Genomic DNA, 144,179 nt, shown 5'->3' with positions numbered 1-144,179 from the left:
GAAAAGGCTTATGGAATTTTGGTCTGCACAGTGTGGAGAAAAGGACCCAGGAAGGTGTTCTAGCAACTGTCTTCAACTAACTAGTTATGGAGAATACTGATGTAGGATTTTCACAGACATGCACAGTAAAAGGACAAAAGATATTGCACACATGGTATCACAGAGGGGAGACTGATCAAATGAGGAGAAAATTCTCCCCAGTGAGGACAATAGTACATATGTCAAAGCTTCCCAAAGGTATGGTGGAATCATCATCCCTGGACATCTTCAGAACTTTACTGCCAAGGCCCTGTGCAACTTGATCTCAAATTTGGAGGTGGCCCTGATCTGAACTGGAAAAAATCCATGTACTGAAAAACAAAGAATGGCTGTTGCGGTACAAGCTTTCTATTGATTTCAAGCTTACATTCTATGTAAATTTATGGAACCAATATGTAAGGCTAAATTAATCCCCAACATTTAAACATCTCCATCCGGACAACTATGTTGTCGCTTTTCATAGGTATTCAATACCATGACATCATTCAGAAAACCATCTGAGTTGGGATGGCTGCTGAGGAGCTGCAGTTCCTAGCAACTACAGTTCCCAGCAGGACCAGTCATGCTTACGTAGTTTCCAGGAATGAAGGAGGTGATGTAACCATGGCCTTACTGCTGGCCACACCACCATTCACTGCACAGAAAGACATCTCTCCCTCTTCCCTCTGTTTATTACCCTTGATTCCTTTTATATTCAATTATCTCACATTTCTTTACAATTTCTAGTAAATTAGCTTCTCTTTATCTCAATTGAGCTGTAATCCTTCCTTTTCACTTCTCTGCCTTCTTCCTGCAGGGGAAGAGGTAGGGGGAAGGGAGCCCACCCTTCTGTGGGACAAAAGATCTTTTAACTTGCAACAGACTAGAGTGCAAAATTAGTATTTATAGATAAGAGGTTTTACACAGCTACAAACTACTGAGTTACCTGACTGAGTTGTAAACAGCCAGTGGGGTTTGGTCCTTTTCCTTGGCCACCCTCATCATATCCAGAACAGCCATTCCAAGGCATTCTTCCTGTGTTTCATGAGTAACAGGCATCTGTATCCATCCACCCAAAAAATCATCTCGCCACTGTAGAAAAATGCAAGTAAACAACTTATAATACTTGTTCATGAACTGCAGTGATACAGTTTTATTTCGTTGGTTTTGCTACTTATTTTATAGATAACACTCTTTTAAGTGAACCTTTTCATCCCCACAGAACAACAAATGCTCATACTGGACACCAGATACAATTGTGACTAGAAGCTGCTCTCAAAATGTGCCTGATTAAAATCTTGACTAGGTCCATATGTCACAGAATATCCTCAACTGGTAGGGACTCTGGTAGATATCAAGTTCACCCCTCCTGGCTCCACGCAGGATTATCCAAAATCAGACAATATTTCTGAGAGCACTGTCCAAATGCAAGCTTGATGCAATGACCATTGCTTTGGAGACCCTGTTTCAGTGACAAATCAACTGCTGATGAAGAACCTGCTCCTAATCCCCAGGCTGACCCAGCACTGTATAATTCCTCAAGGGTTACTGCTGGCAGTATAGGGATCAGCACTGACCTTTTGCTCCCCTTAGAAGAGCTGTAGGCCACTGTGAGGGCTCCCCCACCCCAGCTTCCTCTTTTCTAGCCTAAGCAAACTAAGGGAACTCTAATGCTCCTCATACATCTTGGCCCCTAGACCCTTTACCATCTTTGCAGGCCCCCTTTGGACACTAATAGTTTTATACCCTTATACTGTGTCACCCAAAACTGCACTCAGTGCTTGAGGTGAGGCTGTACCAGTACAGAGCAGAGTGGGACAGTCCATTCCTTTGACTGGTTGGCAGTGCTGTACCTGATACACATGAGGGTTCGTTTAGCCCTACTGAGCATAGTGCTGTCTTCTGTTCAACTTGCCATCAACTAGAACACAGAGATCTCTTTCTGTGGTGCTGCTCTCTAGACTCTTGAACCTCCCAGTCTACACATATACATAGGATTACAGAATTTGGTACTTACTCTTCTTATACTTCATATGGTTGGTTATTATCCATCTCTTTCTCTCAAGATCTCTTTGCAAGGCCTTTCTACCCTTACGTGAGTCTACACCTCCTAATTTAGTCTTGGCTGCAAACTTGGTTAAAGGCTTGATGGTTTACTAAGCAAGTCACTGATGAAAACATTAAGAACAGGCCCTAAAAGTGGAAGCTTCCAGAACCCCACACTAGTGACTGGTCACCAGTCTGATCTCTAGACCTCTGTTCATTTCAAAAGTATTTTTAAAAAGCTATTAACCCTTTTGTTGGTCAGTTTCAATTCTAATTGACCTTTTTTTTCTGTATAAATTTTCTCCCCAGGAAGGGAACAGCACCTTTGTACACCTCCAATATTGCCTAACCTCACTTTCAGTGGCCACACGCTTTCTTTTTTTCTACCTAATCTCTAAGTGAAGATCACTGTTGAGCCAAACCAGCTCTCTGCCCTGCTTTGTTGACTTCTGACACTTTGGAATTGCTTGCTCCTGGGCTTTTAAGCAATGGTACTCAAAAACAGACCAGCGCTGATGAACCCCACCACTTTCAAAGTAGTTTCTCAGCAGACTCTCCTAACTAGTTTCCTGGGCAGCCTTAAATCTTTTCTCTTTGTATCCAGGGCTGAAATTTTAGTGGATGTTTTCACCTGTCACCAAAGATTATATGCTACCCAGTAATACAGTCCTTATAGACAAGACAGCCACTAATTGCCTCTTCACTCATAAGACCTTCTCTGTTTACAAGTGGCAAATCTAGTAGGGCACCTTTCCTCATTGGCTCCATTGGTACTTATACCAGGCAGTTATAATATGGTGTATCAGGAATATTCTGAATCTGTCTGTATCCGCTGTGTGTTATTCCCAGTTACAAACAGAAGTCACAAGCACAGTTGATTAGGAGGTCTCTTATTTCCTTCAATAATTATTCATTGATGTTATCATCCCATCTGGAAGGCATATAATAGACCTTCAAATGACATCCACTATATTCGCTTGTCCCTTAATCCCTATTCCGAGGCTCTTAACCATCTCATTGCCAACTGCAAGCTTCATACAGTGCAGGCCTTCCCTCACACCCAGCACCACATTTCCACTTCATATGCCCTGCCTATCTCACTGTTCATGAGTCTATAACTGTTCCTCACCATACAGCAGTCACAGGACTCTTCCCACCAGGTTTCACTTATGCCAATGATGCTGTAGCTCTGGAACTGAGCCAAGACTTCCAGCTTTTCCTGCCTGTCTATCGCACTGTGTGCACCAGTATAAAAACACTTCCAACATGCTTTATTGTACCTAGCATCTTGTGGAGCAGGCTGAAGGATCTCACTAGCACACATACCCTCAAATTTTGGTATGTCATTCCACAGTTTATCACTGGTGAGCCTGGTTTTATGCTTTCCCCCTTCAAAACTAGTTTAAAGCTCTATCAGTCAGTTCCAATAGCTCAAGCACTGAAGTCCTCTTCCCGCCCTCTGAGAAAGGTGCATGTCATTGGGCAACAGTAGGTCTCATCTTGAAAAAGATGAAAGAAACAAAATTCTGCAACTATCTGTTGAATGGATACCAGAACGAGAGCTGTTGCAAATGGCGGACAGACAGCAACTTATCACACAAATTGCAATGCTAACATTTGTGGAACATGTTGTTCCACACTGTAACAGTACAAAATGAAAGTCACAGTGAAAGATTTTCACATGGTGGCACTAGATGGAAACTGCACAATCTCTCTGCTCTCCCCACAACCACCATTTGAACTTCACCTTCGCAGAAATACAATGTGATAAGAGCTTTAATTTTTCTGTTTCAAAGCTTCAAGCTATCAAAAGAACTTGCATAACTATGATTAGAAGTGAAAGAGAAAAATATCAACAACCTTTATAAGTCTGCATTTTAAAGAAATAATCAAGCAAATCATACCTGTGCAAATAGGTAAGACATTACAAGATCATCAAGAACAGGGCTTTCTGAACCCCGAATAATGCCATAGCGATATGCTCTGCTTGTGCCATTGCAATACCAGTGAGGAAAATAAAACCTGTTAGGAAATATTTAAGTAAATGACAGTGAAAATACACTCTTGCTTACCAACACCAGAAATTATTTATTTTGTATATCCAAAGTAAGTGCTGGCTGTTCTGAAAAGCCAATATTAAGCTCCCACAAAGTCAACAGAAGGATCTGGATCTAACTCTTGGCATGTAATACAGCACTTATAGGGTGAGAAGCTGCACTGGTAAAAACACTGAGCTCTGCAAATCCAACCTCACTAATCAGAATACAGAGGATTTTGTGTTACTCTTCCAGTTTCCTCTAAGACAATTCCTGAAGAAACAATCAAGTTATCAGGTTACATTATGCAATTTAAAGAAAAAGCAATGGTCTCCCTAAGGAAAATGAAGACTAGACTTAGAAGCCCACATTCAAAAATCAGGGTAGACAAGAATATGTCTATTACAGACACCCTCCTGACGAAAATAATTATTCTGCTTTTCAGAACTCCTACCGACTCCAAATGGGCAAGTAAGAGGGAGATCAGATGTAGTACTCTTAAGAACAAGATTATTTTGATTCCTGATACATTTGAATTGTTTCTTTCTCCAGTCAGAAATGGCATACATATAATATGTATACAACTTAAACCTACTTGATTTTTATTCTCATATATCTTTCATCTAGATCTTACCAACAATATATGTAACAGAGAAATTACATTTCATCTAAATACCTTATTGACCATATTTTCCTCACACATTTCTGTATTACCATGAAAAGAGTGTAAAATTTGCTTTGGATTACCTTATCCGGTACAGCAGCATTAGTCTGGTTGCTTCATCTACGTGGAAAATGTGATTTGGAGGATACCAGACTCTCTCTGTTTCACTCATGAGTGCAAACATATTATGATACACTGGCATGATACCTAAATAAAGTACAGAGAAGAAAGTATTTTTAAGAAATTATTTTCATAGAGAATCAATCTCACCATTAAAAATACACTGTTAAAAGCTATAGATAGGCATATGTTCTCCAGCTATTCATTATACTGCTCTAACACTGTCAACGGCATTGCAGAGATCAACTTAAAACCTGCAGACTTTTTCCTGGTTTGTTTTTTCATTCTCTAACAAGATCGTACCTCCTTGTTACTCTATACTTAATGTTTAAGTTATAAGATTTTATCTGAATGGCATTTAGTACAATGGATTATTAGTCTTTTAGTTTAATTAAGAAGTAACAGTCAACAACAGTACATTTTCCTTCTCCAAAAATCAAATCTAGATATTGATTTCACTGTTTCAGGCTGATGAAAAATCAGAAGCCATCATTACTAGAACAACCTGCCATCCACACTTCAGTAGCTTAGTTAAGAACAAAACCAAATGTACACAAAAATGGATTCCCCCCCCCCCCAAAAAAAAAAAAAGTTTGAGAACTCTTTCAATGAAAACAGAGAATCAATTCTACTTAATCACAAACTATGTAAATACGTGAAGCAAAAACTTCAGAAGCACAAAATTATAATTTGCCTTTGAGGCTGCTAACTACATAGTACAGCCTAACTTGAAAGACAGATGACAAAGTACCATACTATTGAGTGTCTAAGGGATGCCAATGCTATGACTTGGAAAACTGGCTAGGTATCTGAGACTTTGCGGCATTAAATAAAGAAATTCAACCACTGACAAATTTTCAAGACATAATGGGATATGGGTATACAGATTATCCTACAGAGCAGGATATAATGCAGGATATATGCCTGTATAAGAAATAGTTTAGTCAGCTAGACCAGGGAGGTGACAGTCCCCTTATATTCAGCTCTAGTGAGGCCGCAACTCAAGTACAGTGTTCAGTTTTGGGGCCTTCACTACAAGAAAGACACTGAGGCCCTGGAGCAGGTCTAAAGGTCACGGAAGCAGGCGAGGGATCTGAAGCACAAATCTTATGAGGAGTGGCTGAAGGAACTGAAATTGCTCAGTCTGCAGAAGAAGAGGCTCAGGGGAGACCACTATAGCTCTCTACAGCCACCTGAAGGGAGTTAGTGGTGAAGTGGGGGCCAGTGTCTTCTCCCACATAATTTGCAATAGGACTGGAAGGAACTGCTTCAAGTTGCACTGGTGGAGGATATTAGGAAATACTTCTTCTCTGAAAGAGTGGTCAAGTGCTGGAAAGGGCTGCTAAGTGAGCTGGTTGAGTCACCATCCCCTGTAAGCATTCAGAAAAACATTTAGATATGGTACTAAGGGACATGGTTTATTGTGAAAATATTGCTAGTAGGAGGACAGTTGGACTAGATGGTCTTAAAAGTCTTTTCCAGCCTTGGTGATTCTGACTCTATTCTATGAAATAAACACAAATATTTTAAATTCCTAACAGATAGTGAGAAAAAAATGCAATTGCAAATAATGTCTCTTAAGAGACAAGAATTCTGGGAAGAGGCAAAACACTAAAAACCAATTCCATCCTGAAGACTCGGAAGGAAATCACAGAAATTCACACAGAAAAACAGGAGAAAAAGAAGTTTTTCTTATATACTTCACAGAATCACAGACCAACTTGGGTTCAAGGGATACCAAAGACCATAGAGCCCCAACACTCTGGCCACAGGCAGGGTTACCAACTACTAGGTCAAGTACTAGATCAGACTGCCCAGGGCTCCATCTAAACTGGCCTTAAACACCTTCAAGAACAGGGTATCCACAGCCTCTCTGGGCAACATGTTCCAGCACCTCACCACTCTCTCAATAAAAAACTTCCCCCTAAAATCTAATCTAAATCTTCCCTCTTTCAGTTTAAAATAATTCCCCCTTCTCCTATTGCTATCTACCCATGTAAAAAGTTGAGACCACAATGCGGTGTCCCTACAGCCTTCTCTCTTCCAGTTTGAACAAGCCCAGTTGATTCAGCCTGTCATAATAGGAGAGGTGCTAGGGGGTACTAGAGGAGGTTGGTGGCCATGCCTGTGGCGGGGGTGTTGGACTTTTATGATCCTTGAGGTCCCTTCCAATCTGAGCCATTCTGGGATTCTGTGCGATTCTGTTAACAATGTATAGGTACAAGTAATTATTGAAGGAGGCAGGACCTGTATTTCTTTCATCACATCTAAAGCATTTAATCAGTTAGAAACAAACTAATCAACTCTAAGTATAAAATTGCATGAGCACTTAGAACAAAAAGTAATTCACACCTAAAGAACAAGCTTAAACTTCTTATAAATTGAGTATGCTGCTGCAGGGAGCTAGCAACAAGGCTAAGAACAAGAGCTCTTGTGCAGCTGCCAGATTAAGTCATTGAAATCTACAGGCTAATCAGAGATAGCTCACCAAAACATACCAGACCTACAGATACTAACACATGATTTTCAATGGAATAGAAGAAACTACATAAAGTAACGAAGAGAAATAAATTTAAAAAAAAAAAAAATGCACACGAATAACCCTGAATAGATTAGTAAATGAGGGACTGGGTATAAATTAGGATCTAGCAAGTTCATGGTACAGTAAGAAATATTTGACCTGGGATTTAAAAAAAATACTCAACTAACTATATTTTCTGGAGTTAAGGATAAGTTTATCCTCCTGTGCAAGAGAACACAGTTGTGAAATTGTATCGACTCATATTACAGATTACTAGCCTTCAAAGCAATGATAACTGACGTTAGTTCTGAGTCTGTGTGGTATCCTGACACCAAATTATCACAGAATATTTTACAGAATAATGCAAGTAAATTACCAACCTATTTGAGATTCTAGCCAGATGCTAGACACCACTCAAGACAGTGTTGAATATTTATGTAGTTTCACTTAGATATTACCCCATTAACATCTGAAATAAGCTCACTGAAAAATTACAATTAATTTTTAAATTCAAATGCTATGGTATTGTGTTTCACCAAGTGCATTAAGAAAAAATAAAAGGGAAAAACACACACATTTCACACACAACAATTCAATACTTCAGCCCACATCATATCATTGTCATTCTCAACAGAAACTAATTGATTTCTTAAGTGAGGAACAGGACTTTGAAATTCTCCCTAAAAAGAGAAATGTTGTTATTAACAAAACAAAAAGAAATCCACCTTTACTTCCCTCCTATGCTTAAGAAGCAATTTATACACTCATCCATCCTTCATACTTTATAATTTGTAATGCTATATGGTAACTGCTATCTTTCAGTGCAAGTGCTCGGGGACATGTGTTCATCAAGAAAGGGTGCTAAATTTCTTAATTCCTAAGGTAGAAAGAAAATGTGGGGGAGGAGAAAATTATATATCTATGCATCAGCATCGAAACATTTCCAGACTTGAAAAAAATTCAACCATTATGAATTTAGAGAAAACCCATTAATTGGGGTCTTGAAAATTGTCCATTAAGGTCTGATGAAGGCACAGTTCAAACACTTCCCTTTTCTTGTAAATTTTGGCAGCATTACTAATTACAGGGATTTTTGAAACAACTAACAATGTCAAGATTTAAGTGTTTTCTCCAGAAACAATGAAAATCAAGGAGGGGAGAAAGTGGGAGGAGGTAGAGTGTGTCTGTGCATCTAAATCTCATGATGAAACCTAGATGATAAACCAATGGTGAAAATTTCTGAGAAATATATTTTCAGTACAAGTAAAATCAGAAAAGCTGTTCCAAGAGGTATTAAAAGCCTCCTCTGGTTTTCCACACTGCACTAATCACATTAGCAAATAAAACAATGAATAGTTAGAAGAGGCAGCAGTGACTCAGACATATTAAAGCAGAATTACTCTCCACTTTTCATTCCTAGCAAGGGCTATTAAACAGATTGTCTGGACTACCGCAAACACAAAACCAGTGCTGTCTCTTGTCAAGTATTTTGTTTAGTAGACAAGGCTAAATAGAACAGCCACAACACTCTATGCCATTTGTCAAGCGACATCATGAAAGTCTTTAACGCAGCAAAGTTTTAATCCTCTAACTTCCATCTCAAGCCTAAAAATAAAGAAAAAAAAACAACCAAAAACATATGCACAGAGCTCCTTTCTTCCCTCACTGTGCTTTTATAGCTCCACATCTACACTGGTCATGCCTCTTGTTTGGTTTATTTTATAAATAAACAATATACATACTGAATAGTATTAAAAAGTGTAATTTCATTTTAGATTAATCTGAAAGAGAAAGGGAAAGGATTTAAAAAGATGATTTCCAAAAACCAATCTCAGATACTGAATTTAGAAAATGAATCTAACACAACGATGCTATAACGTCTAAAATAATTCTTTGTATCTCATTTTGATAGTCAGTAACTTGTTCTAATACCATTTTCTCCCTTTGTTTAAAACCAAAGGCCTCCCTTGGTTTTGGTGCAACTATTCTAGAGCTGTCTTACATGGCAGATAACGTTGATAAAGCTGACTGCTGAAAACAACTCATCAACTTAAAAAACAAAAAACCCCAAACCAAACAACAACAACAACAACAAAAAACACACTTCCAGTTAGAAAATTTGATTCCTGGTTTTACATTCTGACAGTTTTTCATATAAAAAATCCAAAACAACCTACAAAAAGTTTCTTATTTATTATATCTTTCCCAAAATTGAATGCTGTTTTTTTAAATAAAGAGGAAAAACCTAGCTATAACATGAGTGTCTCAAACTGGCATTCAATTACAGAATATTTACACAGACAAAAATTTATATAGCTAATATATGGCACATACAATGGATTTCCAGCATAGACTGGAAAACCTTCAACTGTTTGACCTGTCTCAAAGGTACACAACAACGCTGCTTGCCACAGACAGCAGTCATGCTTTGATGTAACCAGCTCTGCTACCAAAGGATCCAGCAATTGCTCAAATCACGGAAAAGTTCAGTGTTTTCCAGTTTACTGCATCTCAGAGATTCCTACTACCTAAACCACTCTCCTCTTTATGAAGTACACTGATTCATATAAAATTCCTGAAAATTCTTGCCAGCTTAATCATTTTTGGAGTACATATGCTATGCATAACTACACGTTGTATCTTACAAGCATAAGATCTCATAAAAAAAAGTGAAAATGTTTAGAAGTGATAGTTTGTGATATAAGAACTGATGACTATTATGAAAAAGAGAATGAAGCCCAACATACAAAAACCATTTCAGTCTTTTCCACCAATTCAGAAGGTAACAAAGTTATAAATTCCATTGAGAATCTGGCAGGAAAATATTGCCGTGGTAGCTGTCAGGAAGCTACCACTCTTCAGAACATTTTCTCTACCTTAGCTCTACAAGAATGAAGCTTCAACATAACAAAAATATTTTCATTTATAGAAGCAAGTACAATGTCACTGCAAATATGAATTACAAACTGATACAGAATGATGTAAAAATAGCTAAAAAGATAAAATCCCCTCAATAAGGAATTCTCTTCCTACAAAATCATTTCTTAAAATAGTCAATTGCAGAAGGATGCATCTGGGAGCTAGAAACCAGTGATACCCACAAAACAGAAGCTAGTACATGAGGATACTAGAAGCCTTGAGAAAGACTGGTGGAGTCTGAGAAAAAAAAAAAAAGCACTGGAATAGGCTCCCCAGGGAGGTGGTTGATTCACCATCCCTGGATGTGTCTAAAAACCATTTGGATGTGGTATTCAGGGACACAGTTTGGCAGAGAGATGTCAGTCAGATATGGCTAGGTTGTAATTGGACTCAATGAACTTTAAGGTCTTTTCCAAACTAAACAATTCTGTGAATTCTGTGATTCTAATTCAAATTAGAGAAGAGGGAATGAAAATAAAAAGTAGACAAGAAATAACAGTAGAAACAGCTAATTAAGCTATCAAGATAGTTATTATTCCAGTAAATTCAGACTAGGTTGCCTGCTTATCTAAAAGCTGAGTTTCAAATACCTGATTTGTTATTAGAGTTAGAGGAATTTATCTTCTCTTATTTCTAACAAAAATAACCAGTCAGTTAGCAAAAGAAGGAAGTTACCTGATGTCGTGGCTGATGACACAATATATTCTAATTCTAATATATTCTAATAGTTAGACTCTGCTACTCTAACACAGACATACATCAAACGTACTAAGTTTGATGTACACAGGACCTCATTACTTTAATATTCTGGCAAGTTGTTAGGAGAAGATCAAGCTTAAAAAAAGAGCATTCTATTTCTCCGCTTTCTAGTGAAATCATTCTCTAGTTCATTCCTTCAGGACTGGTCCTTCACTAAAGTAGTAGTTAAATACTTTATGGGAATAAATAAAATCCAATGTAAAAAATTCAACACCACTTTAGCATTCAAAAAGCAAAGAACCTCCTCCCCTATGCCACCTAGACTTACATACTTATAAATACTGTACCCAAGAGACTTACAGCTGTGTGAGATTTAAAAGTTCAAAAAAGCCCACAGAAAATGCTGGCAAGAATGCTAAGTAATGTACTCTTACTAAAGAATTCACAACAATCAATAAGCCACTAAGGAGATGTTTTCCAAAGTGGGTAGACATCCGTGACTCATTGGAAAGCAAGTATTTGAAATTATTATCCCCTCTTTTAAATACATTTGTACTTGAATTGTAGCATTTGGAGATCTAAAAGACAGCCTTGTACCATGGACAGTCCCCAGAAGAGAGAGATACCAAGTACAAGTGCACACATGGATAATAGAGTCCTTTCAGTATCTGGATATGAGATTAATTTTTTTTTTTTCCTTTCCAAACTGCTCACATTCAGAAATTGAAGCTATTGATGCAATGAAAGGAAAAATCCTTGTAGAAAACATGTCTAGATTAATTTACTATAGATCTCAGCACCTACCCATGGTCTGAGTAAATATAACAATTCAAAGATATTAACTAGACATATTCTAAAATTGATTACATACCTACTGACTTTACTTTGTAAATGAGTCAGAAATGAAAAAGCCACAGTCATGCTATACCTAATATCAGTTTCCATGAAAAAAGTAATTCAACCACTTACAGTAAATAATATAAATAAATACAAAAATATGCATTATACATTAATATTACATGCTTGTATTTACATAAATATATAAACACATATTTTACAAATATAAATGAATATAGTAGACATAGCAACCTGATTACAGTTTCAGCTTCACCACCTTTCTGACAGCAAGAGAAGCCTTGCGCTAATCACTGCTGATAATGATTACTTGAAAAACATCACAGATTAGCATTTCTGTTAAAACACCAGTATTATGATAAGCTTTGGTTATTTAAAAGCTCTCTTGCATCAAGTGCAATTACACCATCAAGAAAAACACTGCATGTGTACTTACCACATGCTTTACAGGCAACAGTGCAAATCTCTTCCGCAACATATTCTCCAGCTGGAAACTGAAGATAATCTCCTCCTGTCTTCCCAGGTGAATAATAAAGGTACACTTGAAGCAATGGCTCCGTCTGCTTGGGTGCACTAGTATTCCCAAGGATGTCACCATTCTGGTGGACAGTGGCAGTTGCTGTGCCTTCCATATTTGCCATTGTAAGACAGGCCATCGTTTTCATTTTATTTCTGTTCAGAACATTTGCCTAAAAGAAACATAAAGAGGACTCTTTGAATAACTGCATACTGTCTTACTTGTAATACTCTTATCTAACAATAACTGCATCCTGACACAAGGAACTTAAAACATTACTGAGAATAAGAGAACAGCTTAGAAGGCCTACTGAAAGTTGAGTTTCAGTTCAATTAAAGAATCACAGAATGGCTTTGGCTGGAAGGGTACTCAAACACCATTTCCAAACCCCTTGTCACCATGGGCAGGGTTGCCAGCTACTTGAACAGACTGCCCACGAACCCACCAAGCCCGGCCTTCAATGCCCCCAAGGATGGGGTGTCCACAACTTCTCTGGGCAACCTGCTTCAGTGCCTCAATGCCCTCTAAGTAAAAAATTTCTTCCTAACATTTAACTGAAATCTCCCCTCTTTCAGTTTAAATCCACGCCCCCTTGCCCTAGTCCTGTTGTTTTCTACCTGTGTAAAAAGTTGGTCCTCCTTCTGCTTGTAAGCTCCTTTCAAGTACTGGAAGATTGCAATGAGATCTCCCCAGAGCCTTCTCCTCTCCAAGAGAAACAATTCCAACTCCCTCAACATTTCTTCATAGGAGTGGTGCTTCAGACCTCTGACCATCTTTGTGGGACTTCTCTGGACTTGCTCCAACAGCTCTATATCCTTCTCGACCACGCCTAGGGTCCCAGTACATGGTACTCCAGGGGTTCCTCACCAGAGTAGAGAAGAGGGGGACAATCACTCCCCTCTCTCTGCTGGCCCCCGCTCTTCAGATGCCATCCAGGATACCAATGGCCTTCCAGGCTGTGAGAACACACCACTGGCTCCCATCCAGCTTTTCATCAAACAGAATTTCTAGTCCTTCTCTGGAGAGCTGATAGTAGTAAGGTCTCCCTCTTCTGCCTCTGGATGGTATCCCTCCCTTCTATTGTACCGACTGCACCACTCAGTGTTATCAGCAAACTTGTTGAGCATACATTCATCAATCTCACATCTGTTGATAAAGATGTTGAAGAACACCGGTCTCAAGATGTACCCCTGAGGCATACTGCTTCTGACTGTTCTCCACTTGTATGTAGAGGTACTGACAACTCTTTGGCTATGACCATCCAGCTAAGTCTTCATCCGTCCTTCAAATCCATATTTCTCCAATTCATAGGAAAGGATATGGTGTGGGACCATGTCAAAGGCCTGGGATTACTATCTAGCCCTAATTCTGGAAATTATCAAACACCAGAAGAGGAAAAAACTAAGGTAAAAACTTGGAGTCCCACTACAAGATTTATCTCTACTCACTACATTTTATAACATGTGCTTACTTCTGCATCTGAAACATGCTACTTAAACCTGATGGTCAAAATAATGCTTTTAATGACACTTGTGAATCTTATGATAATCTCAGTTTCAACCCAAAGATTGTGCTGAATATTTACAAAACAACTAGCCAGGTCACAAACTGACACAGAGGAAGAGTAGGAATACTTTCAAGCTGAGTTTTAATCTTCCACACTTAAAACAAAACATGTCCCAACTGAGGTGAGAATCAATGAGTAAGCAGCTGCTATTTGTAGGTATAAAGCAAGGCTGCCCTTCAGACTTAATCAGGTAACTCTTTTTCTTTTGAATGCAAACAAGAAATCTGTAGTGATATAAACGGAAGACAGGAAGACAAGTAACTCAACACACAAGCACAGAAATACTTTAAAATGAAAAAAAAAAAAAGTTAAAAAATAAAAGTGAGATTGACAGAGAATTCTAAAAGGTAGTTAAAGAACGGCTTTGCTCTGTTGACTTCAGTTTTAGTCAGTGAAAGCCATGCTTAAAAAAACAAACAACTCTGGCCATAGTCTGCAAAGCTTGCTATTATGAAGGGTTATAAGGGTTCTTCTGCAAGTAATGCTTCCTATTTTACAAGGATTACAAGGGCTTCTCTGAAATTAATGCCTCTTATTACCTTATGTCAGCCTATGACATCAGAAGCAGATGTTGGTAATACAGAATTTGAACCTTCCCACCAAAATTCTCTTAACATTTAGTACTTAGATGACACATGGCACCAGAGGGGCTGTTTGACATACTTAGATGACACATGGCACCAGAGGGGCTGTTTGACAAAGCAGCGTCTGCCACAGACACATGTATGAAGCAAAGGTGTGCTACTGAATTACTCCATGTGGAAAAAATTGCTCCCTTTGACATTCATTGATGCTTGCTGAATGTTTATGGAGACCAAAGAGTGGATATGAGCACAGTAAAACAGTCGAGTGGTGCATTATAGCAGTGGCAAAGCTGACGTTAAAGACAAGACATGTTTCAGACTGCCATGCAGATCTTTACAATTGGAATTGGAATTCAGGCTCCTGTTTACGACTTCCAAAAATTTATAGCTCATGGTGGTAACTATGTTAAAAAAATAGTGTTTTATAGCTGAGAATATGCTCTGACAAACATGATTTCTGTGCTCTTGGTATTTATTGTAATTTCCATGGAAATAAATAAGAGGCATTATGTTTGCAGAAACCGACATATACTGCTTTACCATAAAATACCTGCTTGGATAATAACCCATGGTTTTGTAATTTTTGCTATTGGTGTTCCACATCATAACATCATGCGGAGCAGAGAAGAACTACATGCCCCAGAGGACCTCACAGTCGGAGAGGGAAACACATAATGGAAGTGATGCTGGCTCTCTCTCTCTCACTGCCTGGCAGCAGGTGTGGGTGTGCTTCCAAGCCATGGCACCTTCAGTTTCAAAGTAGGCTTCTTGGTCTTTGGAAACCTTCTCTTATTTTACTTGATTTACTATCCTCAACTTCAAATAGACTGTATTATATTGTGTTATCTCATATTCCAATATCATAGTTAGTAAAATAAGTTTTCCTCCTTAAACCATTGTCGCTGCTCTGTTTGTTTCCTTGAGCCCAACTCCCACCTCCCTACCCCTTTCCCTTTTCCCTTCCCATTTCTGGGGCCAGGGGGCCCACAGGCCTACTTCCCCCATCACAGACAGATTGATCTAGGTAACTCCATGACACTAACTTCTAATTTTTTTTCCCAAATCTACAAATACTAAGGAAAAGATGCTATGATTTATGTAGGTTTACATTTATATGGGTTAAAGATGACCTGTTCTACTAAAAATAGAAATTAAAAATAGCTATGTCAGCAGGAGAAAGGCTTTACACAACAGGGGAAGAAAGTATTCACTTCATAACCTATGTAGCAGATTAAAATACTCAATTTACATACACAAGAGGACAAAACTATGCTAACTTGATGGTATATAAAAAAAAGAAAGTCAACAAGACAAAGCAGAAAATAAAATACCCATCATGGCATCATCAGTATAAAAATACATCATTTTAATTTCCAAACTGAAGTAACATGGAACCAGTATATCACAGAATCATACACCTACACTTCTAAGTACAAGTGTATTTGGGCTCTGGGCCTCAGTCATATATTGCCACCTTAAAATGAAGGTCTTTCAGCTGCAAAGACCACAGCGAGGCAATTAGTGTTCAATGAAAAGTATAAATACGCAATTCTATTAAGCCATCCAGAAACATGTTCTGCTGAAGAAAAAAAACATTGCATCAAAGATTTATTATACTCAGAATGGGACTCTGTAGGTAAGTTACTCGCAGAACCCACATGGGTATTCGCTGCCCAAACAGATGCAATGTACAAGGCCCATGATATCTGGAAGTTGACATCCAACATGCAACCAGAACTCAGTGAAAGTCAAAAATTACCAGACCACTTATAGACATTTTTGCTATAAGTAACAAAATCTTCAATGAATACATTTTGATTTGGTGATCAAAGCAGCTATCTGTAAGAGATCTGATTCTGGAACTAAGGAACAATAACTTTGATCCAGTAGGGTTATTTTTATATTTTCAGCCTTGATCATATTTCAAGTCTGAATTTTTAAAGGATAAATTATTACTTATGCTGCTCTAAAAACAACCAGCATTTACAATGCAACATGTTTATATGCACTTTTCTATCCCTGGCTGCAATTCCACTGCACCTGAGGATTGATTTTACCTGCCATGCTGTCCTGTGCTGATTTAAAATAATAATATAACTTCAACCAGAAAGGAGAATTAACAGACTGAAAAATCACTGTAGGAAAATACATTAAAATTCAGTGGGCATAAAAACCCCCTCATGATTTAATAGTATTCAGCATTCACAGCCCAGTTCATAATAAAATTGTTTTTCTTCTTACAGACTATTACAGCTATAGTTTGCACTAGCTTTTTTCAATCTAAACTCTTCTCTAGAAAGTAATCACTCTCCTCCTTTCAGCTTTATTTTTTTTTTTTTTTTTGAGAAAGAGCATTATCCCACTACAGGTAAATCACCTGTCGACTACTTTTCATCACTTGAGAAAGCTCTGTATAAAACATACGAATGATGAAACCTTCTAAATGAGCGTATCAAAAGTCACCCACTTGCTGTTGGTATCCACAGGAGGTCAGACAAAGCAGGAACACAGGCAATGGTAGAACATAATGTATCTGCAATAGAAACATACTTAACATTAAAAAAAAGTTTAGGGCCCTGAGAAAATATATCATTACTTAAGAACCCAGGTGTTAAGTTTCAGACAGCGTGATTCATTCCTTTTTCATCTGCTTGAATTCCTACTGTCTTCTTCACAAAGAACTTTTCAAAACCATATTTTTGGTTCTGTTAGACCTTGATCCTCAGTCACAACAAGAAGCCAGCACACTAAATGAACACTTGTTGTTTTTAAGCACTTACTGTGTTTTCTTTTTCTTTTGAAAATACAGAATTGGTTTAAGAAAACTGTTGATGGCATTAGAAGAGAAATGAAAAGAATAAAAGAAAGATACAGCAGATTCACTTCAGGTAGTAACTCTCCATTTTGCTAAAACACTTCAGCGAAAAACCGGTAACACCCTCTCCATACAATTCATGTGTAAGTTAGGGTCAAACGTTTTGCAGCAGGAAGGACAAGGGCATGCCTACTTTCACTCTCTTTGCATACTTCTGTGGTTGCAAGACACAGCATTTGAAAACATTTAAGCAAAACAGTAGGTCTCTCCATTAGTGAAAGAAATGGAAATACCCTGCTGTGATCCTTCAACAAGAAAAGGTTGGAGAGAAACAAAAGCGCATTTTAAGAATGACTAGAAGAGGGAAAAACAAAAAACACCACAATAGTAGGTAGTTGAAAGTGGAAGAAACTCAGAACACTGCAAGGTTTAGATTTGATGACTTTTCAGATAAATCTTCCTGGGCAGAAGGAAAAAGAAGGAAAATAAATTTCTCAGCACCACTTGCTGCTTCTACCAAGTTTACCATCCATGGACCTGAAAAACAGAACCTATCTCACACAGCTGTAGATTCAGCTTCTGCCTCCACGTAAATCAGACTTATGAAAACAGCATTTCTCCCTCTTGTGAATCTGGCTTTAGAGATAAGCAATTACACCTTGTTTGGACAGCTGTGCTTTTTCTATGCACCTCTAAGGGTGCTCCTTAAAATGCTGTCTAGTCAGCCAATTAAGATCTGATATAAAGTCCACTAGAGTTAATTCAAGTTTTCGAGACCTGTGTTAAGGGATGGAGTAAGTTGCTTGGGGACAGAACAGCGTATCATTCACCTTCGGAGCACATGCTTTTTAATCTGATGGCACCAATACCAACAAAGCACAGAACCATATCTCCTGCTCATGCAAGTTGCAGACCTCTGGGCATTGCTGGGTAATTCTAAATTACCTTCTGCTTTAAGACTACCATTTCATGCTTCTTACTCCCAGCCTGGCTTTTGAATGAGGAAAACCACATGAAGATTTACCTGACTGTAATTGGTTGTGGCCCTTCCCCCAAAACTCCAGATCAGCTGCACAACATTTTAAGTTATATGAAGCAAATGGCAATGAACTGATGGTATAAACCACACTGAGATAGTCACACAAGTCACTTCCACTCTGGCTACAGCAGTGCCCATTGGAACAAGGGTTGTAATACTTTGAGTAAGCTCAGTAACATCGCAGCTTGCATTTTAAGTGCAACAATTGGGTAAAGCAACCTAACATGAAGTGTATGCCACTTCACTTAACAAATAGGAAAATGACTGCTTGCTTAAGATAGAACAGCTCACAGCTCTGGACAAAAAGCATGAAACCCATGGAGAAAGACTTAATACTGAATAGGCTCACAGTGGCTACTGTAACATCTCCCTCTTCTAGTCAACCTCTGATCCTCCTGCCTATAGACTTATCTATTTATAGGATCTTCATCAAGGCCTTACAAAATTATTTACTCCATCTACACACTTTTTAGGCTGAGTAAGTCTTGTCTAATACAGCTTGTTCTTTCAGCAGCAAACTTTCAAAGAATGTCACCTATATTACAGTTTGGACTGACCTGACAGTGCACCATCTTGCCAGAAATTCAGCTCTCTCACTTCCTCCAATTTGTTTACATTTACACCAGACCACATTGCTGGCAGTTGCAAGGATTTAAATCCCCAGTTGCAAAACAAAGTCCAGAATCTAATGAATCAGTTAACTATGTCCATCATCTCCCTGCAGCTATTTGTGAAGAACATGGTAAAGACGCAGTGAAGATTCTGCTAGCTAAAACAGGCCCTTCTCAGCAAGCTTTTAGAATTCCCATAATTGCAATTAATGTTTACTGTGTCTGATACTAAGCACCCTGAATACTCAATTTACAAGCAAATGAGGAGAAATATAAGAATAGCATTTTCTGTTATCTGATATAAATAAGGCCCTGAAGACATATCTCCCAACACCTCTATTAGTTTATTGGTAGTAAAGTAGGACACCTTCTTTAAGATTGAAAACAACAAAAACACACACTTTCCACCTTATACACACATCCTTCTTTCAAGAAATTTGAAATAATACTATAAACAGCAATTCAGAACACCTTCTCAAACTGATGGTAAGGAGGCCGTAGCGGGGTAGGTATGAATGCAGAAATGTCTCACAAAGTTCTAGCAAAATTAATAATTCTAAAGACTATTATGGTTCTTGTTACAAGAACACTGAAAGAAGTTGTGCTTATTTTCATACGATGAGAGTAAGATGAAAAGTCTGTCAGTTCCCAACTTCAGACAGCTTTGGGTAGCTTGTTTGCTTATATCCATTAGTTAAACTTGACATTTATACTCAGAATATCTTCACAGTTCAGTTTGGTTATACAGGCAGATGGAACACAAATAAGCCTGTCCACAGCATGCATCCAGCAAGGCCTGTTACACTATCAAAACTTTAAGTCTTAAAAATCTAACAGTATTCATATTCTGCATATAACGTGCAGTAACCTTGATATGATTTGCTTTGTGGACTGCTCTTTTGCTTTGGACAGAAGTACATCTTAAAGGACCCAAGCATACACCATTATTTAACAACTAGTAAAACACATAATCAAAATATTAGTGTATGCAGAGGTACCACTACTCCTTAAGGGATCAACAACAGATTCTTAAATTTTTGCTCAGCCAGAACACAGTAGAACAGTGTCTGGTATTTCACCAAAAAAAAGAAAAATCATTACAACAGATCCCTATCTTTCCAGCACGTATATTCACAAGAAATCAGTCTTCTCACTAACTTTATCAAACTCACGGTACTCGCAACAAAAATGCTTTAACAATCTCGAGAATCTGAGAATCTTCTCCACAGCTTAAACAACAGAAGCCAGTTCAATCAGACAGTTGATCCATACTTTAATTGTATCATATTCTGTACTAAGAGAACTCCGCTGTCCCTCCCCTGTGTAACATGCTCTGACTTCAAAAACAGGTTTCACAAAAATCTGAAAATCTTCCCTTAAGCATATTTAAAGATATACTGTAGAGAAATAATATGCCTTCTGTTCCCACTGTCTCTTGTTCACATGCTCCACTTGTTGCCCTGCTGCAAGCTAGATACATAGACACAAGGAAAACGATGGCTCATACAAGAAACAACTGCAAAAAGTTAGGTAAAATTCCTTTGGAATAATCTATTTAATCAGCTACATACTAATATCATGCAATGATTTTTAATATATCAGGAATTTGAATGCAAATGTTAACAAGCAGATGCAGAAGGAAGATGACATATCAACAACAAAACATGTGGTAAAAAAAAACCTGGAGAAAAAAAAAGATAACATTTGCTTACTGTTTTACTTTGGCAAACCACTGGTTTTTATCAGCAATTCAGCAAGAGTCCATGAACTTTTGCACAAGGAAAGAGTAATGATCCTGGTCTGATCTGCTTGCATGACAGAAGAACTAACTGGACAGAAACTGCTAGCATGAGGCTTTTAATCTGTTCCTCTGATAAGAAACAAAAATTAGGAATCTTAAGTGAACTGAGTGAAGCCATTATTCTAGCTTTTCTCAGGAAGAAAGCAGCCAAGAGATGTTATCAGAGCAGCAGAATGAAAAATACTTTATAGAAGACTGACCATCATAGTAATCTGCCAGGTTGGTGAGCTACCAGACTAAATAAATAAACAAACAAATAATGGGATCAAATCAAAGGTTGTCCACTGACAACAGCTCTGGTTGGGTTCCATCAGAACTCTGGCAAATGCTGGTTTCTATCTGCAAAACATTTGACTTTCACCATGTTGATAAACTTCAGCAAAATACTATTTCATCAGAAAGTTTCCAAGCAATTCAAGTGGTTACCCAACTGTTCTGGCAAAGAACATCTCCCAAGACAGTGACATCTGAGAATCCTTAGTCCATCAGAGCCCACTGTCATCTGCATAGCCTTACATGCACAGAGGATGCAGGAAGGGTAACCACAATAGATCGAAAAGACCTCTCACATGAGGTATGTGGAAAAAAAAACAACATTAATTTCCCTAACACCTATCTCAAATTTCTTATGAATTGAAGCAATGAAGAATAACATCAAAACTAGGACACTATACAGCAGGTCAATCTGTATGTACTTGCTTGAAACTGAAGTGGATTCAGAAGAGATCTCAAGAACATCCTCACTATGAGTTTATTTCTCTAGCTAGCTGCCTGCTAGCTGTGGAGACTAAGTGTATTTCCATACACAATATCATGCTGGTTTTTATGTGTCATATGCAATACTGAAAATGGAATTCCATTTACTAGATCAGGAAGTAAAACAGGGGTTAATTAGTAGAAAACAGATAATCCCAAATTGTTTCTTTAATTTCTTCCAAAAAAGTTAAAAATAAAAAAGAGAATGTTGATGTTCTTGTGTGCTGGGAACAAATTAAATCAAAGCAAAAATATTTCTGAATGTTGCTGACTGGTATTTTCATTCTCCCTGGTGGATTTTGGTTGCAGAAAATGCTGAACCACTTTCCTACACCAAAGTACTGGCTTAAGAGTAAAACAAATACTAATAAATTACCAAGGAATTAAGAAGCATTAAAGGTTACAAAAAAAAAAAAAAAAAAAAATTTTTTAAAACCCATTTCAAAGTGGAAAAATATTCTGATTCACCACTGGAAACAGAAAGCAGTATTTTTCTCTTAAATGGCATTTTTGTCATAAACAATGTTTAGGGGAAAAACCCTCCAGTCCAGTGTATGCAGGTGACATTTATAGCTACATTCGTGAGTTAAAACTAAGCACCGAAAGCACAAAAGTGAAAAGCACAACACAGCAACAAACGACACCTGTCTAACTGCTTGGATTTCTTAAGCAGCACAAGTGTGCAAGTGACCCTGCACTGGTCACATCAGATAGCAGGGAAGTGATACTTTTGAAGAAATCAAGTTAGCCTTTTCAAAAAACAATGCAATTCCCTATGCCACAAGGGATAAGGAAGAAGGATTTGTCAAAACATGATCCAACAACTGTTTCTACAGTTCTGCGTTGCTGAAGAACACCAGTTACAAACCAAATGCCAGTTTAGCAGATGCTGTCAAGAACCAAGCAGGTGACACTAAGCTACTAGAAGCCACATGTATTTCATACAGCAGTCTGAGAATGTACAACAGTGACAGCAGAAAACAACCCCTGTATCCACAAATGAAATAGTCTCAAGGACTGTCCCTCTTCTCAGATCCTCCAAACACCTGTCCTCTCCCTTTGGGAGGCAGAGATTTCTCAACATATGTCTGCTTTCAACAGCTTAACACAGATGAAACAGAACAGTCGTGATCCATCACTTGCTGCAGCTTCTGAAGAGCACCAGAATCTGAACCAAGTTACTTATCCCCTCCAGCAACAGAAGTGCTGTGAAGCTTCAAGTCTATGCAAATGGTGTCTTCTAGGCAAATAACAGCACAAATCATCACACAGTTACAACCTGGTAGCAAACACAACGTTCTCTTCCTTCACAGAAGATAAAGGGTTTCTCACAGCAAACATTTCTGTGAGCAAAATCAGGCAACTCTTTCTAGCTACCATTGAAAACTAGGATAAATTGCCCAGTTTGTAGTTGTTCAGCGAGCTTTTCCAAGAACTGGATATTAAAAAGTTGAAGTCTTTGGGGCATTCCTTTTCAATTCTGTTATCTCCCTTTTCTTGTCCCCTTATCTCACTTCCCCAGTTTGGCAACTTCCCTCCTCAGAAGTTACTACAACTACTGCCTCTGAAGAAACTGTCATACATGTTTACATAGTGTGCAGAAATTCACGCAAGTTGAGAAGCTAGAGTTTTCTTCCTAGAAAGGAGGAGCAGAAGTAACACTGCTAAATTCTTATAGGTTCAGTCGTATAAGTGGGAGGCATGAAGAAGGAGAAAGTAACAAAAGCAAAGATTAAAGGTATCAGAACAAGGCTTTTAGACCCTACTCCCTCACCATGAGTCAAGACACTTTTCTTCTACTGTTTATTCTCCTCTAACACAACCTGAATTTATAAGCATTTAAAAAAAAAAAAAAAAATAGGGGTAGAAAATGAACCAAACATGGACAGATCCTGACTACATTGGAACAGTTTAAGAATTGCTAACCAACATCAAGAATAATTAAAGAGATTTTCAGTCACCATATATGCAGTGAGGAACCACTGCAAAGAATTGTATTGCTACACCTCCTTGCTATACTGCCCAAGACAAATAGGTGCCTGTAGGTTTCAGTAGCCAGGATATCATACCTGAGACTATATTCTTCTGTCACACTTCTAACCCTCTAACTATAGACACTAACAGCATACCTTCACATTTCACCATACAGGATAAGTATTTTCTATCATGGAAAATATCCTCACAACCTTAGTCACCTTTTCTGCCTATAAAAAGAGAAAATAAAAACATATGAACCATGTTTTTCACCAATTATTTTTATGAGACACCCATCCAGCTGTTCTCAATTTTGTGTTTTTTGGTTTCTTTCCTCTTCCAGTTTTCACAACTGGACTAAGCAGTGAATTAAGTTGACTTGGACAAGAACATTGCATAATATGCTGCTTGAAGAACACAACTGACCTCAACTTCTCTAACATTTTTCATTAAAAACTGGGGGAACAAAGGCAGGAAGACAAGTAAAACCAAGATAGTCACCAACAGTGTGAAACAGCTAGGTGAATGAAGTCACCCTGTACTTCTATCCCACGTTTTACAACAGCTGAAGAGCTGAAAACACGCTTTTCACCAAATCAGCACTTTGACAAGGGAACTCTCAGAACGTAAACAGGATAACATTTAAGTCAGAGTGAATCAGCAGTCTCTACAGAAGAGCCAAAAGGTATAGATTCCACTGTCTCCTCATCTTCAGCCCACCCTGCTTTTACAGCTTATCTTAATTGCCTCAGTTTCGAAATTACATTTCAACAGATGAGACCTGATGCAAATTTCATGTACAAATTCCTTAAAGTGTGAGTGGGTGTTGGTTTTTGGTTTTTTTATCTTTTGTTTGGATGTGTTGCTTTTTTCTTTTTTTTAAATAAATGCTTAAAATTATTTAGACAAAACAAAGCTAAGCCTTTACACATCAGCTCCACTAACTTGAATACAGATTTTTTTTTTATTTCAGAAAATTTAGTCCCAATACAATCTATGCAAGATGTTGTACATTTGTATTTAACTTTTCTATAGTACTGCACTAGCAAGTAAAAACCTACTGAAGACAACACCTGTCCTAGAAAACAAAACCAAAAGAAAACCACAGCAACACTTTCCAACTTGTAACCTCCTTGATCCTAGGTGAATTCAACCAGGCTACAAACAGCCATGGAGCACAAACTAGATCACATAAATTAGAGAATTGTGGTCTGGTTACTTAATGTGATAAAGAACACACACAAAAATGACCCTATAAGAAATCTAAGAAGCAATATCATACAAGACAATGCCATAGAAATACTTGAAAAGGACTGATTTTTGTAAATGGCAGTTTAACTAGTGCTAAAACTCCCAAGACCATACCAATACATTCAAAAACTTCTAAAATAGTGACTTAAGAGTTCAACTACTACATACATAAATATGTATGCTATTCTCTTATAGAAGGGTTCCAGCATGTTAAAAACAGTGTTCTTTTTTTTAAACCACATTTATTGCTTTATAATGTTGAATCATTTATGATAACAACGCTGACATCTTGTAATTCAGGAAAATGTACTTGCACGATAGTTTACTTAATGCTTTTTAAATCATCAGTGGCCTGAGCGTCCTCCACTCATTCCCTATCTGAAACACCAGCCAGCTTTTGCAAAGATACAGTGCTACAAGCTTTGCCAAGATCACGTTATCTCTATAAACACAGATTGTCAGGAAAAAAAAAAAGAAGTTAGAAGCCAAAAAAGAAAAAACAAAAACAACCCAGGACTCTGAGAGTAAACAAAGGCTCATCATGAAGTGAGCCACTAGCGAGTATTCCACAAAGATGATGAAAAGGAGCAACTTGTTTGAAAGAAAGGGTAATAACAAATCTAATGAAGACAACCACATTTTACCAATGTAATGTATCAAATACTCCCTGTTCTCTTGTGGAATATAAAAGTAGTAAACTTTTCCATTTGTTCTACAGAAGAAACCAATGCTTACAATATTCATCTGTCTTTTTTTGTTTTGTTTTTTAAACAGAACTTATAGTAAGTTTACTCCAATTTAACTGTTTACTTCTAAAGGAAGAAATAAGTATTTCTGAATAAGATAAACACAGGGAGCTACTTACACAAGTATCTTTGTGTGCTTTCCTCAGCTCTGAAGCTACTGACAGAACTATCATGATTTTTGAATCCTGACAAAAGCATTAAGGAAATAACAGAAAGCAAGAGCATGAGAATCGTGCCCCACTAATTCAAAAACTAATTCAAAATTCAAAAAGCAATAGCGGGCTACCTGACAAATTCACAAAAATAATATAATGAAAAGCAAATAAGGATTCAAATGCAGTAGCTTAAGATTAAAATCATAAGAAGATGTTAGAAATACATTTTCCTCTCTCTTTCAGAAATAAGACTAACTGCTGACAAACAGTCAAGAAAGCTGTAGATTCTTTACTTCTAAAATAGAAGTTGATACAAAGTAGATCTTTGATAAACACATATTACTGGACTGTGTGCAGAAGGAAATCCAAGATATAACCAACGCCGATAACAGAAGATTAGATAAGAAGATAAAGTGTTCTCTTCTGGATTTCAAAATGTGTCTCTATAGATTTTGCTATTATCAGTTCCTTTACAAGAAGACATTACAAAGTAAGAAGAAGCATCTGTAGTGTAAGTATATTTTTATACCAATAAATTGTTTAGGACAAGTTACATTATAAAAATCCCCACTGAACAAATACTAAGCTTCCTAAAAGTCTATCTGGTGACAAAATAAGTAAGTAAATAGTAAAACCTAACAAAGTATCTCAGTACATGTTGAACTCCAACCCTAACCTCAGTTCTTAACACTGGGGGTTCCACTCATGTGTCCGTCATGGATGAGCTCAAACTACTCCAAGGGAACTTCTCTGGGTGTACTCACTCAGTACTGCCAGAGCACGAGTTCCTCCTGCTAAACTCCAATTGCATTCAGAAACCATGCAGGATAAATAACTGCCTAAATAACAGAACAATACATAACTTTCCCTGGACCAGTCTTATATCCATTAATATCTTCTATTTTCTGTGGAACTTTTCAGCATCATACACATACGCAATTGCAGTTCTAACTCAGTTCTGCCAGGCTACAAATTCCAGACTTAGCTGAAAGGGTCAAGGAGGAGCTGCTGCAAGGGAGCAGACATTTATGGACTTCAAGAATCACATCCCAAGGCAAAACAACAACAACAAATAATTAATCTCTGGCTAATGAACAGGTGACAAAAAGTAAGCCATAATCATGACAAAATGATAAACCCTGCTAAGCTTTCCCCAAAAGCCTGCCAAAAGTACTGCAGGCTCACTTTGATAAATTTTTATTGAAATTTTAATTAGATGAACTGGATCTAAATCTAAAAACAAATCACACATTACAGTCAAAGTGATAATGTGTTGGTTTTTGGAAAACTGCATGAAGCAAGACCTGCCTCCAGCTGAAGTCAGGGGGACTAATTGCCAAGAACTCCTGAAGTCAATAGGGAGTTCTACAACCAGCTGTAGTGTCTCTTACCTTTATGCATGCTTTGGACTCCTGAACGTCCACCTTTAACATGCAACAAACTACAAATTACTATAAACACTATTAGTTGCAATATTTGTTAAATGTATATTCTAATCATCAAGCAGACTGCAACTGAAATCCCAAGCAGGAATTAAAATTGTCTGAATGGACCACTTCTGACAAGGCTTTTCAGTTGCTATAAATGGATATTCTGCTATTCTCTCCTACCCTGAAGTGTTTGTCACATCTGGTCACCTACCAATAAATGATCTTTTAAATGGATTTTTTCTCTTTCTTAATTGGCACACAGTAAGGACTTTGACCGCCAGTACATGTAAGAAACACTACACCCACACCTAGTTCCAAACCAAATATCTACATACCCATCTGCCAATTTCATCAAATAATACCTGAATTGAGTTTCATTTTATTAAATCAAAACAAGAAGGTCACAGTGGAATTACATCCCTCTGTCTGGTACACAGATAAATGAAAAAATGTACAAAAAAAAACCCCACAAGATAGGAGAAGCCAAACAATGCCCCTGTTTTGTACATTATTGATAATATGTACGTGGTATTAAATTTATTTAAAAACAAATCCTACAATGCAGTTTTATTGCAGATAAAGAACATGTTTCTGCGAGTCACAAATAGCCACCAGATTGTCTAGAGTTATTAGAGACAATCTTTACCAACTGGCAGGAGCACTTAAGTGCACACAGTTATTCTCATGCTCTTTTCTGAACTCCACTTTGGTACTAGGGCACTTTAAATAAAACACCATCACCCTTCTTATTTCCCAAACTCAGAAGAAATACAGGGAGTGACTATTATTTGCCTAATTTCACACTGTGAGCCACTGATAGATCAGATATAAATACAATTACTGGTTTCACAGTATAGTTAACTGAATGGATTTCTATTGTAAAAAAGGAAATCCCTCACGAATCATTTCAAAGAAGGTGAATAGTTGCAATGAAGCACCAGCTGTTGAAATCCCCAAACTACTTAAAACTGAAGAAAATCCATTAAGTTAAATTCTTAGTGTAATTCTCCTCATACACAGCATCTCAGTTTAAGTTTTCAGTCTTAGTATACAGAAGAAACCCCAAGCAAGGGAATGAGAAACAATTTTACCTGGAACCCACAAAGTTCAATATAAAGTTAATATATGTTAAAAATAAATAAATAAATCCACAAAACTAAACTATGCCAAGAAAAGTAAAGCCTTACAAGTGAAAGACATAGGAAAGAGATAAAGACATAGGAAAGAGATATTTAATGCACCTCAGTGCAAAGAATACAATGATTCCATAAGCTGTTTTCAGAACTTCTGTTCAAATACTTTTTAGAGTTCCAAAAAAGGTGAATTATACAACGCAACACTACATTAACATCTCTATCAAGGGCTGTGGGTGTATTGTCGAGAGCCTAATAAGTGACTAAGATACTCTTCAGACATTCAGCAGAAGCAGGATTCTTAGTGGATCAGAAACACTAAATGCCATCACTATGCAGAATTGCATTAAATAAAACAAAAATCACAAAAATGGCTTCTTGTTATTCTTCCTTCCCCATGTATGACTGATGAATTCCAGAAGAGAAGCTTATCTCCTTCACTAGACAGGTGTATCTGTTTCCTTCAAACAGCTTCCTGTTTCATGTACCACTACTTAAACACTTGACTTCATCAAGCTACCACTACAGTACAAGCAACATACATCACTACAAACTCACATAAGGATAGTATAATCTGGGACAGATCCTGACAGTCACTTCTGACAGGCATGACAGATTAGTTTCTTCTTAAGAAAAGTAGCTCGATTATTCTCATAATTCATATGGGATATTAGTGACCCCTCAAGAAGCAAAGTAAAAAAGAAAGTGGCAGAGCTTAACTGTCTTCCTTTGTGCTTTTGTTGACAGCAAGACAGCATAATGGAAGGATTCATCCTCTGATGAACAATTTCATCTCACCTGATGCAGAATTTTCCTAAAGCCAAATTATCCATTTCTCAGACTATCACCTGCGAAGCAGTACAAGTGCAGCATCTGACTCACACCCAGGAACTTCAGCTTGTGCTGTCTGCTCACTTCCAGAAAAAAAGAGTGTGCAACAAGAAAATGTTGCAAAAAAGAGATGGGCAAAAACGAGAGAATTAGGAGAGCAAGGAAGATCAGATGACAGATTAGAAGACTTAGCAATTACAGCAAGATGCGGAATTTTCTCCTAAAAAAATCTGAGAATCCCTAGCTCTAAGTGCAGATCAGAACACAAGAGTCTGAGCCCGAAGCTCTCAGAATAAAGCAGTTCTTCTGCTTCTCCTATCCCTATATTTCTTACCCAATGAGCTTTTCCAAGAAAGAAAGGCATCTCACACTGCGCTCTCACCTCATCTTCAGCTAGGTAAAGAACCAGGTTCTGAATTTTAATCGGAGTCTACTCAGTCACTCAGTAGTTACCTCGCCTTACTTAAAACTAATTATGTTACAGTGGATTGCTATACAGGCATAACCTTAATACACACAAAGTGAAAACCAGATGATTATCATGCATGAAGAGATGCAAAAACTGGCAAGTTAGAACCTGCTTCACTCCAGAAGGTAGAAGAAAATACAGAGTAATGATTTAATAAGTGTGACCAACAGTCCAGACTCAGATTCCTTTAAAAAATAAAAACAATCAAACAAAAAACCAACAACTATTCCTGAGAAGATACTTTTTCATGGTGATTATTTGCTGTAAGGCTGTAACAAACACTCTAGAGATGACATGCTCCATGACAGGGAAAAAAGTAACAATAATAAGAGCTTTGGTTCGATTGGAAGATGGAAATATCACACTGAGTCACAGGTAGTACAGGAAACAAGAAACCTTGGGAAAGGGTAGGTATCTGCACTAATTCATTTTCTGCACCTCTATATTCTTGTCTTACACAAAAGACTATGTAGGGTTTTACCATGCCTTCCCAGCACAATACGGTCCCAGGCTTACCCAAGTGAACAAGTACTGTTAGATTCCAGTTTCCTCAGATTATCTGAAGCTACTAAGAATCCCCAGACCATTAAAACAAATACTGCAAAAGCACATAATAAAGATTACACTTAATACCCCAGGGTAACAAACCAATGAATTTTCCATTTCCATGGCATCATTTCATTTTATCAGTCATTTCTTCTCGTCTAAACGCAGGGAGTAAATGGAAGACATCTCCACAACAGTTAAGCTAAGTATAACACCACAAGTCCTCTACTGTTGAAATTTGCAGCCATTTTTTGCCTGATGTCAAGATAAATAAAACTTACAAAATCACATTTTAAACAGACAGAAAATGAGAAGCGGTAAGGGAAGAGATTTATGAGAAAAGCAGACTACCAGGGTGGTCCACAGAGAAAGGCATAAGGGAGTCTTTCAGTAGAAGACTTGAACAAGACTAAGCCAACACAGGCTTTGAAATTACTTCTTAAATATTTTTATTGTTTTGTGCAGAGTAAAAGTAACAGTGAAGGTGACTTGCTCCCCAGTAAACTTGAGACAGATTGGCACAAGAAGATATGATATGTATATTCCAAACGAGAGAACAAAATGTTTGGAGAATCAACTACTGACAAAAATTGCTGTCAGAGGGTCAACTGGTCTTACTGAAATAAATCAGAGCAGGCAATATATGCAATAACATACTCCAAAAGAGCAAATCAGCTCTAATCCCGACGGTTCCAACAATAGTTTCTTATCTGCCACTCTCAAACAGATTGATTTATGCTCTGGACAAACAGTCACATGGTACTATGAGTTCTTGCAGGACCTCAGTGCTGATGGTATTCTTAACATATATAGTCAGCAGATCTCAAACAGCTTTTGGAAGCACGTCACTTGCTGGTTTCCTGCCACAGGTCCTCCACTCTCACTCCAACCTCGTTTTTGTTACATGACTCTGGAAGTTTAGGTACCACACAGAAGTTAAAGAGGTCCAAGCATAAAAATCTGGATGTTCAGAAGAACTAAAGGAAACTACCTGATCCTCACTCGCTGATAAATTAACATTAGTATTTCTACATACAGTATGACTCCTCAGCCATGTGGTTCATTTAGGTTTAAGAAAGATTTTATGATAATTGTGAACAAACAACCCTCCCACACTCAATGGTGCACACCTTCTGTCTTCTGCATCCACTGAAGAGACTGACAAAGTTGCATTTGTGGTATGTCTCCTTTCCTGAGTTGCTTTAGACAACATTAGCACAATATAATGATAAATCTGTGGAAAAGCAGATAGAGGTACCAGCTTTCCAAGAAGCTGGAGTTTATTTTAGCCTTTGAAAAAAAAATCAAATGAGAGCTGAGAACTGATGTCTTACACCCAACACCTAAGTACACAGCAAGACTAGTGCAGGGTTTTTAAAAATAATAATAAATAGCTTTCACAGTCAGTAAGTAACACAGCACGAGACAGTTCATTACAAATTATTTTGTGATTATTAACCCTTTTCCCAGACCACCAATGTGATGAACCTGAAATCTAACTTCCCTCCAATCTACTGTATGTGATGTGAAATTCTTAATGATTACTGGATTGATTCAACTGTCTACTGTGCAGATAGAAATGAGCACACTGGTATCAAATAAATTCCTCATTAACACTTACCTGGATGTTGCTCATAGTGGGTAGTAGAAGACTAGTGGCTACTGTAATCGTATCAAACAAAAAACACTGTAGTGGTTCAACAACTAAAGGACAGTTAAACTTCACCACGATGTTCACTCACTCCCCATTGTAAGAAAGATGAGGGAGAAAATCTCATGGGTTGGGATAATTAACAATTTAACTGGCAGAAAATGTTAAGACCATGCAAAAGCAAAAGGAGAAAAAAGGAATACTTGCTACTTTCTATCAGCAAATGACACTTGCTCAGGAAAGTAGGGCCTCAATATGTGCCACAGTTAATTGGGAAGACAAATATTTTGATAAGAAGAGTACCCCCATCTCGCACCTGTACTGACAGGTGACTAGTTTACTGCTAGGCACAACACTACATGGCATTCCATATCTCTTTCATTGGTTTTTATCAGTTGACCTGGCAATATTAACTCCTACCCATCTTGGCCTACTGGTTTTTATGGTGGCTGGAGAGGCAGTCTTGATGCCATGCCAACACTGCTTAATAAAAGTCAAAACACTGGCGTATTTAATACAGCATTGACACTATAAGTGTAGAGAAGAGGCTACTGTTAGAAAAGTTAATACCTCAGCCAGATCCAGCACAATCAGCTTTGGATAAATAATAAATTAGTATTGTGATAGCAAGCATTTCCCTTGGTGTGTCTGAAGCTACTACAAGCACAGACAGTTCAGAATAAATTAATTAGCTCTCATGGCCACACCATTTTCAAACACATGAACTTGGCAGCAAAGACAACAAATGTGGACCACTTTTTTTTTTTTTAAAGTTATAACAGAAAGTGATTTTGTTGCCTGCATTCTGCACTACAGCAATTGCCTATCTGCCTGCTTTCCACTCATTTTGATGGAAGACTAAGAACAGACTTGTTTCTTGTTTCTGAAATTGAACTCCTAGATGTTTGCTCCCTACCAGCTAAGTCCCCTTTTCTTCTTTCAGACCTTCTGACCTCTACAGTTAATGGTGCTACATTTCATTCTACAGTGGAAGAACATCATTACGGATTTCTAGAAGATCTATACTCCATGATAACGAACAAATAATGAAAGAAAAGCTCAATTCTTCACATTCACTACTTACAAAGCAGATGGTTCCATTCGTTTCAGCTATATGAAGTATTAATTCTTTGTTTTTCTAAGGACTGCTATATAGCAGCCATTCTGACATTAGTAAAATTAAGTACTGTATTGAAAAAATCTCTAGAGAATTTGCTACAGCTGCTGAAGCTTTTACAACTTTCCAAAGACAAATTTAAAGCATTTTAAAACAGTTTTGACTGTTTCCACTGTTTAGATTCCATGCTCTCAGTCATTCTTGGTTTTCCAGATAATTCTGCTCTTAACACACCTTTTGCTTACTGACAGAGATGCAGACTGTTCCAGAACTACCTGCAAGACCAAAGGTAGATGCCTTCCCTCAAACAGCCTTCATGTTTTGCATATCATATGATTTCAGACTAGTTTTGTTCAGTTCTCGGTTATAAAACAAATCTGTTACTTGTATTTTTTCATCACCTAAAGAACATGATTTTCAGAGTTAATTCTCAGTACAGTATCTCCAAGCCATGTGCTTTCCTACTCACCCACCAGGATCAGACCTAAGGCTTACAAAGATCTTCATTCCAAAAGCAGTCAAGAATAAATCTCCATGAAAAGGTACGAGAACAAAACAAGCGTGCATTGGTGCTTTACCTTTACACTGTTGCTTTCCACTGTCCATTTAGAATCACAGAGTAGAAGCACAGAATGATTTTGTTTAGAAAAGATTCTTAAGGTCATCAGTCCAACATTTCAACTAACACCACTAAGCCATGCCCCTAAACACCACATCCATGCACCCCTTGCAGTCCTCACATAACGTTGCTTGTCACCTGAGAAAAGCAGCTGACTTCAACTGGAACCTCCTTTCAGATAGCTGTAGTGAGTGGTATCTCCCCTCAGCTTCTTCTTCTCCTGACTAAACAAGCCTACTTTCCTCACCCACTACTCACATCTGTCTTTTTAACACTTCTGTCAGCTTAGCTGCTCTGCTCATACTTGAGCAACTCAGCGTCTTTCTGATAGGAAGGAGACCAAAACTGAACAGAGAAGTCAAGGTGCAGTCACACTAGTGCCTTGTAAAAGAGAACACTCACTTCACTAGTTCTGCTAACCACACTATTTCCAATCCAGCCAGGATGCTGTAGGCCTTTTTGGGCACCTGGGCACATTGCTGGCTCTTGTTCAGTCAGCACCTCTATGTCCTTTCCTGACAGGCAGCTTTCCAGCTAGTCCTCTCAAAGCCTCTACCACTGCATCAGCCTGCTGCAAAACAAGTGCAGCACTCAATGTGTAACCTTGTTGATGGACAAAGCCTACCAGCAAACAAAAAACCAACAAACATGGATACTGACCTACCAGCCTTCTCTACCTAAGCCTCTCGTTAAATTAATTGCCAAAGATCCTTGCAGTACTCAGAACCCCACACTGCAGGGCCCTCCAGGTATAACTGCCGCAGCACGGCATTACGTATTTGTCAGCTCCTTTACATCACAGAATGTATCATGTTCCAAAACTTAGAAGTTTTGGAGAATTCTGAAAAAATAATTTAAAGAATTCCCTCTCTTCTCAATGCCTTCTGCTTCAGTAGCTCATTCTTTCTGTTTTATTAGGCTTCTCTATAGGAATGTTGGTTACACTGGCACTAAACTTCCACAACCCTTTTGATGGCAGCCTTGTCATCCCTTACTCCCATTACTCTACTGCCTACTCCACCTTACCAGCAATTATATGAAACAATAAATATTTGTGCTGGTTTTCTCCTTTATACTCTGCTTTTTTGACTTTCTGAATGACTGACACATTGAAAGAACAATTCCACAACATTATTTACATAAGAAAAACAGTTAGGCGGTCATAGGCCTGAAGCATCAGTGCCTCAGTCCTGGTGAACATATTCTGAGAAACAGCTAAACAGCTGAAATGTCATCACATGTTTCTCTCTTCATAAATCCAAACCTGACCCATACACAGTCTAACAGTCCTCCTTGGATTGCATTTACTTTCAAGTCTGTATTTCTGTACTCTACTGCTGAGGAACCCCTTTACTTACAAGTTAGATGTTCAGTGAGTTGTTCCAATGCAGTGGCATGACTTTGACAAAAGTGATTTAATTATACCTTCCTTTACCACCAAACTACAAATGCATTGTCTATATTGGGAGTACAAAGCCACGAAATACTTCTCAAGCTGAGCCTTCAGTGCACCAGTACTATAATTATATATTGGTAGCTAGATCCTCTTCAACCCTTTCTTCAGTTTTATATTCTTTCCTTCTCTTCAGTACAAGACAATCCACTCTCTGTCCCAAAAAACAATACGAAGTTCTCCACTTGAAATGTCTTTTCTATTGTTTATTTTGGGCGTCCTCCTTTTCTCATTAACCCTCTCTTTTTACCCTCAAAGGGTATTATTCCTTTATTCCTCAAAGGAGCCCATTCTACTCTATGGAAGATTTTTTTCAGCACTCTGCAGAAGAAAAAAAAGAAAAGCCAGTTTTCTCTAGTATTCTGTATCTTTATCATTCCAGAGCACACAAGTTACTTTTGGAGTTGATAGTCATTAATGTCTTCTTGCATAACAGTTTCAGGTCAGTAATTAGAAGTTTTCAGTTGAAAGTATAAAATATTTATTAGACTACTTATGTGTGATCACAGAAATTCAGAAGATTAAAAATAAGTGCAGGCAGGCTGCAGTCAAAAACTGACCTAATAGGAAAATAAACTTACATACACTCTAGGAGTATATTGAGAAAAATATTCCAGAAAAAAAATTTTTTTGCAATTGTTAGGAATAGTGTTGTTAAATTTTCCTGTTACTGCACTACCAATCATTTCTTTCTATCAAACCATTATCTAATTTAAATCAGCATTATTTCTGTTACACCAATTTTAGTGAGCTAAAAAACACACAATTTTTTTCCACCTGCTACTTTCACACTGCAGAACTTAAATGATATGTTACTGTATACCGTGCATTTATTCAAAAAAGAAAAAAAAACCAAAAACCAGACTAATTATCTTAGCTGTCTTGACAGTCACTAGCATTCTTCTCTATTCAGCCACAACTTCCAGGTTACAAAGGCAAAAACAAAGATAGATAAAAGAAGAAATTGACATTCCCACACAGATTGTGTAATCCACAGTCAATCTGCCACTTCTTTCTTTACTTGTAGACACCATTTAACACTTTAAATATGCCTGTAATCATATAATGAGATTTGCTAAAACCAGACTCAGTGTGATCTAGTCCAACAACAGTACCTTAACAGTCTACTTGCTAAACACCACTAATTCAGATGTTTCAGCAGAAGCTGTAACATTAGTAATAACATGTTTTCAATATTCTATTCATATTTTGAAAGCACGTGAAACTTTCTAACTCCGATGCAGACTACTCCCAAGCTCCATGAAGTAACAGTATGTGATTAATTCAAGTATGGAGTAGAAAAAATGCTTATTTGTGCATGCAGTGACAATCCACTCAAGGTTCTCTCTCAAATAACCAAATTACACAGTATTCTGCTGTAAATATTGTATGTGTAATCACATATTTATGACTATGAAACTGCTTCAGTAACTTAAGTTCTAGTTTTTTGTGCCAACTTAATACCCATCTTTCGTGCTCTGATCTGATATTTAAGCCTCCAAAAGGACCTCACCCATTACAAAGATAAAAGAAAAGGAAATAAAAGTGTGTAGGAACAAACAGGAAAGAAGAGATCACAAATTATGATTGCAAAACTAATCCTATACACCATCTGTGACAGTAAAACAGATGCGATAAAACAAAAAGTCTTGCTAAACTGCTACTTTATTCTACCACGTGGTCTAAATAAGAAAGGACTATAATCTGAGATAAATGTTTCTGCTCGTTCCACAGTTAAAAACAAAAAGTTACGAGAAGAAAATAAGCAAGAGATTTATGGATGTATGTGTGTTAGAAGTTCCTTTAAGATAAAAAAAAAAAATTATTTCAATTCTGATTTCATATTGCTCACATATAACCAGAGAACCTTGCTCTCAACCATGGTCATTTGGAAGTGAGCGTGACGCTCAAATAAAGAGTGAACAGCCGCCCAAATTAAAAGCAACATCCACATTCTTCTGGATCAGTTTTCCTTTCTGAAGTTACAAAAGAACAATTCCAAACTCCTATCACAACACAACTCCGCAATGTATCAGCCTCATTAAAATTTGAACTAACATAACAGTATTTCCAACAGCTATAATAACAAGTAGAATAATTAAATGTCATGTCCTTTTGTTATCCATAACACACACCTTCCTTTCATCACTCCTCCATTTCAGACTAAATGCAAGTTTCCATCCAGTCGACTACCAAGCCACCTGCCAGTCTACCTTCCTTTCAGACAAACATTGATTCCTCTGACCCTCCACTTCAAATTCTAATCACAATACCACACCCTTCCCCACTGATACAAATAGAATTGACTCTACTTGCAATCTCTCTTTCACAAGCAAATGTTTATTCTAATAACAAATCAAAACTATCTCCTTCTGCAAAACCATCAACAATTCTGCTCCCACTGAAAATCAATTTTCCAGATTCCTACCAATTTTAATAGTTATACTACAAGCTGTTCTAGAATACATCTAGCACATAGTTTCTGATCTTAACATTTCTTTTTCATAACTGTTTATTTTCTTCCTATTTTCTTATTTTGTGTGCACTCACAATTAATTGTGAAGTTTTACTTAGGAAGCAAGGGTCTTTTGTCCCAAATGGTAAACTACAAACCTGAAGATGCTGAAGTCTGAAGAAAGACAAGAAGTTTTTTCATGAATGTAAACTGAAAGCCTAAATATCTGGCCCTGAAGTGTGGTTCCAAGTAGCTCAGAACTAGGCTACTATAGAGATCAGAGAACTGCCTTAAAAAGTATTTAGTTCTCTTATTACAAGAGGAAGAGGAGAAAGGAAAGATCAACAAGAAGCAACAAACAGTAGGAAAGAAAGGGGAAAAAGTACAGATAAGGTAAGAAGGCAAAGAAACAGTCAGGCATTTGGATGGATAAGGGGACAAAGCTGTTTACATACTTGCTCCCTTCTTACTGTAAGCCATTTTGTTTCCAGAATCCTACTGAGTCTTTACCTCTGCCTGTGAACTCAGTGTTTCACTAGTGCAGCAAAAGTATTTTTGCCATTGCAAATGACAGCGCCTTTTAACGTAGTGTAGAAAACACAGCCACTTAGAAGCAGTCAAGATGAACTATATTCTCCCCACAGTATATTTGACTGAGACATTTCTCAATTTGGGGCTGAAAACAGTTCCGTGTGGTGCAGTATCATTCATATTAGAATATCTGTTTCTGTAACATGGTAGGAAAAGTATAAGTTTTGAAATATCTGCAGTGTAAGCTTACTGAATGAGTCCTCAAGCCTATTTGACTCTGTTGCCAAGTCTTATATTTTTTTGGCAGGGAGACTCATGGTTTGTTTTTTTTTTTTATTCCTTCAGTGTCTTTTCTTGTCTTTAATGTGTTATCAGCAAGGATGATTTGCCACCTTAATCACATGAAAGCAAAAGGTTACCCATCAGTTTTATTTGCATTGTTTCGTTCTCCAGATGATTAAAGAGTAACTAGAAATAGTGACAGGATGAAAAAAAAATACTGGAGTAAAGAACCAACAAGTATTCTAAATTGTTATAATTAACTACAATAAATTAACAATTAGATGAGAATTTATCTTTGCCTATTTCTAGTCCAAGCAAACGTACTTTCAACTAATAACACCATAAGGATAACATAAGCACACTTACTGCTTCAAAATGGATTTATTCCTCAATGAAAAGAATTAAGACAAGATATTTACCTAAACAGTTTGATACGAGATTTTTTAAAATTTTTTTTAAATTTTTTTACATTTCTTCTTGCTCCTTTTGCACTAATATTCAACAGTCAGAAAAACAGCCTAATGTTTTAGCTCATATCCACTTGATAAAGGAAGGACAGCAACATGAAATTTAGAAAGCAATATAAAACAAAAGTAATAGAAGGCAGGTGTTTTACACACGAGATTCTCAATTTCAACTATAGGTCTCTTAGCAAAAAAGGAATTTATAGAATTCAGAGCAAGTTCTAATTAAACAAAGATAGTGAAATCATTAAACGACACAAAAAAGGAATACCGATTTGTCATGTGTTTATGTTGCTTGAGGAAAGTCTACATTCCACAATTACCTTATTTCTACTTTCTTAGTACAGAAATAGGCAACAGAACTACTGTTAGAAATGCAACTATGAAAATTACCTTGATTTGTTAACTCAAGAACTGGAGGTGGCAAAAGAACCACCTGCATACTCTTGACACTAATTCTACATAACACCGCACTGAAAAGTATCAGCCTCAGCTAGTTGAAGTTTAATGACTTTACAAAACAAAATGATAGTACTCCAAGAGTTCCAGTTGACTTAACAGACCATGAATCTCAGAAAAACAAGAAGAATTTAAAAAATACTCTGATTTAAATATATCTATACATACACTCACATAATACGTATGGACTCAGTGTAATCAAGTATTCAAGAGTCTCAGGACAAGACAGATTAATTCACTGAAAACAATTTAAATTTGGAAAGTCAGAGCCTGGCTCTTCTTTTAGACCAATAGGTCTAAAAGTTTGAGACAAGACATAATGAGAAATTCTGTCACCCTGAGGAGAGCCCAGCGATACAGCTAGGACCCAGAGAAGATGTGATGACACTACCTTTGAGTTTTCATGACCTCACCAGATACAGCTCTGAGTAACCAACTTGTCGTGATCGCGTTACCAAAGCTGCTTTGGTATTCTTGTTTTGTGTCAGTACATGTAACTTCGTATGCAACAGCCTTTCCCAGGCTCACAAATATTTAATCTATTGTTCCAATATACGACAAAAAGATGCTGGAAGTTGTTTCCTCATAAGAATTCTCAATAAGAAACACTTCAGCTACATCACTGCAAGTCAGAACAATACTAAATTTTCCAGTCAGAACAGATTTCAGATGTAGGGAAAGAGAAAAATAATTTGACACATTCACACGAAGTGCCAGCTGAAAACTGAAGCTTTTTCATATTTCTTGAAAATGTTTCAAGTAATCCAAACAGAAAGTTGCATGAAGATATTTCACATAAGTAATACAGAGCAGTCCACAAGGCTGCTTACCAATAAGAAACTAGAAAAACAGCCCTGAGATTATGCTATTTGGGTATGTACTTTGAAAGAAAGTTATGATATATAGAATAAGTAGCTTGGCTTGTAAACTCCCTTGTGATACTACCACATCCAAACATACTGACACACAGCTAATTTGCTCTAACATCAGGTAATGACAAACTCCAAATTTTCTTCTTAGAAGTCTGACCATAAGAAACACCATTTCACCAGTACATACAGTCATCAAATCACAGCACAATATCTTAAACAACATAACATATAATCTTTTAACAAACTGTTAAAAAAAAAAAAAAAGTATCTTAGCTCAAGTTCAGGTGCTAAAAAAAAAAAAAAACAACAAACAACAATAAAACACCTGTGCAACCACAGACATATTACAGCCATATTTTGCTTATAATAACTGAAAACTCAGTCCTGTGAGTCTATAGGCAAAAATATTGATAAGCAAATAGATGAGTTCTAAAACAGACACATGGAAAAACAATAAAATCCAAGAAAATAACAGCATGGTTTAAGTCTGCTGCATACCACTGGTACCCTTGTGAACGCTGTTCACATGCCTGAACCAGCTTGGTTACCAAGAACGTGAAATCAAAAATGTCTTGCACAACTCCTCTGGCTTCCAGCTGCTGAAACTTCAGCTAATTCTACCTTAATAATGCATTAAAATCACACATGCAATGCTTCAAATTGATTTGGTTCTTATACTGGGGTAATCTCATTAACCTCAACCCAACAAACCACCCGATTTATTCTCCATTTCAGCTCAAGTCTACTTATCACACTGTTTTTAGGTCTACAAATGTCTAACAACATAAATGGAGACTCTACCTCATTTTTTGACTTCTACCTTGCATAGGCCCATAAGTTCTACCAACTATTTCATTTTCTCATCATGACAAACTTAAGTTTAACACAATTCTACTCAACTTCTGCAACCATGTCTTCAGAATACTCCCTGGAATTCAGTACAGCTTCACCATTCTTTCAGTATTGAAAACAGACAATCTGTGTGCCAGCCACTAGTTTCAGAGGTCAAAAGATTCTGGGAATAGCATGTCCTAAATTTAGCCAGAAGCATTGTAATCACTGTTAGCTGATGCTAGGTTAACACAAAGGCAACTGGAATTATTTATTCACAAAATCCCTGATAGACAACACAGTTACAAAGGTTTATGGTAGCATAGTTATAGAGCAATTAAAAGATAACTGTGCACCTATTTGCACAGTTAGAATAGTTCCAAAGTCTCAAACTTTTGGAAGCCAGCTGTTGGACTGACATGCTTTATTGCCCACAGCTGAGGATCTGGGTCTTGTGCAATCCCATGTCCTCAAATTCCACAGGGAACCCAAACTTTCTTTTGTAGTTCAGTTCATTTTTGGGGTTGTCCAGGATGCTGTTGCACAACATTTTCTCTGGCACTGCAAGCCTGTTTAAGAAGTGACCCCGTCCACTCCCGTTCCCTTTTGCCACTTGTTCCAGAGATCAAAAAGAGTCTCTAACTTAAGTCACAGTTATGATATAGCACAACTCTACAAAGAGATGTTGTGTTTACAAAGCTGATGGAGCATCAAATTCCAGAGTTCATGAGAGGAAAGCAACATCTTCTGTGGCATACACTTAGAACATCATAAAACTGCAATCCTTAACTTTCTTTTAGATTCTTGGGATTTCCTGTTCTATAATTCCTCACAAAAAGGCCAAAACTCTTGCTACTCAGATTCCTATCAAATTTCCCCAGCATTAAAAGTTCACCTACTCACAGAATGGCCGAAGTTGGAAAAGACCTCAAGGATCATGAAGCACCAACCCCACTGCCACAGGCATGACCACCAACCTCCACATTTAATACTAGACCAGGCAGCCTGGAGCCCCATACAACCTGGACTTGAACACTTCCAGTGATGGCATATCCACAACCTCTCTGGGCAGCCTGTTCCAGAACCTTACAACTCCCATAGTAAAGAACTTCCCCCTGACATCTAACCTAAATCTTCCCTCCCTCAACTTAAAACCATTTCCCCTTGTCCGGCTGTTATATCTACCCTTTCAAAGAGTTGACTCCCCTCCTGTTTATGGGGTCCCTTTAGGCACTGGAAGGCTGCAATAAAACCCCACAGCCCTCTTTTCTCCAGGCTGAACAAACCCAGCTCCCTCAGCCTGTCACAGAATCATAGAATCACCAAGGTTGGAAAAGACCTAAATCCTATCCTGTCCAATCATTTACCTATCACCAATAGCTCCCACTAAACCATGGCCCTCAACACAACATCCAAACGTTCCAGCCCAAGTGCAAAACCTTGTGCTTTGCTGTGCTGAACCTCATTAGGTCTACCTGGGCCCATCTTTCAAGTCTGTAGAGATCCCTCTGAATGAGAACCCTTCCTTCCATTATGTCAACCGCACCACTCAGCTTGTTGTCATCAGCAAACCTGCTTACTTACTCCTTGGACAGCAGTGCTCAAAGTGCCTACTTCCTACAGCTTCAGACAGCAATACATCAAGATATCAAGACATGTAAGTGGGGGAAAAAAATTAAAAGAAAATGAGGAAACGTTGCTGTCTGGTTTACTCTGTGCAGAAATCATAAAGATATCTACGGTACAGGACTGTCAACCTAACACATCTATTGCTTAAAAACTGCATAATTAGCACTGATCTTAACTCACAAGAGTAGGTACTCAAATTTCACAGTCTTTGACTCTGAAAAGTACATTCTTGTAAAACTGGCTTAAATCTGACTTTAGATGACAATAAAAGCAGCAGGTTCTTACACACATACTGTATGACTGCAATATATTCTACAGTAGAATTTCTAATGGTTTGAAATGAGCCCAAAGAGAATCTGTACTACCAGCATTGCAAAGTATGTCAAAATAATGTCAGAAAATAAGGTCAGAGATTCCAATTATAATTTTTGAAGTCATTTTGTACAAGAAGCACTTCTCTCCATGTGAGGTACATTTCCCAGTGAGAGGAAATACCCTTAGTCATTTGATGATAATGTTGAAAAACAGGCAGGCTTTCAGGTGCACAAATCTTCTTGGCAGTCTTAATGCAGCAACCTATAAAATGGAAATAATTTGGCTTTGTGTTCAATTTCAATTCTTTCAACTATAAGAAAAGAGATTTTAAAGGTTTCACTCAATTCAATTCCTTTTGCTCACTCCCTCCATTTTCTGAGCATAACAATGTTTTTGCCCTCCTTACCTTTGTAGTTTATACCTTTGGAATAAGGCTGTTTTTGATTCTAGAATAAGAATGGTTTTGATTCTGCTTGTCCCTGCAGGGATGCCAACTCATACAGACCAAATGCTATTTGGCTCCAACTCCAAATTTCCCAGCACACAGGAGGACTTCATACAGATGGAATACAACAAGCACATACATAAGTGGCTTCATTTCTCCTTTACATTTTAGCAAGCATTTATTCCTTCGCTTCACAGAGTAGGGGGCTATTTCTACCCCTTGCAACTATATCATAATTAACTTATGAGCAAACATAGCATATACTGTTACATTTTCTAGAACCAGAACTAAACATTACAGCGTGTCAGAATTCCCTACAGCTAGGAAATGTGGCAAAATGGGATTTCTGCTGGCTTTACTGACTAACGTAGTAAACTGTACACCAACTACAGCACAGATAACAGACTTAATTTTCCTGACCAGCATCTTTAAACATGAACTCTCACTTGAAAACTGTATCTTTAAGAGCCTTTTGCCTTTAACTTCAAGACAGCCTTCTATGTTTTTTGACTATCATAGTAGATTTCTAAAGCATCTTTTTAGCTTGGGAAGAAAAAAAAAAAAAAAAACCTAAAAAAACAACCCTCTTTAATCAGCAATTAATGGTTGTTTTTCAACAGCCTTTGTCTTGAAATGCTCTTGTATTAGGCTTGTAGATAAGTTTTGCTAATATACTCAGAGAAACCCAGACACCACCTGCGACCCTGTCTCTATAACTGAATCCCTGACAACAATCCCCTAATTTCATGCTGAAGTCAACAGGGTTCATCTAAATGCACTTGAACAACTGATGCCTCCAAGGATTGTTTGAGAAATGAAGGTAAAAAATTTACTGAATGTTTATACGTAGCAGGACTTCATATGTGGAAGTAAAATCTTCTTACTGTGTGGGAAACTTAGGAGGCCACATTACATATCAAAAAAGAAATACAAGCAAGCAAGTTTGCTCTTAACTAAGATGTCCTAGCTGTTGACCAGTACTAATGGAGAACAAAGACTGAAGTTCTTCATTAAAGGTATATTAGGCACGTTCTTAAAGATCAATCTATTTTGTACATGCAGAATGAGTGTACATGTGCACATATATGCTAGGACTAAAAAGATGTTAACATTATTATTGTAAAACATTTTTAAAAAAAAAGAAAATCTCAGCCAGATTCCTAATTTCCATATTCTGTTTTTGGAAAACAAGATGGCTGCAAAAATAAAGCCTGAAAAATTGATGTCAACTGAACTACTAAACTGAGGGCAGCAAAAATAAATCTGTAAAACCAATGAATTTAAGAATATATATTTTTAATTCTTAATGTATACATGCAAATAACTTTAACCACATCACTTTAAACACATATAGTATTTGAGACACTGGTTAAACACACTCCAAAAGCCTGAAGTCTACCGTAACTGTTTGAGCACTGGAGCAACATGATAAAGGTGATACCAGCTAAGATAGCTCCCTGGACTGTCAATGCAAATTTCACACCTAGAAGAACATCCAGCTCATGAACTGCAATAAATACCAGAACAAGTTCTAGATGGGGATGCACAAAAGTGAGAAATACCATCCCATACACACATACACAAGTATACACAAAACACTTCAAAAGTCACAGTCCAGGTAATTAATTCTAATTAGCCTGTAGAATGTTCCAGCTCCATCTCCTGGGCCTGGCAATGAAGTTGTTGAAGACTGAACAGCAACTTAAAAACAACTGTATGGATAACAAGTTAACTCCAGACTAGACCAGGATCAAGACAATCCAACAGAAAATGAGACCTAGGTAAATGAAGAATAAAAGAAAGATAACACTCTATGTCAAGAGACAGAAACTAACGAAGTCCTGAAAGAGTAACTTTCAGCTACTCCCACACGGTCTTAAATTTTGAGCCATACGTAAGCAGCTGAACAAAACAACCATGTCGAAGGATGTGCTGCTCAACAGACTGCTGAATACAGGCATACACAAGGCAAGAAACAAAGTGTTCCAATGAATAATGAATGGCATTGAAAACATTATAATTTCACTTGTTTCTTTTTGCTTTTTGTTGTTGTTGTTTTCTGTGATGTCACAATTCAGATAAAAGCATTTGATCTGTGGATCAAATACTAATGTTACTTGGAAAAATCACAGGAAGATGCGCAGAAGAAGGGACTGGAGTATGGGAAAAAAACACATTGACTTCCAATGTCTCTCTCTCTCTCTCTAACACAAGGAAACATTCAGCCCTGATTAAAAAGCAATTTGTTACCAACAGTTAATAACAGTACCATGAAAACTGCTATCATAAAAGACATAGGTGAAAATTTGTATAATAAAGACAGTGTTTGTACTGATTAAAAAGAAACGCCTACAATTGGGCTCCACACTACAAGGTTTTCTTTCCCCCACTCATACAAGTCAAATTTAAATATTTATGTTTGAGTGTGTAATACAATGACAGCATAACCAAAATTACAGAGGCAGTTACTTTACAGGCAGGTCATTCTACTTGTCTACTTATGTTGCACTTCAGTTTCCTCCAAATAACATGACAGAAACAAAGCTAGGAATTACTTTAAAACTTCAGTTCAGCTGTACTCAGTACCCACAATAACACAAGAGGGTCCTGTCTTTGTCCACGTGAATCCTATCTCCCTGTGTTCAGTGCTGCCAAACCAGAGAGCTGGTGGCACAAGGGTGTCATCACCCTTTTTCTTTCAGCATTGGACAGGCTGTGAATGACAGAGACAAGATACCTTGCACTCATATCCTACAGCTCTTGCTGTATTCCAGCAGCCCCTCAAGTGACAGATATAATGTACTCTGTAGATCAGCAGATCAATTGAGCAAAAACAGCACCTACCTAACAGAATTGATTATAGTTCTTCCATAAAAGCTACCATAAAGAAACTTCATACACTACATACTTGTTTTCATTTTGCTTTTCTAAGTCTCCATATAAAGAATTACTATACAGGGTAGTTAATAAAAACTCATAACCAGAAATTTTGGAAAGCTCCTCATTTAAACTCTGATATAAATCACTTCGGAAATACATTAGAGAAATACAAATACAAGCCTGAGCTCAAACGTTGACTCAGATCTTGCTAGTCTCACTCCTATTAGTCATCTTATTGGGCTCGTGCTGAGCACCCTGTGGGTGGATACATGAATTCATACAGAACCCACTGAAATTAGCGCAAAGCCAGGGCAAGTGGCTTCTAATAGCATTCTATTGAGTTAAATGGAAAAAATACAGCTATGTATTGCTTAATTACACTGTTAATCTTTGCATGCAAGCCTTGGTAAGAGTGAGGCAGGGGCAGAACTAGGATGTTTAAAACAAATATGCTAACTCGTAATAGCATAATACCACTAGGATAGGGTAATTCAGGTTGAAAGGTATCTTGGGAAGTCTCATCTAGTAAAACCTCCTCTTCAAAGTTGCATTTAAGCTTACTTTAAAAAGCCACAAGGCTGTGTTGTCTTCTTCCACGTTAAACCTTTTTTTCCCCCCAAAATCCCTTTAAAGTAAATATACATTAGTTGTCTCATCAATAATTATTTTACCCTGCCTCTTAAGCAAAGTTTTATAACTTCTGACATTAGTTTCCTTTTAGGTACACGTTAGCACCACTTAGCTGATGCATTTGTTTAGTATTACCATACATATTCCCGCTCCAGGGTCTTTCAGCCAAGTTTCTAAAGTATTTCTTGTAACTGTAAATGTTTCCTCTCAGCTTTTTGTTTACTTTAAGTCATACAGTAAAAATGCTCCAGAACTTTAATAAAGAGATCAACGTTAGAAAACACAGCCCTGTTCAGTAACCACTGCTCTTATAGTTTGGGCAAGGGATTACCAATGCCAGTACAAGACGGCAATGGCATTCGCTTTAGTCACACTCTGTGGTCATGTACAACATCAGCACCACATCATTTGGAAATGGTTATTATCAGTCCAATCACCAGGCTGAACAGATGCATGTGAGAGGCAGCAGCAACCTCCTTTCATTTTCCATTTTGCAGTTCTAGTCAACAAGACGCTGAACCACTTTCTGTATCCTGCAAACTTCTTGCTCATTGAATTTCCCCTGCTAGCAGGGATCAGTACTTCCCAGCAACATCAGGGAGTCACTAACATTTATGAGAGTGAAAAAGGTCTTGCAAATAGCTTAGATTTCAGGCTTTTCTGGAAAACACACTACTGTTTATAGGTACTACAATTTCACACCGTAGTTATTAAACACTAAATTTGATATTCAGACTTTTGGAGTCACTTGGGACTCAGGTCATCAAGCAGAAGATAATAGAAGCAGTGTTTCTATCCCCAAGCCCTCAAATTAAGGCTCCTGGACATGAAACAGAAAGTCCTGAAGCACATCTCTGCTGTTACCTTGTATCAGTGACCATATAGACAGAGCATCACAAGGAAAAAAAAAGTTAATCCACCCGATCAATCCAAGCTACACTTTTCAACAGTGCACACAATGCCCTACAATCTCCTGTCAATATTGACTTTTCATAAAATACAAAATTCAGAAATATACCTATCTCCATCCGAACTGTTATTTTTCATTAACACTGGGGAGAGAGATGACAAATAGGGGAGCATACGGGGCAGGGATGTCAGCAGCACTGATCATTGACCAGCTGCCCTCCCCTACACCTGGCACTTTCGCTGACTTCCACATCTTCCTCGTTATGTTTCTCCCTGACAAACAGCCAGAGGGAGCAGCCTATGTCTCACCGGTAGTAAGTATTAAAGCCAGGTGTTAATTTCTGCCTTGTCACACAGGTTAGAGAAAAGCGAATTTGAAGACACAGTCAATCAGGCTGGCATTAGACTCGTTAGACTTCAGCTGTACCAAAAAAAAAAAACCCAAACAAAAACAACCTGAAGTTTCACCCGCAATTGTTTTCTTAATAACAACAGCAATAGCAACTTCATCCTGAGGATCTAAATGAAACCCAGTAATTGGTAACACACAGCTAAGGGTCCCAGGAACAACTTTAACACGGGCTGACAACGAGGCGCCCCCCAGCCCGGCGGCGCTCCTTCCTCCCGCAGCGCGGCTCTCTCCACGCCACAACTATTCTCGAGGAAGTACTCCAGCAAAACGCAACAGTTTCTCCGAGGCGCGGCGGCCCGAGAACACCCGCCGGACTTCCCGCTTTCTCGCCCCGCTCTCGGGCCGGCCGGCACAGCGCTGTCGGACACAGAGGCCTCAGCGCCCAGGGAGCTTTCCCGTCCCCCCTCTCAGCGCAGGGCCTACTCGGGGCACCCGCCCCGCGCCCCGCCGCCGCCCCGGGCCGCTCAGCGTTACCCCCATCGAGCCGGCCTCCGCTCGGGACTCCCCGCCAGCAGGACGGAGCGGAGACCCCTGAGGCGGAGGCGCAGCCACCCCCCCCATGACCCGCCGTCACACACCCCCCCGCACCGACCCCGGCGACCAGCGGACAAGTCTCCGCCGGGGCGGGCGGCTCTGCCCCCACTCACCCCGCGGTAGCTCGGCGGAGTGGCGCGAGCCGGCGGCTTCCCCTCAGCACCTGCACCCTGTCCATGCACGGCACCGGGGCAGGCAGCACGGCGGCGTGTCGCCGAGCCGCGCTTTACCCGCCGCCTCGGCACAGCCGCCCCGCCTCCACACCCCCCTTTTCCTCCCTCCCTCCTCCAGCGCCGTGCCGGGGAGCGGCGGGGGCGGGCACGGCCGCTCGCGCGGGGAGGAGCGGGGACCGCGGGGCTCCCGCCGCGTGCGTCATCACGCAGCTGCTAAGCGACGCGGGGCGGGGCAGGGCCCAGCCGTGGGGTCGGTGCCGTGCTGCTGTCAGTCTCCTGTGGGAGAGATGTGAGGGGTGTGTGGTGTGTGTCTGACACTATTAGCTTCTGCCTTCCCCGCGGGGAAGAACGAGAAGAAAGTGAAGCGCGGGGCCTCCGACAAGCAGATAGAAGTGTTAGCGGGCAAAGGCTGAGGCACCTGCGTCGGTGTCCGCTGTTTCTGTGTTAGTTCACAGTAAAAAGTACAACTTCCTTGGGGGAAGTGCCTTTTAAAGTGTTTTCTGTAACTTGTGTAGTGAGTTTGTACCTTAGTTTCTTATCCACGCGAAGCAAATGTGCTTGGTGCTTCAGTTCTGGGGTAGGTGAGCGAGGCTGTCTGCTGGGGCAAGCAGGCGGGAGGAGAGAGTGTCGGTGAGAAGATGGAATAGAAGGAAGAACGCCAGCACCAGAGGAGCTGATCCACGGAAACGTGAGGTCATTCTACAGGAAACAGTGGGGAGGAGAACGGGTGGCAGAGAAGAGTTTGATCAGACATGATGGTGACTCGAATCCACCAACAGACGTGGCTTCACTCCAAAGCAAGTTAACCTGCCTGCCAACATAATGCAGTACTGTCAAACAAGATGCTGTTCTTTAAGGATGAGCTTATCACTGTCATCTCTGCTATATATTGTATATTTGCTCTTAAGCACAAAGAAAAGTGTTGCATATGTCACATAGCATCATCTTACAGAAATCCAGGGAAATTCAGAACTGAATTTTAATTCAGTGTTCACATTACTTTGCATATTTAGTTTCTTTAAACATGCAACTTACAGGATACTTGGTGGCTGTGGATTAGAAGTGATTAAAACTTGTTTTATTCTAGTTTGTGTAGCTCCTGGTCTCACTGAAAGTCTTTGTGGTAATATATTTTGTATGCTTGCTTTTCATTTCTCATGCCTTTCTCTTGTTCCTGGCTGCAGCACAGAAAAATCACACAAGCATCCACACAAGCATCCATTGCTGTCAATCAGAAAACTTCTGACAGACAGTGAAGGAATGAACTTCAAAGTGTACCACTGCCCTACAGATATAATGAGCACTGGTATCCAGACTAAAAGATATGGGGAGTTACATGTTGGTTGTGCATCAGTGCATAGCCTGACTATACTCAAGGTCAGTCTTCTCACTGAAAATCCAAAGAATACTGCAAAAGTGGATGGGAAATAAATGATTAAGTTTACTAAGTTTCAATATGTTAATAGTGTCAGACTTGGTTAGACATCAAAACCATCTAAATTCTCAACCAATGGATCACATCGTCAACTGATTGATAGACTGTTGAAGACCCATCTATGTTAGGACTCTGAACATTACAGCTTATCTAATGACAGTAGGCATTTTCACTCTTGTTTGTCTCCTGTTTTAATAAATACAATTTAGCATATTATAGAAATAAATTATTCTCTGAAGTGTTTTGTTGTTGTTCTTTGTTTTGTTTTTTAATCTATGTAATTTAATGTAGTCAAATCAGGGTTGCTTGTTTGAACACTATTCCTGCTACTGTTCCTTTTTAGCAAGCCCTTTCAAAGTCATCTTCAGCAAAAACCCAGCATCTCAAATTTCCATCTTATCCAAGCATTCCACTTTCCTTCTGTCTTTGCTAAACGACTGTATATACTTTGCATACCTTTGCATACCTTTCCATGTTAGTACACTTTGTTACTATGTTGTCAGCCTATGATGTGTGGCAACTTACTTCTAAAAAGAGTGAAATGCCATTTAGCTTCATCCTGTTTACAGCTATGGTTTCTCTTTTTCACACTAAGTATGTCAAACAGAAATATGTTTACTGTCTATGAACATGGACATATTAGCAGAACTCTAAATGCTCTGGGTGAGAGGCTTATTAAATGTATCCCCAAGTAATAGGCAAAAATACCACAAATTACGTGTGAAATGTTTATTTGTACAACTATTGTTATAATTCCCCTTCAGAATTAGTCTGCTTTTAAAACAAGTTGCAGAACTTGCTGTCTTTGTGAGAGACTTGGTTTTACTTTCTTCATAATTAAGTGTTCCAAGTTCTGAAGATAGAAAGCAGACAAGGAAATAGATGTTGTTTCATTTTCATATTCAAAAGCTAAACGTGGTCAAAAGAGTTTTATTGCAACTACTTAAAAAGCTCTCAATATTGGAATTTGATTTATAATTTTCAGCTGAAAGTAAATTAAATTCCCATTATTTATTTGGGACAATGTGAGGATTTATTTGCAAAATCTTCATGAATTAGAACCATGCTTGAAAATGTATTGAGTTAAATCTATGAAGGCGGACTGTGCATATTTCACTTTTCCTTCTTTTGGAATCTTTCAGGATGTAAAATGCTTTAAGATGAGCACATAAGTTGTAATGGTTTTCCTTCCCCTATGTGTGTAGGCCTAGCCTTTTTGAGAAGCATAATTTAGTCAGAAATATGGTGGTGGGTTTTTTTTGTTTTTCTTGTTTTTTTTTTAATAGAGCATAAAGAGCATAAAGAGCACTCTTAAAAGAAACTTGTTCAGCATTCATAGTCATTATCTGGAAGCTATTTATTTGAGTGATATGACTGAATGCTTCCTTCCTGAACCAAGTACATGAAGATAATGGGTTTGCATACAGGTAATCTCCTCGAAGGATATAACTCTAAGTCATCCCCATTGAAAAAAAGAGTTAAAAAAAGCCATCTCAGTGGTATGCCTGATTTTGTCCTCTTCTACGCATTGTCTTGATAAGCAAGGTATGGGTAGGGAGCACCTGGAAAAATGTCATAATGCTTTTCAGCTAAGCCTACTTTTAAATATCTTTATATATTCATATCCTTACACACACAAAATGCAATTCACCTAACACTAAATACTGCCCTGACTACTCGTGGAAGATGCACTGCTTTGGCACTTCCTTCTCTTAGCAGTCTTGTGTTCTTGATTAGGCGCAAAGCACAACCATATACAACAATCCCAGAGGAAAAATAATAATCATTAAATATAAAAAAAACCATACAGGAACCGGCTTCAAGTCACACCACTGGCTAACTGGAAAGCACTTAAATGCTACAGTGACTAAACTGCAAGGTCTTCCTTAAAACAAAACAGAAAAAAAAAATGAAATAATGCTCCTCCTCCTTCCTATCTGTCTGTAACTGCCCCATTTCCCTTCCACAGTGTTCTCCAAACTGGTGGACAGCTGTAGCTTTCCAAGCATCTCTCTGGGATTTCCTCCAGAAATCTTGAGGTGGTATGAGCAGGAGGCACTCCACATGACAGCTTTCTGTTCTGTAGGATGGGCTGGTGTGTGCAGCATGTGCAGCAGTAATAAAACATGAATTAAAAGGAGGTGACATAGGGGTGTTTCCCTATTGTTGACCCCATTGCGATGGTATATACACAGATGAACCATATGTAGTGTATAACATTTTCATGTCTTTCCTTAAAATTGAATTATTTTGCTGTTGTAGTTTTTAATAGCTTGTGTCAGGTTTCGTGCAAGTAGTGAAAGACTACATGATTTTTTAATTCATCTTTAACAAAGCAAATTGCTTGTTGTGAAAAGCAATGTCCACACCAATCTCCATGGCTCTATTAATGGTCCCAGCCCATCGAACCCTGGCAGTCATGTGGCTCTGCAAAAGTTGGTCTGTTCTGAATTAGGGTAAAAGCATTTCTTGCCAAGTCAGCTGAGTCTCAGTTTGGTAATAGCTTGGGGACTCCTTTTAAGGGACTCCTATCTCCATTATAGGATAAAAATTCACAAGCTGCCAAGGGTTGTGTGGATGGAAAAAGGAGACAGGCAGGCAATAGTAAGCAATCATGATAACTATAGAGCTTTCTGAAAATGAATTTTGAAATAGAGTTCACTGATGGGAAGTGGCTTCTTATAAAAAGCATTACAAAGTACCACAAAATATTGTCACTCCGTGACACAGAGCATTTTGCTGAGTGCCAGAGGGAACAGATGATGTATGCTAGCACCATCCAGTGAGAAAAAGCGCCAGTAGGAAAAGTCTGAGGTCCCTCCTCAGCAGTCTGTACACAGAACAAAACAGAATTAAATGATTAAAAGTACAGTCTGAGTTGAAGGAGAAGACAGTACAAACACCAGCTTGCAGTGTTCTCAGTGGATCTGCAGTTAAAAACCCTGTTGACTGCAACACAGATTCTTCTCTAGCCCATCACTGTAGGTCTCCATTCACTTCACTTCCAAATCAAGTTCAGCTTGTGTAGAGTTAACATTGTTTTGTTTTGTTTTCCCAGTACTATCCTATTATTTATAGTGGTATATCCTCTCTATTTAACTAACACTTTAGCACAATGAGATGTGATTTTATTGGTGTTTTGGTTATAGAAACAGGATGTATTTATAATAATGAAGGACTGAAGTTGTGCCTTTTGGGGTCTGCTTACAACCAAGAAAACGTTCACTGCTAATATAACATCTTACTTGAAATTCCTTGGAAGAAGCAATGGGTTCTAACTTGCAAACCTTTTGTAAGGTAATTGTAATGAACTGAGTTTGGGGGTTTGGGATTTTCTTTTCTTTTTTTTTTTTAATATATCCAAGCAGAATCATCTTAAATGCCTTTACGTTGTTCAAACATGGGAAAAAGCCCACTTCCCTCTCACAAACTGCACTTTCTGCTTTCAGAACTTAAGTACATACATTCTCATCCTGCACAGTGCATGTTTCAAGATATCTACTGGCAATTAGGTAGAAACCTCTCAAATACTCCTAGAACTTAAACGTTTACTAACTCTTTAGATCTGATTTTAAAATTCAGCAAACTGCATCTATAATAAGGTTCTTTTGCTTTGCATTATTACTGAAAGTTAAGCTTCCTGGACTTAATTTGGCAGCACTTACCTATGAAAGGCAGGAAACTCCAAAAGTTTACGTTTTTATAACTTAATTGCAGCCAAATAGTAATTTCTCATCCTGTTTTTATTATTATTTAATCTGTTCCTGTAATTTAATCTGTTTTCACCAGTGTGACAGGATGTGAATATCACGCAGCTAGAAATTAAAGGGATAAAAGGCAATCAGCTGAACTGACAGTAGTGAGGATAACTACATTATCTTACTGTTCACTACTAAAGTTGTGGAATTTTCTCTTAGGAGATATCAAACCATGGTATATTTGACCCCCCTCCCCCTTTACCCTCTCCATTGCCTCCCCCTTGTTTGTTTTGTACATTTCTGTGTATATGATATAATTAGTAGGCTGCTTGAATGCCTTATAAAATTTAAAGTCATAAAACTGAATCAGGTTAGTCTTGTACTTTTTCAAAACTGCCTATAGTTTCCATATCAATCACCTGACATCTTGAAGATTGAGAACCTTTAATATAAATACAATTATATGTTCAACAACTATTTGTGAACTATTTCTAAAACTCTTTAAACTGCTCACAGCAAGTTCAAAGTAAACTATGTAATTTCAGATAATTAATTTTTTTCCACTTAATTTTCTCATCTTAGTATTAGATAGCAGAGTAAAACTACCCAATTTCACTTTTCTTCTCAGTTTTACTTCTAGTTGCTAGTACAAGGCTATAGCAAGTTGTCTTTGGGTTCACTGTCCTTGAAAAAAAAAACAACAACAATGCACATAATTTTATTTATATTCAGAAATTTATTTCAGTTTGAAATAAAGTGCTGTTTTCTCATGTAAAAATTGCTCACGCTGTAAGAGATGTTTTGCTTTATCAGTATTTCTGAGGGCGTCTAAAAATCAGTGTCAAGTGCATATACTGTGATGAACTGTGACACCAAAACATTTTAGAGTAAAAATAAATTACACGAAAATTAAACATCTTTAACACAGATGTTTTCCTTTTGAATTTTTTGGTCAGTTTCATTCAAAGCAGGCAGAAGAACAGGTGTTAAACTTCCACAAGATCTGTGGTATATTATGTTCTCACCCACTCACTGGACACCAAGCAAGAAAGAATGGCACAGAGGGAAAGTAATAAGGAGAAAGTCTGATGCTATACAATCCAAGCTTATATGAGATGCTGTTACATTTCAGAGACATAACTCACTGTATCTATCTTGATTTTAATGTCTCTGGAAGTGCCTGTGAATTCTAATTGGAGCAGGCAGGATGCTGGCAGGCAGTGAGGGGGCTTCTGATCCTTGAAAGAAGCTGATGCTCCAACACTCTTTACTACTGTTTGTCTGGGTGTTGTGTTCTCTGGGTTCACAAAGGTACACAGCCAGTGACCTGGGCAAGCCAGACCTAAGGAGAAAGGTCTGCTCCCCTAGTGACCACTGGAACAGAATTGTAGAATCACAAAGTTGTTTGAGTTGGAAGGGGCCTTTGAAGGTCACCGAGTCTAACTCCCCTTCAATTAACAGGAACATCTACAGCTAGATCAGGTTGCTCAGAGCCCTGTCCAGCTGGACCTTGAATGTCTCCAAGGGCAGAGCATGTAACACCTCTATGGGCAACTCATTCTAGTCTCTCGCTATCCTTTTCCTGATATCCAGTCTAAATCTCCCCTCTTTTACTTTGAAACTGTGTCCCCTTGTCCTATCACACAGACCCTGCTAATTCTGTTGTCTTCTTTCTTATAGCCTCACTTTAGGTAAGGGAAGGCTACTAGCAGGTCTTCCCAGGGCCTTTCCTTCTCCAGCTAGCTCAGCCTGGCCTCCTGCAGGAGGTACTCCATCTCTTGGATCAAGCTCCAACAGGTCCTCCTGTCCTGAGGACTCCACATACAAAGTACTCCAGGTGAGGTATTACTAGCACAGAGTAGTGGGGCAGGATTAGCTCCCTTGCTCTGCTGGCCATGCTTCTTTTGATGCAGCCCAGGGTACAGTTGGCTTTCTGGGGTGGGAGAGCACACTGCTAACTCATGTCCAGCTTGCCCTGCTTTAACTAATGAGCTGTGGCATAAGGCTTTGTGTAATTTTAATTAACTATTAATTAAATTAATTAATTAAATAAATTAATTAAATTAATTAAATAAATTAATTTTCCTTGCTTTTCTTGAATTATTTTGGCACAAGCGACAGTAAGCATGTCCCTCTTCTTTTCCTTTAGTTTTGAACTCCAGCCACACTGGCTGCTGTTTTATTTATTTATTTTTGTTTGTAATTAAAGTCACTAATCAGCATTCATCAGTTTTCATTTCTCATTTCCAAAAAACAGCACCCAGCTGCTATTACGCTGAAAAACACTGGTTCCTCATTCTACATTTGTAGCGCAATGGAAATGAGGCACATGTGCAAACTCTCAGGGAGGGCATTTTTTGTTCCAGAAACTGCTTCCACAAACTCCATTTCTTGGAGGAGTGAGTATTTTTGAATGAGCAGCTCTGACAAGTATTCCCTCACATGAGACATCACACAAAGTGTAGGATTTTGCCTGCAGGCAGGGGCACTTCCCTCAGGCTGCTGGGCCTCCTGGTGTACCACTGGAGGAGATCTCATTGCAGACTTTAGATGGACACTACTTTTTGCATTGTCTGATGGTGACAGGACAAGGGAGAATTATTTTAAACTTAAAGGGGTGGGACTTAGTTCAGTTGTTAGGAGGATATTCTTTACTCAGGGGGTGGTGAGGCACTGGCACAGGCTGCCCAGAGAAGCTGTGTGTGCCCCATTCCTGGCAGTGTTCAAGGCCAGGTTGGATGAGGCCCAGGGCAATCTGATCTAGTAGCTGGCAGCACTGTCCATGGCAATGGGTTGGGACTTAAAATGGCATTTTAAGGTCCATTCCTATCCAAGCTATTCCATTATTTGTGATTAAGAGGGATTATAAAATCTCTGCTGAGGCAGCTGCATATGAGATACAGAAGCAGTGCCAGCACTCAGCTCTACTTGATCATTACAGGCAGCGTTTTCCAAATACATCATTCCCACAGTGGGGCTTGTGTAAAGGACCAAACCAATTTCATGTGTTCTCCTAATTACTTGGAAGAGTATGAGTTATCCTTGCCCACAGAAATTAAGGAAAGCTATTTTTGCTGTGTGTTGAATGCCATACGCAGTGTGGAGCAGCACTGGGCCAGGTGCTTCTTGAGTCAGAGGAGCCACAGGCGCGTGTTGGGTCACCTTCCTTCCCAGAGCAGCAGCTGGGACACACAGTGTCCCCCAGAGGAGAGCTGTCCTCCCTGAACTAACCCTGTCCTATTCTGGATTTCTGCTCTCCTGCATCCCCTGCTGCTGTATAACTGAGACAGACTGCAATGGAAAGCCCAGAGCTACCAGTAACACGGCTGGTGGCATTTTTGATAGGTGGAAAGAATATGCCATTGCAGTTGTGAAAAAGTGAGTCGGCTTGTGTAGAAAAGATGATGCAGATGGTAACAGATGGGCCTACCATTTACTTAATGATAGAGGAAGCAAGCTGAAAAGATTGCCAGGAAGGCTGCTTTTACTTGGAACCACCATTTTTCCTCTTCCCCTCAAAAGTGAAACTAATGTGTTATTCACACTCACAGCTTGCTTAGCTGAGTATGTGGCAGAGCACGCTACTACTGGAATCCTTACCATCAGCATTTCTTGGTTTATGATGAAACACGTGATGGTTTATGTTGTGCTGATGAACCACGGTTTACGATGTGCTGCGAAAATATTCTACCAAGTGCTGTGAATTATTTTTAATCCCTACAAAATGCTGCAGCAATATTCTGAAGTAGTATTATTTTAAATATAAAGAGATACTGGAAGCACCAGAATACTTATGTTTATTTCACTGTGTGTTTTGCACCTTTGTGACTCTCACACTCCCTCCACCCCCCCTTTTTTTTCCTAATTCACGTTCCCTGCCCTGCTTCTTCTGAAAAGCAAGGAGCTACAAAGTTATGTTGGTCCCCGGAATTCTCACTCATAAGCTAATATTTCTTTTGTATAGGAAATAGCGTTTCAAATAGCAGTGGTATGAATGAAATGTGTTGAAGACATAGTGTTAATGAGAGAAAACCCCACAGCACTGCTAAGCAAACACAAACCTAGGTATGCTTTCTTCACAGAGCATCCTGAAAGCTGAGTCTTTCAGCTCAGTAAGGGTGGAGCTAGATTTCAAGATTATCTCCTGGACATAATTTGCCTGGTGTCTGTTCAGTAGTGTGCAGTGCCACTGCTTTTAAAGGAGACTATACATTTTAATGACAGCCTGCAAGAATTTTTAAATTTTTGTTAATTGGTAATTTGCTTTTTTGTTCCACTTTAAATCTCAGGAGATACACCTAGGACTTACTTGTTTTACTTCTGCTAATGTTTTCTGATACCGAAGCAGAAATATTTTAACTTTGATGCTGTTTGTGGAGTGGAAACATCAGGGATCCCAAGCATTCCTTAGCATTCTAAGAACTGACCATGTGAAATAATTCCTGTCATTAAACAGGAAGCAATTAAATGCTGGAACGAATTCATAAAAAACTGTGTAATGGAAATGCCTTGTCTCAGTTTTTCTGCTGAAAACTGGAGGCCCTTCTGCACCTTTTAATTTCTTTTGAAAGAGGAAGGACATGTGAACACATAGGAGACCAGACTCTTTAATTAACGCCTTCTTTCTTCTAAACTCTCTTTACTTCAAGATGACAAGTTTGCAAGGAGACTTCTGAGATGGAAGAGGTGAGGAGAAGTAGCTTTTCCATTTTATAAACCCTTAATTAAAGTCCCTGCAGTGAAGCGGATCAGTGAACAACATTTTTAGAATTTAATTGCTGAACAAAAGAGAGAATACCAGCTGAATGAGTGGCCAGAGGGACAGCCTGCAGAGAGATCCATGGAAGTACCAAGAGAAGGGGGATTATCCAGCAACTCAAAACCCCACACTGGCATTGTGGAGGCTCTTCTTCCAGCTTGTATGATGGAGGAACAGCCATGGAGGTATGAGAAGAAGGAAGAACATTCTAACAGAGAAAGATAGCAGATAGCACTTAGGATGAACCATGGAGGAAATTGTTCTCAAGTAAAAGCTGCAGGGTTTAGTGTAAACAAGAATCTAATATAGACAAAGAAACACAAACAAATCCTATGATCAGCGCAAATCAAACCAAGCAACCAAGAAAGAAGCAATACCAAAACAGAGTAAGAGCAGGAATAAGCCAGGGAGATTTAGGCTTGTAGAGACACAACCTGTTTATAGCGCTCAAAAAGTGAAGAAAATATTGCACAGACTGAGAATCTGCGGATCTCAGTATTTTCTAGTTCAGCTCCCTGCGGAATGTAAGAGCCACTTCATTTTCATCTACCACAGGCACAAACGCATTTCTCCAAAATGCAGACTTTAGAACAGAAGGATAAATCTATAAAGCCAAGAATTTCATTACATGAATACAAGCAACAAACCTTTTTATATTTATATGCTAAATGCTTTGGGGAAACAATTGAAATTGTTCATTAATTAAAAATGCTGTTCTTGCCTGGGGAAGACATAAGTTAGAGGAAATGAACTAGGGATTTTACTGAAGAGTGCATTGGTGTGAAAACAAAAGCTTCAGATTCTTTCATAGCAGATATCTGAAAGTTGGGTCATTGGAGAAAATGCCATTGCCATACACACAGTAAAATTCTACTCTGTGCTTCTCTTGGGTGTTTCTGAGCAAATAGCTCAACTCTTTTTCTTAAACCTGTAGGGCTGGAGAGAGAAAAAAAGCAGGTAAGAGGATTTTCTAGTTTCTTTAGCTGCTAGTTACATCTTTTCATGAACACCTCTCATTGTAAATTTCAAATCTTAAGGCCTTTTACTTGTAATGTTTCGGGTTTTTTTTTTAAACTCTGCAAGCCAAAATAGACTCCTTGTTTAAACTTGGTGCCTGGGCAAGTTACAGAGAAGATAATTCTAGAGAATACTGAAAATCAGTTAAAGAACAAAGATCTTCTCAGGCATGGTCAACATGAGAAAAGTCCTGCTTTAGTAATTTAATCTCCTTCTATGATAAGGTCACCAACTTAGTGGATGAAGGGGAAGCAGTGGATGTAGTCTTATTGGATTTTAGTAAGGCTTTTGATGTTGTCTCACAATATAATTCTAGACCAACTGTTAAACTATGAGATGAACAAGTTCGCGCTGTGATGGGTGATGAAATGTCTGAATGGTACTGCACACCAGATGCAGCAGGGTTAGACACAGGCACTGACTGGGAGTTGAGCAGCTGGAACAGGGAGCTCACCAGGAAGAGACTTGGGGCTGCTGGTGACATTGGACTCAGCATGAGCCAGCAGCGCGCCTTGGAACCAAGAGGGCAAAGCTGCATTTCGGGATGCATAAACACAGCATAGCCAGATGGTGATAAGTGATTCTCCCATATTTAGCACTGCTTTAGCCTCACCCCAAACACTGTGTGTACTTCTGGGATCCATAACATAAAAATGATATAAAAATACTTGAAAGCATCCAGAGGAAGGCAACTGGACAGGAAGGCACGCTCTGTGAGATGCTGAGGGCACTTGGGCTGCCCAGCCTGGAGGAGAGCGAGAGGTACCTCAGTGCTACTTGCAGCTCCCTGAGGGAGATGCAGGGTCTGTTAGGAACTGATGGCAGAACAGGAATGGCACAGAGCTGCCTGGGGAAGGTCATTAGGGAAAAGTTATTTACCAGGGTAGTCAAACACTGGAATAGCATTCCTAGAGGGTTGGTTGGTGACCTATGCCTGTCAGTGCGCAGAAGGCATTTCGAACTGATGATCTTTTCATACCTCTTCCAATGGAACTATTCTGAATTCTAAAGAAAAAAAAAAGTTTTATCCTTTATTTTTACTTTGAAACTGAAAACAAAGAAGAAAAACTATTGAGGCAGCTGCCAGTCTTCATGTGAAGAGGCCAGGCCCAGCTGTAGCTTTAGACTGTCAGTCTTATGTTGAGGAAGAAGCTGCTAAGAAGTTGTGAGCTGCTGTATAGTAGCCTGCTCTTCTAAGATGCTCTGTGTGCCATGAAAAAAATCCAGATCCTTTCATATCAGATTTTCTTTACTTTGAATTTGTACAGCATTACTTAGAACAAACTAGAACAAGACCTTGATGCAGTTTCTAGGGAAAATTTGCTACTGACATCAAGGATTAAGAAACAGTATTTTTATTAACAACCTGACAAACATATTTCCAAACAAAACAGAAATTGTGTACTCTAGGCTCTCCTATTGAGTTCTGACTTATCACGGATGTTTTATCTGAAAGTATATTACATATACAATTTAAGTTACAAAAAACAAGGTGAAAATAGTGGATGAGACACTTGTGGTGCAATTTATGACATAGGTTTTTACACTTGATGCTCAGGAACATTTCACAGCAGAAACCTTTTCACTCAAATACACTCTGAATCTGTAGAAGCATTTCTAAATACAAATACATATGCAAACCTTTAAGGAGGCCCTACAAAATCAGGCACCTTCAGCATGCTGAAGCACAAACAAGCTTTAGGGTTTGTTTTTTGTTTTTCCTAATATCTTTTCTACTTAAATTTTGGCAACATAATAAATAAATAAATCAGTATTCATACATATTTTGGCATAGACTCAGCTTGCAGATATTCCGTAGCAGACAGGGAATATAGGTCAGGGTACTCTTTTTGGTGAATGGGCATAGTAATTTTATTGTTTCAGGAGACAGATCAGCACCCATAGCTATACCTACTACTGCAGGTATACTACAAGTCATTATGACAAAGCTGTCTTGTTGTAAAGTTCTAAGTTACTAAATGCAATTACTGCTTGGACATTGTGGTGCTCTAACAGAGCGCACGGCTTTCCTTCGTGACAATTCTGTACAATGATGTCACAGCAGAATCCAGCCCACACACTATTCCTTGCAGGATTATCTTTATTCCTTTCTGTCTTTCAGGTTTATTGGGACCTAAGCAGTAACTGTAAAAGATGTCCATTGTGCCTATTTTTTTTCTTTTTTTTTTTTGAATTTATGGTTGCACTGACACAGTAGCAGCCTCATTCTGTACTCCCTGATATCCAGACTGAGTAGAAATTATAGAATCATAGGAGTTGTAAGGGACCTCTGGAGACCACTGAGTGCAACTCTCCTGCTAAAACCTTGTTCCTTACAGTAGGTTGCACAGTAAAGCTTCCAGGTGGGTCTTAAGTATCTCCACAGAAATAGACTCCAGAGCCTCTCTGGGCATCTTGTTCCAGTGCTAAGTTACCCTTGCAGTAAATATGTTCTTCCTTGCATTTGTATGGAACTTCTTGTGTTCCAGATCTTGCCCACTGCCCCTTGTCCTGTTGCTGCACATCACTGAAAAGAGCCTGGTCCCATTCACTTTATGCTCACACTTTACTTATAAACACTGATTAGATCATCTTTTCTTCAGGCTGAACAGTCCTAGGTATCTCAGTTTTTCCTCCTAAGAGAGATACTCGAGACTCCTGCTCATCTTTGTAACTCTGCTGAACTCTCTCTAGAAGTTCCCTACCTTCAACACAGTGAAGTGCAAGGTTTTGTGCTTGGGCTGGAGGAATCCCAGGCATTCATACAGACTGAAAGGAGCAGTCCTTGAGAGCAACCCTGCAGAGAAGGACGTGGGGGTCCTGATGGATGAAAGTCTTAACATGAGCCAGCAGGGTGCTCCTACAGCTTGGAAAACAAATGGCATCCTGGACTCCATCAGAAGAGGGTTGGCCAGCAGAGGCAGGGAGGTATGTTGTCCCTCTCTACTCTATCCTCATGAGCTGGAGTACTGTTTCCATGTTCCTCCAGCTTTTCAGCTGCTTGTTCTGACCCATCTTTCCATCAGAAGAAAGGTGGCCAGCAGGGACAGGGAGGTAATTGTCCCTCTCTACTCTGCTCTTGTGAGGCCCCATCTGGAGTACTGTGTCCAGGTATGGAGCCCTCATTACAAGAGAGAGAGCTGTTGGAGAGGGTCCACAGAGATGATCAGGGGGCTGGAGCACCTTCACTACAAAAACAGGCTGAGGGAGCTGGGCTTGTTCAGCCTGGAGAAGAGAAGGCTGCGGGGTGACCTCATTGCAGCCTTTCAGTACCTACAAGGAGACTATAAACAGAAGGGGGGTCAACTCTTAGAAAGAGTAGATATAACAGCAGGACAAGGGGAAACGGTTTTAAGTTGAGGAAGATTTAGGTTGGATGTCAGGGGGAAGTTCTTAACTATGAGAGTGGTGAAGTGTTGGAACAGGCTGCCTAGAGAGGTTGTGGACGCCCCGTCCCTGGAGATGCTCAAAGCCAGGTTGTATGGGGCCCCGAGCAGCCTGGTCTAGTATTAAATGCGGAGATTGGTGGCTGTGCTTGTAGCAGGGGGTTGGAGATTCATGATCCCTGAGGTCCTTTCCAACCCAGGCCGTTCTGTAAGTCTATGATTCTTGAACTGAGAAACCCAGAACTAGACACAGTATTCCAGATGTGGCCACACCAGGATTGATAAGAAGGGGAGGATTGCCTCCCTTGACCTCCTAATCACGCTGTTTTTAACTCACACAAATGCTTTTATCAGACATACAGAATCAACGTGCAGAGATGGTCTTACTATAACAAAGACAGAGCAAGAAGTTTGTATGCAAAATTATGCCTTCTGAAAGCTGGTACTTTTCCTTACTGTCTTTTTCCCTCCTGCTACTGCCTCAAGGGCATGACTGAAAAACTGGGAAGTGAATGTCAGCACTTGCAAGCAGCAGAAATACATCTCAGTGGCTTGAAACAAAATCCATTAGACTCTTAATATCACCTGTGGGGTAAGGGGAGAAGAGTGTGCTCCAGCAGTAACATACTCACAATTTTGAAAATATCACCCAGGACACCCATGTACCTACTGTTTCGGCCTTGCTGTCTCACTGTGTGCTTTCCCAGACATTTACTGCACTGGCTTCCAGCCACACACCTTCAGTAAAGTGCACTGTCTGGGACTGAAGCAATTTCACCTTCAGCATAATCTCTGTTACTCCAGAGTCTGTTCTACAGCAACTTATGAATTTTCTCATATAAACAAATTAGATACAGAAAAGTTACCATCCATCTCAGAAACTGAACAGCATTTAACAATACACATCACAAGAATGGAATTGGATACCACATAAAAATCACATTTTTCAAATAGTTCTTCCACCTGCACAGCAGTAGCGTTCCCTGTTAGGCATTTTAAATGCACATTCCCTTATGGTGTTCTGCAAGCAGAAAAATTTCCAATCATACCTGAAGAGCATTATCAGAATAGTTTATCTCAAACCACAATCAGAAATGACAAATAGCTCAAGGAGTACAAAATTATTATGATACAGATGATCAAGTTCAAGTCCTAAGATTTTTAAACCTACCATGATGGGCTGAGATTAAAAATGCATCTCCTTGTAACTAATACCCTTCCCACAAAGTCTGTGTTGATAAAGAACACCAATGGTCTCTTCTTTAGAAACCACTTTTCTGTAAAACTGACCTGTCCTACTGTACATAGGATCAGTCCACCAAAACAAGTGTTATTCACCATTCTGCCTGTAAACAAACAGATCTTATCTATAGGATTTACTCATAAGTACTTTTTACACAGCATAAAGATCAAATAATTTTTAAGGAAGCTGTTAGCTAAACCTCTTTTGGAATGATTCCTATTTCTCCAGAGACTGGCTGTTCTGGAAGACTTATTCCTGTTACATGCATGTTTTCCTGTGTAAAGCAACCAACAATTGTCAGTAAGGGCAAGAAGTCCATTGTGGAGCTATGCAATCTGGGTGTTTTCTCTCGGCAAGGCTAAGGTTTAGCAGCCTAACTTCAGCACTGAGGTTTAGTTAAGCATGGGTAATTTTATGACATAATTATTCTGCTGCTAAGGAATCTGCTACCTGGGCAACACATAGCCCTTTCTATGCTTGGTACAATGAACCTTTGGAAATGCTGTCATAACTTTGAAAGCTGAGAGCCTTCAAAATTTAAAGGGCATAGGGCTCTTAGGTTTTGAAGCTGTGACAGTACTTCCTAATGTTTGTTTAGATTTCTTTTAGAAATCTGAGCTGTGCTGTAAAATTTTACCTTTATGTAAAATGTAGGTTTTAAACATTCATTCTGCTAGCTATTCATCTCACCTTGCACACTTCCTTTTTTGGATCAGTAGGTCCCTATATTTAGCATAACTTTAATTTGGAGTTTCCAGCTTTTTATTGCACAGGTAACAATGTGAAGCAAGGCAAGAAATTATTCCTTGCCCACAGACTTTTTTTTTCTGCAATAATTAGAAATGTTAAAAAAATGTAATTAGCTTTTTACTGAATTACTTGGGATTTGCTTATCTGCAAAAAAAGTTCTGGAAGGCAGTAAGTTGTAAAAATGGCCTGACCTCCAACAATTCCCTAAACTGTTCTTTTCATGTAACACTTCAAAATAGCCACTTATCATTTGAAGTGCCATCTTACAGAGCTGAGAAAAACTTCATTGGTTTTTAAAGGGGAAGAAAACCTTATTTAGGACAAAACATTTCCAAAACGTGTTTAGATAGGTTGTAAAATAAAGGCATACAGTACAAAAATGATGCATGGCCTCCAGTAGTTTATAAAGCACTGGTCAAGTATCTTATAAAATAAATAAACAAAAATAATCAAAGTTCTCATTCAGATCAATGAAAATTTTTCACATTACAGAGGTCACACCAACTTCACAGTGGATAGCATTTGTAAGACCATTATAACACAGTTGCTGGTACTTGCTCTATAAGTATACCAACTTCTAACACTGTTTTGTTTTATTCCACACTGAGTGTAATATGACATCAAGAATAAAACTCTTTCTTTCTGTCAGGAGCTGACCATTAACTTCATCAGGTATGCACTGAATCTGCCAAAAACTTTCTTTTGGTGGTAAGAATTTATATCCTGATAGGAACTTCCAGCACCTGTCAATCCAAACAGTGGTCATCCACTACAACCCCTCTTTTAAAATGATGCAGCTGCACAAAACATGTCATTCCATGCATAGCAGTAATGCATCTTCAAAAAGAACACAGGTCTAAACAGCCTGAAGTAACTTTATTGTTTACATGCAGTAAGTACCTCCACAGTGGTTTTCCTGGTGCCAGGGGAAAACACTTTTTAATAAGATTTTTACAAAATGGAATGTCAAAAAGCATTGCAAAGTCTGCAGATAAGTTTCTTATCTTATTGTTTTACTAAGGTTGGAAAATCCAATGCCAACGCATGTCATTAAGACTTTCTCCCCACCCTTATGTTCTTCTTCAGGGGACTTCATTTCAATTTTAAACATGATCTGGAAGAAGCTTCTCAGGTGTCGCAGAAACTCAATTCTGAGGGACAGAAAACAACAGAATTTAAGAAACAAAACTAAAAGCACAACAGCAGTACCTACTAGCATCAATTCCAGTGATAAGTACAGCGAGCACAATAAACATGAGAAGATTGCTTAGTACAGAGAAGCAAGCCTCCAAAATTTTTCCTCGCTTGCACTGCTGATAGTGACCCCTACTGAAAACACCGTGTACTCTGTATAAGCAGAGTGAGATGGAATGCCTGGTAACAGCAAGACAAAATGCAAAGGAAGAAAAATGGGAGGAGAAAGAAGAGCTGTAGCCAGGCATGGTCACTTAGTCACGATCCTGATTCTCCACTAGAGAATCATAAGGGTATCATAAATCATAAGAACCCTGTACCACCCTGTAAGTACAGTACCTCTCCAACTCCGGAAGTTTAAGGTGGAAACAAAAGGTTAAACAGAGATAGCCAAGAGTCTGGCCTTGGGGGCATACTTCTAGGCTTCCTATTGAGGTGACTGATGCTCCACGCCTGTTGATGTTCCAAGAAGCATTTAGATAATACCCTTTCACTTTTGGTTTGCCCTGAAGCGATCAGGCAGTTGGACCTGATGATCTCCGAGTCCCTTCCAACTGAACTAATCTATCCTATTTTCTCCTGATTTTCAAGAGCAGGAAGCAATTTCCTGCAATTTCTGAATGAGAGACACAAAGAGACTAAATAGGTGCAGTTTAGATTTTTTTTCTCTCACAATGGAGAGGGTCTGAAAAAAAAAACCCAAAAACCAACAGCAAAACTCTCAAGAAAAAAAAATGACAGAACAAAACCTAACTGAACCAAACAAAATAAAAATCCAAGAAAACATTCCTGCTAGCTTCCCCAAAACAGGGAACATGCAATTATACCAAAATGCTACAAATGTAAAATTCATAACTGCTTATGACATAATTGCTCTCTTCCACTCAGAAGCAAGACTGCAGTTGTAACCTAATATTTAATCTTCTACACCAATTAACATGTGCTCTTTTTAGACTAAGTTTAACCCTTGAAGAAAAAGAATGTGCACTTCCAGTCCATGCATTTATTCAGTTGGCAAACTGCAAAAAGCTTCTGCTTTGCATGCTGACAGCATAAGCACAAGCTAACCACACTTGACATCAAATCAAGAAGTACCCACAAAATGGGAAGCAGGAGACCAAGGGCAGAGGACAGTCCCCAGAGCAACATCACAAAGCTCCCAGCACCTTCTAGACACAGAAACACAGGACATTCTAAACACAGAGCACAGTGGATGCTGCAGAACCAGTAACTCTGTTAGCCACTTGAACTCTGCTCCTGCACTTTGAGGGGAGAGGAGAAATAGCAGAAGCCAGGCAAACAGAGGCTACTGTCACTGACACTGGTCTATGCTTGGAGATTTGCCTCTGGAGCAGTCAGCTGAACACCTCTGTAGGGTGAGTGTGGGCATGTGGATACCCCTGCTATGTACAACTTTCCCCCCTATCTTGCTGGGCGAGTGACCAGCTTGCACACAAGTATCAGCTCTCATGTTTCCTGAATGTGTTAACAGTTATAAGGAAGAAACGAAGACCGTCTTTTCTTCCATGCCTCCTCAGCTCCAAGGGGAGGCTGTAAGTAGGCAAATGGGCTTATGCTGGCACAAATGCTTCAGTAAAGCTGGCAGGCAACAAGCTCTATATCAGCCTCCTTGCTAGCTGGGTGCCTTCCCAGAGCTCTGGCAGTGTGACAAGCAAACAGACAAGTCCAAAACAGCAGGAACACAGCACTGAACGGCGAGGATACAGAACAAACTGTCTAAGTGCCAAAAGCAGCACAGAACCAGAGGTTTAGGGGAAAAAACCTAAAAACTGATCAGCAAGCTGTGCACTGTCCATGGGCTTGTCTCTGCCTGTACTTCTCTTCATATGTTTGTAGACTGTTGCTGCTCTGCCTCTACTTTCAGATAATGTGAAAAAGCAAAAGGACATTAGTAAATAAGACAGGCGTAAAGGAATGGGAGAGGGAGAGGCTGCATGGGGATCAGGAAGGAGAATTTGTGAGCAGTAGGAAACATGAAGTAAGTACTCTGGAAACAGGAGATAAAGAAGCAGAAACTGGGCTGCTATTAGCTTGAGGCTGATAAAGGTGTGGGCAGGTCTGCATCCCAAATAGGCAGCTGCATCAAACATGCACGAGCCAAATGGGGGAGTGACAGTGGGAGCTGCTGGAATCTTTGTCGTTTTTCTCATTTTATTCCATTGAGCTGAATGACAGTTAACTGAACCACACCAGCAATCTTCCTCAGTGCCAGATTCCTTGGAATTAACAATCACTGTACTACAACTACATATATATACATAAAAGTTTGCAGAAGGGCCCTTTTGCAGAAGCCTACTGAGCAGCATACTCACTTCGCATGTTCTAGCTTGCTGACAGGGCAAAGCGACCGGCTCGTTAATCACCACTTGAGAAGACCTGGCTGCCAACAAGGCCTGCTCTGTTCCTGTACCCCAAACACAGAGGAGCACACTGCGCAGCTCACACACAGCGCTCCCCGCCGGGCCTGCCCGACCCGCGGCCTCCCCGCCCGCTCGGAGCGGCTGGTCCCGGCCCGCACCGCCCCTTCCCGTCCCGCTGACGGTCGCATTGCGCCGCGCCGGCAGCTCTGGAGCAGCTCAAGGCGGTGACGGGCAGCGGGCCCAGCCCGGCCGAGGAGCTGCAGGGCGAGGTGGCTGTCGCCTGCCTAAGGCAGCAAGCCCCACCTTGGGCCGCGGCTGCCTTCTTCCCCTTCCTCGCTGCCTGTGTTCGGCCCTGTCAGGTTTTCCCCTGCCATTTTGGTGCCCTGCACACCACAACTCATGAGCACTTTCTATATGCAGTTTCTGGGGACTTTCACTCTGAATCACATGTGCCTTTTTCCTCTCCGAAGCCTTTCAAGCCGGCAGCAGTGCTTTCCCACATTGCTGTCCTCTGTGTGCCCCCTGGTTCAAGCAGATTCAAACCACAAGGTCCTCATGCCAGATTTAGGATCTGTTGCCACGCACCCTGGGTGAGGTGGCAGCACAGCGAACACACAGAATTATGAGCAGCTCAACAGAAAAGCACTATGAAATCTGCAACATAACCCAAGAGGCTGGTGTTCCTCCTCAGGGCAGCCCTATTCCTAGCACTGCTTCCACATTAGCAGGGCAAAGGATGGCTCTGAGGGAAATACACAAACGTGGAAGATATCTCCTTGTTCTGATGGGTGTATTCCAGTGCATCATATCCCCCTCACAGAGCTTTAATCCATCAGCTGAACTGTCACATTTAGGCTACATTGTGCTAGACAGGGAACTCTGTCTAATATATATGTCTTATAAATAGCTTTGGAGTCTGCAGGGTGAAAGTGTTAAATGCAGAGACACCATAGCTCTGACAAAGGGGAGAAGGGATTATGATGACAGTATCATAATTCAATTCAAAAACTTGTGCATTTGATGAGCTGCTGGAGGGACAAGTTTCCCAACCCTTTACCAGCTGCCTTAGTGAGGGCATGAGGGTGCTCCAGACAGAGTTGTATGATTTCTTGTGGCACATGATGCTCCAGAATGCCTGCTCCTGACCTGCACTCCTAGCCTGCCAGAAAAGACAACCTGCCCATTTGAAATCAGTCTGCTTACAAAGTGAAGTGCTGTGCTCACACAACTTGTGTAGTATCAAGGAGAAAAGACTGAACGACACAGCTTTGTTTCACATGCTTAATTGTGCACTTCTTTGTTGTCTTTCACTTGGAGACTTACTTCACACAAAATTACCTCACTCCTGTGCAAAGGGAGGCTTACCTGCTCCCTCCCCCCCAAAAAAAATCTGATGAATGTTGTTACCAGGTATAAGGGATTGAAATTGAAGTTAGGCAATTTCTAGATCTCATGTGATGGCACCACCATTCTTCAGTTATCACAGTACTGTACCTTTCACGTATACAGCACCGGTACCATGATAACCGAAAAAGGACAGTTCATAGTCTTATTTTTTTGATGCCATTGTCAAACAAGCTACCCTTCTCCCATCTTGCTTAAGGGAAAATTGCCCAGTCTCTATGAATAGCTATGACCTAGTCAGTCTTATAGAATAAGTGAAATTTTCGGTATTGGATATCTTTTACCTGCCCCGTGTGTTTCAACTAATTGTAAGAAATTTATTCCTTTTGTTTCCTCTGAATCATTACTAGTGACAGACAAACCTTTAATACAATTAAAGATTAAAGGGCATCACAGAAGTCAACTACCTGACAGGTCTAAAGCTTTAGGGCTGCACACAGCTCTGGAAATTGAATTTTTGACGTGTTTCCTTTAGGCAGTTACAGCTTTAGCATTTGGCAAGCCATTCAAAATAGGCCATTTGATGCCCCAGGTATAGGGAAATCACTAGGAAAACAAGGTAGTATATCCTAGGCAACAAAAAGCTAACTGACATACACATACACTACAAGACCAAGAATCCACAATAAACCTTATCTCTGCAATTTTAATTGCTTCAGAATCAGAAAGAATACACAGTGGTAAGGAAATAATATTTTAACGTGTAAAAATAAACACTAAGTAACTTACACTACCCATATCTGTCTTAAAATGAGACAAGTTGTTCTACTCACAGCCACAGACAACATCTTTCATATAGAACAAATAGCTGTGTGATAGAGAATTAAACAAGACTAAGTAATTAAAATGAAAAGAAAAAAAAATAAAAATAAAAAAACAACTTACGTGTATGGAGACAGAGGTCCTAACAGGACTTTGGAAACATCCTGTTGTCCAAGGGTCATGAGCAGCAGAGCAAGGCTCTGGTTTGTTGAATCAACACAACCTCCCTGTAAACCATAATGTTTTAATAATTAATCTCTGTACAAACCAGAAATTGAGATGGGAGGAGAGTAATGGAGAAGAAAGATACATTTAAAAGGTTGAATTACTGCTCTCAGTTTTCAAGGGCCAAAAAGATAAAAATCTTGATTTTGTAACAGTGACAAATTCATTTCACCTAGCAGGTTGGGAAAGAACTAAACCAAAACCCATGAATAATGTCAAAACAAAGTACTCTCTCTCATCTCTTCCTGTTCTGTTCAAGCATTACAAAACTGAAGCATGGAAGTGTTTCTGAACTTTAATAAACAGCTTTAAAGCAAAAGGATGCCATGAAATTCTGAATTTCATTGGTTGCAGATCCAGAGCCACAGTGTAGTCTGTCAAAAGTTTCCTGCTAAATTAAAACAAATCATAAGCCCACTGAACATGCTGTCTGGAGAAAGCAAAACTATAGAGGCTGCTAACTGGAAGTTAGCTTTGTGGGCAAAGCACAAACTTAACATTTTAAGAAATATAATTATTCATAAAAGCAAATTTTTTGAAATTTGGAATTCCAAATAAATTTTGGGATAGACTAAGAAAACACAGTGATGTGACAATTTGAACACATTCACTCAGTGAATAGGCAGAAAAAATGACTATTTTAGTGAGAGATACTGATAGTAATTTTCAAGATGGTTTTACTTCAGCGTGGCAAGTCTCACTGTTCCTTGGAAATATAAATTCAACACCCTGAATCATACAGTTGTCGCTATAAGAAAGGCCTTTAAGATCTTCCTTATATCTAAGCTAAAGGTACCTCCACTGCTGCAACTGCTGCAACTTGCTGCAACCCTTATGTTCTATTAGTTGTCAACCAAGAAAAGAGACCACTACCAACTTCACAGCAGCCCTCTCAGTTAGATGTAGAGAACGATAAGGTCCCCCCCAGGCCTCCTCGTCTCCCAATTAAACAACTCCAGTTTCATCAGCCGCCTCTAATATATCTTTTTTTCTAGTCTCTGCACCAGCTTAGTTATCTTTCTCTGAATGCATTCCAATGACCTGACATCCTTCTTTTAATGAAGGACCCCAAACCAAACAAGGAACTAGTGGCTCTGTCTCCCCTGTGCTGTGTCCAAGGGAACAGTCCTGTGACCCCAATGCCTTAGGTTGGAAGGGACCTTCAAGATCTCTTAGTTCCAACCTATTGTGATGGACAGGGCTGCTACCCACCAGATCAGGTTGCCTAGAGCCCTATACAGCCTAGTCTTGAATGCCTTTAGGAATGAGGCATCCACAGCTTCTTAGGGCAGCCTGTGGCAGTGCCGCACCACCCTCTTGAGTGAAGAATCTCCTCCTAACATCTAACCTAAATCTCTCTTATTTTAAAGCCATTCTCCCTGCCACTGGCTTTCTTGGACACCCGTGCACACTACTGGCTCATATTTCTCTCTGCAGGCAGACAGCTCTGGTGCAGCTGCATTCCACACTAAAGCAAGGAATTGACTGTGCCTATTCAGGACAACTGAATTCCTGTCAGCGACAAGCTGCCAGACACAACTGCCTTCCATGTGGCAGCAGCTCTGACATGGTGGGGGCAGGGCCAAGAGCAGCAGCATCACACCCTGAAATTAGAAAAGCAGCCTGTGGGGAGCACAGCTCCCAGCAGTGCTGAAAACAGTGGGCAAACAGAGCATGGTGCAGCAGCTGGCACAGGCAGGACAGATTATCCCTCCCCAGTCCGGGGATTGGCTTACCTATCAGCTGCCTCCCAGACAACAAATCTAGCCATGGTCTCCACTAGGCAGAAAGCTCTTGCCAAAAAGAATGCAGCTACCCAGACTGAGTGCCTGCCCAGAAATAGGGCTGTTTCAGTCTCTTGGTTGCAGGGAGTGTCTGAGCCTGCTGCTGCCCCCGCAGGATGGCAGATACACCCGCATGAGTTGTGAGCCTATGGATGATCTGCTCAGCATAGGGACAGCTCAAGGCGGAGGTGGAGAGATTGAAGAGCATCAGGGAGTATGAGCAGGAGACAGACTCCCTACTGATTATTATTCCTTACTGATAGTTCAAGCTGGCAATAATGAAGCCACTGAGAGCCTGAAAGCTATCAAAAGTGACTTCAGGGGACTGAGGCAGTTAGTGGACTAAGAGTGGGAGTACAGGTGGTATGTATCTTCCTCTAACCCTTCAGGTGCAAGGAGGAAATTGACAGGACTGGGAAAACCCATCTGATAAATACATGGCTGAGAAGCTGGTGCCACCACAGGAATTTTGGCTTTTTTGACCATGGGGTGGTTTACTCAGCACCTGGCCTGATGGCTGCTGATGATGTCCATCTAAGTCAAGAGGAAAAGAATTCTGGCCCAGGGTCTGTCTGGGCTTATGTGCAGGGCTTTAAATGTGATTTAAAAAGAGAAGGGGGTAATGGTGAACTTGCCCATGAAAAGATGTGGAATAGCACAGCTAAGTTAGAAAAAAGGTGCTAGTGGAGACCCTCAACCTGCTGTATCTTATGATACGTGTACTAGGCAGCAAGTTGGCAGGCCTCATCACTAGATTTGACTGGGGGTGGGGGAGACTGTGCTTCTGAGGAACAGAGAATAATCAGGAAACACTTTAGGAAGTAGCAGGCAAAAACCTCAGATTTTTCCTAAGGGAATTAAGGAGGGCTCTTCCAGGAAGGTAATGAGGCTGACAGCCCAGCTGAAAAGCCTCTATACCAAGACATGCAGCATGGGAAATAAACAGGTGGAGATGAAAACCATGGTGCAATTGGAAAACTACTATCTTATTGCTATCACTGAAGCATGGCATAGCACACGTACCTGGAATACCATAACTGAGGGCTATGAGCTTTTCAGAAGGGATGGATGAGGCAGGAGAGGTGGAAGAGTTATGATGTTAAGAAGTGCAAAGACTGTTAAGAGCTGCCCTTGACAAACAGTCATGAACAGATTGAGAGTTTGTAGTTTAAAGTCAGGGACTGGACCAATAAAGGGCACCTGGGGTCCGGATCTACTACACACCACTTGATCAATGGGAGCCTGTGAATGAGGCCTTTTTGCTTCAGCTACAAAGGTATATTACAAAAGCAAGAATCATATATGCCCTTTTCAACTTCTTTTTTGATGCCTAGCAAAAAGAGCAATTTAGCACTTCACATAGCAAGTCTCAAATTTCCTACATGGTAAAGTTCACATAATAGCAAGCGCTAAGCAAGCACTTAAAGAGTTCCCTCCGAGCCCTTTTAAATAGGAACAAATTCCAACAGTTTTGTGGGCGATTCTGACAACTGAAATCCTCTGCAGAGGATCATTTTCGATGCTGCCAGGATGCCCTTTTCTGATAAGCCTTCTGGCCCCCAGAGTAACTACAGGCAAAGACACAGATGGAGAAACAGTCTAATCCTGCTCATGTGCAATCTAAGCAAAGAGAGAGAGAGCAATTCTCCCTTGAGCATTCAGAAATTACCATGTCTAAAGAGAATGGGACTTAAGGACTGCTTGCTCACAGCAGCCTGTTCTCCCATGCATTCTCCTCCCAACTTTACTGTTTCACTACACACTATGTAGGCAAAACAAAACAGGCAGTAGATAAGCAGTACAGTAGCCCTCAAAAGATAAGAAATGAGAAATTTTTCACCTTGAGGTGCTGCAGTGGAGGTCTACAAACAGTCCACACGCTTCTCAGCAGTTGCCACTTACTCTTGGAATGGCCCACACATCATAGAGCCTTCCAGAATGCCAATTGTTCCATAGCAGGCCACTGTGAACAATCTCATTCACTGAGATTCTGATTTTCAAGGATGCTTGAAACCTCATGCCCTATCACTTCCCCATGCAAAGACCTGCCTGACCCTTTTCCTAATTGACTACATGAACTAAAACAGAATCACACTAATGGCATTTTTAACACTGCAAGGCCCTATCACCTCATTCCAGTTCAGAGCAGTTACATTGCTTTTTTTTAGTACCATTTGTAGATGGCTGCCTCCTAAAGACCAAATCTGGCTTGTCAGTACTAACAGCTGCTTACTTTGACATCTACAGCAATACACAACTAAAGTAGATATGTTCTTTATTAGATAAGAAACTCACTACTTGCTAAATCCGACTGGGAGCCTGTTGTCCACTAGAAGTCTCACCACAGATGAAAACTAGCATTTTAATAAAAAAATCATGCTGTGGGAAACTGTGATGCAGACAGTGTTTGCTTAGGAATCTTGTCTGAGCTCCTCTCCGATAAACCATTCAGTTACTTATATCACAGACAAACCTCAGGACATTTGAACTCTGTTATTGCTGAAATAAAATGGCCAGCACTGAAAACAGCTGCTTTTTTTTCCCCCCTTTTCTTCCTCTTCCTCACACTTTCTCCCACTCACAATGCCCCGATTCCACCACCGGCTCAATCGCATTAACTCTCTTACTGCTCTCTCCTGTGGCTAAAAGTGAAAAAAAAACAACACATGAAGCAAACTGAATTCTGTTGCAAACAGAAGGCAGTGAAAACAAACATTTTTTTTCTGACATAGTAAAATAACATGGCAGAAACACTAGAAATAACATGGCAGAGTAAGTCATTATATCATTAAATGAACCATTTATAAAACACCCCCAACTTGTATCAAGAATACATTGACAGCATTGGGTAATTTTTGTGTCTGGATCTCAGCCAGACTGCATCCTCAGATCACCTTTTCCTTCACCAGTGTATCATCACCCTCTTCCTCTTCAGCTGTACATACAAAACATATTGGCCACTTACCCTGTATATCTCCTCAAGCAACAGCTTAGCACAATTCTGGCCAAGTTCCTCAGGAAGCACAGCTGCTCCCTGGCCCTGAGGGTTTGAGGCTAACTCAGCACTGAGCATAGTGCCATTGATGGTTTCCGCAATAAGGCATATGCCGAAACCTGGAGATCTGAAAGAAAAACACATTGGATAGAACAAAATTAAATAACAAACCAAGAAGAAATATCAAGCTTGTCTGCAAGCTGCAAAGAGCTCCACTCATTGGACCTTGTGGGGAATCCGGACTTGCCAACAAAATTTCCATTCTAGACTTTTCATCTGTCCTGGAAGAAACATTATCTAAAAGCTAGAGCCAGCATCACTAGTCCCAGACATGCTGTGCTGGATATTTCTGGACCAAACTCTTAACAAATTAAAACCAATCAACTCCCAGAAATAGCATTTTCTATTGAAAACAAAACGAAACAAACAAAAAAAACAAACAAAAAACACAACAAAACACGTTTACTGATTAATTTTTGAAATTTACTTAAGTACCTTGAATTTCTTCTCTGTCACATTCAAGTACAAAACTAACTTTCTTTAGGGATCCACCTTTTTGCATGGAAGCTTCAATAAATAACAGGGTGAGCCACAGTAACAAGCAGGTCAATAAAAACCAAAACTTCTGATTTACACTAGTTACATTTCATAGAATCACAGAATTGCTTGGTTTGAATGGATCTTATATGTCATCCAGTTCCAACTAGCAGTGGTGACATCGTTGTGAATAACAGCCACATTCTGGACGGCCGTGCACAGCTGTCATGCAACAAAATGAAGTGCGCTGATCAGATCATCTGCGTGAGCTGGTTAATGGCGGTGACTGTGTTGAAAAATACTGTTTTGTAGTTGAGAATCTGCTCTGTCAAATAGTGCTATTGTGTTCTTTGAATCTTTAGGCATCACTTTGGAGCAACCTATACATTTTTCTCAAGAGCTTAGCATCCTAAAAAAAAAAAAAAATGCTTTTATCGGTGTTAAAAAATACTTTTGCTAAAAGAAAGTAACAGATGGTAGACTACAGCTTGCTGAGAAGTCAGAGTTGTAACTAGAAAAAAAAAATTAAAAAAAATCACAAGATCCTTGTGTTTTTACGTTCTAGAAGAGCACCATCAGTCAGCCATTCAAAGTAAGGCTGACTTTCTCTACCTACAGCATTTCCCATAGTTATGGACTCACATGGCCTCCAATACCCAAACTTTTAAATTAAAAAAAAACTTGCACCCAAAACAGTAAGGAACAACACCAGCAAACTACAAAAATAAAGCCTAAATACCAGCACAGACAAATTGCCCCAGTGTCATAAAAGAACAATTCTGCCAAAGACATTTAAGTAGGGAGGGAATTAACAGATACTGGTGGTTCCCAGCCATATTTAAGAACTGGTACTTGCTCAGCAACACAGAAGTTATGCTAAAGATGTTTTTCCCTTCCTCCTTTCCCCTGAGAGAAAGATCCAGACAGCAGGAGTCAAAAGATGTTGCTTCTTAGGGGCTACAATTTGGACAATAATGATAACTACATCCTGTGACAGATTTTGCTAGAATTCAGTAGCATGCGACAAACTGGCAAAATAAAATCATCTAGTGTCTCATCAGTGTGCAAACAGTGTTAGGAAACATCTGCAAAGATGAACATCCTGCTGTAAATCCAGAAGAAGCCTTTGTTTGGAGAGGCACCACAGGTGGCAGAAAATGCTCACATCTACTTCCTGAAGCTTTTGGTATTGTGCGAGGGACAGAACGCAACACACTACATTCTGAAATCAGGGCTTTGTCTGGGCTGGGCACAGGTGTGCTGAGATAGTCCTTGCTGTTCTAAGTCTTCAGTGAACAGAGACAGCAATGGGAATGAGATGCACTGTTTTCTTTCCTCGTCCTGTCTACACATAGAGAAGCAACAGGAACCTAGTAACACAAAATGCTTTGCTGAAATGGGACAGTGCTGGCACCGTACTTATGCTGAATATGGTAGCGCAGCAGCAGAGATTGACATGCACCACCAATGTGGAAAGGGGAACTCGCCTTTTCTTCCCATGTCATTATTCATTCTCCTACATGGGCTAATCATGCAAGTAGAAAACATAAGGGTGCTGCCTTAATTCATTTGAATTTTCTACATTAGTGGTAGGAATGAAAAAAAAAACGATCACAGAAACCCCAAACAACAACACCACCAAAAACTCACAACCATCAGAAAAAAATGTTTCAAAATTTTCATTATTGTTAAATATCTGCAGCCACAACACTTACTAACATGGAACATTAAATATAACAGAGAAATCGGAAAAGAGGAAAGAGACTTTAGGATTAGTTAGCAATTTTCAGGTGTTCAGACTTACGAAGTCAACAAGTTATCTCAATGACAGTATTTGTAAGAACAGAAGCAATGAAAAAAAGCATGCACGCCTTGAACTGCATATATGGGAAAATGACATACAAATTAATTATCCCAATCTCCAACTGCAAAGAAGTGACAAGCAGGTAGCACTACTGATAGACGTCAGTGAAATTGTCTGAATCATGAGCATCACTTCTCTATTCTGCTGGCAAATATATCTCTAAGGAAATTTGAAACAGTAATTTGCTCTTGGGAGAAAACCATTTCAGTTATTAATGTCAAGGCAAAGCAAAGAATAACACACACAGCCCAAATCATTTACAGAATCACAGAATTGTAGGGGTTGGAAGGGACCTCCAGAGATTATTGAGTCCAACCCCCCTGCCAAAGCAGGTTCCCTACACCATGTCACACAGGTAGGTGTCCAGGCGGGTCTTGAATATCTCCAGAGAAGGAGACCCCATAAGCCTCCTGGGCAGCCTGTTCCAGTGCTCCGTCACCCTCACTGTAAAGAAGTTCTTGAGCACATCCGTGCAGAACTTCCTGTGCTCCAGTTTCTGGCTGTTTCCCCTTGTCCTGTCTCCACACACTGCTGAAAAGAGCCTGGCCTTGCCACTTTGCCCCCCACACCTCAGATATTTATAGACCTGGATCAGGTCCCCTCTCGGTCTTCTTTTCTCAAGGCTAAACAGACCCAGTTCACTCAGCCTTTCTTCATAGGGGAGATGCTCCAGGCCCTTCACCATCTTTGTGGCCCTCCGCTGGACTCTTTCCAAGAGATCCCTGTCTTTTTTGTTCTGGGGAGCCCAGAACTGGACACAGAACTCCAGATGAGGCCTCACCAGGGCAGAGTAGAGGGGGAGGATCACCTCCTTCGACCTGCTGGACACACTCTTTTTAATACACCCCAGTATGCCATTGGCTTTTTTGGCTACAAGGGCACACTGCTGGCTCATGGCCAATCTCTTGTCCACCAGGACGCCCAGGTCCCTCTCTGCAGAGCTTTAGAAAACATTCAGGTTTCATCCTTAGTATTACCACATCCATCAGATGGTCCTGAGTAAAATTCACACATTAGTTTACATATCAATATCATATCATTGCACTCGGCATTCACTTCCGTGATTCTGTGAACAGCCTTAAAAGTGAACAGAGCTCAAATTACCCTTAGCAGCAGTAATGATGCATTACATTGTTTAAGAAAACAGTATTTCTATCACAGTATTGAGTAAAACAAGTGTTCATTCCCCTTTTTCCCCCTATAATGAATATTTATTTCATGTCAGAATTAGAAAATAATGGCTCAGTAAAATTACAGATTAAAATACGCTAGCAATAAATAAATAAATAAATACATAAAATAGAATAGAATACCAGATACTCACTTTCCAGAGCTGATCCCTTTCATATGGTCTGTGTAGATATAAATATCTGGGAGGAATTTATTCAGGATACTCCTTGCAGATTCCACCATTCTGTTTGCCATCTGTGGAGACACTCTGACAGAATACCTGTATTTCTGTGCTAAGGAACCGTGACAATGAAAAATAATTAAGAGACTGGGAAAAACAGTCAAGAGGTCCCGATGCATTCTTTCAAAAAATGTAGTTTTGTCCTAGGAAAAGATGTTGGTGGGAAAGCTATTCTGAATTAATAGCAAGAAATCCTTTCCTGCCACCTTAAATTGGGAGAAATTGGAGAGTAGAAAATAAAACAGATGTTTTTTCGAAAGAAAAAAAGAAAATTAGAAGGCTAAAACTTTGTTGCCTCCTGCTCTTTTGCAATGCTTTGATACATTTAAAGTCACTGGTGCTCCAGCCACTCAGCATTCAAAGATAGCTGTTCTGGGGAAGAAATCTTTCTGCAGACCCTTTGTGTCCTTTTATTTAGGTGCTACTTCAGTAGTATTCTCAACAGATATTCAAACATATAAAATGTTTCTACTCAAAATTCCCTCTCAACTAATACAGACTCATGCTCTGCACTTAAGGAGCCGCCTGCTTATACTTCCAACCTGGCGACACACCATCACTCTCCTGCTGGCTGAGGGAAACTTCCTTTTCTACAAATTTCTATTGTCTGCTCTTGTGTAGGCAGATGAAAAACTCTGTAAGATCTGAAGGGTGAAACTGGTAAACAATAATAAAGAGAACTGATTATTCTGAAGTTGGTGCACTCAACATTTTAGATGACTACAAAAAGTTACTGCAATACAAGATCTGCAGCTGTAAGTAAACTCATTTGTTCACCAGCATCTTGAACAATCAAAAACACACACATGAAAGATCTGAGGACTTATGTGTCTGAAACATTTTGTTTTCTACTGGCTTGAATGATCACTTAGTGATCAAGCTAAAATAGGATGACTTCTCACTTGGTGTCATATCCTCCCTGGAAGGAGAGGAAATGAGTGACCAGTTTCATGAATACTCCTTGATTACATTAAGGTAAAATGATATGCAGAGGTCCACACGCAATCATCAGTTTTAATGAGAATCTATATACCATAGTTATCCCCCAGATACTGGGGGTCTAACACTTAAGATTCTATCTTAAAATATGCAATTAAACTGTATGACCTTAAAGAAGAGAAATAAGCCTCACAATTACTGAAAAACTTTATGAGAGATATGGCTTTTCAGAAACTGAAATAGGTCTTGCAATTACTTAATAATTTTATGACATAAAGAGAACAAAAAAAGAAAACTGAGGAAAATGGAGAAAGAATGAGAGTCAGGAAAACAGATGGGAAAAAGATTCTATTTCCAATCTATTTCAGAAGTCTGTTTTGAGGAGTTCCAGGGTCAGCCCACAGTACTGGAGAAGGGATGGAGGGAGGTGAATGCACTTGTCTGGAGGTCTAAGTCTCAAAATAGTGAACAGCAGGAAGTGAGAAACCAGTGACAACAATGACATACTGGGGGTCCCTTTCAGGCTTTCTTTTATTCCTGCTAGGTTTACAGGTGCACTGGCTCAAGCTCATAAGCAAGTCTGCAATAAAGCAGGATGAGCAGACTAGTATGTCAGTGAAGCAGGACTATCCCGTTGAGAGGACAGGATATCATACTTGCTGATAGCACTCTCTAGAAGGTCAGAAAATGCTTTCTGTTGGTCCTTTACACTTGGCTTACTGGGCAAACTTTTACATCTGAGAAAAAAATCTGGTTGTTCACATACATCAACCAAATCCACTGAAAGTAGCACAGTATGGTGTTTTACTAGCATATACTATATATACTGTATATATAGCATATATACTGTATATATACTGTATATACTATATATACTATACTAGTATAGTAGCACTAGTATTGTGTTTTAAGTCAAGCTAGAAAGATGTCACTAAAGCCACTGCTTCCCTTTTCACATAGAAACAGAGGACAGAACTACTTATTACAGAGCTGGAGAGGACAAAATAAAATTACTTTCTTTGCGGAAAATCATGAAAACAGCCACCACAAGCACACTGAGCTGTATCCTTTCATATTCTACAGCTCATGCACACAGTAAGGCTGTGGAAGAAAAAAAAAAGTGGAATCTGTGTTCTCACTCCGTGAAAAGTGGCCCCATGTTATCTGCATGTGCACTCTGCAACAAAGAAATGTAGTTGGGACCTCAAGTTAGGAGACTTGCTTTTTTACCTTACCTTACTTTAAAAGCAAACTAATATAAAAAAGAATGTGAGGGAAGGATACGCAGTTCCTCTGATGCGCTTGATTTTGCCTGGGTCAGTGAACTGAATAGGCTGCAAGACCTTTCTTACTGGACAAGAAAATAATATCTCTCCACCTCCTTTTGGAGGCATTCCTCTCCGGTTGATCTGAAAATAAGAAAACAAGTTGCAAGGAACACAAAGTGATCAGACACATCTCGCTGCTGAAGAAAGTGTTATCTTTTTGATGCTTAACATGCTTATGTGTCAATCAAAATGAATAAATTCCATTCTTTTTTGAAGGCCTTGCTGGTCTATGCTGATCCCACCATTCCAGCCAGGAAGCAGTGCAGGCCAGGGGGCAGTCCCAACCCTGTGCACCAGGAGCACCCATAGACACAGAGATTAGATAGGCATGACAGTGGGGAACTGGAGACCAGGACTGCTGTAGCACCACCAAAGCAAAGCATGATGATGTCAGTGATGCTGCAACAGACTGTGGGCCATTGGCAGGATAAGGGGAGAAACTGTGAAGTCACAGAAGAGCAAGCAAAAACTGAGGGTAGATTCTAGGCCTCCATACATTCGAAATAAGTCTTTCATAGTTAGGAACACTATACTTTATACTTGAGCCTGTTCTACATACAAATTTATCATGTCTGTGAAAAGTAGTCTTTAGAGAAAAGTTTATTTACTATACACTACATATTTCAACTGGGAAGTTAATCTTAACCAAATGCAGACCCAGTACCTCTGCTGGAAAAAGAGACAAAAGATTGAATTTTTACTTTCTAGACCTAAGCACAGGGCAAGAAGAACAGCAGTAAAGAAGAAGAAATTACATTAAGTGAAGAGGAACAAGAAAACAGAAAGGTTTCTTAATTTGCAAAGATTCTCAAGATTCAGAAAGGTCACTTGCATTTGTCATCTCCTCTATGTGTACAGCCTTTGCATCTCTATTCTACTACAGACCTTCAACCACTGTATGGGTACTATGCTGCCTGAGACACGCCATGAACAAGACAAATACAATTAAACAATACTATATATTATTTAGATAGTATCAGATATCTGCTAGTGACAGAAAATGGAAATAGGTATATAGTCCTGTGAAGCAGCTGAAAGCACTGTTCTCACGTGTGTTTAGAAAGAAAGAAATGTGCTCTCTTACCTTGATTTCCAGACTTTCACCATCAATTCCAAATTTTTTCAGCAGTGGTAGAGCTGTTGCCTTAAGGACATCAACCTACAGAACACACAGTTTTAAAAGCAGACCCTTTATTGAAAGGTACGTAAGTCAGTGATTTAAATGTCATATGAGATGCCTAACAAGGATGAAGCTTTTCTGCAGTGGGCACTCTATGGGCAGACATAAGAAGGCAGAGAGCTTCAACTACTCTATTATCACAAGATCTCACTACTTGCAAAATTTACTATAGTAAGGTTAAAAAACACTTCTCCCTTTTTCTTCTGAAAAAGCACATATCACTGAAAAAAGAAAAGCTTCACTGTAGAGGGTGTAAACACCCTTCCTCTCCTCCATATCCACTTCTGCAATTCTTTGGATTAAAAACTGCCTCCAAAAAGACTGTTAAGGCAATGCTAGAAGCTGGTTCAATCTTGAATCTGGTTTGAATGCTTCCAAAAGTTTTGAGACTTGTTAACAGCGTTTAGTTGCAGAGAAGTGCAGACATGACAGCCATCAAGTACAGATACACAGTAACAGACTGTCTCTGTTCCAGATTTACAGCCTGAGCAGAGGAGGTAACTGGCAGTATATGAATGGTGGAAAATGCTGTCACGGTTTTATTACTTTTGGTTATTGGTATTCCACATCATAACATCATGTAGTGCACCAGAAGTTAAAGAGTGAGTTAATGCTCCAGTTCCGGGCACCTGTCTGGAAGAGAAGAACTACATTCCCCAGAAGACTGTTCTCTGCTCTGTTATCATTCCTGCTCAGGGGGAACACACAGAAGGCCTCGATAGGTCACCTGATGTCCCTCTTTTCAATAGTCAGGCTCTCTTGCTGCTGCTTGTCCTGACCGCACACTATTAGTGTAAGGCCTTCAGCTTGTTCGGACACTCATTGTTATTTATTAGCTTCACTTCTAATTATATTGTACTGCAGTGTGTTATCTTGCATTCCAATACCATATTTAGTCAATTAAGTTTGTTTCTCCTCAGATCGTTGCCACAGTTTTTAATAATTTAGAGTCCCATTTCCCCTTTGCAGAGGCACAGATCTGTGGATCCCTCCACCTCGCTACTCACAGAACCAGGATGAACCAGCCTGTAAACCTTTGACAAGGCTATTCTGATTAAGAAAAGGGTGAATTCACGCAGGAGTGGTAATTACTTCACCGTAAGTGAAGACAGTAGCACAACTGAGACTCAAACCCCTGTTTTCCCAGGATCTTCCCTATCACTCAATCATAAAACCACCTTTCTATTTCCCTTGGAAGGATGTTATTCCACCTCAAGAGCAAACAACATAATACCAATGTGTACCACAAGAAAAGCATCATACAACTGAGGGCATACCACACCACAAACACCAACAAATTGCTGTGTCCAAACTGCTTGTTCACTTGTTTGTGAACCTTCTCCTTTAAAGAAGTCAACAGTAACTAAGAGAAAAAAAATCTTTAAAAAACTTCCAGTGATATGCAGAATCCCACAGCTAGCAAAAGGTGCTAAAAACAAAGACACATTGGTACGTGCTTGTTCCCTTCCTATGTAGCTATTAGCTCTGCACAGAACAGCATTTTCCCCTGCCATACACTCATTAACCTTTACTTGCTAGTCTCAAGCCATCAGAAAAGTCATTTCTGTGGAAGGTTCCATGGCATAATGTTTGTAAACTCGACCATTAAGAACAGTTACAGAAAAACCAACTGCAGCACTGTCTATCTGTCAGAGTAACAACAGAGAGAGAAAGGGAAATACAGGAGCAATGAGTTGCATGTTACTTCCACCCCTTTCAAAAATGGGCTTTACAAAGACATCTCTCCCAACCTCCCTGTATTGTCTACATAGATAAAATCGAAACTACATCAGCTATGTATGTCAGCCCCATACAATTGGTCCCACAAGCTATTCAGGCTCAAGTCTCACCTGTGGTCACAGAAGAAAACACAAGTTAACAGAAGAAAACACAGAAGTAAAACACAATTTAAACACAAGTTGCCAGTAAATGGTTCAAGCTAGTGTCCTGAAGGCACAAGTGTTCTGAAGGCACTTCTTACAAGCGTGAACAACGTATTATCCCTCTCACTCATTTGGGATGTATCACACTAATGTTGCCACTGCTCAACCTGCACAATGCACATTATCTTGTATTCCAGAAGACACAGTATCCTTCTGATTACTGTTTGTACTGAATACTGATTATCACTACAGACACCAGTTGCCAAAGAGCTTTTCATTGCATGGCATGGGTAGCCTATTAGTGTATGTAAACAAACAAATCTGTATTTTTATCCCAACAACCAGCCTGCTTCTTCAGAAATACCTTTCCCCTTGCCTTGACCACTTCCACTCCCTTCAACAGGAGATACATGCAGATGTGAATTTGTACATTCACCTGCAGATGACAGATGTAGAACACACTCACATAAGGCAACTTCTTACAGAGTTAACCTAACTCCAAAATACAGACACATGTTAAGAAGATACTGTGTCCTTCTTACAAACTAAGCTAAACTTCAAAACCCAGCTGAGTAGACAACATAACCTCCAACACAGGTGAGCAGGTGCCTTGCTTTTTCTATCTATGAACTTGAACTAGAGAGGCACTTGCAAGAAGAATAACAGCAAAAATGCTCTGTTCATTTTAAACTAAACACAAGATATTAACACTGGTTTTCCTTTCTTTCTTCCCCTTGGACAGGCAGAAAGGGTGCAGACGGATAGACCACTCTGAGCATCTTTTCAGGAAAACGTAAGTACATTTTCACCCAGTTGCTAAGCACCTTCTACCTACTGAACAATAAAAAGCCCAAATTAATTTAAAAATCAAGTATCCAGTTACTTAAGCACCAAAATCATTTAGGATACCACTTAAAATTGTGTTTAGTTTCAGCAACCTACAAAGATGTGTGAGGTACACAATATACTGCAAAAAGACTTTACATTGGTGTTGTTTTACCCAGCAAGCAGCACCACAAAGCCATTTGCTCATTTTCCCTCAGTGGGATGAGGGAGAAAATCATGTAAAAAAAAAAGTAAATCTCATGAGTTGAAGCATAGAATCACAGAATCATTTAAGCTGGGACCTTTAATGGTAATCTAGTCCACCACCCTTGCAATGAACAGGGACATCTATAGCTGGATCAGGTTGCTCAGCATCCCATCCAGCCTGACCTTGAATGTCTCCAGGGATGGAGCATCCACCATCTCTCTGGGCAACATGTTCCAGTACTTCACTGCTCTGAGATAAGAGTTTAATAGGACAGACAAGGAAGGAAAAATGATAAAAGGATATGTAAAATAAGCGATATATAACACAACTGCTCACCACCTGCCAGCCAATGCCCAACTCCCCCATGTTTTATTTCTCATCTTATAGCATAGAATACCCACAGAACAGTCAGTTTGTGCCAGCTGTCTGGGATTTGTTCCCTCCCAACTGTTGGTGCATTGCCTGCCTCCTCACTGGGTGAACGGCAGACGAGGCAGAAGAGTCCCTGTCTCGGTGCAAGCAATGCTCTGCAACAGCTAACACACTGATGACTTATGAATGTTATTTTTCTCCAGCATCCAACATAGAGCACCATATTAGCCACAACAAAGACAATTAACTCCATCCTAGCTGAAACCAGGCCAAACGTGCACCCAGTTTGAAATTTATTCAGGCAATTTAAATGGACATAAGCCAGATTTAAATCGGTCTTAGGAACCACTATCAAGTTATCACTGTTTAGCAAGTTACTGCTATTCATCAGCTGAGTCACAGTAACTAGTTTTGCTCTGCAACATGACAAACGTTAAGATACAATGCATTAGCACACAACTCTGCATTTTTACACTTGCTACACACAGTGAATCAATGCAATTTAGCAACATCGTTCTTGGCCTGAGCATAGGCAGGTGTAAGCCCCTTTTAAGCACAAACTAACTGGCTCTGATTTTGACACCCCTTTCAAGTAAGACTGTTTAACCTCTGTTGGCCAGTGTGCTTGGGGCCAAAAAAGGGTTAATTACCAGAATCAGGACTCAGCTACTTAGATGGACATCCAAACCTAATTGAAATCAATGTTCTGATTGGATTGCTCTTCCTCTCTGACTTTTTCAGGAAAGGAAATCTCTTCACTACAGTGAAACAGATGCAGTCAACCTAACAGCCTCACTAATCACTGGTGATTTTCTAAATGGAGTAGTAACATTGATGGACCAAGGAAGGGCAACTGATGCCATCTATCTGGACCTCTGACATGGACCCACACCACATCCTTATCTCTAAATTGGAGAGAGGTGGATTTGAAGGCTGGACTAGTAGTGAATAAAGAATTGGTTGGATGGTCATAGCCAGAGGATTGTTATCATTAGCTCTGTGTCCAGGTAGAACCTGTTCAGAAGTGATGTCCTCCGTGGTCTGTCTTGGGCCCAGCACTCTACAGCACCTTTATCAGTGACACAGACAGTGGGATTAAACGCATTCTCAGCAAGTCTGCAGACAACACAAACCTGAGTGGTGCAGCTGACATGACAGAAGGGAGGGATGCCATCCAGAGGGGTCTACACATTCTTAAAAAGTGGGCATGTGAGAATCTACTGAAGTTTAACAAGGCCAAGTGCAAAATGTTGCACTTGAGTTGAAACAGTCCCAGATATGAGTACAGACTGAGAGAAGAACTCACTGAGAGCAGCTCTGCAGAGGACTTGGGGGTCCTGGTGGACAAAAAGCTAGATGTGCACCAGCTGCACGTACTTGCAGCTCAGCAGACCAATAACACCCGGGGCTTCATCAAGAGAGGGGTGGCCAAGCAGAGAGCAGGAGATGATCCTGCACCTCTGTGCTGCACTGGTGAGGCCCCACCTGGAGTCCTGTGTCCAAGCCCAGTGCCCCCAGTACAGGAGGGATATGGAGAGGGTCAGAAGGAGTTGCATGAGGATGATCAAAGGGCTGGAGCTATGAAGAAAGGCTGAGGAAGTTGAATTTGTTCAGCCTGGAGTAGAGAAGGCTGCAGAGAGATCTCACCGCAGCTTTCCAGTGCTTAAAGGGACCTTATAAGAAAGAGGCAGACAAACTTTTTACACTGTCTGATACAGCGATAGGACAATGTGGAATGGCTTTAACTGCAAGAGGGTAGATTTAGGTTAGATGTTAGGAATAAATGTTTTACTTAAGAGGGTGATGAGGCACTGAAGAGAGGCTTCCCAGAGAGGCTGTGGATGCTCCCTCTCTGGAGGTTTTCAAGACCAGGCTGGATGTAAGTGTAAACCCTGCCCATGGCAGGGGGATTAGAATCAGATAATCTTTAAGATCCCTTCTAATCTAAGCCATTCTGTGATTCTAAAAGAATCAAAGATTCCTTCTTTGTCATAGCCAATTTCTTCTTTTTACAGCACGTGACTATGTAATGGGGCAGAAACAGTCCTAAATGTGGGAGAAGTGAATTAGTGGAAGGGCCTCTCATGACAATTAGAGAGTTTTCAGATGACAAAACAGAAGCAGTACAGCATAGAAAGCCAAGGGGTGGAATAACAAATGTAATTTGGAGAGCAAAAGAAGGAACAGTTCAGTAGATGCTTGTTTTATCTAGACAGCTTGCTGGCAGATGCAGTAATACTGCATAACATGAAAGATTACAAAAAAACACAGTATAGTTTATAGACTTTTCCCTAATCTTTACTTAGAAAGAAAGAATTCTCCTTCAGTACTTACATTTTATTACTTACCGAAGGATCTACTTGATCATTTGTTACTCCCCTCAGGACAATCTTCAGTGGATGTTTCATGAAAGGTGCCAAACAAAGTAGACCTTCCAAGTAGTAGCCAATACTGCGACTAGGGCTGCAATCATGTTCCAGTGAGCCCCCATATAGTAGACCAGGCTGATAATACAAGGTAGTGCCTGAGAAAGAAGTCAGTGTGGGGAAAAAAAGAAAATCAAAGCATTACTACAGGATAAAGACACTTTGCAACAAGGGAAAGCAGATTTTATAGAAGATGGGCAGCACTACCACCACATTGCTTCAATGACCACAGTAAGTAAGTGGGGCAAGGCAAATGTCTGTCTGTCTTGCACATCATTTGTCCTCCTTCCTGCTGTCCTCTAAAACTGAGACACTAAGCTATTCCCAAAATGCTGAAACAAACAACTACCATCTTTTACATAAGACAGAATTAAATTATGCTCTGTTGAAAACCCCTCTATATCCAGTGGCATATCTTCTAATTTACTGACAAACTAGTCCTTAAAATCTACATGTAATAGAGAGAGACAGCTGAGATTCCAACATGGGATGCTTCTTGCTCATAACTCCTCTTGGAACATGACTTGGCAAGTACAAACCTTGCCTGGTTCAGTGACCTTCCTCTGCTAGGAGATCCTACACATTAAACAAAATATTACTCTTCAGTCTCGAGCAATGCACTTTGCTTTGGAGGAGCATGATCTTTCATGTAGACCTCTCCTATAAAGCTTCTGTGCTTAATAGCACCTAATCTATAGAGTCAGAGCCATCGAAACGCCTACCTCCCAAGCTGCAATCTTTGCTTCAAGTGATAGAACCTGGAATACTGCAACAGGGGAAGAAGAGAAAACAGATCTCACCTGTTTGGTTTATCTCGATCCTAGAGCCATTCGTCACTTTGTCAAGAAGGCGAATAAAACATGCTTCAAAGTCTGTAGAGTAGAACAAAGAAATAACCTTACACTTAAATTTACTCCCGAAAACAGCAAGAAACTTCAGCATACAAAACATTTTTCTTTGCATAAAGCAATGGGAGAACAAATAACAGAAACTGGTCCATCTGATCACTTAAGTCCAGGATAAAGCTGTTAACAAGTTATATTTTGCTCATGATTATGTTTGCACGCACATACAAATTCTAGCCAACAGAACCCCACGTAAAACCCCAAGTACAACAAGCTAACGATAGCTTCCCACTACTGTCTGTAACATCATAGCTTAGAACTGTTGTTCAGATGTGAAGCGCTACTGAAGCATGGGCACCATGATATACCTGGAGACAGGACAGTTTTCCATTTTCAAAACCATCAATGGCACTGCCAAGGCTACAAAAATTTAAGTCTTCCCACCACTTCTCTTTTTGCCTACAGTCCTTATTACAGAAGTTTGTGAGGTGCTAGCTGGTTTCTCCTGTGTGTGTGGGTTCCTGCTGACGGACATAGAACAAGCATTTTTTAAGTGCTTGCACTGAAGTATTCCAAGATTCCAAGGCTGGCGTAGGCTTAACATGAATTTATGCAGAGTTCAGAACCCTGTCAGTTTCAAGGACCAAGTGCACATGCCCAACAGCATGTGGTCTTCCTGATCAATAACACTCTGCTCCTTCCCAAGGAATGACCTGTTTTCTCTCTGTACAAGCTGTTTGGATACAGTAAGCAAAGGAAAGAGCAATCTACAGAAACTGCAGCGTGTCAGTATCTGCTCAGCACTTGCTGGTACCTCAGTCCCACAGTGCTGGTTCTGCTCTCCGTTACCACGGAGGGAAAGTTCACACAGCAGCAATGGGACCTTTTTCTTACACTCGGCTCCCGGAGCGCAGAAAGCTCACACTGCAAACGCTCCTGTCACAACAAGCTGAGCGAACTGCACGTTGGATTACCAACAAACAAACGCTGACACACCTACCAAAGAGCAACGCCCACAGCTGAACTCAAACCCAAACGCAATCCACACCGAAGCCGTGTACCCGCGCACCGCCTCCCTCATCGGCCAGCACCCGTTCTGGGGACAACGGCTCCGCATGGAGCAAAGGCGAAGGGCTCCCAACACAGAGAGCCTCCGCCGGGTCCCCAGGTGACCCCGCTCGGGCACGGAGCAGCCACATCCCGCGGCCGACACCCGACACCGGCGGGCCGGGCTGCGGGCCGGGCTGCGGGTGGGGGCCGCCCTCCGTGACAGCGCCCGGCTCCGGCCACTCTCCCCCCCCGCACCCCTCGGGACCCCGCCGGCGCCTCGCTCACCGCGGAGACCGGGGTCCTCCTCCTTGTCGCGGATCTTGCGTATTTTGAGCGGCCTCCCGCTGAGCGTGGACAGCACCAGCCGCTGCCGGAGGAAGTTGCACCCCGCGAAGCTGAGGCTCTGCCCGCCGCCACCCGCCATGCCGCCGCCTGCCCCACGGCGAGCACACGTGGTTGGGAACAGGAAGCGCTGGGACAGCGGGGGGCAAAGGGCAGGAGGCGGGGCGGGGGTGGGAGCGGGGACGGGGAGATGCCGGGGAAGCCCGGGGCCGCCCCGCGTTGCTCCGCCTCGAATGGAATGAGCTATGGCGCGGGGCTGCCGGGTGCGATGGGATGCGGTCCTGCCTGCGGGGCTGTGTGTGCGGGGAGATGCGGCTCGAGAGCCGGTAATTGTTACGGCTGTCTGTTCGTCGGGCGTGTGTTTTTTATTGCAGGGTGGTGTTTGTCTGCTTCTGGCACTGCTTTGTGTCTGCAGTCTCAGCTTCTGCGGGGTGCCTGAATCCCCGTTATCTGACACGTGAAGAATTAAATCCTGGAGTGGAGCGTGCCTTGGGGATTGGGATGTGTTTCTCAGATAAGAACGAATTACCTTCTGGCAATGTGTTCATTCAATTTATTTATTTATTTATAAGTAACTTATTGCTGTCTGTCTTAAGAATTAATGAAAGAACCGCTTGAGATTCCTGATCTTCTCGTATCTACACCGACTGGGTCCAACTGGTCTCACACAGGGGGCTGAGCAAAGCTTTCAGGCTGTGTTTGAGAGAAGTGCAGGTTACAGCGTGGGTAACAGGGCTGATTGCTGGGATACATTCATGTCTATGGAGGAAGAAGTTTCTTGTGTTGAGGCAGGGAGCTAAAAACACACAAGAGTGATCTCATATCCTGAGCTGGAGGAGGCCCACAAGAGAGGGTGTTTTCCACGAATGTGTTCTGCTTTGTGTCTCCTCATGTGCCAAAACTCATGTTAGCTCTCATCCCTGGTTAATACAGTTTGTGCTTTGCTGTGAGCAAAGTCAGACTGTTACAGGGAGCAGCTGAGGGCTTTCAGGAGCTGCACAGGCAGGTCGTGCTCTCACTGACCAGAGCACAGAACAGGGGTGGGGTCCATTGACAGCCATCTGTCAGACCTGGGATCCATCTAGCAGATCCAGTTATGAAGAGCAGTGGATGGGGCTAAAGATAAACCTGTACCCGAGGTCTGAGGGGCCCATCCAGGAGATGGGACAGGACTGGTATCCCCTCAGGGAATGCATCTGGAAGTATTTAAACCTACAGTGTAGTTGAGGCAAGGAACAAAAGCCCTCAGGACCTGAGCTTAATGGGAGCCAAGTGAGTGGGAGCCTGCTGGTGGAGATGCTGAGGACCATTAATGCCTGTTGACGAACATAGGACCCCCCAGTGAGAAACATGGGCTGTAGGAAGCAATGCTATTTCTGATTTTCATGTGTGTTCTCAGTGTTCTCTTCTTCTCCTAGAGAAAATATTGACATATTTCTGTACTCAATAGATGTGTTCCAGTTTTTGTCTGTGCCTTGAACACCCTCTAGGAGTATACAGCAGCTCAAAAGATACACCTAGAAAGATGGCAAAAGTGGAGTTTAAACTTAGTATTACTACCTGATATTTGGGTGAATTAAGATGAAATAGCCCCTGAGCTAAACTGAAGCAGCTTTGTGAGTGCAGAGACCCAGGAGGTCTAGAGAAAAATGAAATCCTGTTTTGTTCTGGATGTCCTTCCAGTGATGGACCACGTACCATGAGTATATATGACTACAAACAGAAATGATCTGAATGTTTTCCATACAAACCAATAACACTTCAATATCTTCTGAATGAGCTGCTTTCCAGATACAGAACCATTTATTTATTTATTTATTTATTTATTGCCACTATCAGGACACTTTGCAAGAAATACATCCTTTTATTAGCTGCTTGGTAATAACTCAGCTTTTTTTATCAGTGGGTATAAAGGTCATTTGTTATTTAGATAAACTGACCTGCAAGCTACTTATAACAATCTATCACAGTTTGGCTACTTACAGTCCTCAAAATAGAAATTTGGTTTTAGTGGTAGCTGTTCTGTTATTGGCTTGGATAGAATAGCTCATGTAGTGCTGTATTTTGGATTTGTGACCAAAACATTCTTGATAATGCAGTGATGTTCTGGATATTACTGAAGAGCACTTGCACAAAGTCAGAGTATTTTCTGTTATTTATGTTATTTATGGGGGTTCATGATGGGCTGGGAGGTGATACAGACAGAGCAGCTGACCCCCGTTGACCAAAGAGGTATTTCGTACTGTGTAGCATCATCCTCAGCAGTAAAAACTGGGGAGAGGGAGAAAGGAGGGACTTTCAGAGTTGTGGTTTTTGTCTTTCCAAATAACTTTCAGATGTGATGAAGCCCTGCATTTCTGGATTGTGTCTGAACATCTACCTGTCAATGGGAACTGGTGAATTAAATCCTTGTTTTGCTTTGCTTGCATGTCTGGCTTTTACTTTATCTATAAATTTGTCTTTATCTCAACCCACAAATTTTCTCACTTTTACCTTTCTGATTCTCTTTTTCCTTTCACCAGGCAGAGGGAGTAAGCAAGTGAATGTGTGGTGTCTGGCTGCCTACTTGGGTTAACACAGAAGAAAATGGAAATTGCATTGCAGTGATCTACCTGTGGAGTTTCATGTTGTGAAATGGACAATTTTATATGGTTAGATTTGGATTATTACTGAATCTTGCAGTAAGCTTGTATCCCAAATCATATATTTGTTTCTGTATGAAATAATCTTAAACTATGTATACATACATACAAAAAAGAAATATAATATACAATATGTTATATATAAATGTAATATATATTATTGTATTATATAACTCCCATATTTTAACATTCAGCTCTGTGACTTATTCTACTTCTAAGCCTACAAATGTTTTTTTTTTATTGTACATTTGCATTTATTTTTCATACTTCCACAGAATGGATGAGGTTGGAAAGGACCTCTGGGTCCATCTGGTCCAATCCCTGCACAAGCAGGGACTCTAGAGCATGATGCCCAGGACCATGTCCAGGTGGCTTCTGAAGATCTTCCTGGGGGAGAACTCAGTCACCTGCACAGTAAAGAAGTGTTTCCTGACATTCCAGTGGAGCCTCCTGTGTTTCAGTTTTTGCCTGTTGCCTCTTGTACTGAGGCTGGGCACTGCTGAAAAGAGCCTGGCTACATCCATTTTGCACCCTTCCTTCAGGTATTTATGTACATTAATGAGATCCCCACTGAGCCTTCTCCAAGATGAACAGTCAAAGCTCACTCAGCCCCTCCTTGTAGGATGTGTCAGTTCTCCTATGTTGAAAATACAGTCATTCTGAAAGCCTTAACATCTCTAGCTAAAGCAAATTGTTCAATGCTGGAATGCTAGTTAAAAACAGAATAAACAGAAACCTGAGATGCATTTATCATTTTGAAGAGGCTCATGGAAAAAAGTCAATTGCTTGTAGTGATCAGACCTTGTAGGTTCAAAATTGAGCCATTCTGACATCATTAGGAAGCTGCAGTACTTTAACATCATTTAGAAATTCTTTTTTTTTTTTCGTTTTAATTCTCTTTAAGTATTGCTGTCCAGGTCAAGAGATTTTAGGATCAACTGTTATTTACAAAGATGAAATCTGTTTCAAATAGATCTGTGCTATTTAAATGATAGGCTGTTTTTTTGTAATTATCATGTTTCTCAGATTTATTTTTTTTTTTTCCTTAATGTGCCCTGAAGTGCTGGTGGTTTTACTATCTACAGTATATTTTCCCATTCTTCATTCATCTCTATAAGCAGCGAAGAACTAGCAATACTGCACAGAAACTGTTTATTCTTTGTGTTAGTTATCACTTTCCGTAAATAAGTCACGGCTTCATTAAAAGGAGCTGTAAGAGAGAGGAAAAGGCTGTTGTTATCTTATAGAAATCTTGTAAAGGGAGGTTAGTAGGGATAAGGTTGACAGTTCAGAAAACAACTGCTAACACAGTACTTCAATCTTGGAGTAGATTTGAAATACAAGAAAATAAGATTGTGTATTTTATATAGAGGTTTGTTGCAGGTACTCTCCTTTAAGTTCAGTCCTTTGTAGTTTGATTGGTGTGACACTGGTAGTTAAAACTAGCTGTTCAGTAGCTGACTTTTGAAATAACTAGTAAATTATGCTTGTTGTAAAGCAAATTAAATGAATTTTTGAGAATACGGGGAAAAATTTATGTAGGAATTTTTGTCAGTTGTTTAAAATTACTATAATGTAAGGGAGGAATAGTGTAACAGTTTTAGAGAGTTTAACTAAAAGAAAAAATGAAGTATCTTAGTGCAGTTTGCCTGGAGTACTGTCATGTATAGCATTGCTGTGCGGTCTGTAGAGGAACACCTTAGAATATGAGCTCATGTACTAACAGAATGAAGTCTTGGGAAATAAAAAGGAACGGAATCCTGGTCAGCAGGAAATTCAGAATGATGTGTGAAAACACTTGTCTATGCAAAGGAGGACGTACCAGTTTGTTTTCAACTAGGATATGCTCTATGTAAGCTATCTACTGGCAACTTAAGTTTAATGTATAAGTCAAATTCACCAAAATGTAAGTTGATAATCCCAGAGAATATGTGTAATTCCCATTCTGAAGCACTAAATTGTCTTGGTTTTTCTCATGTCTATGATAAGCTTATGAAGCATTCCTTCTAAGAACTACTTAACTCTAGTTTTAAAATATCTGGGAAAAATATAATTCTTACTAAATTCACAATAGCATAAAGGTAGGAACCTGAGGTATGGCTTTGTCAGTAATTATTTTTTATATTCAAATTGTTACAAGTTGAAGACTTTCTCTGCCAAAAAAGCCAGTACCAATGGTGGTGAGAACTGGAGGTCCAGCCAGCTAGGGACATAGCCCTAGCTAGAAAATAAATGGCTTCAGTTGTTCAGACAGCCTTCTGGGCTGCAGAGCAGGATTGCTAAGCAAAAAGGAACGTAGGCCTCCCAGCACTGCTGACTTCATCAGCACATCCTGCCTTTGAGGAGTGGTGTCTACCAGGAGTCCAGGTATTTGACAATGGCATGAGGAAATGATAGAAGAAAATCAGTAAATTTACACCTGTGAACATGTCCCTGTTCTATCTGCAAAGCTCAATTACACATAAGATATATAATATATGGTATCCAGAATGCTTGCCCTACCTATCTGCATCAGTACAGGTATGAATGTACATCATACACTTTTCAATGCAGAAAATCTCTATAAGCTATTTGTATAGCTGTGATATCTATGTCTGAACAATAATACTAGGTGCAATTCTAGTAATAATATTTAGTTTGGGATTGCAGTGTACAAATTACTCCTGGTATCTGGGATCCTTACTGAACTACTTATTTATTTATTTTTTTCACGTGTGCTAACAGCTGTTGTAGAATAATATTGTTCAGCTATCTGAAATCTGGCTGCCACATACCCTTTCTTCTGCTTGACGTATCTGCAGCACAGTTCAGGGAGCTGTGGTGGCTGAAAGTTGCCTTGATGAATTAGTGTTTTGTTGGATCAACTCTACGACAAAGCTTCTTGTGACCTGCCAGATAAAGAAAGAAAACAGGGATGGATTGATGGATTTAGGAAGAAGGGTGGGACTTAGTGTTATAAACCTCTGTGGAACAACACTCAAGTCCAAAGAACTCAGAGCAAAGCAATTGAAGGGTTGTTTTACATTTTGCTGCAAATGCCTTCTCTGAAGTTTAGTGTGCTTTGTCATTTTCTGGTGTAGGCTTAAAATCAGGCAATGTTTCACAGTATAATATGGCATTGCTAGTTTGAGGTGTGTTTGCCATGGCCTCTTACTATCCCCATCTTCCATACAGCTGTTTCTACAACTGTATTGCAGATTCAGTAATGGAACTGATCTACTCTGAAATGAGAAAGAAGCATGAACAAGCCAATCTAATATTCATTATGATCTTTTCCTACTGGGAAGCCATGTCCTAAAGGTAAATGCAAGAAGTGTAATTCTCCTGTTCTTGTTTCCTGTTGGCTTATCTTTTACTGAGGATGTAGGTAAAACATCCAGACAGACAAATGCAGTTGCTGAAGATAATGATCCTACTCTTCATCCAGCCTGCTGATCTCATCCATCCCTTTTGTTTGTTCTGATTCTCATTCATCCCATTCCTTTTTATAATTTTTGAGTAATATTTTTGCTTTCATAAGATGAACTCAGCAGCAGGTTAAGCCAGTAGCCCATTTGGTCGAGTAGATAGTGAGACCACCTCTGTTGTGAGCTATTTGACTGAGGCAGCTGGTCCCATCAGGTACACCTGTGTTCTGTTTTTAGCCCCTACAGCAGAAATGTAGCCATTAGCCCTGAAAAGATTTAATCACAAAGGTCTTCATTGTTTTTCTGTATTTTCTCAACAAATATTTTCAAGGTATTTTAAAAACTGAAGAGTTCCTAGTTTGAAAATCATTGCTTTACTTTGCCTAATGGATAGGCAGTGCGTGGTTAAGGGAATCTAAGGTCGATCTCTTTCCTTAGGGAGCTAGGTGAAGAAGGCAGAGGCTTCCTCATTCTGTGCATATGTGAAGCTACTCAAGATTAGAGGCTGCCAAACGTGTGATGATAAAGAATACTCTATTGTAATTTTGATTCCCTGCCTTGCAGTTGAACAAGTAGGTTATCAAATAGAATTTTACCTTGTGAATTCCTACATTCTGAGAAAGATGAGTTTGTGGCCAATTCTAAAACTGATAGGGCAAACAAGTGAACATCAAATCTTATGGAGAATGACTCATCTAAAAAATTTCAACTTAACCTGAATGGAGGTACTTCATAGTGCCTGGGCAGGTCAAATAAACTGTTTCTGATAGAGCTTGGGAAATAGCTGAAGAAGGTATGCTTCTTAAATTCCCATTGGCAATCTTTGGAAGAGGGCCACTGGTACACAAATAAATGGAATGTGTACTTCCTTGATTTGGACTACAGCAAATACTTAGAAATAATTTCAAGATCTGAGCCACCCCCCCCTCCCAGAACAAAACCAAACCAGCAATCAATGCATGAGGGCGGTTGTTGCAGAGTATATTCAACACTCGGGGAAAAAAAAAAAAAAAAGAAAAACTTACACTCAAAATCTACTTTGAAATTGTCTTTTAGTCTGAAATTAATCCTAAATCTGCTTTCCTGTCTTTTTTTTTTTTTTTTCTTTGCAAAGCTTTACTTTTTTTCATTTCTTGAATTCATAATGATTTGTTCCTTACTTATTTGCCCTGTTCTTGGTTCCTTTCTTAATACAGCTGTTATTAGATTCTTTTAAATCTGATATTCTCCTCAGTGATCTCCTTTTTAATGCCAGGCCCTTCGACCTACTTGCTAATGTCTGGTAATTTATTGCATGCATCTGTTTGGTTGTTGGATTGACAGCCAGGCAATCTAAGGTTAAAGAGTGTGTGTTACGTGGACAAGAAAAGAGTCTCAGCATTTGTTGGCCTTTCAGCTTAGTGACCTGTATGAAGAGCCTTGATCATGAGTTAACTGACACGAGACCAGTGTGATCCAATTTTATGTGCTCTAAATAGTTCATTTAAAAGTGAATGGGAACATACATTATTAGTGATCGTGTTTTTTGAAACCATGAGCAGATGGCATTGATCCATTGATATGTATGATGCATTGGAAGGTATAGAGAAGATATGAAAATACTGCAAGGCAAGTCATTGTGGAATTGAATTTTCCCACACTTTATCAAGTAGTGTACAGTGTTAGCTGTTTTAAACAGAGTGAAGAGCATAGGGTGCGCATGCAGCTCAGATATAACAATGTAGGCTGGGAAACAAGGTGCTACAACATGAGTACTTGCACTGCCAGAATGAAAAGAAGTGGGTGTCCAGGTGGAGCAGCAGTATCTTTAGACGTGGCTTTATTGACATCTAGTGACCGAAAGTATTACTGCATGTCATGTTCAAGCCTGTGTCCAGGCTGTGAGGAGGGTGGCTTTAAGTGAGAAATTTGTTGGTGTTTTGTCTGAATCCACTAAGGATTCATATACAAAAAGAAGGTAGTTAAGAGTCACCTGCGATCGTTTTGGTGAATACAGTATATGCGCAAGTGTTGGAAGACCCATGATTGGCTTAACCCTATTTGTTCTTGCTTTTTCAGGGTACTGTGTTGTACAACACTCACATAATTTCATTCCTTTTCCATTTCTATATCTTTCATATTAAGTAAAATATTAAGGGGATGGTATTTTATGTAGGTCATTTCAAAAGTAATGCTTCTATATGCCACTGTACAGTGGCTGTGGTATAACCAAGACTGGGAATGTGCTTCATGGTCATCGAACTGGTACTAGGTCTGGCACTATCATACTGCCAAAGAAAGGTGTCTTCTTCCCTGGCCTGATTATGGAAGTTTAAGCTTTCAGCTTATTCAGTGTTGCAGTGTAGCAGTCAGAGTTCCTGTGTACTAGGAAATGCAGATAGATTATACCTTTTTATCCCTTGTGATAGTTAAATGGGAAACTTCAGTAATCAGGACTTAAGGGCACAAGGACATATAGTCTAGACTTAAATGTTTAAACCACACGTGTGAATAAAGCGTCTGACCTGTAAGCAGAAAAAGGTTAATACAGAGTACAATGCAGGCTGTATTAATTGAGCATTGGTTGCTGTGTTAAGATATGAATAGTTTAGTCTGAATCAATATAAACAAATGACATGGTCTGAATGTTAAAATTATGCAGAATAAAATCATGTGCATGTTTTTTTTTGTTTAACTAAAGGACTGCACTGAAGAACTAGCGAACCAATTATTATCTATCCCACTGCTACGGATCCTCCTGTTGTTTATTCACTTTTGCTTTTCTCAGTATGCGACAAGTGTTGCATAAAGCCATTAGGATGAGGGCTGTACTCTGGCAAAGATAGCTGAGAAGGGAACAATAATTCATTTTACTATGAACATTCGATAATGTAGTTACCCACATATTGTTCTGCAAAGACTATATGCTAGTAATAGACTGTGTGTGTGAAGTGGCTTTCAATCCACCACCATCCATTCTTTGCTTACGCTTTCTGAAATCTAGGCATGTTTTTACATGGTTTTTGATACTGTGATTATTTTAGCTGTCTTCTGAGCCTTTTCTTTGAACTGTCCAGTAGTGCCTGCAGGGAAGTTGACCCTCAGGCTCCTTCATTAACAAATAGATAAATTATTTCCATTTTTTTGTATACACGGTGATTTTGGAGATAAAGTTTAGTGATCTCACTGACAAATCTAGTGTTTGTCATCTCTTTATTTCATTCAAGAGCTTCCCTTTCCCCACAAATTTGTATTAAAAATGCTCAAAAATTGTCTGCTTTTCATGAGTTTATATGAAATGCTTAACTGCAACTAAGTAGCATGGTTTCTAACATTTATATTGCCAAATTGTGTTTCAGCCTGTGAATACAACTACTGCATTGGCAGGCTATAATGTTTCCCAGGGAACTCTCGTAAAGCTTCGAATGTTTTGCTTTTCCTGTCCTGCTGCGTTGTAGAATAAAGAGAGGTAATAACAGGTTTGGTTATGGGGCTTACTCGATGCTTATACTTTTAAGTGCTCAGCCAGTGCTTTCATACTTAAACATTAAGGCTATTCATCTTGTTTACTAGACAGTTTTTTGGGTTCTGTTTATACTGTTGCTAAATACCACATGCCCATCTGAAGGTTTTTCTGTTGCTATTTCAGAAGACTTCTACAACCATTGGAATTAAACAAGGTTGTAAAAAGGAAAGCTGGATTTCATTAACGTGCGTTTTGTCTCTGGTTCTGCTTTCTGTTGCTTTTCACTGCTGCTCTCCATGCTCATGGTGGTTGACATCCAGTAGCAACATCTCCATAATCTTTAGCGGGAATGCTTGTTCTTGCTGCAGGCGTGACAGTGAAAACTCAACTAGTGGTACAATTGTTTGTGTCAGTGAAAGTGTTGCGTACTGCTGAGAATCACTGAATTGTGTTGGTGGGAAGAGGCCTCTGGATGTCATTGGAACAGCAGTTCTCAAACGAAGACCAACTGGCAGCAGTTCACATTCAACTACCTTAAACAAAGCTCAGCCCCAGCTTTTTAAAAATGTGGCTACCTGCTATCATACTGTTGGAGTAGTTTTACAGAGATAAGCAAGAGCAGAGCTGCTGAAAGAGGTTGGGCGAGCCAGCAGCTGAAGTGACTATAGTACAACCTTATGGCACCTGAGCAGGGGCAAGCAGAGCAGGATAGTGATAACAGCAGTATGTGTCAACAGTCCAACGATCACCAGGTGACAGCCAGATAATAAGCCATGTTCAAGGCTAATCTGGGAAATTCAAACAGTGCAAGGTGAGGGTTGGGAAGAGGCACTCCTATGGTCAGGACAGGGGCTGGGGGCTTGGTGAGGGAGAGCTGCAGTGGTTCTCCTGAAGCACGGGCAGGCTGAGGGAGGTCCTGGAGGGGAGAGGGGAAGAAGGGGGAAGGGGGAGGAGGGCTGATGCTCTCCTACGGGCTTCTTGATAAGTATGAATGTGGTGCGATGGGGGTAGTAATAAGCATCAGTGCTTGTAATTCCTTAACGCGGCTGCTTTTTAGGGGTGGGGATAGGATGGAAAGGGAGAAGTTACTTTGTCACAGTGCTTGTCCTAAGGGCTCTCTGAAGATTCTCTTTTGAATGCTGTTTGCTCGGGTATCAATATTATGGGGTTTATTTTTGTGCCTTCCTATAAAAATCTTTCCCTTCTATCTCCCGTGCTGACAGCTGCTTCACCAGCAGAACGGTCACGGGCAGAACGGTCTCCGTCACTCCGCGGCCTCCTGCCGCCCTCAGCCCAGCTCGGGCACGAGGCACCGCCCGGGGGAAGGCGGTCCCGCCGCAGGCCGCTCTCCTTCTCGCCGCCGCCCGCCCCGCCCGGCCTAGGCCGCGGGAGCTGCAAGCGGCAGCGGCGGCGGCAACGAGCGGGGCCCGGCGGCAGCTGCGGGATGGCGCCGCCGCCGCTGCTGCGCGCCGTCATCATGGGCCCGCCGGGCTCCGGCAAGGGCACGATCTCGGCACGGATCATCAAGCACTTCGGCATGAAGCACCTCTCCAGCGGAGATCTGCTGAGGGACAACATGCAGAAGAAGACAGGTGAGCGGTGGGGGGTGGCTCCGCCGGCAGCCCTGGGCTCTCCCAGGGCCCGCTCTGCACCGGCCTCCCTCCCGCGGACGCTTCCTGGAGCTCCACACGGGGCCTGTCCGTGGGCTGTGGGCCCGCGGAGCTCCTCGCTGTTCCTTCATCGGAAGAGCTTGTCCCGAAGTGGGCAGAAGTGTGCGCAGTGCGGGGGGTTCCGAAAAGGACCGGCTAAGTGTTCAAGCTGTTTGCCTTAATACACGTACTGTGTTGTCCTGCCTCGATCTCTGGCTCTCTTCCAGTGCAACTCTCTCTTGTTTTTGTTTTTTTACTGATGACAGGTCGCCCTCTGGCTTGCAGGTCTGCCTTTATTCGTGGTGGGGCTGAAAATCTTGCAGGAACCACTTGCAGCTGCTTGTGGTAAAGTGAGAGTGTCAGTGCCAGCACCTGGAAGTTGTGAAGGACCACCTTCATTTGCAGCCATAGAGCAGTAGCACAGTTACATAACTGTCACTATTGGTTTTGAAAATTTGTAAACATCCTTGGAAATGAAAAATGATGTGTTATTATGAATTCAGTTAGCTGGTTTTGATTTCCACATATCTTCACACAAACCATGTTTGCTCTGCAAGTGTAATGGCCTTAGCTTGGTTGACTGACCTCACTGTGGTTGGTATCTCCGAGTTAAACATTTGCTAGGAGCAGCACCTCTGTACGCATATCTGATCACATACAGACTTTTGTGTGTTTGTAGAGTAAGTTCTCTACAGAGGTTCACAGAACCAAAATTGTTACCGCTATGAACCTTCAGGTTAAGTAAGATCCAGTGAGAATGGAAGACTTTCCAGAAGAGAAAGAAAACACACTGTCCATGAAATAGTTTTGTTCTCGTGGAAAGTACTGTACTTTGGAAGCAAGATCAAAGAATGTAAACAGAGTTGAGCGGAGGGGAGTATGAGAAGAATAAATACCCATTGCTTGATATGACAAAGGTGTGCTGGAGCAATGGAAAGAAAAGTGATTCAGCAAAAATGATCTCAGTGGACAGGAGAGATTAAAGGTTCTTAAGGACTGTGGAAATGTCAGAATGTGTTGTGAGAAGCCAGGGGAGGATGCAAGAGCTGCTGAAATTCACTGACTTACATAACAGAGCTTAAAGGAATCTACTACAGCCTTTTCCATTCATGACTTATTGCAGATGAAGCTCTGTCTTAATTTTATTGAAAGTAAGCCACTATTTGCAGAAACAGTTTCCAAACGTTTGAGTTGAATATTGAGACAGAGGAAGTGGGGAGGATGCTGAAAGGGTTAAGCTGGAATGAGAGGCAGTTCAGAGAGCCTGGATGAATGGAGCTGAGGGAAAGAAGAAAAAAGAGTTTTGGTGATAATGCAGGAGTCTTACAGCACTCAGTTATTTAGGAACTGTAAGGTTAAATTGGACAGTTAAAATATTTGGAAATTAAGATGTAATTACCAGTTGCTGTATGGTGCAGTTATTAGCATTTGCTGTCTTTTGATAGCAGTCTTTGTTGGAAAGTCCTTTTAAGCACAAGTGTCCTCAGCAGTCTGTGGTTGATGCTATGTTGGAGAGTGGAGAGTTGCTGACAGTTTCTGCAGTGCTAAGCCACCTGCAGGGTGAGAATGGCTGAAGTCTGTTTGCTGTATGCAGTTAGGACAAGCCAATCTTCTGCAAAACTTTTAAGGAGAAATACCTGTTTTTTGCCTAGATGACTAAGAAAACTGTGTTGCCTTTCAATGCCAAAGACTGCCATGCCAATAATAGTTTCAGACCCAAGCTTAAACCAAATCAAACCAAGCCAACAAATCATCACTAACCCTTTCCATCCCACATAACATGACTATTAAAGTCTTAGGTTAATAGGCATGATTCGGGCTGGATATTAGGAAAAAATTCTTCTCTGGAAGAGTGGTTACACACTGTAACAGGCTGCACAGGGAGGTGGTTGAGGTCCCTGGAGGTGTTCAAGAACATTTAAATGTTATACTAAGATGGTTTAGTGGGGAAATATTGGTGGTAGGTGGACCATTGGACAGGATGATCTTGGAGGTCTTTTCCAACCATGTCGATTTTATGACTCTGTGATTATTTTTTCCTCCTGCAATAGCTGACTCTAGAAGATCAGGACCTTGTAGTTAGAGGCAGTGTTTCCTCTTCCAGTGTTCAAATAATAAGACCTGTGTGCCTCACAACTTGCCACATGCTTCACCTATCTGCACCCAAATGCTCATCTGTATCTATGAAGTATGCTGGTATAGCCATTTTCTACTGAGCTCACCTTGCATATACTACTCTTAGATCATTATGGCTAGAACAATACTGTGGCTTGAATCTAGCAGATTTGGGCATAAAGTGCACATTAAGCTATTTAGATGTAATTTATTCTTCTTTCCAACCCATTTTGCAGAGTACGTAGTTCTAAGTGCACTGGGATAATAGAAAAGATATTACTAAGAGGTAACACATGGAAAAGAACAGATATTTTGTACCCAGACTGGCTGTCATCTTCTTTCCAGTGTGCATGCTGTGGGTCTCCAGATGTCTGAGATCCCACACTGTGAGGATTATTTGGAGCCTGACTGCAGCGCATCATGCCTGTTTTTGAACTACTTTCAGACTTCTCAGAGACAATCTGTAGATATGGACTCACAGTAAATGGAAATTTTCCTTCTATTCCTTTTTTTCTTTCCTCTCCTTTTTCCTGTTTTTTTTTTCTTCTTTTTTTTTTCCCACATCAGAGGTACTGTTTGCATTACTTGAGGATATCTATTCATTGACCTTATCAGAAGAAAGGCCATTGTACTCTGTACACCTTTCAATACTGCATTGGGTGATGAGGTTGGCATTTCTTACTGCTTCCTGCTGGAAGTGATCTTATCATGTATCAGTAATAACAGTCCATCGTATCCTCTTGTTTAGCTTACTGTAACTACATCTGAATTGTCCATTAATAAACACTTAAGCAGATCCACAATAAAAAATAAACAATTTAAGTGCTATTTGATATGACTCATGAAATTAGGTATTTGCTTTATAAGTTAAGGCCACAAAGACTTTGTGCTCAGAATAGAGCCAAGGCAAATGGATTTCTTCCTGGCTGTACCCATGACTTACATGACCTGCTGCATGCTAAAGCATGTGAAATAAGAGTGTGATATCTCTATCTGTGATGTGTAGGTGGCATCTCAGCAAGCCAGTGGGCTAAGCAGCTGTTATTAAAGGGTAGTCAGTGTCATGGCAGAGTACTAGTGGATGCGCACTCCTATAAATAAAATAGCTTACAATGTCTATAAACAACTTGTAACTCTAGTAATCATAAAAATTTGTTCTGGCATATGTGTCCCATTGCATGCTGCTCTCTTAAATACCAGTGGAGTTACTGGATAATAACTAGACATTAAACTGAAAAAATAAATTCCTCGGCAGGAAATCCGAGGGCTGGCATCATTACAGAGTTCAGTTGCTTTACGTTTCTTCATTCTTGTTTTGAGGACTCATTCTAGTTTTTGGATCTGCATTTTTCAAATACTCAGTGGTAAAATTATTTTTGGGCTGTGGAGTTAGAAGTAAGCTGAATGCCCTGTTGCTATTAGTGAAGCCACAGCCCAAACAAATTAATCTGATACATATTTGGAAAATCGTGTTTTTGAAGTTCAGCAAACACATGGTCTGTCTGGTTAATAACTTTACTCTTTGTGCCATCCTGATCAAAGCCAAGTTTTTGCAGGGTTGTTGGCATTTTTTCACTTGCTGGGGGTCACAGGTACTGTGACATGCCTTCTCCCTCTTACTTTCACAGAAGTTGGAATCCTTGCCAAGTCCTACATAGATCAAGGAAGGCTTATTCCGGATGACATCATGACACGGCTGATGCTGAATGAGCTAAAAGGTCTAGATCAGCACAACTGGCTGCTGGATGGTAAGTTAGCATATCGGATATTACTATGTAAGGAGAGGAAATCAGCACGATAAAGCTTGGTTTGCTTGATTGACTAGTGGATACCTGGCCTTTGGTAGCCACTTTGAGGCATGGTGTTTTACACTGTATGTTGCCAGCTTTGTTGAAACATTTGGTAGCCCCACTTCCTTCAGCTGCAAAGAGCACAGGATGCATGCGGCCTTCAGAGTGTTAAAAGGGCATTAATATATGTTGAAAAGGCCCTTTACTGAAAAATAGCATTTCAAAACTGGTAATTCTATTAAGTCTTATTTTCCCTCCAATAACAGAGGTGTTTTTTAAAATATGGACTGAGAACTGTTTTTTTAAACAGTCCCTGGAGAGTGGAACACATTTGAAGAAAGGGTCTATATAGTTACGTAAATAGAAAAGCAGTCAAACATGTGAAACAGCAGTAAGCCAAGTGTGCATAAGGGAGCACTGCAGCAGTGCCATGTGTAATAAATCACTAACAAAACCATTGCTTAGGAACAAATCATTGTTCTTAAAGGCCTCCCTTAGACCAAATTGTTTGGTAATTTTTCAGTGTAAGCTTATAGCATTTTCCACAGTATCAAGGACTGACTGGTTCTTGCTACACCGGCCCCTGGTAGTACAGTTGGTTGTGCATCACAAAGATAGAGTCTAGGGTGGATGTGTGTGTTTTCACATTCTAACCACAACTTGTCTCAGTTGATAAAACTAAAAAGTTCTTGGTGTGGCTTTTGGCTTACAGGGAGTGAAACATCCACATTACTCTGTGTTAGTAATAAAAGGAAGATTGAGGAAAATGTGGGCCCTCTCTGGAAGGAAACTGGAGACCAGATTACCTATGCTATGAAGGCTGAGATACTCAGTTTTTTGCCTGTCTTCACTGGAGAGTGCTCCATCTACACTGCCTAATTCACAGAAGGCAAAAGCAAGGTCAGGGAGAATGAGGAACAGTGGATATACCATAGGAGATCAGTTTTTAGACCATCTAAGGAATCTGAAGGTGCATAGGTTCATGGGACCTGATGATATGTATCCTGTAGTCTTGAGGAAACTGGTGAATGAAGCTGCTAATCCACAGTCCATCATATTTGAGAAGTCATGACAATCTGGTTAAGTTCTCCCTGACTGGAAAAAGGGAAACAGAACCCCTAGTTTAGGGGGAAAATAGAAAAAGGGTGGGGGGTGGGGGAGGAATAGAAGACCTGGGGAACTACAGCCTCACCTGTGTACCCATTATGATAGTGGAAGAGCACCTCCTGTAAACATAGGGGTGACTGGCAATGACACGAGAAAAGAGGCCAATCCCCAGCTCACTACAACCTCCCTTCAGGAAGTTACACAGAGCAATAAGGTCTCCCCTCAACCTCCTCTTCTCCAGGCTCAACATTCCCAGCTCCTTCAGCCTCTCCTCATAAGGCCTGTGCTCCAGACCCCTCATCAGCTTTGTTGCCCTCCTTTGAACATGTTCCAGGGCCTCAGTGTCTTTCTTGCAGTGAGGGGAACAAAACTGGACTCAGTAATTGAGATGTGGCCTCACCAGTGCTGAGTACAGGGGGACAATCACCTCTCTGCTCCTGCTGACATGCAGGATGTAATTAACATGCAGCATGCAAACTAAGCAGGAGGAGCTGGAAACCATGGTGCAGTTAGAAAACTGTGATTTCATTGCTGGCATGGAAATGTGGTGGGATGAATCACACAACTGGAACACTATAATTGAGGGCTACAGGCTTTTCAGAAGAAACATGCAGGGAAGAAAGAGGGGTGGGGGAATTGCCCTCTACGTTATGAAACTGAGATTGTGCAGAGCTGTCTCTTCGCATCACATGAATAACCGTGATATTGGGCTCTTAGTGTTAGAGATGCCTTCCTCTTTTAGAAACAGCCATGATCATGTTGAGAGCTTGTGGGTTAAAATTAGGGACTAAACCAGTAAAGGGTATTGTGTATCTGGGGTTTACCATAGGCTGCCCGATCAAAGGGAGCCTGCTGATGAGGCCTTCTTGCTTCAACTACAAGAAGCATTGTGCTTGCAGGCTCTCATCCTGATGGGGTATTTCAAGCATTGGAATATCTGCTAGGAAGGCAACACGGAGGGGTGCAAGCAATCTGGAAGGCTCCTGTAGCCTGTTGGGAACAACTTCCTGGTTCAGACATTAGACAGACAAATTAGAGACATGCTAATAGACTCATCAATGCCAATGACATCATTAAAGAGGTTAAGACAGGAGGCAGCCTGGGCTGTAGCGACCGTGCCTGGGTTGAGTTCATGATCTTGAGGAATATGGGCCTGGCAAAGAGCAAAGTCAGGATCCTGAACTTCAGGAGAGTGAAATTCCATCTGTTTAAGGAATTATTGGATGAGATTCCCTGGGAAGCTGTCCTTAGGGACAAAGGAAGAGAGTACAGCTTGCCCCGGCAACATGCAATCATGTGGGAAGGCAGGAAACTGGCGTGGCTGAGTGGAGACTTACTGATCAAACTGAGGGATAGGAATACATATAAGAAATGTATGTGTAATGGAAGCAGAGACATAAAGCCTGGAAAGAATACAAGGATGTTGTCTGGACATGTAGAAATAGGATCCGTAAAGCCAAGGCAGAAGGTGAAACTGAACTTGACAAGGGATGTGAAAAATAAGGGATTTTACAAGAACATTGTTTCAGAAGAGTTAGACAAAGAAGAGTGTATACTCCCTGTAGTAAATGAGAGAACTGGCAAGAGCAAAGAGGAGGCTGAGGTAGTCAGCGTAGTCTTTGCCTTGGTCTTTGCTGGCCATCAGGCTTCCCATGTTTTCTTATGTTCCTGAACCTCCAGTTGAGGTCTGGGGAGTAAAATCCCTTCCACTGTAAGAGAAGAAAGTCTGAGACCACCTGATGAGACTGAATATGTACAAGCCTATGGGGTCTAATAACATGCATCCCAGTGTTCTGGCTGATGTGGTTTTCAAGCCACTCTCATTTTTAAAAATGGGAGAGAGGAAGACCTGGGGTGCTAGGTCTGTGAGCTTTATGTCTGGAAAGATAATGGAGCAGACCCTTGTGGAAGCTATGTTAAGGCACATGCGAGATGAAGAGGTCATCCTGGTCAGCCAGCATGGCTTCACTAAGGCATCAGATCATGCCTGAGCAGACCAGTAGCCTTCTTAATGAAGTGACAGCATTGGTGGATCAAAGAAGGGCAACTGGTGTAGCCTACCTGGACTTCTGGAAGGCCTGCAACGTGGTCAGCACCACATCCTTATCTCTTAATTGGAGAGACATGGATTTGAAGGGTGGACAATACAGTGTGAAATAGGTTGGATGGTCACAGCCATAGCGCTGTGGTCAGTAGTTCTGGTCAGTGTCCAAGTAGAGGCTGGGCACAGGTGGGATCCTTCAGAGTCTTGGAACCAGTGCTCTTTAACATCTATATCATCGACCTTGTTAGTGGAATAAAGTGCACTGTCAGCAAGTTTGCAGATGACACTAAGAGTTTTGCAGAAGAGATGCTATCAAGAATAATAAGGATAAGCTTGGATAAGTGGATAAGCTTGAAAAGTGAGTCCCCATTAACTGAATTAAGCTTAACAAGGCCAAATACACTAAGTGGGCTAGCCCACTTGGTTTGGGACATTCCCACACATGAATATGGGGACTGGAGGACTTTGGGGTTCCAGTGGATGAGTAGCAAGATGAGTCAGCATTGTGGACTTGCAGTCTGGAAGGCCAACTGTATCCTGGGCTCCATCAAGAGGCTTGGCTGTCAGAGTAAGAGGGTGACTGTCTCCCTCTACCCTGCTCTTGTGAGGCCTGATCTGGAGTACTGCACCCATGTTTGGGTTCTCAGAACAAAGATGTGGAACTGTTGAAGCAGACATAGAGGAAGGCTGATCAGAAGGCTGGAGCACTTGTCCTTTGAAGAAAGGCTGAGGGAACTAGGCTTGTTCAGTACAGAGGAGGCTCGGGGGAGACCTCGTTGCAGCCTTTCAGTACTTAAGAGGGCTTATAAAAAGATGGAGACTGACTTTTCATACTGTCTGACAATATGACAGGGGAGAATGGTATTAATGAAAGAGAAGAAATGTAGAGATTAGGGGGAAATGTCTTACTTGTAGAATGTTGAGGTGCTGAAATAGTTTGCTTAGAGAAGCTGTGGATGCCCCATCCCTGGAGGTGTTCAGTGCTGGCTTGGATGGGGCTCTTTGGATGGATTCTCTTTTCTGTTTGGTTTGCTTTGCTCTTAGTTATGTTTCACCCTAGAGAAGAGAAGGGCTTAATCGCTCCAGTGAAGAGTGCAGTGAAACCTAATCCACTAATGTACTGCAGATGTTTTCCTTTAGCTCCTGGTGCTTTGAATATGTAGTTCCAGCCATGTGGATCTGCATACATAGCTGTATAGCTGGCCACGCTGGTGACTATTAACAAGTAAGACTTAGTAAAATGATGTGGACAGCATGAGAGAATAAACATATTTCCCCTGAATGTTAATGCCTTCTTTAAACTTCTGCTGCAGAACTTTCATTTGTTTCTATATGGAGGCTTGGTGAATTACACTAATGGATAGCTCTATAGCTTTGACATAAACAGCTCTGTTGGATCAACAGTATTCTGTTGAAGTTTGCTAATCAGAGTCTTTAGTTTGCTAACTGCAGCTCAGAACAAACAGCTGAGGTTACCCAAGTCAAACTAAATAGAATTGGTGAGCAGCTTGTATGCATGTTAGCCAGATACACATTTCCACTGCCTAGTGATAGCCTAATGGCTTCTAAAATCAGAGGAGATCTAACAGTCTGAGTCACGTGCATGTTGGTATGGACTTTGCAGATTTATCTGCTCAATAATTAGCACCTTTCTCTGTGTTTCTAGGTTGTTCACAATTTATCATAAATTGTAGATTATTTTCTGTTTTTTGAGGAAATGCTGCACGCAGCAACTGCCAATTCCAATGAAATATATTTGTAAAAGCTCTTCGATTTGTTGAGGAAGATTCTTAGTACAGAGTCTCAGGGTGACTCAATTTCCAGTGGTACGACTAAGATATATAGTGGCTGAATAGCTTGTCTGTAGTGTGGAATAAGAGCAGTGCTGGAGTCTCCATTCTCTCTCTGCTTTAAACATTCAGAAGCACTTCTATTTGCTTATGTGAACATGAGAGAAACAGGATGAGGGTAGTTGATGACAGTGATACAAACCAGGTCTGTCAGCCTTAAGGCATAAGCAAAAGCTTGACTTGAGTAAATAATTTCTCTTTGTGAAGTTATGGTAGACAAGACACATAAGCCTTAAGACCATAAGTGATTATTTTTTACACCTACTTGCAGCCACCCCTCCCCCTTCTTTTTTGGGCTAATTCTTGACTAATTCCTTATGTGGACAATGGTGTCATTAACCAATATTATGGGAAGAAGAGTTTCTTAACTTTGTATCTTTTCAGAACTTTACTTCATAGAGAAAATTACTTGTATAGTATGATGAAAGTTATAAGCAACTAAAGAGCATGGGACTGTTCAAGAGTCTGGGGGGTAGAGGTGTTATTCCAGTGAATCTGTGATATAACAGCATGTTCTATGGAAGCTTTGAACATCAAACTTGTGGCTAGTTTTTCATCTTAAAGACTTTGTAGCAGGTTTAGCTTTTTTTATTCTCAGTTTTTCCCTCTCCTTAAATTACATTATTTACTAATAACATGAGTCTTTGAATGCAGTCCACTAGAGCCACAGAATTCATGAGCAAAAGGCAGCGGTAAGTGGACAGATTTCTGTGTCCCCAGTGTACTCACAGCCCTCTTGCCTGGATACATTGTTTTTAAGGCAAGGGAGGTTATGACCAGCTACTTATGACAGACTTTTCCTGGGAATAAGAGCTGTCCCAAATGTTTGTGGATTGTTCTGTACCTCTCAGAATGAACTGCTTATGGCTTTTATTGTTTGAAACATACATATAGTGTGGGGTTTTTGTGAGTAAATTGGTGCACAGTACATGTGAATACAGGGTATTTTTGCTTCTGTTTGTTACACTTCTGGGAAGATGCCTAAAAGAACTGAAGAAACAGAAGCTGGAGGACATTCAACAAGTTAAAGAGTGCCATGAAACTGAAAAACGTGTTGAAAAGATCTATCAGTAAAATCTGATGTCTCTTCAGCCCTTACAGTATGATAATACACTTTTTCTATCTGACCAGCAGTTTCTCTTATGTTGAAATCCATCAAATTCTCCTAACTCTGGATACTTATTGAGTTCTTTCCTTTACAAAGGTTTCCCTAGAACAGTTGCTCAGGCAGAAGCCCTGGATAAAGAGTGTCAAATAGACACTGTGATTGACCTAGATGTACCATTCGAAACCATAAAATGTCGTCTCACTGCACGGTGGATCCACCCTACTAGTGGCAGAGTCTACAACCTTGAATTCAGTCCTCCCAAAGTGCAGGTAAGCAATACATACACTGATACTAGTGCTAAATAAATGTTGCACTGCATTTGGTAATTGTAGTAAAATATTTATGTATGTTATTACAAAATAGAGTAGCTCAGAAGAAAAAGCTTCATTTTATCTCTTAACAGCATTGAAACTCTCTGCTAAGACTGTCTCTTGGAGTATGCCCTGGTAGAAACTCAAGCTCATGGGCAATATCCTTGTGCTCTGCAGAATGAAACACCATGCTGCCAGATCCTCATAGTGTTTTGTAAGCTACTGTTATTCACTGATGTGGAAGACCTGTGCACCTTCACATGAGCTGGGCATATTCTTAGCCTGCTTTGCAGTTGCTAACTGTGCATTCTGAAATGCTGTCTCCCATCCTCCAGAGGACTCATTCTTTGTACCTAAGGTGCACATTAAGTAATGTACTATTACCAGTCATAGCTATACATTTAATGCTTTTCCTGTGTTACCATTTAATTAGGATGAGTATTTTCAGAGGAACAGTTGTCATATTGCAAAATCAGATGTAGGAACTTGGTAGTATGAGATGCTTCTCCACAGAACAAAGAGCTTAAAGCTTGAGGTGTCATAAAACACGAATAATAAGCTAAAATAATGGATATACATCATTACCCTAATTTTTTTCAAGTACTTAGTTGTGTTTCATCCTTAACTCTAAAAAACTTACCTGCTTCATCATCCCACTTTATCTGGAAGTTCTATTAAGTTGCATTATAAGTATGACAGGCTTTGTACTTTTGAGATTACAGTGTTGTGGGAAAAGAGGCCTGCTGAAAAACCAGGTAAACACTTGAAGTGAGCAATTGCAAACACTTAAGTATAGTTTAAAACCTGGAGTTTAAATTATGGTTATTTTTAAATGCAAAACAACACAGGCAAGCAGCAACAGAGAATTACCAAACATAGCAGAGTGGGTTGCAGCTGTAACAGCTCTCCTATATGCTCCACTTTCCCCATCACGTAACTAGAGAAGGAAGCATATCATGACATTTTGAAGTAGTTTGAGGAATGATGCTGAACACATGAAATGCAGTTGTCTGTGTTGTCTGGCAGTTCTGAAACAATTTCAGCTGCTTAATTGCTCATCAGAACGAAAAGACTGTGGCTTCAGAGTTCATACAAAATTGCAGTCTTAATACTTAACAGGTGCAACTAAGGCATTATTTTGGTTGCCTGCCCAGATGTTACGTAGAAACCCTTGAATATTTTAAATTATTGTATAATATAAAGAAGGCAAATTCGGCCATGTAAATCTATCTCTCATATCAGACATGTTCTGGAGCAAGTTTTCTTCACACCTTAATGAACAGAGCAGCTTACTCAGCATTGACATTTATCACTGTTTCTTGAAACTGACTGCCAACAAACAAGCAGGAAGAAGGAACATTTCTGTTGCCTAACAGACTTTGTATTTAGAAGATCACTAATATTTCCACTTCAAATGTCAGATTAAATTTGCCTTTAGGAAAAATGAAAATCATTAAGGATTTAATTAGTATATATAAATGGGCAAAGAGTCCCCTATGTCTGTACTGTGAGTCACTCTCTAACTAGGTGCATAACTCAGTGCACCTACGGAGTTACATTTAAAGCCACTACTTAATCCTCAGTGAGGTTCCTGTATCTTCCATTATGCCAGTGACCAATGATTTCCTTGATCACTGCTTGTTAAGACTTACAAGCACACTAACCACTTCAAGCCCTTCAAGAAACTGGTGGTGGAATGTGTACGAGAGAAGGAATTATCACAAAGTAAGCCCCTGCCTCTGCTCACTGAATTGTAGAATCGTTTCTGTTGGCTTCCATGTCATATTTTGCTGTAATATTTATCTGTTGCTAAATATTAAGTCTTCTGCAGTGTGACTTTAAAAGATGGTGAATTCCATTTTCCATTTCACTATCATCAAACTAAGGTCAAATTAACTTCTTGCTTGCTTGCTCTTATGCATGAACATATTGCCAGCCATCATCTTCTTCCTCTTAAATCCAAAACACAGCATCATATGAGCTTCTGTGAAGAAAATTAGCTCTATCCCAGCCAAAACCATATCAGAAGGCGTTGTCTACATATTTCAGTATTCAGCAAATGTTCCAGAGACCTAATCAATCAAGTAACTATAATCTCATGTTCACTATAAATACCGTTTAAGTATTTTTATAGTAATTGAATGTCTTACTTGAAAGTTGACTTCTTATGTTCCAGGTAAGACAGAGACGGTAGCTCTTCTCTTTATAAGCAGAAACCTACACTTGGACTAATCGGAATCTGATCATGATTTAAACATAAAAAATACACAAAATAAACAGAAATATACATCACTGTTTGCTTTTAACCATGATTAGGGCATTGATGACATTACTGGAGAGCCACTTGTTCAACGAGATGATGATAAGCCAGAGACGGTTACCAAGAGGCTGCAGGCTTATGATGCACAAACAAAACCTGTTCTAGAATATTATCGGTAAGTAGTAAAATGCTACCCTTCTTCCACATTAGCAAAGCAAGGAAAAAATCCAGTTATAGAGTTCTTAGAACAATGAACGTGGTATGAGTAGCAATGTATCTTCGCCACCTTTGTAAGAAATAATAGTTGTAAAATTAGTATGATTTTGACTGTTGCATGAAACCTGCTGCATGAAATGAAGCCAGCTTAGCACAAGAGCCCTTCATTGCGGCCATATTTCGCTTTACACATAATGCTAGGCATTATTCAGTGCATTATATTTGTGATCTGATCAATGTCGGTCTATTTAATAGGGTAACAGAGACAGTGCCCTTGGAAATTTTGACAGTATTTTTCTGCATGTATAGAAGCCCTTGTAATACACAAGGGGTCAAGAAACTGATAAAAATTGTTAATGAGAATTGAGAAGTGTCTGTTCTAAGAATAGGATTGTTACATACAAAGCTAGCAGCACTCTTAGAACAACCAGCTGTTTGAGAATACTACCATTTGCACCATGGAAGGGGAGAACTGTAAATAGTCTCTCTTTGTGTTAAGCGGGTCTGCTCTGCTTTATTTATATTGCTTTATCTACGTTAGTAATAAATAGGTTAATACATGATCATTGTATAGAGGTTTGTTGTCTTACCTCACCTAGATAAACAGACTTTTTCTAAGAACATCCTGAAGTAATTGTCCCTTCCTTTATCTCTTCATATCTACCAGCCTTCATTATGCTCTAGGAAAACTGCTTAGTAGAGAACTAGGCGTGAGCTCTATCTTTAGATTGGTTCAGTTTTAGACTAAGAATTTCTTCTGGACTGAGAAAACTTTTCTTGACTGGTAGTTTTCTGAAGTTTACAAGCCTGTAGGCACAGGCCTAACAATATACTGCAGGTAAAACTAGCTATTGGAATTAATAAAAAACATTCTGATTGTGCTTGGTTAGGTTTTTCAGATCTGACTTTAAAATTCAGTTAATTGGATGACTGCCATGTAGGATGTGCTGTATGGCTTGACTGCTTCTTATGTTTTACCTCAAATAACTTCTTATCAATTGTCCTGTAGACAGTTACCAGCTTCTTGAACTGATGTGGCCAATAGTACACTGTCTGAAGAACACACTAATGCGTGTAGAGCTGCATTCACAATGTTCTTGTTGATCTTCGCATTAAATCATATATATATTAGTATACTTTGTCCAGGGCAATCTGAAAGAGAGGTAGGGATCCTGGAAGGCTCAGACAATTTGACTTCTATAATATTTTTTTTCTTTTTCTTCCTCAGGAAAAAAGGGCTGTTGAAATCCTTCTCTGGAACAGAAACTAATAAAATCTGGCCACATATCTATACTTTCCTCCAAACCAAATTGCCAGATGTGAGCCAGAAAGATGCTGCCACTCCCAGGTGAAACTAGGTCCAACTTCTGCTCACTGGTCATAGCACACACATGATTACACAAGATTCAGCGATCAAGTATTACTCTTAAGTAGTCTACCAGACTGATCAATAATTAAAGTCTATTGTTGTCCCTAACTTACATTATGATAACACTGTCTCTTCTGTGGCTGTTCTCTTTTTAAAACTGTATTTGTTTTTAATATTAAATATGCCTGATTTTTATAATATAGTAATTGACTTTAACAAAAGCAGATACTCTTGTGTCTCTGTTAATCAGAAAATAATCATGTTTGCTAATAACAGTGAAGGAAATAAACTTCAGAGTACAGCTTAATTACAGAGAATTTTTGCTGACTTCATCAATAACTGCAGTGTGAAGCAGTGATATAGGTATGGAAGGAAGCTTCTTGAGTGCACGACTTGCGGCCAGCCAGAAGCTGCGAGGGACCATGGCTGCCAGCCTGCAAGAAGTGCTTTTAGCCCCAGACTGGCACACAACAGTTTGGGGTGAAAGGGATCTTTTAGCAGTCGTTTAGTTCAAGCTCTCTACCACAGGCAAGGACATCTCTCACTTTATCAGGCTGCTTAAAGCTCTGCTCACCCTGATGTTGAACATGGCTTCCTTGGCAACCTCTTTCAGTCGCTCACCATTCTCTTTGTGAAAAAAAAAATCTTCCTTTTTTACAGCTGTAGCTTCATCACATAAAATGATAACATTCCTTAGCTTTACTGGTTTTGATGCAGATGATTTGTCCTATTGCCATTCTATTTCTCCCTTCAGCTATATTACTGTCAGGCAAAAATTTTAATGACTTACAAATTCATTTGGTAAAAGCCTGTGTCTTTGAGCAGCTGTGCAAGGCTTCATTAGTAAAAAGGACACTAAGCAGTTTGTGTAATTTGGTAAGACTGTTGTGAGATACACTCGTCAAGACTGCCTGTCTTCCCCTTTGTCTTTGAAAGAACTTCTCTTCCCACATGCCTGTGACAAGATTTCCCTTTCTCAAATTAGTCTATTCACTGGAACAGATTTTATTTTAGTAAGCATAGTTTTAATGACTTCATGCTGCTAATTCATGCCTCTGACCAGCTCTTTTATTAATTTATTCACAAGGTAACTGGATTCACAAACCTCTCTGTAGTATGCTTTTAATAGTCCAGATAATGCAGATGTTGCTATTTGTCAATGGATATATATATATATAAATATATATATTTACCAATCTGATTGTTTCAAGGTAAGCAAAACCTGAGGATGAAACAACTGTGTCTAGGCAATGTCTGAGGTAGCTGCCTTGTCTTGCTAACGCAGGTCTGTCTCCTTTTTCACTGACTCTTATTAACTGCAGAGCTGTCATACCTTGGACTGTATATTCACGTGTAGCTTTACTACTGTCAATACTGAGCAAGTCTAAAAGAAGGTGGATGCTGTAGAGTTTGTAAAGCCTTCCCATTATGTTTCTGCTTGTTGCTACAAAAAGAAATGATGCTTCCTTTCTTGCCCTCCATATAGTTGGAGACATTCCCTCCACAACTCAAGCAATTTTAATTAGACATAACAAAAATAACTTTCAGCGTATCACAGGTTGCTAAATAAATGTGGCTCTACTGCTAGTGGTAGCAATTACAAATCACTGCGCACTGTACATTATCTTTATTACACTTGTATATAATGAGAACTCAATTAAGGAACAATCTCAAGCTACTAGTTTCCCTTAATTACTGGGTTAGGAGGCAGTGTTTACTTTTTCCACTCTGAAGTGACAGTCAGATTTCATACACGCTTAATACACTTGTAACTATCTTCAGCAGTGATTTCCATCTGTGACAGATCTGCTCCTTCATCCTCAGTTTTCTCAGCAAAGGAACTGGTAGGGAACAAACACTAAGAAAAAGTACTTCCAACTGAGCTGAAGTTCCTGTTTTTCCTACTGCAATTATACTAATAATGCAGTATATACTGTAAACTTAAGATTTTGCTCTATTTTCAGCCCACAGCTGAAAACAAATCTCAGAATAGCTTTAGCTTGAATCTGTCTGAATCAACTTTAAGTACACTGGTCAAGTTACTAGGAATCTAGATACTTTCCCTACCTTACCATTAGGTCAGTTCGGGTGAAGTACCTGGAAACCTATAGCACTATTTGAAATGTAAGCCATTTTCACTGGTATATTTTAACTACAGTATAAGATTTTTATATGTAGAACTGCTAATGCAGTAGTAAAGCTGGGTAGAATTCTGGATTGCTGAGGTTCTGTGAAACATCTTAAAACAGGTTTTAGATTTCCAGCTCCTAAAACAAAGCATTTAATAAACTTTAACTGCCTAAGCAAACAATTTTGTTAACACACTCTAGTACATGAATTACCTTTGAAATCCTGAAAGACACATTACCATGACATAGCTTTCTTCTGAAATATGAAGACTGCTCTGAAAGTAATGCCTCCTACCCTACTATGTTGACCTCTAATGTCAGAGGCAGATGGCAGCAGAACAATAGAAGGTGGACCTTCCCACCAATATTCCATTACTGATTGTTGCTGTATGACAAATGGCAGCAGAGGGGCAGTCTGACAGAATGGCTTAGAAGTGCACATGTAGCTGTACGCACTGATAATCATCAGCACTTGCAGAACATTTATGGAGACCAAACAGTGGATGCAAGTACAGCAAGTGGCACTTTTCAGCTATGTTAACTGTGGATCACCTTCACTGGTACAGATTTCTAAAGGACTACAAGCAGGCTCTTGTCCATGGCTAGTGAAAATGCATACCAAATGGTGGTGACTGCTGAAAAATAGTGTTCTGTACCTATTTTGTGGCTAAGAATGTGTTCTTCCAAACAGTGTTACTGTGCTCTTGTATCTGTTCCAATTTCCACAGAAATAAGTATGAGGCATTACTTTTGGAGTAACCTACATATTTTCCTGATCCTTGTACATAAAGTTCCCTCTGTCCCTTCATCAAATACTTCTCCCCATGCAGAGCCTTGGCTTTAAAAAAAATATTTTAAGTTATAATTAGAAAAATGAGAATCAGAATCTGAGGTCACACGACTTGGCACTCATACATAGACAAGTGTGGATTATGTTTTAGGACAAAACCAACTTTTTAATGAAGCACAATGTGACATTTAAATCCCCGTCGTAGAGGTAGAAACCCAGTGTTTGAACCTAATCCATCCAGATATGAAATACTGATACCAGATATTGATTTATTGCTATTAGTGATAACCGAATTTGAGAGCTTATAATGTGAACAAGGTAGCGTAAATACAGTTGTGATCTCCAATTCAGAGTAAGACATCCACATCTGTAGTAAGACAATAGCAGATTCTAACAAGAATCTACTGCTTCTTGTAAACATTGTATTTGTGCAGATTCTTTTATCATACTTTGATTTCTAAAGTTATGAAAGGCAAGGTTAGTAGCAGAAAACACATCCAGTTTCACATTCAGCAATATGAGAACCCTGCTCTTCAAGGACAACCAAAAACCTAGCAGCACATTTTCAAACAATAATACAAGTTTTCCTGAATTACCCACCCCCCTTTAACCCTCCCTCCAACAAAAAACAACAACAAATCTGACACCAAAAATAAAGTGCAGTACCCAGAAAAATAAGTGTCAAGAAAATAGCCATGTTCTTTCCTTTGTTAAGAAAAAAAAAGGTACTTGGCCTCAGTCTTAACAATGCTATACTGTGTCCATCATTTTGGATTCTTCTTCATCTCTTTGTATCACAGAGCTTAAACTGCAGACATTTGTGTTTATGGAACCTTGTAGATCACCTGTGTTCTGCAACAGATGAAAAATTGACAGCTTAATTCTCCACAACTGGAGGGAGAGCTTTTAGCTTGAAGGTAGACTCTTCATGTTGTCTATTTTAAGACAAGACAAATATGCAGTACTAATAAAAAAGCTTATAAAAATTCATTACCCAGCACTACTGCACTGTGTTAAAATGCCTTTTTAAAATTATTTTACTAGCATAGATTGTGTTTGGTGTCAGTATTTCTAGCAGTTGACTGTACATTAACTAGAATTCAACTGTGGATCTTACCTGAAAGGTACTGTAATCAAATTATTTCAAGTTAATTATTTTCAACTGCACCTCCTCCTTTAACATCTATTTTTTGAAAATCTTTCTAGTTGCTTTTTCATTCCAGGATATGGCCATCACCACTAGTAGTCTAACAAAAGATGAAAGCGACCTTAAGTTTTCTTCTGTGACAACAGGACATCTTCAAGCTTCACTTAGCTGAAGGAACCTATGAATTGCATTTATTGTTTTAACCTAGAAGTCTCTTCCACTGTAGTAAGGTGTGAGTAGAATTCTATCACTGTATCAGCTTTATGATGCAGCATTCCTTTTTCAACAAAAATGGAAAGGTATTGAACGTTTGCTTTTGACCTCCTCCTGATGCTGAGTTCATAGAATCACCAAGGCTGGAAAAGATCTCCACAAGATCATCTAGTCCAGCTGTCCACCTACCACCAACACTTCTCCTAATATCCAACTTGAACCTTCCCTGGTGTGACCCGAGGCCATTCCCTCTAGTCCTATTCATCAGTTATGCAAAAGAAGAGGCTGACCTCCACCTCACCACAACCTCCCTTTCAGGTGGTTGTTGAGAGCTGAGCCCTGAGCCTCCTCCAGACAAGTTCTAGCAGGTGAAAGGAAAACATACATATGCCTTGCATACTGATAATACTGGAAGTTATATCCTGAGCACTTTGTTCTAGGAATAATCCTCTTTAATTTCAGAAAAGTACAGCGTCTCAACAAAGGACCTAATCCCAATTTAGTCAGATTAATTTCTGGAAGTAATAAACTTACCTGTGACAAAGATGTCAGCTGTTCTACAAGACTAGGATTGATAGTGGGATTATACAGTAAGACAGTCTGAGAGCTATCTGATTGTGACCAGATTCTCACTCGTGTCTTGAATGCCTCAAGTTCACTTTTAAATGCCTCAAAATAGCCTTCTCCTGTCTGCAAAGAGAAAAAAAAATGAAGTATTCTCACTTCAAACAGATTAGCTTATGAATTGTAAACCTTTTGGTTACTGAAAAAGTAATGAACAATGTCAGTCAAAAAGAAAAAGAAAAACAAACAAACAAAAAAGGAATCTTCCTAAATTTTCATTTAGACTATCTGTAGCACTTACACATAAGAGCAGAGTCATTTATTTATTTAAAGACATGTAAAAAGAAATCTCATTTTAGCCCTTCCTTTATTAACTTTAGAAAAGCAGGTGCTAGTTCTAACATTCTGGCCATAAGAAAAGCACAAGTTGACTCACTCAGTCATCAGAATTTCTTAAAGGAGTTAACTGAGCTCCTATTAATGTGATATTATGATCCATCAGTCATGAATAACTGAATACAGTCTACCGCAAACTGAGTCTTTCCACATTCTTCTGTGCTTTCAAGAAGGGAGTTACAACAAAATATCTATGAAGAACTGCTAACGAAATACGTCCCCATAATACTAAGTCAATAAAATACTTGCATCTTCCAGCTAGGAAGAAACCTGCTCTAAAACACCGGTTCCCTGTAGAGAGTTAAAAGTTTCTACTATCATTATACAGAGTGACTTACTTTGGCTTTTTGGAAGAAGAGACGAAAACAGCCCCTTGGATCCACATTGCAGTTTTTAGCAATTTCTATAATAAACTGCATTACTACTGCTTGATGTGCTACTTGTTCCATTAGAGCTCTTTTCTGGAAAAAAAATAAAAAAAGGCTAAAAGTTACAATTTAAATGTATTTCCTGTAACTATTTTTATACAATTCAGCATAAGCTCATTTTATTAGCTAAAGAGATAAGAACTGAGGGCCACAGAAGGGGACTGTTACTTCACTGAAACTAGACCTAATGCAACAACATTTTATGTAGTGTGTTCTTTATTTTTTCCAATTAGCATAAGCAAAAGGCGAACAGTTGAACAGCTAATGAAGCTGGACAGCTTTTCCAAAGTGCAAGTGGGAAGCTGTATACTTACAAACAACTTAAAGATCTTCATACCTGTTCAGCTTCTAGATGAAAGCACCATAACATGAGATATTTAGATGTTTCTTCACTTACAAGATACGGGTGGTCAGACAGAAATCTCTGACTATCATCCCATCTTCTCATCATACCTAATTAGAGAAACATAAATCAAGATACTTGAAATATATATTCATATAACATATATACACACATGATATAATGCAGCAAATCAAACAATCTTTTGAATTGGAAGGGATCCTTGAGGGTTATCAAGTGCAGCTCAGCTGCAATGAATCGGGACATCTACATCTGAATCAGTTTGCTCAGAGCCTGGCCCAGCCTGGCCTTGAATGTCTTCAGGGATGGATCTTCCACCACATCTCTGGGCAACTCGTTCCAGTGCCTCACAACCCTATTTTAAACAACTTCTTATGTGCAATCCAAATCTCTCCTTCTTTAGTTTGAAACCATTTCCCCTTGTCCTATCACCACAGACCCTGCTAAGGAGTCTGCCCCTTTCTTATAGCCCCCCTTTATATACTGAAAGGCTGCTAACAGGTCACCTCAGAGCCTTTTCTTCTCCAGACTGAACAGCCCCAGCTATCTCAACCTGTCCCCATAGGGGAGGCATTCCATCCCTTAGATAATTTCTCTGGCCTTTCTCTGGGTGCTTTCCAACAAGTCTATGGCTCTCCTGTACTGAGGACTGCACATCCAGATGCAGTACTTCAGGGTTAAGGTCTCATGAGCGCAGAGCAGTGGAGCAGGATCACCTCCCTCAACCTGCTGGCCACACTTCTGGTGCAATCCAGAATACAGTTTGCTTTCTGGGGTGTGAGGGCACATTACTGGCTCAACTCCATCTTGGCACTCATCAGTACCCCAAAGTTCTTTTCAGCAGGGCTGTGCTCTATCCTTACACTCCACAGCCTGTAGAGATTGTGAATGTTACCATGACACAGGAGTAACACCTTGGATTTGTTGAACCTCATGAGGTTCAGCTGGGTCCACTGCTTGAGCCTGTTTAGGTCTCTCTGAATGGCATCCCATTCCTCGGGCACATTAACTATACTAAACAGCTTAGTATCACCTGCAAACTTTCTGATGGTGCATTCAATTCCACTGTTGATGTCATTGATGAAGATGTTAAAGAGCACCAGTTCCAGTACTGATCCCTGAGGGGCACCACTTGTTCCTGGTCTCCCATAATGACACTGAGCAACTGACCACTACTCTCTGGTATGATCTCATAGCCACTAACTTGACCACTGAGCAATTCATCCATCGTATCTTTCCAGTTTGGAGAGAAGGGTGTCATGGGGAACACTGTCAAAGGCCTTACTGAAGCCCAGACAGATGACATCAGAGGCTCCACATCTGATGCAGTTACACCATCAAAAAAAGCAACGAGGTTGATCAGGCAGGACTGGTTGTCTCATATCACTTCCCTCCCTCTCACATGCTTCAGCACACCTTCCAAGAGGACAAGCTCTATCATCTTCCCCAGCAATAAGCTGAGACTAACAGGTCAGTACTTCTCTGGGTCATGCTTTCTACCTTTCTTAAAAATGGATACAACGTTACTTCATTTCCAGACACTGCAGACTTTGCCTAACTGCCACGAGGTATCAAATGTCATTGAGAGTGACTTGGTGACCACGTCAGCCAATTCCCTCAAGAGACTGAAGCATCTCATCAAGACCCATATAGTTATGGATGTTCAGGTTTCTCAGCTGGTCACAAAACTGATCTTCATGTACGGCAGCAGGGGCATCACTCCCCCAGTCACCACCTACTGAACCATCCACACAAGAGCTGTGTGTAGAGCAGACACTAGTGAAAACTGAAGCAAAGATATTCAGTACATCAGCTTTCTTCTTGTCTGTTCTTACTAGCCTGCCTGTGTTGTTCACTAGGGAATTAATACCCTCCTGGACTTTACTTTTCTGTTTGATGTATCTATAGAAGCCTTTCTTATCTTTCTTTGTGCCCATTGCCAAGTCCAGTTCCAATTGGGCCTTGGCCTTCCTGATTCCACCCCTACACAGCCCAGCAGCTGTGTATACTCCTCCCAGGTTACCTGTCCCTGCTTTCACTGCCTGTGCATTTTCTTCTTGCTCTCCGGTTTGACCACCAGGTCTCAGTTCAGCCACGCCTGTCTCCTGCTTACCTTTCCTGATTTGCTGCACCTGGGAACGGAGAGCTCTTGTGGCCTAAAGAAAAGCTTCCTTAAATACTTGTCATCCCTGCTCTGCTCCCTTGTCCTTGAGGACAGATTCCTGGGTGGATTTGTTGACTAACTCCCTGAAGAGCTGGAATTCGGCTTCTCTGAAATCAAGCTTCCAGTGAGTTTCAAGTAAGCTACTTGCATTTATACCCCTGTAGAGAATCACAGTTGCGTCCCCCAAGGATCAACAAGTCCAGCCCCCGGTTACAAGTAGGATCACCCAAAATTCAGACCTTATGTCTGAGAGTGCTGTCCAAAGCCTTCTTGAACTCTGGCAGATTGTGGCTGCGACCATTGCATCAAGGTTCCCTGATCATGCTTTTGGTCAAGAACCATTACCCAATTCCCATCTTGAGCCTCCCCTGACGCAACTTCACGCTATTCTTCATAAACCACTACTAGTCAAATAATTTACTGGCAACCATATACAGCTTAACTCATCTCTCAGCACATAATTATAACTCTGCTAAAGATGACCTAAACTAATCTTAATTCTGATGAATAAATATCTGAGGGAAACCAATGATGGACACTTCTTTTGGCTTTCTCAGCGGCAGAGACGTTCTGTATAAGTTCTTTATTGCATAAAAGGCAGAGCAGGATCCAGAAAAGGAATTTGGACTATACGGCTAGTGAAGTCTATGCCACCCCTTGGCAGCAGCAAGCACAGAATGAAGAAATTTGAAAAAGCACTGATACATAACATCCTTCTTACTAGGAATTTAAGTATTTTGAATTAAAACAACGTGATTTGAATTAAAGAGGCAAAAGAAAACATTCTTTAGGAAGACTGTTTTTATAACTGCTTATATCTGAAATTAAACAAAGCAACTTTGCCCATTTTTTTTTTATCAGAACTGCAACAGAGCCAGTTTGTTCTGCTGAAATTCACAGCAGAGAAGACATTTTCTGATTATGTCATCACTACACTCAGTAGTTCAGGTATTTGATAGTGTATGCCCACTACTATCTACATACTCATGACAGTATTGTGCCTCAACTGGAGATCCCTAAAAGCCAGTTTAGTAAAACTCAGCTCATACAACCTCTCAGCTCATACAACCAGCTATATTTTGCCAACTCAGTACAATTCTTGATTGTTCCTGAAATTTGACACATGGCTATACTACATCATACATACAGCCTGCAACAAAAAACGGGAAGTACTTAGCAGGACCACCACATTTTCAGATTACTTTACAAAACCAGCTCAGCTTAGAGGTTCAACAATTACAATGGAGCTACAGTGACACCTAGTGGATAGATAAATATAATTTTAACAAACACAAAATTCTGTGCACATATGCTCACAGTGTATGTTTGCAAATGTTTACCTTTAACAATTATTCCCTCTGCAGCTTAATAGCCACCAGAAGGCCACTTCTTAAAAGGACACAGCTTTGGACAATCCCAAGCACATTTCTATACAGGACTTACGTTTTCATGTATATTCCTAACTTCTCCAATGAACAGCCAAAGAAAAAAACATAGTTACTGAAACTCCAGGTTTAACATCTAGGCTTATCTAAGTATTTGTTTTTAGTTGACAGTCCTAGTGATCACAGGTGCTAACAAATGGTTTACGACTTCAGTTTGAAATGATCATCTGTCCTAATAAAATAAAGCTGGACAGTCTGCTAGTCAGGTGCCTCATTTGTTAGCATTTGTTCTGTTCATTAATGAGTAAACCTTCAAGAAGTTCATAGGAATTTGAACTGGAAAATGTTGGAAAAAGCACACTTACCAAAGTGTCTAATCTTTTGTTCATGCTTTTTCATAAATGATTCAGCCGCATCTTCATCTTCTGTTTCTTTTCTTTTCTGATTAATAAAACTCTGAGGAAGACAAAGACTGTAACTACCACAGAAATTTTCAAACACTCCTTTTTGCAAAATACAAGACTATTACATGTCATCACGTTACCCTCTGAAGGAAGATGTTTAAGAGCCACATTGCATGCTTAAGAAGATTTTCTTTAAAACAAGCACATTACCTAATATTGGAAATTATGGTCAATTATAATTGAGTAGCCAAAAAAATAAAAATCAGCTAAAATTGCATACTCGGGAAGGAACACACTGATCTTTGCACAAGAATAACATACCCTGCAACCCTGATGCAGCTCAATCAGTGAAATTATGAGATATGCTTGTTGTTCTTATTTCAAATTAAGTTGTGAAAACAATGCAAATATTCTACTAGAAAAGAGTTTGTGCTGAATAACCTGCATTACAGTACTCAGTATTAAAATCTAACTGTATTATAATTGAGAGTCTTGCACACCAGAGAAGCGACTCTTGGTGTGAAGAAGCAATTGTTTGGCCCAGTTTGGTAATATATGTACTTTATGACCATGCAAGTTCTAATTTCCACTTCTGGTAAAGAAATGTAATCCAGGAGTGCAGTATGTGTGAAGCTTATTGCTTTCCATAAGGCAAAAGTAAACAAGAAAACATTTAACACACCTTGTGATTTTACACTCAAAACTAACAAGTGTAATGAAAAATGAGGGTAATGTACATTTTCACACACAATGAAGTGGTCCATACCTTATTAAATACCTCCTTACTAACAAGATCTGTGTTCCATAGGTCCTGTCTTTCCCCTTGGTTTAGTGCTTCTTCTTTTCTTCGCCATTCCTCCTCTCTCCATCTCATTTCCGCAACTTCAGTCTTTGCTTGAGCGAGTTCTTGATCAAAGGATTCTGAGTTATGCAGTGCTAAGGTACCAAGTTTTTGCTGGGCTTCTGCAAGATTCCATGTGCATTCTACGGAGTGCTTCACAAACTCTTTCTCTTTCTGGCAGGCTAATTCAATCTCTTGGCTATAGGTCTGTGAGGAAAATCAGACACGCTCTTTATGGAGGGAAAACCAACAAGTTCACAAATTGCATAGGAGCAGACATGCTCAAAGGCTAAAGATGAGGCTGACCTGGAAGGCATCTCAGAAGCAGCATTCTATCTGCAGGAGTGATTAAGTGTGGTTTAGTGCAGGTGGGATTTTAGGATGACTTGTCTTCCTCAAGCTATATTAATTTTATAAGTGCATTAGCAAAATCTTGAATCAAGCAACGCTATCAATAATATTTATACACTCTGAAGACCACTTCCAACACAGCTGAAAGGTCCTCCTGTGATCTCCCTCTGGCTGGAACGCTAGCAACAGACAAGTATGAGATAGAAATGTACTATATATTTAAACATGTACTCTGAACTCATACTTCAGAGAAGTATCAGTTTTGTGATGTAAGATAACAAAGGAACTGCCTGCATTCCAACGTGGAGCAGTTCAACAGATGGTCAACATCTTTCTTTAAACTGACAAGTGAAAACAGAATGTAAGTTACGGAGTGGCAGAGGCCCAGTACAAGCATACTCCTTTTGATCAAATCTATCAAAGGCATCATGACTTGTAGCTAGGAGAGAACGACCTCTTCAGCACCAGCATTTATATTGCTTCCAGATGTATGCTGGGAATTCCTGCTCAGAAATCAGAGTGCTCGGGTGTGCGTCCCCCCGTTGTGCTTCCCGCCCCTATCCACACATATTCATTCTTCAGCCCTCGGGGGGCCACCTTATGAAACCCGCTATGCTGAAAGCGCCCGGCTCAGGGACACGAGGGCCAGCACAGACCGTGGAAGCACACACGGGGGGAGGTCTCATCTACCTCAAAGTTCTGTGCCAACTCACCGGAGCATTTCCCTCCTCAAACGGAGATGAAAACCGCACAGCTCGGAGAGCTCGCTGACGGCAGCTACACGTGATGGGGGCTGCTGACACACAAAACTCACGGCAATGAACTTACAGAGGCCGGCTTGCAGGAAAGCACACGGGCCACACACCCGGCGAGCGGGCATCGCTGCGGCGCGGCTCTGCTCTGCTCACACCACTTGCCCGACGTGGAACTGCTTCCAGCCCCCACCCTCCGCCTGCCCGACCCAACACACGGCGTCCCCCGGCCTTCAGGCCGCCTCTCCTCGGCAGGCCGGGCCGGAGCCGGGCGGGGCGGCGGGGCTGGCGGCTCAAAGGCGCCCCACGCCGGCCGGGGGATTGCGCCACCGCGGTGAGCGGGGCCGGCAGCTCGGTGCGTACCTGCAGGCGCTGCCGGGAGCCCGGAGACAGCTCCCGCTGCTCGTCCTCCTCGAGCGAGGCGCTGCCGTCCCGGTGCGGCGGCAGCCACACAGCCATCCTGCCCGCGGGAACCGCCGATCGCCGCCCCCGGCCGCTCGATCGCTCAGCGGAAGCGAGGCCGCAAAGCACTTCCGGCAATAGCCGCCGCTCAGCGGCCGCCCCACAGCACGGCGGGCGGGGCTGTAGCAGGGCGCGTTGGAACGGCTGTAGGGTGTGCGGGGTGCGGGGTGTGCTGCTGTGCACCGTGTTTCAGCACGGCCACCGCTGTTACCTGCGTTAACAGCAGCAGTGAGCAAGTGTGTGCCTTGTAGAAGTCTGCCATGGTGGAGCTGGGTTATTGCTGTCACCACTTCTGACATGCAGCACCGCTCACATCCCTGTACGATTCAGTGGGTATCTATCAATGTCTGTCAATGGGTGCCATGTATTTCATTATTTATTTATTTATTTCACCTTCATGCACTCTTCCACAACAGGCAACACCATTCTTGGAGTCTCCTTCTCTGGAGATATTTAAGACCCGCCTGGACGCCTACCTGTGTGACATGGTGTAGAGAGCCTGCTTTGGCATGGGGTTGGACTCGATGATCTCTAGAGGTCCCTTCCAACCCCTACAGTTCTGTGATTCTGTCATTCTGCCCCTCTGCTGCCATCTGTTGCCCATCAGCAAAATGTTAAAGGAATAATTGGCAGAAGGGCTCAACCTCTGCTGCCATACCGCCGGCATCCACCTCTCACATCTTGGGCCAACATAATAAAATAGGTTGCATTACTTTCAGAGAAGCCCTTGTAGACATATGCCTATATGTATTTATGACATGTGCTGACATCAGTGGTGCTTGTGCAGTTCTTGGAGCTCCTGGGGAGCTCTCTGTTTTATAACAACTTGGTTCTCACATGGAATCTGGGTGGTATTATTAATACTTGGCAAATCATAAATATTTTTACCATTTTACCCTGACTTAGCCACCTTAATTTAGTAAAGTAAGTAATGCCTCCATAATCGACACCCATATTTTTAAAGAATTCTTGGAATTGATGATGATTCAGCCCTTGGGACTTCATGAAATTCACAGCTTTGGTGATGAATTGCACAAAAAGATCAGTTTTTAAAGCTTTTACACATAGGTTTTCTTGATGCATAATGCCATGATATTTCATCTAACGAGAACTACCAGCAGCAAATTGTATACACATCTTCTGTTACTTTTATAAGTACCTTCTTTTTACCAGCCATCTCTGGGATGCCTTCAGTAGCTATACCAGATATGTTGACAGGTTAAAGAAAAACACTTTAATGTAATTTTACCACTTCATACAAATCAAGATATTTAGTTCTGTCTTTTCATAGCTATTTCTTCAGTGACAGTTAATTAATTAGCAATATTTCTAATAACAGTGGGTAGGTAAGCTATATCTGTAGCATCATTTCATCAGTTGCCATAGCGTAAAATTTGAAACTAGCATTTTTACTCTCCAGATTTCTTCTGATAGATTTTCCTGTTTCTTCAGTTCATCTGGCTATAGTCTGGTGAGACAAACTGATTTTAGAGAAATCCATTATTTTTATCAGGACAAATTGTATCTGCCATACTTTCTGTCCACTGCTTCACTGTCAGTGCAAAACCATCAGTGAATTTTATTTTATTTTATTTTATTTTATTTTATTTTATTTTATTTTATTTTATTATTTTATTTATTTATTTATTTATTTATTTATTTTTGTGCAATCAGATTTGGTAATACATGACTAGCTTTTATAACAGAGTCCACATTTTTACTTTAAAACAACTAAAAAAATGGTTGAAGTGACAGATTTTTTTTCAGTTCTACTATTTGTCTTTACAAAACTTTCTTTAAGATGCATCAACATTGGCAACATGTTTTTGTACATGATATCTTTTCAAATTGTAATTTCTGAAAACTGACTTTTTTTTTTTTTTTTTTTAACAAGCTAGGAGTAGTACTATAATATTTATCATGACAAAAAAAAAAAAAGTATTAACCTGTCTGTTTTTAAATGAACATTCCTTTTTTGAAGGCATTAGGGAGGTATGTTGGGCTGGGCTGCATGTGGCCTGTGGACTGTGAATTAGACAAGCCTGGTCTCATGTCTCAAGCCTTGGATTAGATGTAATTCATGGATAAACCTATTTTTGCTTACAACTGATAGGCAATTCTTGTTTGGTGTGTGCTTCACTAAGGTACAATTAAGTGTTAGGCTCTTTCCTGGAAAAGAATAGATTTAAACATTTACAGAAGATTTTGTGATCTGAAGCTGTGATGGTAATGGTTATAACACATCATCTCTCATGTGCACAGTTCTTACATAGTCTCAGAAGAAGCATCAGCTTATATGAGGACAACCAGTTCCAGGCAGCGATCAGCTCTGAGATGAGCTCTGTGCAGGTGTGTTTTGCAGCAGAGTAGCGCATAGTGGTGTGTGAGGGGGGGTCCTGAAATTATGGAGACCCCAAGGTGAGTAGAGCCACCCGGAGCTGCCAGAAGCCCCCTGCCCTCTCAAGAGAGAGCAGCTGACAAGGTGTGGGCAGTGCCAGGACCAGCAGCCCCTAGGGAGCATGAGTGACCAGGACAGGCAAACAGGGCATGGCATGGCAGTGAGACCACAAGGCAGCAGTTTTTTTGCAGCACTTTGTGCTAACAGGGCTCTGTATCTTGCTTACAGGTTCATAACCAGTGAAGCATTCCTGATCTCTGTTGTTACTGAGGTGGGCACTCTCCTGAGGGCTAAAACCACTGCCCCTACAGGAAAATCTTCAAAGAGGTTCATTTGGATTGAGGTAATCCCAGATGTGTATACAAACTGGGAGAAGAAATACTTGAGAGTCATCCTGCCCAGAAGGACTTCGGGGTGCTGGTTGATGAAAGCTTATCATGAGCCAACAGTGTGCACTTGTAGCCCAGAAAGCCATTGCTATTCTGGGTTCCAGCAGAAGATGGGTGGCCAGCAGGATGAAGGAGATGATTGTCCACCTCTCTTCTACCCTTGTGAGACCCCAGCTGGATTATTGTGTCCAGGTCTGGGGCCCTAACACTGGAAAGATGTGGAGCTTTTGGGGAGAGTCCAGAGGAGGGCCATGAAGATGATCCAAGGGCTGGAGCATCTCTCCTGTTAAAACAGGCTGAAGAAACTGTGTTTGGTCAAACTGGAAGAGAGTAAGGCTACGGGGGAGACCTCATAGTGGTCTTCAAGTATTTAAAGGGAGTTTATAAACATGAGAGAAATCAACTTTTTTACATGGTAGATACTGATAGGAGAAGGGGAAATGGTTTAAAATTAAGGAGAGGAGGTTTAGATTAGATGTCAGAGGGGAGTTTTTTACTAAGAGAGTGGTGAGGTGCTGGCACTGGCTGCCCAGTGAGGTGTTTGCGCAGGTTGGATGGGGCTCTGGGCATTCTGATCTTGTACTTGACATAACAGTTGTTAACCCTGCCTGCAGGGGTATTGGAACTTGATGATGCTTGAGGTTCCTTCCAACCCAAGCTGTTCTGTGATTCCGTGATTCTACAATTCTATGATTCATTGATTCTATCATTCTATGATTCTATGATTCTCTGAATCATACCCAGGTTGGAAAAGATCTCAAAGATCATCAAGTCCAACCACAGCCTAACCATAGTACCCTAACTCTAATAATCTTCTGCTAAATAGTATCTCTGAGCAACACATCCAAACAGCTCTTAAACGCATCCAGGGACAGTGACTCAACCACCTCCCTGGGGAGCCTATTCTAGTGTTTAACTACCCCTTCTGTATGAAGTGTTTCCTAACGTCCAACCTAAACTTACCATGGCGCAACTTGAGGCCATTTCCCCTCATCCTGTGATTCTATCATTCTATCATTCTATCATTCTATGTCAAATACATGTAGCCAGCCAGAGTTGGTGAGAAAGGAGAATTTGGTTCAGGTGGTTGTTTGTACTGAGTGCTTTGAACCTTATTCTAGTGTTAAGGTAAGTACATGCCCAAGGTGTGCACAGGTAGATGATATTTTGTGACAGGTGGCTGAGTTGAAGGAAGAAGTTAAAAGGCTGCATAGTGTTAGAGGTACTGAGAGAAAGATAGCATGTTTAACAATCATACTCCAGTAGTGGATAATACTGAGAAGGAGACACTTTATTTCCTGGCAGTGCACAAAAGCAAGGCTTCACTTCAGTCCTCCCTCACCTTCCTGCTTTACTACCAAGAGCAGATATGAAGCTCTTACAGCTATAGACACCCATGACCAAGATCTGCAAGTAGAAAACATACTGGCAGTTTGCAGTGAATGCCATAAAAAGAAATGCCAATACTTTATAGTGAATGTCTCTCCATTAAAAGGCAGATTTTTTTATAACAATTGGACTTTCTATAAGGATTACAATCTATTGTGGCCAGATGAGATCTTCCTGTCTAGAAGAGGCAGAACTATCTTAGGCAGCAGGCTGGCTAACTTAGGTTGGTTTTAAATTGAAGGACTTCTAATGTAGTGTCCAAAATGGCAATGCTCATGCCATTGCAACTGACTGGGGAATAAGCCAGGCCAACCAGAACAGTGACAAATGTTCTATAGCTGCCTCCCATGACATGAACCAGAAAGCCAGTCATCTCAAGGGTATGTATGTATAGCTATGGGGAATCCTCTTGCATCTCTCTAGGGAAACCTGCATTCTATGCAGCCTTTTCTTCTTTAAAATACCTCTATACCAGTGCATGCAGTGTAGGGAATAAACAGGAAGGGCTGGAGATCTGTGTGCTGTTATAGGGCCATAATCTTATTGAGATCATGGAGACCTGGCTTGCATGACTGGAATGCTGTCATGGATATGTGTGCTCTTTTTAGGAAAGAAAGGCCAGCAAGATGAAGTGGTAGAGTTGCTCTTCTTACAGAAAAGCAACAGGAATGTTTCCATCTCCACCAATAGATAAATGATGAATGAATGAAGAAGTGAGAATTTAGGGGCAGCCTAATATATTTGACACAACTTTGGGTGTTTACTAGCTCTGGTATTTGCTGGAAAAGCAACACTGCCAGGCACACACAGTCCAGGAGGTTCCTGCAGTGCATGGAAGATAACTTTCTGATGCAGGTCATGGAGGAGCCAATGAGGAGAGGTGCACTGCTGGACATCGTTCTTACAAACTGAATAAGCAACAATTTTCTGTAGCTGAATAGGCAAGGAGTAAATAGAGGAAAAAGCATTTATGTTTTTTTATGTTTATTTCATACTTGGAATCTTATTTCATTGCTTTTCTAATGTACTTGGACAATCTTTACATAAAGCATAGTAACGTCCAGGAAGACTTCCTCACACATTCTCATTTGTCCATAGTCCCTATAGGAGATAACCAGTACTTTAAGAAGATTGCAGATAGGACATTTATTTTTTCATTTTGGAATGTGTTCCGTAGAATTGGACAGGAATTCAAACGTCTTCCAAAGATACGTTTCCTAGTTGTACCTGTGCTTCTGCTGTTTAACAGCTTGTAGAATTACATGTATGGTACTACAAACATGGGATTTTTTCCTACAGAGTGCAGACCATTCTGAAGTTGATGCAGATACTGATTAATGTGTAATTTCAGATATTCCTTACCCACCTCCCCCAAAAATATAAAATAACTTTGTAAACGACAATTTACAAATGTATACAGATAAATACATAGATACATCAATATACAGTATTAAGTTTGATTTTGCTTAATGGCAGCATGACTAAGAATAGGGGAATTATTCTGGAAAGGCATAGTGTGTTCCTGTAAATGCTACATTGTTCAACTGATTGGTATTATAGTTAATTTGTTTATTTTATGCAGTTCTCCTGAAGATATGTGAATGTGCAATAGATTCTGATGTGGGAATTGAAGTGCTTGAAAGTATAGTTTTAAAAATACTTGAGTAGATCTCTACACAAAAGTCTAAGAAAGCTCAGAAAAAAAGTCTAATCTGTCTTAGTTCAGTGACTGTTCATTTCTCCATGCAATATTTGTTGAAACCGTGCTTTCGTGTGTCTGGGTACATAATGTACTTAGCTGTCCCTTGTGCATAGCAGACTGTACACATTAGTACAGAAAGTTTGTTCAGCAATAGTTCTGAAAGGCAGAAGACTGTTTCAGGACTGTTATTCTCACTGGTGACAGGAGAAGAAGAAATGGCCTCAAGTTGCACCATGGGAGGTTTAGATTAGATACCAGGAAAAATTTTACAGAAATAGTTGTTAAGCACTGGAATAGGATCTTCAGGGAGGTGGTTGAATCACCATCCCAGAATGTGTTTGGATGTGATGCTCAGGGACATGATTTAGCAGAAGGTTGTTAGAGTTAGGGTAGTATGACTGGGATGCAGTTGGACTTGATCTTTAAGGTCTTTTCCAACCTGAGCAATTCTATGATTCTGTGAAAAAGGACTAAATGATTGTCATGGTTTCATTATTTTTGATTATTGGTATTCCACATCATAACATCATGTTCATAGTTAACACTGGGAGTTAAAGAGTTAATGCTCCAGTTTCTGATACCTGTCCCTGACGAGAAGAAGAACTACATCCCCCAGAGGACTGTTTGCTGTTCTGTTACCATTTCTGCTCAGAGGGAGAAGATATAAGCTATTCACATCTCTTGATCTGCCCCTTTTGATCTTGGCAACGTGTGTGCTCCGTTGGTTGTCTTGCCTTGGCATTAGAGTAAGGTCTTTCAATTCTAATTATATTATATTGTATTATAGTGCATTATCTTGCATTCTGATATCTTACTTAGAAAATCAGCTTGTTTCTCTTCAAATCATTGCCACTGTTTTGTTTCTCTCTACCCTTTCCCCCTTTTTCCCCTTTTCCCTTTTCAGGGGGTGCAGGTCCATGGATCCCCTTGCCCCACTAGTCACAGAACTGGGCCATACCAGCCCATAAACTGTTGACAAAGATTTAATAGTTTTCTTAGAATTATCTTCCCCAATAGAACACTTCTTTATTCTGCATAATACCCAAGTTCTTTTCATGACTTCAAGTCAAAGATGATGAGACACAATACAACTCAACATAGAATGACTCAGACATTTTCCCTTTTACTATTGTTGATTTCTTGGCTCTGCAAAAACATGCTTCTTCGAGGTGGTTTTTTTTTGGTTTTTTTTTTTTTGTGTGTGTGTGTGTTGTTGTTTTGTTTTGTTTTGTACTGTGGGCATGTGTTTTCCTCTTTCTACTTTCTAAATTAAAAAAAAATATTCAGCAAAAGTAAATACATTCCTCATTAGAAGAACCAGTGCCTAATTACATCAGAAGCATCTGGGAAAAAAAGACATGTAGTGTCAAAAGCTCACAAAATATTTTTTTTCCTGATCATTACCAAGCTGGGACCATCTAGAAAAACAGTACTTAAATGTGATATGCCTAGAAAAGGTCAAACTATATGAAGGATCAAAAGTATTAATTGTCATTATTATTTATTTATTTATTTATATTTCTGAATTTTCCTTTTACCCACTCACCTGGGCTGCATTTAGTGAATAGAAATGGTCTTTGGCCATACATTGGGTGCTCCAAAAGTAATGCCTCCTATTTATTTATTTTTTTTCCATATAAACTACAATTGATGCTAAAAGCACAATAATATTTTGATAGAGCAGATTACATCTACAAAACATCTTTCAATGTAGGCACTACCATTAGCTATACATTTTCACCTGCAGCGAATGATTGCCTGCATTCTGCACCTGTAAAAATCTGCACTAGAGGAAGTGACCCACTGTCACCACAACTGAAACACATCACCTACCACCTCACTGTGCACTGTGGAGACTAAACATTCACTGTTTGGTTTCCATAAACATTCGGTAAGCATTGGTGAATGTCAGTGGGTTCCATGTAGAGGAATTTGATGATGCTTGTTTACTTCACATACACTTCCAAGTCAGACACCACTCTACTGCTATCTGTCACACAGCAACAAAATATAACAGAAATTGGTGGAAAGGTTCAGCTACTGTTGTCATAACACCACTATACACTTCTGATGCTATGGGCCAACAAAATAAAACAGGAGGCATTACTTTCAGAGCAGCCCTTACAAAATATACAATATTGTTAATATATAAGTAACAAAACATTTTAATTTTAAATATTTTTCTTAAAACATTAAAAAAGAAAGGCATAAAGATATAAAGCTAGTGGGATATTTGACCACATGGATTATGAAAATCTGACAGGGAGACATGATCAGATTTTTTGAGTTGAATATCTGATTGCAACTCTATGCATTCCATTTGAAAATTTGCAGGTCATGTATTTATATCAACTGAAAAAAGGATTTTTTTGTCAGTCTTGAAACCCCAGACCGTGAGGTGTTGTCTACATGCCCAAGGGACAGGATACCATCCATAGGGGCCTACACAATTTTGAAGCAGTTGGCCCAGGAGAAACTCGTGATGTTCAACAAAACAAAGTGCAAGGTCTTGCACTGGATCATGGCCCTGTGTTTAGCCAGTGTGTCAAAATGCATATAGTTATTTGCCATCAACTGAGTCATCAACACTGCCATCCCTGTGCCCTGCTTTCAGTTGACACAGTGTTAATAGCGCGCTGACCATTTGGGTGTTGCAAAGTGATGGGAGTGTCCCCCTTACTGCTCTGTGGGGAAGAGGTGCTGAGTTAAATTGCCTAGAAGGGGTTGGCAGCTTTGTGAGCTGTACTGAGCTGCATGTGTCCCATGGGCTGCAGGCTGGACATGCCTGCCATAACCTGTCACAGCTTTGGAATCTCTCTTTGATATAACTAAGTAATCTGCATTTAAGCCTTGCAGTTGTCTTCATCCTCAAAATATTCTGGGACACATGTAGCAGTTGGAAAGTTAATGGCAACATCAGACTCCAGATCAGTTCTGCTAAGCCAGGTCTTTCAAAACTAATAAATACATATGTGGTTTCTCATCCTTTTGCTTCCTCAAGTTCAAAGGACAGCATAATTAGAAGCAGTCAAAGTGTTGGAGACCAAAAAATCTGATGTTTCTATATCTTTTTTTTTTTTTTTTTTAATAATATAATTACAGAAATAAGTGTGTGTGTGTGTGTTCTGATTAAGTAGTCTTGCTTGGAATGCCCATCAAGAATGCAAACTGAAAGGTTTCATGATACAGAGGAGAACAGCAGGCTAAAAGAGGGCTAATGTCTTAAGTACTCTAAACACTGAATAATTTCAGATTGTACTAACATATGAACCATTCTTGTACCCCTCTTCATAGGCTCACTAATGTCTCAGCAATTACCTATTACGGACAGTGTTTTTTATGAACAAGATTAACAGAATTCTGTCAAGGACACGGATGTTTTAGTTATTATTGCATAACTGATTCTTCATGAAAATTCTGTATGGCTTTTCCTTTCTCCTTTCTCCTTTTTGATTTTTTTTTTTCCCTATTATTTTTAGCAGGAGATGACCTTGTGTGTTATGAAGAAAATATACTAAAATTTATGTTCCCAGAGAGCAAGATGACTCCTGCATACTCTGGTGTGAACGGTGAATTACAGATGTAAAAGTCTCCTAATTTCCCATGTGTTGCCTGCAAGTGATATCTATTGTGTCTAAATTAGGAAGGAATTCAGCTACTTACCTGAAACTTTATTGGGACTCGAGTTTTACCTTTGGGCTTTTTGAGTAGATGTAGATGTTCATCTGTTCTTTTGAAAATGGAAATGCTTCAGAGAATGCATGGTTATATGCTGTCATAACAACTACATCTGTAAGTCACAGTAAGTATAATATGCAGAATAGTAAACCTAGTATCAATATTTCATGCTCATTTATATACCTTTGTTTCAGAACATTTGAAAAGATCAGGTGATTGTAAAATTTTCAGTCAAGTATTCAAGGATAACAGCTGTCCGTTTTTGTCTTTTCATATACAGTCCTTGTGTTCTCACTCATCTGTTTCATTTTCATATCTTTATAAATTCTTCTAGTGTCTGTTCTTGCTAGGGCTCATGGTTTCCCAAATCTGCAATTGCAGTCTAATAATGACTGTATTTACATCTGTCTCACTGCGTTATTATGCAAAAGAAGCAATGAAACTGACTTGTTTTGTTTTTTTTTTAATCTGAGTGCAGTGCATTTTGGAACAGACCTGGACAGAGATGAGTGTCCTTTTTGCAGACTCAATTTTGCATTCATTTATATTCAGAAAGTTCTTGTAATTACCCTACAAATTAGGGTTGTCATTATTTCAAATAAAGAACTAATTTTTTTGTGGTGTTGTTACTATTTTCTTCATAAAATGCAAGTTAAAAAGTATGAGATTTAAGACAAATTAACTGTTAGACCTTTTTGCCTAATACAAAAATTCTTCAAATGCATTTAGAACAGAAATCTAGAAATATGTGTTCTGGTTAATCAGATATTACATTGTGAGATTTTTAAAATTTGATCCTTAAAAGCTGTCTGAAGGGAAAGAAGATCAAGATGTAATGGTAAAGGTAAGGTGATTTAGAACTTCAGAATAGCTTGGATCCAGCCAGAGAAATGACAGCATCAGCTAATTATTATAGCTGGCTCCAGGCCAGTCTGATGCTGCCTCCAAATCACCTGATTCTCTAATAATATGTTGACACCTTCTTTCCCCACAGATGGAGAGCTCATTTCTCTGCTTTTCATTGAACCTGGCCTTGAGCATTTTCAGGGATGGAGCATCCACAGTTTCTTTAGGCAGCCTGTTTCAGTTCTTCACAGGCACAAGCATGTGTTGGCAGGATGAAATGTTATTATTGGCAATCACAGCATTTTACTCTCCAAGTGGTACAAGCGCATGTAATGCGCAATAAATGCTGGTTTTGATTTGACTGACAGTGCGTGGCAGGTGCAGGAGGCAGAGCTAGGACTGTACTGTGCCCTTCCCTCCACAGCATTCTGCTGTTGCCTACATAGTTTGTGCTCTAGCTGGGTGCAATCAGCTTATCAAAAATGTCATTAACAATTACACAATAATGTTAAAAGTTTATGAACTTGTGGGTCTGAATTAATCGCTGTCTGCATCTGTATGTGATCCATGAGCTATAAGTTGGAACATATGTTCTACCACTTTTAGCCAGGTATTGCTACTTGTCTGTCCTGAACAGTACTTTCTTTTGTAAACAGTTCATCTGAACTGGAAAAATAAAATAATAATAATAAAAAAAATTTGCATATATTTTAAAAAGGATTTATTTGAGACAGGTGGTAATATCAACAGTGGCATTAGCTTAATTCTAAGCAGTAGATTGTAAATGCCTCATTTCACACAGAATTTAGGAGAATATGTTCTCAATCTCATGCTTAATTTTGCATTGTGGTAAAGTATTGGTGAGATTATTTCACTGAATGATTTTGATCTGTCCACCTGAAAACAAAGAAGTAATAGGAAGGTGCAGTTATTAACACACAAGGACCTGACTGAGTGAAAAGCATTTTCTTCACAAATGATAATAAATTCACTTGTTTTCCCACTTGTAGTTCCATTTTTCTTTTTCCCTCAAAGTGTAGTAGTATTTACATAGCATGATGCAAATATTTGTTTTTGTAAAATCACATCCTCTAAGAGTAATTTTCCCTGCTTTTTGAGTTTAACTTCATAAGTAGATACTTCCCTCAAAACAGAAAGTTTCAGGGCAAAATGTGAAGAAAGAAATATACACAGATTTTAGGACATAAAGTGGCATACTATGAAGTAGAAATGCTGCTATAAAAGAAACAATCAGAACTGTTATGGTGAGGCATATGTTCTTTCTTTTTTGGACAAATATATCCTTGGCTTATAATTTCTGTTGACTTGATACCTACTCCTTTGGAGGGAGAAGTCTTATTTCCCTACTCCAAACACTGAATGCTTGATCAATAGTTCTGATAGTCATTTACTATTTTCATTGTTTTAAATGCTCAGATGTGTACACCCTCAAGTTATTAGTGGGGTTACTGAATGCCAGATGCAGGCTGGAGCTTTGTCATGGTTTAATAATTTTGTAATTTTGCTATCAGTATTCCACATCATAACATCATATAAAGCATGAATAATTTTACTGAATCTGCAACTTACAGAAGAAGACTACATCTCCCAGAGAACAACACGGTCAGCGATGGGTCATGGGACCTGGACACTATATTATCTCTGTCGCAGGCTAGACTGAGGTCTTTCGAGTTCTGGCATTCAGGGAAGTGTGTGGGAGCCTTCACCGTTTCGCCTAGATTCACAGTAGGCCTCTCGGTTTTGGGACTCATTCTCTCTCCTGTTTTGCTTGATTCGTTAGCTTAATTTCAACTGTATTATATTATATTGTGTTATCCTGTATTTCAATATAGTATTTAGTAAATAAGTGTGTCTCCTTAGATCGTTGCCGCTGTTTTCTTTCCCTAATTAACTTTTCCTTTTGGCCTAGGGCCCCTGCGGGGCCCACAGCCCCCTGTCACGGACACAAGTAGATGTTGTTTAAACCATGGCAAGCTTGCATGTGACTTCAGCAGTTCTCATTGTTTAACAGTACAGTGGCAAAGAATGTGAAAAAAAAGTGCATGTCAGTGAGATTATGAGATTGTTTTGTTACTAAATATTGTGTGAATATTTCAGCAAGGACATGGAATGCTGACATGTTTGGGTCATTAGCATGGAAAAACAGGGAGCCCCTAACTGAGATAAACATGAATGGTTGATGCATAGACAGTGGAAGCAGTGATTGGTCAACTGGAAAGAAGACAAAAATATTTCTTGGACTTGCAAGAATGGCATCAGAAAACCCAAATCTCTAAAATGAGCAAGTGGTGAGAAGGGCAATATGAAGGGATTCTGAAAGTATGTTCTGAGACTGAAGAGTAGGGATCCAAGCAAAAACAAAGACCAAAGGCCTGAATTTCAGGAGCAGATATTTTCTCTTCAGCAATCTGCTTGGGGGGAAAAAAAAAAAAGAAAAAAAAAAAGAAAAGAAAAAAGAAAAAGAAACAGGAATATAGACCTGGAGAGAATTGGTGAGAGCTGGATCAATTCAGGGATCATACCAAGACTGAGGAAGGCCCATCTCAAGAAGCAGGAAAAGGCATTAGAAATCCTCTGTAAGTGAGCAATGAGTTCCTAACTGTACTTGAACATAGAAAAGTATGTAAGGGGTAGAATCTGGAACAAGTTACTTGGGAGAGGTGTAGAATTTTTTCCAGTCTTGCAGGGATATGATTTGAAAAGCCAAGGCTCACTTGGAGTTTACTTCCAAGATTTCTGGATGTAAAGTGTAACAAGAAAGGACTCTAAAAATACATAAATAGCAGAAAAAAGACTGCAAAAAATGTGAGCCTTGCAAAATGGAGCAAGGCACTGGTAACAAAGGACATGGAAATGGTTGAAATACTCAATACCTTCTTTGTGTTGGTTTTCACCAGCAAAACTGAACTTCAGAAATCCAAGGGCCAAGGAACCAAAGGGAAAGACGGGAACAAAGAAGACTTACTTTCCATGGAGAAAGACCAGATTAGAGAGAATACAGACAAACTGAAAATATCTAATTCATGGGGTCTGAGAGATTGTCCCTGCAAGTACTGAGGGAGATGGCTGATGTCTTTGCAAGAGGCTAATAAATTGAACAAAACAGAGAGAGAGAGTCCCCAAAAACCGAGAGGCCTACTGTGAGCTCTAGGTGACACGGCTGGGATGCTTCCCACTCTCCGAGAGTCCGAGAAAGAAATCCCTTTGTTTTCTTTACAAAAGCAAGATAACAATGGTCAGAGTTTACAGCTACCCCTGAATGTTGACAGTCCACCTGGACTTTCAAAGTCACGTTCTCAGTGAGCAGCTACGAAAAGATAACACTCCACTTACGAAGCTAACAGAGCTCTCTTAAGTGCAAAGAGAGATTTGTTCTAAAAGCTAAAAAGCAGAAGCTGTTGCCCGCATTCTCCACCAAAAATGGGAGAGGATCCAAGGAGCTGCAAGATATTAAGCTTCACCACAATCCCTGAGAGTGTGACAGAGCAACTACTCTTGGATAGCAAATACATGAAGGATAAGATGTTATTCAGAAGTAGTGAGCATGGATTTATGAATTTGGCGGATGAGTTAAAAACAATGCATATTGTTTGCCTTGACTTTAGCAAGGCTTTTGACACTGTCTCTTGTAATATCTTTATAGAATAGCTGACAAAGTGCAGGCTTGCATAAAGAGGAGTGAAATGAAAGACACAACAGCTTGGCACAAATTTCAGTTAAAGGCAGATCACTAGTGGCGTAGCCCAGGGATCAATACTGAGTCTAATATTGTTTACATCTTCATCAGTGCCACAAAGTGCAACTTCATCAAGTACAGAGACAAAACACATTAGTTTTATTAGATGGTTGTATCTTCAGTCAGAGGAACTTTGACAGACTGGAGAATTCATCCAAGAAAACACACATGAACATCAACAAGGAGAAATAGAAATAATAATGCCAGGCACCAGAACATATTGCCACCCAACTGTCTGGCAAACAGCACTGCAGAGAAAGATATGGTCCTGCTGGACAAAGTGACAAGAACTAACAGTTCAGCGTCAGTGGTACTTAGAGAAAAAACAAAGAAAAAAAATCTGTCTGAAAACAAGAAAATGTCATTTTACTGTGACGTTAATCAAAGAGGTTGCCAAATGATACTTGGGAGTCTCCATCCATGCAGATATTCTGCATTCAACAGGACATGATCCAGGCAACCTGCTCTAGGTGATCCTACTTTAGCAGGGAGAATGTAATCTCAAGAAGTGCCTCCTAACGAAATGATTCTGCGATTCTAAGATATTAATGTGTCTCTATCTAATGGGAAGAGGCAAAGAAGATTGAGCAGACCTCTTCTCAAAGTTGCCTACTGAGAAGGCAAAAGAACCCCACATTATTAAGTTCTAATTAGGTAAAAAGAATATGTCTTTTACTATGATGACAGTCAGCACTGAGACACTATGAAATCTCTGTACTTGAAAATATTCACAGCTTAACACACATGGTCTTAAGAAATTTAATTGCACCTGCTTTGAGTGAGGATTGGACTAGACCACCTCCAGATGTTTAAGCTGAATGACTTTATGATTCTCATGCAAGGCTGGATTCTAAAAAATGTTACCTGTCGCAGGTTAAAATAAAGTATTTGTGGAAACATTTAAAATATATATGACTTAAGTATGACTTTCAAATACAGGACTAGTAAAAGACATGGATGCTGGAATGGGGATGTACAATGTAAGAACAGGACAAGGGCACATACATGTCTAACTAGAAGTGGTGATCTGCTCTTATTTTCTGATTTGGACTCAGCAGAACCCATGCTTGGTCTGGAAAGCTAGTTATTTTCACCACAAATTTTACTGAAGCGATCTCTAGTGTTTGGTGAATAAGCTGATGATTTTAACAAGCTTGTATGCATTTGTAGCTTTTGTCCCTCTTCTCTGATGTCTTACATTGTGATCTGCTTCTTCATGTTGATGAAACAGATGCAGATCTTTGATTGCTTTTCTGTTTTCACTCTGACAAAGAAATTTATGATTGTACTAATACTTAAATAAGATCAGGTAG

General features: G+C 40.1%; 4 protein-coding genes across 11 annotated transcripts in view; 1 reads left to right on the top strand and 3 right to left on the bottom strand.

Moving 5' to 3' along the window:
* JAK2 (Janus kinase 2) overlaps positions 1–48,890 on the bottom strand; it is an 81,145-nt gene extending 32,255 nt beyond the window's left edge. Inside the window, exons 1-7 of one of the 2 annotated variants that reach the window (XM_015848915.2) lie at positions 48,705–48,890; positions 17,014–17,079; positions 13,013–13,541; positions 12,315–12,567; positions 4,848–4,971; positions 3,969–4,086; positions 965–1,110 (exon numbers count right to left, since the gene is read on the bottom strand). In XM_015848915.2, the coding sequence (XP_015704401.1) occupies positions 965–1,110; positions 3,969–4,086; positions 4,848–4,971; positions 12,315–12,567; positions 13,013–13,168 (797 nt within the window). In that variant the 5' untranslated portion in view covers positions 13,169–13,541; positions 17,014–17,079; positions 48,705–48,890. The remainder of the gene's footprint in view (positions 1–964; positions 1,111–3,968; positions 4,087–4,847; positions 4,972–12,314; positions 12,568–13,012; positions 13,542–17,013; positions 17,080–48,704) is intronic. The other variant, XM_015848916.2, reaches the window with a different exon arrangement.
* Positions 48,891–65,513: 16,623 nt separating this feature from the next.
* On the bottom strand, positions 65,514–91,143 carry RCL1 (RNA terminal phosphate cyclase like 1). The gene is made up of 9 exons (XM_015848905.2): positions 90,951–91,143; positions 89,571–89,642; positions 88,693–88,868; positions 82,961–83,035; positions 81,833–81,957; positions 79,523–79,648; positions 75,768–75,924; positions 70,917–71,020; positions 65,514–66,203 (listed from the first exon to the last, which is right to left on the bottom strand). Exons 1-9 carry the CDS (start codon positions 91,087–91,089, stop codon positions 66,053–66,055), a joined length of 1,125 nt encoding a protein of 374 aa, XP_015704391.1. The 5' UTR covers positions 91,090–91,143; the 3' UTR covers positions 65,514–66,052.
* Positions 91,144–93,882: 2,739 nt separating this feature from the next.
* CDC37L1 (cell division cycle 37 like 1) lies at positions 93,883–128,778 on the bottom strand. Of its 7 annotated transcripts, none has more exons than XM_015848908.2 (8): positions 128,609–128,778; positions 127,068–127,349; positions 126,263–126,353; positions 122,325–122,440; positions 121,898–122,020; positions 121,134–121,289; positions 96,424–96,537; positions 93,883–94,859 (listed from the first exon to the last, which is right to left on the bottom strand). In XM_015848908.2, exons 1-7 carry the CDS (start codon positions 128,702–128,704, stop codon positions 96,457–96,459), a joined length of 945 nt encoding a protein of 314 aa, XP_015704394.1. In that variant the 5' UTR covers positions 128,705–128,778; the 3' UTR covers positions 93,883–94,859; positions 96,424–96,456. The 7 variants fall into 7 exon arrangements, 6 of the variants coding, with proteins under 6 accessions (XP_015704394.1, XP_032297034.1, XP_015704395.1 ...); XR_001551976.2 differs by lacking the exons at positions 93,883–94,859; positions 96,424–96,537 and adding exons at positions 102,130–103,428; positions 103,550–103,703 and having other exon boundaries at positions 128,609–128,777; XM_032441143.1 differs by having other exon boundaries at positions 93,883–96,537.
* Positions 101,552–116,632, top strand: AK3 (adenylate kinase 3). Its single transcript, XM_015848906.2, has 5 exons — positions 101,552–102,093; positions 105,894–106,013; positions 112,261–112,433; positions 114,792–114,910; positions 116,180–116,632. Exons 1-5 carry the CDS (start codon positions 101,664–101,666, stop codon positions 116,301–116,303), a joined length of 966 nt encoding a protein of 321 aa, XP_015704392.1. The 5' UTR covers positions 101,552–101,663; the 3' UTR covers positions 116,304–116,632.
* Positions 128,779–144,179: the final 15,401 nt, after the last annotated feature.

The sequence above is a fragment of the Coturnix japonica genome, chromosome Z (assembly GCF_001577835.2).
Source record: "Coturnix japonica isolate 7356 chromosome Z, Coturnix japonica 2.1, whole genome shotgun sequence".
Lineage (NCBI taxonomy): Eukaryota > Metazoa > Chordata > Aves > Galliformes > Phasianidae > Coturnix > Coturnix japonica.
Note: the sequence above shows the minus strand (reverse complement) of the source record. Positions and strands in the feature narration are given on the sequence as shown.

Bases quoted from the DNA above. Each gene is read 5' to 3' on its own strand.
- AK3 (XM_015848906.2), top strand. From the start codon at position 101,664: ATGGGGTTTATTTTTGTGCCTTCCTATAAAAATCTTTCCCTTCTATCT. The intron at 112,434-114,791 runs GTAAGCAATACA...AACCATGATTAG, and splicing joins TCAGTCCTCCCAAAGTGCAG to GGCATTGATGACATTACTGG. The intron at 114,911-116,179 runs GTAAGTAGTAAA...TTTCTTCCTCAG, and splicing joins CCTGTTCTAGAATATTATCG to GAAAAAAGGGCTGTTGAAAT.
- CDC37L1 (XM_015848907.2), bottom strand. From the start codon at position 128,704: ATGGCTGTGTGGCTGCCGCCGCACCGGGACGGCAGCGCCTCGCTCGAG. The intron at 127,350-128,608 runs GTACGCACCGAG...TTTTCCTCACAG, and splicing joins GCTCCCGGCAGCGCCTGCAG to ACCTATAGCCAAGAGATTGA. The intron at 126,354-127,067 runs GTATGGACCACT...TGTCTTCCTCAG, and splicing joins GTAAGGAGGTATTTAATAAG to AGTTTTATTAATCAGAAAAG.
- RCL1 (XM_015848905.2), bottom strand. From the start codon at position 91,089: ATGGCGGGTGGCGGCGGGCAGAGCCTCAGCTTCGCGGGGTGCAACTTC. The intron at 88,869-89,570 runs GTGAGATCTGTT...CTTCTTTCTCAG, and splicing joins GATCGAGATAAACCAAACAG to GCACTACCTTGTATTATCAG. The intron at 83,036-88,692 runs GTAAGTAATAAA...TGTGTTCTGTAG, and splicing joins ATGATCAAGTAGATCCTTCG to GTTGATGTCCTTAAGGCAAC.